Source organism: Arachis stenosperma, chromosome 3 (genome assembly GCF_014773155.1).
Source record: "Arachis stenosperma cultivar V10309 chromosome 3, arast.V10309.gnm1.PFL2, whole genome shotgun sequence".
Classification (NCBI taxonomy): domain Eukaryota; kingdom Viridiplantae; phylum Streptophyta; class Magnoliopsida; order Fabales; family Fabaceae; genus Arachis; species Arachis stenosperma.
Genome location: NC_080379.1, coordinates 12,640,542 through 12,784,720, shown reverse-complemented (window position 1 = coordinate 12,784,720; position 144,179 = coordinate 12,640,542). Strand labels below are relative to the sequence as shown.

The following is a 144,179-nucleotide window of genomic DNA, read 5'->3' as shown; positions in this document are numbered from 1 at the left end:
CCACTCTCGGCATTCTCTTTCCAAAACTTCCAAAACCATGGCAAGTTAAGGATTTATGTCAAAGTATTCAAAACCACCCATCCAACAATGGGATTTTATAACAAAAGCTTCTTGGCAGAGTCCCAAGTCTTTAGGGAAGGTCAAACTATATCAATTCTTTAAAATTCATTGAAACTCTTAAAATCATAAATCCTCGGTTCAAGTAAATAAAACTGAATTTATTATAAAACCGATCATACAAAATCACAAGTTCCAACCCGGTCCAAAAATCAACTCATTTGAAACGGAACCGGTTCATTTGAATCAGACCACTTTCAGGTTTCTTTTTGGAACCCATTTTTCCAACTCTTCCAAAATGCCTCAAACTTGATTACTCAATCAAAAGTCTAGGTTCCTTTAAAAATCACTAAAAATCCTTTTTTATATTGAAATCAATATTAAAGCATCATTCTTTCCTTCAGTGATTCAAACTGTACAAATAGTTCATTTCTAAATGAGCTGAACTCAACGCATAAAGTTCATTAAATAAATTAAGCTTGAAAACATAAATATTCTCTTAATAAATCAAATAATACAATTTCTCAAATCCAACCCTTTTTAAATAACTTTACAAACAAGAGTAGAATTTTGTAGAAATTTCGGCAGCACCTCCCCTAAAACTTGGACTTTTGCCACCCGGTTCGGGTCCCAACTAAACCGTTTCTCATCCCTTTTCAACAGCTCAAACCAGAAATCAGTTTAAAGCAAGCTAAATCCAACAATCGCCTCAGTGGCGTATCTCAAGGATACCATTTCAAAAACAACTCAATATCAATCAATATAACTCATTTCCAAAGCTTTAAAGAAACGGTTCAATAACAAATTATTTGTCCAAAACCAAGTCAATTAAAGTAAACCAGGCTGAATTCAAAAGTGCATTCGACTTTTCAAATCATCAAATAATTAACTCAAATCAAATCAATCCTCAACGGATTAAACTCAGATTCAAATCTTTAAAGAATCAACTTCAAACATTACATTTCACAAAGCCGCACAACAATTCAGCCAAACCAACATCCATAATCATTCGAGTCAAACAAATAATACATAAGGCAGATACAATCACCAAATACACAATATCTCACATCAGTATCCATATGTAATAATTCCAATACATAAAACATAGTTTTTGAAAAGCGCCCCTACCTCAAAACGCAATTCCATAACCCAAATGCCTCATCAAGTCCTTTCCGTCTCAAGCCGAACTGACGGCAACCAAAACCTCAGCTCCAAGCCACTTTCGCAACAGCCTCAACACTCGAACCGAAGGAGAAACGGCTGAACCAAAACGGCGGCGGTCTCCGAACCGGTTCGGCGGCAACCCAGCAGCCACCTCAAGCGGCAGTGATGACCTGAACCATATGCAGTGACAATGAGGTTCCCAGAAACTCAACGGAAAGGAGAACCAGCTTAAAATCCTTACCGACGAGACCTTCCGGCGACGGCAGTTGCATTTCCAGCGGCAGAGGCTTACCGGCGCACCCTCATAAGCGGTGATAAGGCCCCCAACAGCAGCTGGGCACAGCAGCAGGAACAGCTCCGCGACGGTTCTCCTCTGGCGGGGCTCCCCCTCTCTTCCTCGCGACAACACCGGCGACGCTGGCGGCGAGCAATCCGGTGACTAGGCGGCGCGACCCCTTTTTTCCCTTTCGCGGTCCTCCCCTTCACCTCAGATTTTCTCTGTGACGGCGTAGGGATGGTGGCGTGGCTGGGCTGGGCGTGGCCTCAGTGGCAATGGCGAGGCAAAACGGCGACCCACGACCACCCTCTTCCTCGCGTAGCCCTCTGTTTCGACCTCTCTCTTCGCCTCGGACCTGACGGCGGACTCCAAGGCGGTGCGACGCGGTGAGCTTGCAGCTGCCACGACGAACTATGGCGGCAGCTTCACGGGCCGGCGGCGACGCTGTTAGGCCACGGCGGCAAGGCACGGTGGCGGTGGTAAGGCGCGATGCTCTTCTCCCTCTCCTCCTCTCTGCTTCTGTCTCGGTTTCTTCTATGGTAAAGGGAGTAGTGTTTGCATTGCGGCTGTTAGGTTTAGTGGGAGAGGGTTTCGGCTGAAGCAAATGGGGGGTAGGGTTCATTTTTTTTTTTTGAAAATTAGGGTTAAGGGCATTATGGTAATTTCACATAAAATTGGGAATAATATAGTAATTGAAATCCAAATCAAATCCAACACTAATTGTATATAGAAAATACTATTTGATCATCAATTTTTACAAATTACTTTCAATAAAATGCCCAAATCAAATAATTAGAAATAATATACTTAATTTCTCTATTTTCCAAAATAGCAGTACTAATATTTAAAATATTAGTTACTTAGTCCAAAACATATAAAATCCTTATTATTTCACGGCTATCAACCTTATAATTCAAATATAGAAAATAATCCAATAATTATAAAATTGGATAATAATCATAACTCGTCTCAAATCCAATAAATCAAAAATTGCCTTAATTATCTTTAATAAAATAATTTCAAAAATTAATGTTATAAAAATAACTATATGATTTGAGACTTACTCATGAAAAGGCTTTTCAAAGATTTTGGGTCTTACATGTATCTGTCTTTTTATTTGAAACAAATGCAAATTAAAGTAAACAACATGTACTTATCCTTTTGTTTGAAACAAATACAAATTAAAATAAATAACATCACTGTGTTCACATATTTTGGCAATTGGAGAAAAAATATGAAATAATAATCCATTCATCCATATTATAATATTTGTCCATGATATAATGAAACACAGTAAAAATATTGTTCATTCATGTCAAAATTTTTATAATTAAGGCCTTACAAAGCCATAAATTCATAGTATCCTAATTAAGACAAAATTAAAAGTATATAATCCAAACAAAATAGATGAACAAAAACACTAATTGTTCCATATACATAATAATCTAAATTTTCATTTCTTGGTTCTAGATGGTCTGAATCCAGGGTTAGGCACAAATTTCATGAAATTTGTAAGCCTTGTAGAGGTTCCCTCAAACCTTGCATAGAATTAGGTGGAAAATTTCTTGGTGGTTGAGTGTTAGCTGGTGGGGTGGCAGCAGGTAGAGTGCTGTCTGATGGATTGCTGCTTCTTGAAGTGGACTTTTTGGTTTTGGACAACTTTCTTTTGGGAGGAAGTTTTGGTAGCCTAACAGTAGTGGGTAAAACCTATCGCAAAAACATGTAAAGTAGTTAGTAAAATTGATAAGAATATGTATTTAATAAAATCAATGTCATTTAATGTTATGAACCTGTTAAGAGTCATCAGTTTATGACAAGAGTGGTTAACTGAGTTCAAGCTGGACTTCAGTCTAAGGTTGTGGGACAGGGGTGGCTTCACCACCGTTTACCGGTCCAACTGAAGCAGAATTGTTGGGCTGACCTTCACCACCATTAGCAGCAATAGCCTCTGCAACAGCCTCCTCTTCATCAGCAGCCCTCTTTGTATAATTTCTCTTGGTGTGTCTTGCTTCACCACAATAATAACATCGACCTTTTTAATAATTTCTTTTCAATTTGGTCTTCTGTTTCTTACTCCCATTTGGCTCCTCATCTGCATCCTTTCTTCTTTTTTTCTTAAGTGGCCATGACTTCTTCTTAAACTTTGATACTTGTGGTCTGTTATATGGTGACTTTTTTCATAGTGTTTGACTTAGAATCAGATTGATATTGAAGGCATAGGTATCATTATATGCTTCCATAGTCAACAACTTGTGACAAAATTTATCTCGTCTTTTACCAGCCCTTGCCAATGTAGTATAACCATGCACACATGACATTCCTAAACAGAACTAACACAACAACAAAGATAACAATAATAAACCAATTATAATCTCAATTGCCATTCATGGATAACAATAATAAGATAACAATAAAGATATAAAAACATATTACCACTCAATTGTCAGAAATCACATGTGCAGAGCCTTTTTTTAAGTCCACAACTATGTTGGTTGGCTAGTCATGAACCTCAAATTTCTTGTAGTTTATGTCACCAGATCACATAAGGATCCAATTTTTCGATTCCTTCATTATCCATTCTAATCTGCTGTGCTGTATTGGAGACAGAATTTCAATGTTTGAATTAAGCTTGACTTTGTTCCTAACTATAGATCTCATTGCATACATCTTGACTTCTTCCAATAGTGTGATAATAGGCTTAGCTCTAACTTTTTTGATCCTAGAGTTGAAGACTTCATAAGCATTATTACAGATGTTGTCTATTTTAGGGGCATTACTGAATAAAGCCCGACTCCAAGAGTCTCTAGGCCACTTGTTCAAATAATCCCAAACCTCCTTATTAACCTTCTCAATTTTTTTGATAATTTTAAAGAATCCATCCTGACTAGTACACCTTACACAATTCCATAGTAGCCCTCTAAATTGGAGGTCCTTCCATTGCTTATTGAAGTTTTTCCATAAATGTCAAACACAAAATCTATGATGGACATCTAGAAAAACTTCCTTAACTACATGGATGAGGCCCTGATTTAACATACACTGTAGGTATAAGACTTGTTATTAGGCATCAGAATAGTTTCTAAAATTGCATAAGTGACATCTAATTGGTCCCTAAACTTTTATAAGTGACATCTAATTGGTCCCTTTTCAACCATTTAAACTTATCGAATTAGTCTTCGTCCATATCATTAACACATTGTAAAACATGTATAAACAACAGTCTTATATATACAGAAGTCCAACAAGTATGGAAATAAATAGTTAACATTGAATATTTATAGTTTTATTGAATTTTTAATTAGGTCTCTATACTTTTTTTTTCAATTGGGTCCCTAAGAGTATACAAGTAATTTTACAATTCACTAACATTTTTTTGACGTCTAACATTAACAATGAATAAATTAAAAAAAATAATGTCTAAAAATTTAATTAAAAAAATATAAGGACCTAATTAAAAATTCGGTGAAATTATAAAATCTGTAGAGTAATTAAACCTAAACTAATTACAGCAACCAAATAGTTGGTGATTTAAACTTCACTTATAGTCTTATATTATTCAACCACCATGAATTCCTAATTTCTGCCGCATTTAGCTTTTCCTGTAGCAAATTTATTTCCATCTAAAATTATAATATCTCACTATCTGTATATGAAGTTTATAAGATTAGATAGAAACATAGTAGGGGCTAGTTCCACTTTATTTTTATTTAGACCACAAAAAAAATAAAACTAAGTATATGTATGTGCTGCCTAAATTATTCAACATATACTAAAGAGTGACTGAATGTTTCAAGAAATTCTCTGAAAGAATAGTTATCTAAATAACAACAATAACAACAAGCAGAATTTTAAAACAGTATTTAGTTCTACAATAACAATGATCGTATGATAGATTAGGCTACAAGTCTAAAGCGTTAATTGTTAACATAAAGAAAATAATATCAATGACGTGGCATGTATTCAATCAAAAGATCAACAATTTAATTCAAAACACAGCAAAAATTTTTGTCAACCATATCATTAGTAAGAAGTAATATTTCCTTTTACTTTGCATTTAATAAAAAAGGTTATGGGTGCTGACACCAACAAACACAAACACTTTTTTTTATTAATATGTTGTTTAAAATTAACTCTAACTAATGGATTCAGCTAAAAAATGTTTTAAATTTATTGAATAAAAGAGTTAAAATATATTTTTTAAATATTTCAGTGCATTGAAATTGCAAAAATAATATTCTATTGAAATAGGAACCTATTATAAAGTGTTTGTAGCAAACTATATTTACTAGAGCAAAATAATTTAAAATTACACAGCAAAGATATTACATCTCAATTGCTACTTTCTTCTAACTTTTACATAATAAAATAATTACACACCAGTTATATAACAATTAATAAAGATAATTAATGAATCAAGTACTAGTTGTACACAATAAATTTAATTTAATTAGATACTTTTTACATATTTAATATAAAACACAGTTTGTTTTACTTGTAATCTCTCAAATTTTGATGAATTAATTTCAAAAACCACCTCCAATTATCAGTGTTTTTAACAGAAATAATATATATAGTTGTTTTCATTTTGACCAATAATATACAGGATTTGACCATCATGATGGGTCTTCAAAAAAATTCCATCTAAATCTATAAAAGATCTGTAATTAGTCAAAAATTTTCTTTTATATGCATCCAAATAAATATACATTTTCTTAAAGATTGAATCATCATTTGGATTGGGATGAGATATAACACTAACTGTCATAATAGAGTCTAGATTACTCTTCAGCAACGTCAGCCCATAATCTCTACCATCCCATATTGGACAGCAGCATCCCTATACAAAATAGCTCTAGCATCTCCTAAAAATCCTAGTCAGTGAAGACTTGTTCAGATCCAAATCACACTTTGTCTTAAAATATTGTGCAGTCTCAGAGTGTCTTAGATTAGGATATTTTTTTAGATTTTTCACCAATTTGCAGGCTAGCTACTTCCTATTAGTCAGTCTAGTCTCTCTTGCACAGGTGTGGTCACCTATGAACGTTTTGATCTGCCAGCAATTGTTCTTAGTATTATTAGAAGCATACACAAGCCAACCACAACTCTCATCCTTACACACAGCTCTCAAGTGTAAGCTCTTCAAACCTTCCTCCTTCTCTGAACATAGGGAAGATCTCATTTGATTCAACCTCTTCCAACTCATCCTTAGAATTTGGAGGAGTCTTCATTTCTTTTGAGTGTCATGAGTCTCCACTATCAGATTCATGATAAGCTTAATCTTGGACATCATGATATGATTTCATTGATCCAAACTCAAAAATTGGTCCAAAAAAAGGTTCATCATCATCAGACCCTGAATCTGCGCACATAGAGTCATCATCCTCAACCATAACAACTCTCTTTTGTTTAGTAAGTTTTTTTTATCTATTCTAGTTTTCAATTTTATATTAGTCTTCTTTTTTACTGATCTCTCCACAGTCACGTCTTTTTTCTCACTAGACACCTCATCACCACCAGGTCGATATGGTTCATCCCATAGTTATCAGAACCGAACCGGTAATCAACCCGATGAGACTACTGGGTCACTGGATTACTGGTTCAACCGTTGGATCACAGGTTGAACCGGTTGACTCAGTTATAATTGAATAATTATATAAAATTTATTTTTTTATACAAAATTAAGTTATTTTAATATTTTAATAATTTATTAATTAATTATATTAATCAAATATATGTTGAAAAAGAGTTAATATTAATAAATATTATATAATTATCAATAACAAAAATATGGTATGATTAATAAAAATATTTTTGTTTATTTTTTTAATTTAAAGAATATTTAACAACATTTAATATTTTTAATAATTATGTAAAATTAAAAAATAATTAATTTAAGTGAGTAAATATAAAATAAAAAATTAATTAAATTAAATATAAAATTACTTATTAGAATAAAAAGATAAAAGTGTAAGGAGATTTTAAATTTTACATGAATAAAAGAGTTAATAAGATAAAGTTATTAATTAGAATATGTTTAAGAGGTTATAATATATTTATAAAAAGGCATCAATTATACAAAAAAACATGGCTTGGTGGTTAACAATTTTTTTGTTCTCTAGGAGTGCCAGGTTCGAACCTAGCAGGTACACCGTCCTAAAAATTTTAAAATGCATGTGCTTACGTCATCTTGCGGGCTGACCGGTTTGGTTCGCGGTTTAGTCTGGTTTTTATCGGATTTTCCGAGTCTAGCCGGTTCGCTTGCTTGTACAGTTTGACTCTTAACTTGGACCGGATGAAGGTCCAATTCACCGATTTTTCGGTCGAATCGACCGGTTCGCTCCGAATTTGATAACTATGGTTCTTAGAGCGTCTCTTTAGTACATCAGACTTTTTGATTTCTTTTAATTTGGACCATGATTTAGAAACTACTTTAAGTCTTAATTCAAAAATTAATAAAAAACAAATAAGAGTAGCTAACCCCTTCCATCAACATGGAATGGAAGAAAAATAAAACATGCAAGAAAAGAAAACTTTAAAGTTAATAACACGGAAGTGGCCGTATTAGACTAAAAATATTTTTGGACCATAATTTAGAAATTATAGGTAGTTATAACTTTTTTGGTATTTATTAATTATCATTATTAGAATAAATGTATAATATTAGATATTAATAAGCATATAATTATAAATATTAAATTAAATAAAATAATTAATAATTATTTTCCTAACACTAATAATATTTTATCAAAAAATTACCATCTTACTCTTAGTTTTTCTAAAAGAAAATGCACTAAATCTTTTAAAAAAAAAGTGGAAACACAAGAAATTAAAATTTTGGAGAAAAACGAAAATTTTAATAATATTTTATTAAAAATATTTTTATTTAACTTTTTAAATTTTAAATTTATCTCTCAATTTTTATATTTATCTTAAATTAAACATAATATTGAGATATAACTCATTTCAGTACATTTTACATTAAATATAATACAGAAACTTAATTTAATCTCAATCTTTGTCTCTCAATCTCAAACTTTCAATCTTAATATCTCTTCTAAATGCAACCTAAAAAAATTTCATCTATTTTTTACATATGTTCTATTCAAATATCCGATGACTTTGATACTGAAATTCTTTATAGATTCCCCCCCCGCCCCCCAACAATCATCCTGCACCAATTCAAGCCCATTTTTCCATTTGCGTTTAGGTTCACATTTTAGAACATATATCCATTTCAAAATTTTCTAATTTAAAATCTTACTTAAATTGATCAAATAAAAGTTAAAATGTTGCTTAAATTAGTTTAAACGTGGATTTTAAATTGAATAAGTAGTATAAAAGACTAAATTTAAATTAGTCAACGTAAAATTTTTATTGTAATAAGCTTTTTAACATTTACTTTTTAGAGAATTTATAGTTTATATTTAAAATTTAGAATTTAAATTTAAAAATACTATTAATATAAGGATAAAAAACTGATATTGATGAAAAATAATTATTTTTTAAATAGACTCTTTTAAAATTAAGAATACAAATATGTTTTAATAAACTACTATCTTTAAAAATGACAACACTATCTAAACTTACAGGTATCCACTCTATTTCTACCTGTTCGAGACGGATAATTATTCATCTGTAGGTGCAGGATAAATTTTTAGTAAAACGGGATTAAATTTAAATAATATCCGTTTCTATTCGTTCTAGTATATATAATATATATATTTTTAATATATAATATATATAATATATGTAAAATAATTAGTAAAATTATTAATAATATTATATTATTTTAAAATTTTTTATTTTAATTTATATTATGTATGTGAGAATGGCTATATAAATATTAACATTTAATTTTATTTATTAGATTTAATAATTATAGAGAAGTAAAAATAGAATGGATACATATGAAAATTGGTTAAAATTTAATTTTTTGCTATTCATAGATAAGAGTAGGACGAGTTCTACTCAAATTATTATAAAATAGAATGAAGTCAGATAGAGCAAAAACCTGTCCTTACCCATCCGTACTCGTATCAGTGTCATCCCTAACTAATTTATTTATAAAAGTCTAATACTCTACTAAATTTATCAATAAATAAATAAAATAGATTTTGTATCTATGAAAAATAATTTCTAGACAAAAATATCCAGATATTAAATTTATTCATTGATAACTTTGTAAGCTTTTTAAAATTCAACGAGTAAAAATGGTAATTCATTCAAAACATTCATGCTTTCTCTTCGACAATCCAACGGTTCTTAGTCCATTTTATACTTCCATCGAACGGTTGAAAGTTTCAGCATGGCAATGCTGCTGCAGGGCCAAGATGTGTAATTAAGTTATTAACTACCGAAGCTACCACTCCACATGGCATTCAATCTATCACGTGCCTGGCACGTGATCTTCCCTGATATTGTAGCTGGCATTTCCATGTCTCTCTCTCTCTCTCTCCCTTCTCTGAGGACTCAAAAACAGTGACTCACTCACTGAGTCAAATCGGTAAAAACTGAGAGAAAAAAAAAAGAGGGTTCTTTCCAAGTTATTCACTACTTTTCCTTTTCAACATTGCTATCCATTTTTGTTTTTGTTTCTTTTTTGCATTGAGGATTGTTCTGTGAGATTGTGGATTTAGGAAAGTGTTGTTAATGTGCACTTTGGAATTCACTGTGTTGGTTAATTTCAAGCTTCAAACATGAAGGAGTTGCATTCTCTGAGTCTCCTTCAAATTACTCTGTTTCTTCCTCTACTTATGTGTATGTTTTATTTCTTGAATATATCTGCATGACCCATAATTGCTAATTTCAATTCTTGTTGCTTTAATTGCCATTTATAGTTGCAAGTTGTATCTTTTGTCGTCTTTGTTCTTAAATTTCTGTTAGATTATGTAATGGCATTGCAATAAGCATTGGAATTAAGTTTGCATTTGCAGTTTCTTGTACATTGTGATGTTTTAAATTCAAGCTGAGTATTGTATGAAGCTTTGTGTGTGTTGAAGGAAACCTAAAATTACTATAGTTTGGAAATTCTTGGAGAATAGAATTGTTCAACATGAAATCAAGTAGAATAGTATATTATTGATGTTATAGATTTGAGTAAAACCCATGGTTAAAGAGGGAGTATTGGTCCAATTTTCTATGGCAGTGTTTATCTTATTGCAAAAGAATGAAATGTGCTACCAAAGTAATAGGCAAACTCTTTAGAAATGTTAGGTCCCTTTTTTTTTAATTAAAAGCATTTACAATAAGAAATGAAGAACTGAATGTCATTAAGGTTGGCCTGCTATTGTTCTTTATTTTGGGTTTGTACTTGATGAACACTGAACACAAGTATACTTATTCGGTATCTTAGACTTTAAGCATGTGTTTGCGAGTTGAAGTTTTTGGGGGGAAGTTTGGAAGGGTATAATGGACTTCACCTTACACTTGAGAGCTATTCCCTTCTCTCCATTTTCCTCTAAAATCAACACTAACAAACATTTCCTTAGTCAATGTTGGAGTGTTCCTTTTTCTGTAAGAAATATCACTCTTTCTGATGTAATTTAATTTGCCTCTAAGCAGGTATGAACAAGTCTCAGGGCTCTCCAACCAGTGGTACAAAATATTCCATTTCGATCACAACGAAGGATGGCATGCTGCCTCTTGATATCTCTCCAAGTGCACAGCCACAGCCATTTTTGCCTCTTTTAGCACCTTCACCATTGACGCCTTTCAAAAACTATTCTATGCCTCAGTCTAAACTGTCAGGTACAGTAAACTTTTCCTTTTCAATTTGCTAGTGTGAGATCATAGGTTGGGAATTTCATTTGATAAAATCTCATTTTCACATGTACTTATAACTATTTAAAACATTATGGTTGGTGGTAAAATTGAGGGAAGTTTAACCGGATAAATGGAGATTAAGTCTATTGTGATGCAATTATATCTTAGAAATGATTTTGACTTATTCATTCATTAGGAAAATTCGGATATCCTTGCAAATGTGCTGACTTTGCATTTATTCCTAACTTCATCATATGATTAAATCCATTATCATGGATGAAACCATAAATAGCATCTTACCAACGAACAACGAGATCACTTTATTTTTCCTTCACCACATTATTCCACTCTTGTCATAGTATTGTTTTGAGGTTAATCAGCCCCAACCCCATCATCAAAGGATAATTAAAAACAAGTGAACAATCCACTGTAAAAATTTATCTTGAATTGCTGAGTTGCCACTCCTTTTAGTTGTTAGGATGATCTAAAGTTCCCTTTTACTTGCAGGTCTATGTTCATTAAATTTCTCTGCTGCCGAAGATATAATGACCACAACTGCTACTGATTGCTGGACTTCCTTTGCTCCATTTTTGGCGAATGTACTATGTTGTCCTCAATTTGATGCCCTGCTGTTGGTCCTTATTGGTCAATCAAGCAAATTCTCTGGGGTACTAGCATTGAACACAACTCATGCTCGGCATTGCCTCTCTGATGTTAAGAAGGTCCTCGTCAATCAAGGAGCAAATGATGACTTAAGGAAAATATGTTCAGTCCATCCAGTGAATCTCACTGAAGGCTCGTGCCCTATTGTATTTGTTGATGAAGTTGAGAGCATTGTTGACTCATCAAGACTTCTGACTGCCTGTAGAAAAATTGATCCCGTAAATGAGTGTTGCAACCAAGTTTGCCAAAATGCTATAAATGATGCTGCAAGGAAAATAGCCTTGAATGATATGTCGAACTCAAATGGTAACCATAGCTTGCCTGGGAAGACAACTAGGATCCAAGATTGTAAGAATATTGTCCTTCGTTGGCTGGCTAGTAAACTTGATCCATCGGCTGCAAATAGTGTTTTTAGGGGTCTCTCAAACTGCAACCTAAACAAAGGTTAGTAAAGGGGGAAAACTAAACTGAAAATAAGCCCTCATCTATCATGTTTGATTATTTAGTATTCTCTTGTCTAATTTACTGAAATATGAAGCATAATCTAACATGTTCATGTTTAATGTTATTGTATCACTTGGCTCAGTTTGTCCGTTGGTTTTGCCGAATGTCACAAGTGTAGTGAAAGAGTGCAGAAATGATATAAGTAACCAAACAAGTTGCTGCAAAGCCATCAAAAGCTATGTGTCCTATTTGCAAGACCAGAGCTTCATAACCAATCTGCAAGCCTTGAAATGTGCTGCATCACTGGGCAAGAAGTTGCAAAATGCTAATGTCTCCAATAATGTGTATAATCTTTGTCGAATCGGCCTCAAGGACTTTTCTCTTCAAGGTTGGCATTGTTAAATTTCCCTTGCTTAAGAAACAACTACTTCTTTACAAAATAAATGTTTGTTACATTTGACTAAATTGGTACATTGGATAATGTATCTCGATGCAGTTATGTCGAAATATCTTGGTTTTTGAACATACCAATTTAGTCCAAGGCCACATTTATTTTGAAAATGACGAAGTACTATTTTGGTTTTTGCTGAGTACTGATACTGCTACTTGTTCTGTTCTGCAATGTATTGTCGATGGTCGTTTGATTTTCTCATGGATATGGATCAGTTGGATCACAAGGTATCTCTTACAGCATAGATTTTTATCTTGATATATATTTTTCTTTACCATCCTGTTGAAACAAGAATAGTTTGTACTTTTATTGTTCCCTTTTGTCATCATAATAAGAGTGGTTTTTGACATGCTATTATTGTTTAATTTTGTTTAAGCTTGAACCTATATTGGGATCAAATTTTTAAAACAAAAGGCTGAAATAAGTTTTTAGTCCCAGTGAATGCAGATTGTTTTCATTGTAGTCGAGTTTAATTAGTGGAAAAAATCTTATGCTTGTTACTTTGATAAGTACTATACATTAATGGGAAAAATCTTATGCTTCTGAAGATTGCATCTAATTTTCCCTTATCATATAGTATCTGAACTTAATTAATTATTTCGATTTCATGTAGAATCTGGCTGCCTTTTGCCAAGTCTGCCTTCGGACGCAGTATTTGATAAATCGTCCGGTGTTGGATTCATGTGTGATCTTAACGACAACATTGTAGCTCCATGGCCTTCATCTTCATTGTCGCTGCTTCCGTCCTCATGCAATAGAAGTATGTGTAAGCTCCATGAATATTTTCAATCAAATACATAAATAAATATTCTGTTACTCTTTTCGCTATGTCTAAATTTATTCGTTTCTTGGACTCATGCAACTGCAGCGACGAAACTTCCATCGCTTCCCACAGCGACGTCTTCACAAAATGGTAAGAACCATTGTCTAATCTGCTGAATCAATACAAACTAGTTTTTCAATATCTGATGATGTCTTCACTTTCAAAGAAACTAGACTCATCTGTTCTTGCATACATGTTTTGTTTTAGAATGTCTTACATGAAGGTCAACAAACCAGTTTGACTTTTTAATTTTATTTGATGCTGATTTGCTTAGTTATGAGATTCATGACCCATTTTTTGAGAGGAAGGGAAAGAAGGGTAACAAAACAGTCATGAATTGACTATAGTCCACTAATTTACCCCTTCGGCATTTCCATCAAGGATATATCTTGATTGGTGCAACTTTTTCATAGATCTCTCTTTCCTTTTTTTTCCATTTACTTTAATAGAAAAAGTTTCACAATTTAACATATTTCTTAAATGGAAGTACTTGCATCATGTTGATGGAGCAATTTTACAGTATCCTAAAAAAAAAATGATGTATCATGTAATATAAACTAAAATATTTAAGCTTTGAAGAAAAATATAAGCAGAGAAATATGGTAGCATCACAATAATTCTTTATAATCCTTTTAATAATGCAATCACACTGATGAATGTCTAACTTATATTTCTGCATTTGATTCAGGTCTTTACATTAATAACTTGGTTCTACTTCACCTCTTTACCTCTTTAATACTTTTCAAGAGGCTTCTTTAACATTGGAGTTCCTTTGGCTACCGGAAAAGACTAAAAAGCCCTCATTCGTATCCAGTCATCAAATTGTTTATATTGTTAGCTAGTATAGAAATTCTGCTTTGAGATAGTCCTTCTAGTACAATTTTTCATTGTATTACATTACATTAGCACATCATTGTTTCAATATTCTTTGAAATTGTAATGAGTTCCCTTTTCCCCTTAATTTATAAAGATATTCTATAAATATAATAATATAGAAGTATTCTAAGTTCATTTTAGAATTAGTACCGTTCCGTGATTTGTTGTCCTTTTGCAATTGATAATGGTGACAATACATTGTTGGAGAATTATGTGTGTTAAGAATGTGGGATTTGGATAAACAGAGATAGAGATAGATTTTTTTTGATGATCAAGGGGGGAAAGGACCCCAACAGCAAAAGAAAACAGAAAAGAAAAAAGCAAAAGGAAAAGGAACAGATCAAGACCCTCTTAAATGGAGGGCCCCGTAACAATCACAAAAGAGTGCATAACTAATCTCAGATGGTGCTCTATCGAACAGGTGTAAACCAAGAGGCATGTCCTGCCCTTTTTTGGGTAGAAGGTCTGCTACTGAGTTAGCTTCACGAAGGGAGTGTAACCAAATAGACAATAGTGTGTTGCAAGCGAGCTGCCATGATACGAATGTCTTGGATGAGGGGGCACAGAGATGAGTTGGGGTGCAGCCATGGTTGATGAACTTGATAGCCGCAACTGAATCAGATTCTATGATAATGGATTGGTATCCGTTAACTACTGCAATTTGCAGGCCATGGACGATTGCCCATAATTCAGCGTGCATAATAGAGCATCTACCTAAATTACATGAAAAACCTTTCAAAAATCTACCATCTACATCTCTAAACACTCCACCACACGCCGCATTGTTTCTATAGGCATAAAGGGAGCCGTCAACATTAAGTTTCACAAAATCTGTAGGGGTCGAGACCAAGCAATGTAGCAATCCCCGACAGTCTGGAGATTCCTGGGTAGAATGTTGCTTTTCGTGACTTTTAGAAACTCCTCCGACCGAGCTTTAATTCAACTCACCGCAGTAACCATTGGAATAGACTGGCCGTTAAAAATGAGCTTGTTCCTGAAGTACCATATAGAGGAGGCAGCTACACCAAAGAGACATGGCCATTCATTCTTGCTAGTGAGGTTCTACATCAGCCAGTCCTTCAGATTCGTATTGAAGAAAGAGTTCACAAAATTGGGAGGGAAAAGATATTTCCAAATGCATTGCGCGTAGGAACAGTCTCGTAGCACATGAATAACTGTTTCATCATGATGCTGGCACTGTGGGCAGGAATCATTGTTCGTCAGATGTCTTCGCCTTCTCTCTGAATTAGTAAGGATGGCATTATGGGCCACCAACCAGAGGAACGTTCTGATTCGCTCCGGACCTTGCCAATTCCATACCTGCTTAAAAACTGTATTCGGAGTATGTTGCCCTTCAAACAAGCTCTGATACACTGACTTGGTGCTGAAAATCCCATCAGGGGTGAGGCCCCAAGCTAAATGGTCAGTATCCTTCCATGGAGATGGAGAAGAAATTGCCACTATCTTTTTCACCGCATCCTCCGGTAATAGTTCTTGTAGCTTCCTAGTATCCCAATACCCTGAAACGTCAAGAAACTCCATCAGTGAATTTGAGTAATTAAAATTACTACTTACCTGATTTGCGACTCTATCGAGACGACCTAGTCCCGAAACCCAGTTATGGTCCCAGAAACGAATTTGGGCCCCATTCCCTATCCTCCAAATGCAGTTACTTTGGACTTCCGGCCACAACTGACAAATTCCTTTCCAGAGGTTCGAGTTGCTCCTCTTCCTTTCTACTCTAGGGATGACATTGTTACCACTGCCATATTTTGATCTAAGAATTCTGACCCAAAGTGCGTCTTTCTTCTCAACCAAACCCCATCCAGCTTTCATCATGAAAGCCTTGTTCATTTGACTTGCATGTCTAATACCCAATCTACCAGAATTTTTGGGTTCACAAACTTTCTTCTAATTTAGCAGGTGTATCTTCTTAGACTGCTCCGTATCTCCCCAAAGAAAATTTCTGCATTTACGATCAATCATATCACAAGTAGAAGAAGGCAAATAGGCAGATTGCATAATATAAGAAGGCATAGAGGATAAGACAGATTTCACCAAGGTAACTCTTCCTGCAAGAGAAAGAGATGAGGCTTTCCAGGAATTGAGCCTGATATTGAGTTTGTTGATGATATCTTCAAAGGTATTTCTTGAGACTTTGGAGTGAAGAATAAGAACACCTAAATATTTTCCTAAGTCATCAGTCTTGGCGAATTGCAGAGTGTTGCTTATCTCTGTTCGGACATTATGCCCCACATTCTTGGAAAAGAAAATACGAGTCTTTTCTTTACTGACTTTCTGCCCGGAGCTTTCACAAAACGCCTCAAGGCACTTGTTAATAGCATTGGCTTGATCCAGACTGGCTTAAGCAAATAGGATAAGGTCATTTGCGAAGTAGAGATGAGAGATGGGTGGGCCGTCCTTTTTTAGCCTGATAGGCTTCCAGAATTCATGATCCACCGCTGCACTAATAAGTTGGGACAGCCTCTCAATACAAAGAACAAAGATGTAGGGAGATATAGGATCTTTCTGTCTGATGCCTCTTACAAGGGAGAATTCTTCCAACTCTTCACCATTCCACAGGACTCTCATCTTGACAATTGAGATGCAGTTAAGAATTAGCTTTATAAACATTTGGGGAAGACCAATATCCATAAGGGTGTCACTGATGAAACTCCATTTTAACCGGTCATAAGCTTTCTCAAAGTCAATCTTGATGGCCATCCATCTTTTCTTCCCTTTTTTTGTCGCATAGAGTGGATGACTTCTTGGGTGATGATGATGTTATCGGAACTGTGTCTCCCCGGAACAAAGCTACATTAAGTAGGCATCACCAATTTATCCATAATTTTTCTCAGGTGATTAGCCAAGATTTTTGTAACCACCTTATAGGATACATTACATAGGCTGATGGACCGCAATTGTTTAAGGTGAGTAACATGTTCCACTTTGGGGATAAGAGTAATAAGAGTTTCATTAATCTCTCCAATCTTGTCAGGTTGGTTGAAGATATTCTTGATCAGGTTGCAGACATCATCCCCAATGAGATAGAGATAGATAGAATAACAAAAATGATATATGAATATTAAAATTCAATCATTGCATATTTGTTTCTATATAAGTTGTTTCAATTATTTTACCAACAATATAATTAATATGAATTTTGAAAATCAGATTGAATTGATCACACAAGACAATTTAAGATAATTGTTCGGCGACAAACTGATTGAAACTGAAAATTAGTAAAAAATCGATTAACTAGTCAAATTAGTACGATTTTTAACGGTTTAAATAATAAATTACAATAAATTATTTTTTAAAAATATATATTTTATTTATAAATATATTATTTTATTATATCCGATTCAGTTCAAATTAAATCTCGGCTAAATCTTCGAATCTTTGAAGCTTTAATTTTATCGGTTCGATTTTCTAAACTTTGATAATTAGACATAAAAATGAGGGTAATTCACTCCTATAAACCAAATGGAAACTAAAATTACCTGAATCTCTCAAATGAAAAAACGTTACCTGAATGTCTCAATCTATAAATCTATGTAAATCGAATTCAATAAATTCAGATTAGGCTTGTTAGTCAAATTAGACTTGTCTACACATTTTTTTTTCTATATGTATCACATCAAGGTTATGACGCAACATGTGATCCTCCCAGTATGGAAGGTCAAAGAAGACGCTTTTCTTTTTCCAATGCAAGTCATCTTGATCTGCATCTTGACCAATGCATCTTTTTTCCCTTTTATAGTTGAATTCTTTCCAAATGAAACATGCACGTTAGACTGTTGTCTCAAGACATCTATTCTAAATAACTTCTTCGGTGTATCTCTTCTTTCGACTTGCCCGTCAAATCTAGTCCGATCTAGTCTATATTTATGGCCCTGATTTAAAAAGCGGCGATAGCCCATGAAACACCAATTTTTTTACTGAATGTCAGCCGTTGATCCTTAGCTTCCAAGTTACACGTAGGACACGCTAACTCACTGTACGTATACCACCCAGATAAGTTTTTCAATCCTGAGAAGTCGTTAATAGTCCACATTAGTATCAGACACATCTTGAAAGTGTTTTTCTCTTTAGCATCATACATTTCAACCCTATCCCATAATTGCATCAACTCATCAACCAAAGGCTGCAAGTAAACATCTATGTCGTTACCTAACATTTTGGGCCCAAGAATAATCATGGATAGAATGAATGAAGTCTGTTTCATGCAAAGCCATAGAGGAAGATTGTATGAAATAAGAATCACAAGCTAGATGGAATACCATGTGCTCATATTCTCAAAAGGATTGAATCCATCGCTCGCTAAGGCTAAGCGAACATTGCGCAGATCTTTGGAAAAGTTAGTATACTTTGCATCAAATTTTTTCCATTCTTCAGCGTCCTTTGAATGCCTCAATTATGTGCTTTTTTATGCCATAACATGTCAGTTGATGTCTTGCTGTACATGAATAACCGTTACAGTCGTGGTATGATAGGAAAGTAATGAAGAGTTTTGGGTACTATAAGTTTTCCATTTCTCTTTACAAGTACTTTGAGCCTAATAATAGAACCTTTTTTAATCTTTTGCTTCCATCTTAAACACCCACATCGCTTGCACCTAGTCAAGTTTTCATCATCACCCCGATATAGCATGCAATCATTTGGACATGCATTTATCTTGTTGTATTCGATATCCAACTTTCTTATGGTCTTCTTAGCTTCATGCACTGTCTTCGGAAGTTTTGCTTCTTCAAATGCCTCCGCAATAAATCAAGAATCATGGACATGGCCTTGTCATTCACACCACACATACACTTAATATGATAAAGCTTCACTATGAACAATAATTTGGAATACTTTGAGCATCTGAGATATAATTCCTGCTCTTCGTCTGCAAGTAGATCGTTAAAATCCTACACCTCTCGACTTGGACCTTCATATAAGTAAGACAACTCCTCTTTATCATCTTCGACATGTTTAATTGTTCTTGTGCCCTCACTCCCATATTGCATTGTGAAATTAAATTCCTCGTTGACCATTTGGTGCATTAGATTCACTTGGGATATAGGTATTTCATCTACTTGTCTAAATTCAGATCTCTCTTCAATCGGCTTCTCACCATGACGCAACCAAATAGTATAATCAGTGAAAAAAAGGTCTTATCAACAGATAGTCGTATGCATTCTCTCTTATTTTCATAAGTTAAAACCCACATTAAGGACATGGACATTCTATCATGCCATCGGACGATGCATTAACGAATGCAAAGTCTAAAAAACTGTTCAATCCTTACTTATATTCTACATTACTCCGTGACTTTAAAATCCAGCTTTTATCAATATCTATTATATTAGCAAAATATATCGAACTAATTAATAGTGACATACGAAAAACGAGGAAACAAACTTGTAAAAAATTCCATCCATCAAAACAAACCCAAATTTTCTTTATTGTTTTAATTGAGTTTAGCGAATTGCAGTCACTATAAAATTAACATAGGCACACAATATTTTAAATATTTTTCCTTCACTTATTACTATTTAATTAAGAATAAATATGACCAATAATATTTAAATAATAATACATCAACTAATAGTATGATTACGATCTTTTTATGTTTTTTCACATTGATATTATTTAAAATTTTGTTGATGTACTTTAAATGTTTAAATATGTAACTAGTTTTTTTATTAAATATTTTGTTAATTCTATTTGTTTTACATAAATTATTTATTACGTGTCATAATACATGGTCGGAAGTATTTTTATTTTAAGTTAATTATTATTGATTATTAATTAAATTTAACTCCAATAAGTCTTAAATATTTCACTATTCATGCACCTTAATTTAAAAGGTGAATAATAACATGTAGGGAAATAAAAAATAATTATTTATGAATGAAATAATAAAATAAAGAACAACGGACTATCACGAAGAATTTGTATTTTTTATTTACATGTTTCAGTTATTTGGAAAACTGTATAATGTAAATGTTTTAAAATAATATTATTTAGATTCGTACTAATTGAGTTGGGTTTAATTTAACAAAATTATTATGTATTTTTCGATTACTATAATTTTATCAGGATTAATTATTAGATATTTGTGTTAATATTTTTTGTTGTACTTTTTGGTTTCCTCATATTTGTATTGCATTTTGGTTCGAAAAAATTATAACTAATCACAAATTAAGTAAATTTAATATGTATTTTTATTACAACACATCCATGATACCAAAATATTAAAATTGAAACTAAGTATGTAATAGTTTTATGTGCATATTAAATATCAGTTAAAATTTGTATTTTTTTACAAATGGTCTGGATTCCTATTATTTATGTTGGGTTGTTTTTAAAAAATTTACTAAGATTTTATAAATTAACTAAATATATGAAAGGACTATATATTTATTACGAAATATATACATATCCAAGATGATCTACTTTTTACAGTGGTTAGCAGAGTTTAAAATTGTTTTCACATTGATGGATAATAAAATAAGACATATGGGTCAGTCATTTCAAATTCTATTTTTTATGCATGTTACGAATATATAGATAAATGTTTTCAATAATTTTTTTATTCAGTTATGTTTTTGTTGTATTTGATTATTAATCAAATTTATATGTATTATTTACAGGGTTCTAAAAATCGAACTAGCTCGACCGATTCAATTGGGAACCGGTTTTAAATTCGGTCCGATCCGATGCCTAAAACTCTCTAATTTGGAAACCTTTCAAAATGCACTCAACCGGCCGGGAATCGACTGGTTGGACTGGACCAAAAACCGGCTGGACCTAAACAAACGATGTCGTTTTGATTAATTATTAAAAAAGCCCAAACCCCAACGCGTCCCCCCTTCCCCCAATACTCCCTCCTTTCGTCAATGTCATTTCAAATCTAGATCATAACCCAAAAAACCTCCCTTCTTCAAAGTTTAAAAACCAAAACCCAACCCAAAATCCTACTTCTTCAACGGTGTTGCGGCCGCTGTCCGTGGGTGTCGGCACCTCTGCGGCTTCCTCCTTCCTCATTTTTCGAAACTAGACCCACTCTTCTAGTTGACGTTGTCCATCCAACCGTGGCGTCTGGTGCACGAAATTGTGATCATCAATGGCGCCATCAACATGGTACGCTCAATTGCAATCTCAACTCTTTATCACAACTTCGCACAACTAACCAGCAAGTGCACTGGGTCGTCCAAGTAATAAACCTTACGCGAGTAAGGGTCGATCCCACAGAGATTGTTGGTATGAAGCAAGCTATGGTCATCTTGTAAATCTCAGTCAGGCGAATTCAAATGGTTATGGAGGATTGATGAATAAAGCATAAAATAAAGATAGAGATACTTATGTAATTCATTGGTGAGAATTTCAGATAAGCGTATGGAGATGCTTTGTCCCTTCCGTCTCTCTGCTTTCCTACTGTTTTTATCCAATCCTTCTTACTCCTTTCCATGGCAAGCTGTATGTTGGGCATCACCGTTGTCAATGGCTACAGTCCCGTCCTCTCAGTGAAAATGTTCAACGCGCTCTGTCACAGCACGGCTACTCATCTGTCGGTTCTCAATCAGGTTGGAATAGAATCCAGTGATTCTTTTGCGTCTGTCATTAACGCCCAGCCTTCAGGAGTTTGAAGCTCGTCACAGTCATTCAATCCTTGAATCCTACTTAGAATACCACAGACAAGGTTTAGACCTTCCGGATTCTCTTGAATGCCGCCATCAATTCTAGCTTATACCACGAAGATTCCGATTAAGGGATCCAAGAGATATCCACTCAATCTAAGGTAGAACGGAGGTGGTTGTCAGGCACACGTTCATAGGTGAGAATGATGATGAGTGTCACGGATCATCACATTCATCAAGTTGAGGAACAAGTGATATCTTAGAACAAGAATAAGCCGAATTGAATAGAAGAACAATAGTAATTGCATTGATACTCGAGGTACAGCAGAGCTCCACACCTTAATCTATGGTGTGTAGAAACTCCACCGTTGAAAATACATAAGAAGAAGGTCTAGGCATGGCCGAATGGCCAGCCTCCCAAAACGTGATCAAAAGATTCAAAGATCTAAAGATAGAAAATACAATAGCAAAAGGTCCTATTTGTAGAGAACTAGTAGCTTAGGGTTTACAAAGATGAGTAAATGTCATAAAAATCCACTTCCGGGCCCACTTGGTGTGTGCTTGGGCTGAGCATTGAAGCTTTCATGTGTAGAGACTTTTCTTGGAGTTAAACGCCAGCTTTTGTGCCAGTTTGGGCGTTTAACTCCCATTCTTGTGCCAGTTCTGGCGTTAAACGCCAGAAAACTTGAGCTGACTTGGAACGCCTCTTTGGGCCATCAAATCTCAGGCAAAGTATGGACTATTATACATTTCTGAAAAGCCCAGGATGTCTACTTTCCAAAGAAATTGAGAGCGCACCAATTGGGCTTCTGTAGCTCCAGAAAATCCACTTCGAGTGTAGGGAGGTCAGAATCCAACAGCATCTGCAGTCCTTTTCAGCCTCTGAATCAGATTTTTGCTCAGGTCCCTCAATTTTAGCCAGAAAATACCTGAAATCACAGAAAAACACACAAACTCATAGTAAAGTCCAGAAAAGTGAATTTTAACTAAAAACTAATAAAAACATAATAAAAACTATCTAAAACATACTAAAAACATACTAAAAACAATGCCAAAAAGCGTATAAATTATCCGCTCATCACAACACCAAACTTAAATTGTTGCTTGTCCCCAAGCAACTGAAAATCAAATAAGATAAAAAGAAGAGAATATGCAATGAATTCCAAAAACATCTATGAAGATCAGTATTAATTAGATGAGTGGGGCTTTTAGCTTTTTGCCTTTGAACAGTTTTGGCATCTCACTCTATCCTTTGAAATTCAGAATGATTGGCTTCTATAGGAACTCAGAATCCAGATAATGTTATTGATTCTCCTAGTTAAGTATGATGATTCTTGAACACAGCTACTTTATGAGTCTTGGCCGTGGCCCAAAGCACTCTGTCTTCCAGTATTACCACCGGATACATACATGCCACATACACATAATTGGGTGAACCTTTTCAGATTGTGACTCAGCTTTGCTAGAGTCCCCAATTAGAGGTGTCTAGGGTTCTTAAGCACACTCTTTTTGCCTTGGATTACTATTTCATAATTTTTTTTCTTTTCCCCCTTCTTTTTCGTTTTTTTTGTATTCACTGCTTTTTCTTGCTTCAAGAATCATTTTTATGATTTTTCAGATCCTTAGTAACATGTCTCCTTTTTCATCATTCTTTCAAGAGCCAACATTCATGAACAACAAATTCAAAAGACATATGCACTGTTTAAGCATACATTCAGAAATCAAAAGTATTGCCGCCACATCAAAATAATTAATCTGTTATAATATTCAAAATTCATGCAATTCTTCTCTTTTTCAATTAAGAACATTTTTTATTTAAGAAAGGTGATAGATTCATAGGACATTCATAACTTTAAGGCATAGACACTAAGACACTAATGATCATGTAATAAGGCACAAAGATAGATAAACATAAGCATGAAAATTCGAAAAATAGGAAAATAAAGAACAAGAAAATTAAAGAACGGGTCCACCTTAGTGACGACGGCTTGTTCTTCCTCTTGAAGATCTTATGGAGTGCTTGAGCTCCTCAATGTCTCTTCCTTGCCTTTGTTGCTCCTCTCTCATGATTATTTGATCTTCTCTAATTTCATGGAGGAGGATGGAATGTTCTTGGTGCTCCACCCTTAGTTGTCCCATGTTGGAACTCAATTCTCCTAGGGAGGTGTTGATTTGCTCCCAATAGTTTTGTCGAGGAAAGTGCATCCCTTGAGGTATCTCAGGAATTTCATGATGAGTGGGGTCACTTGTTTGCTCCATCCTTTTCTTAGTGATGGGCTTGTCCTCATCAATGAGGATGTCTCCCTCTATGTCAATTCCAACTGAATAACAGAGGTGACAAATGAGATGAGGAAAGGCTAACCTTGCCAAGGTAGAGGACTTGTCCGCCACCTTATAAAGTTCTTGGGCTATAACCTCATGAACTTCTACTTTCTCTCCAATCATGATGCTATGAATCATGATGGCCCGGTCTATAGTAACTTCGGACCGGTTGCTAGTGGGAATGATTGAGCGTTGGATAAACTCCAACCATCCCCTAGCCCCGTGCTTGAGGTCATGCCTTCTCAGTTGATCCGGCTTCCCTCTTGAATCTCTCTTCCATTGAGCGCCCTCTTCACAAATGTCTATGAGGACTTGGTCCAACCTTTGATCAAAGTTGACCCTTCTAGTGTAAGGGTGTTCATCTCCTTGCATCATGGGCAAGTTGAATGCCAACCTTACATTTTCCAGACTAAAATCTAAGCATTTCCCCCGAACCATTGTAAGCCAATTCTTTGGATCCGGGTTCACACTTTGATCATGGTTCTTGGTGATCCATGCATTGGCATAGAACTCTTGAACCATTAAGATTCCCACTTGTTGAATGGGGTTGGTAAGAACTTCCCAACCTCTTCTTTGGATCTTATGTCGGATCTCCGGATATTCACTCTTTCTGAGTTTGAAAGGGACCTCGGGGATCACCTTCTTCATGGCCACAACTTCATAGAAGTGGTCTTGATGCACCCTTGAGATGAATCTCTCCATCTCCCATGACTCGGAGGTAGAAGCTTTTGCCTTCCCTTTCCTCTTTCTAGAGGTTTCTCCGGCCTTAGATGCCATAAATGGTTATGGAAAAACAAAAAGCAATGCTTTTACCACACCAAACTTAGAAAGTTTGCTCGTCCTCGAGCAAAAGAAGAAAGAAGAGAGTAGAAGAAGAAGAAAGAGAGTGGTGGGGTAGGTGGGAATCCTGTGGGGTCCACAGATCCTGAGGTGTCAAGGATAATTCATCCCTGCACCAAGTGGCGAGCAAAATTGCTCTTTCTGCCAATCCTGGCGTTAAACGCCGGGCTGGTGCCCATTTCTGGCATTTAACGCCAGCTTGATGCCCATTCCTGGCGTTAAACGCCAGTCTGGTGCCCCTTTCTGGCGTTAAACGCCCAGAATGGTGCCAGACTGGGCGTTAAACGCCCAATTGCTGCCCTTACTGGCGTTTAAACGCCAGCAAGGTTTTCCTCCAGGGTGTGCTATTTTTCTTTCTATTTTTCATTCTGTTTTTGCTTTTTCAATTGATTTTGTGACTTCCCATGATCATCAACCTACAGAAAACATAAAATAACAAAGGAAAATAGATAAATATAACATTGGGTTGCCTCCCAACAAGCGCTTCTTTAATGTCAGTAGCTTGACAGTGGGCTCTCATGGAGCCTCACAGATATTTAGAGCAATGTTGGAACCTCCTAACACCAAACTTAGAGTTTGAATGTGGGGGTTCAACACCAAACTTAGAAGTTGGTTGTGGCCTCCCAACACCAAACTTAGAGTTTGACTGTGGGGGCTCTGTTTGGCTCTGTTTTGAGAGAAGCTCTTCATGCTTCCTCTCCATGGTTACAGAAGGATATCCTTGAGCCTTAAACACAAAGGATTCTTCATTCACTTGAATGATCAATTCTCCTCTGTCCACATCAATCACAGCCTTTGCTGTGGCTAGGAAGGGTCTGCCAAGGATGATGGATTCATCCATGCACTTCCCAGTCTCTAGGACTATGAAATCAGCAGGGATATAATGGTCTTCAACCTTTACCAGAACATCCTCTACAAGTCCATAAGCTTGTTTTCTTGAGTTGTCTGCCATCTCTATTGAGATTCTTGCAGCTTGCACCTCAAAGATCCCTAGCTTCTCCATTACAAAGAGAGGCATGAGGTTTATGCTTGACCCTAGGTCACACAGAGCCTTCTCAAAGGTCATGGTGCCTATGGTACAAGGTATTGAGAACCTTCCAGGGTCCTGTCCCTTTTGAGGTAATCTTTGCCTAGTCAAGTCATCCAGTTCTTTGGTGAGCAAAGGAGGTTCGTTCTCCCAAGTCTCATTACCAAATAACTTGTCATTTAGCTTCATGATTGCTCCAAGGTACTTGGCAACTTGCTCTTCAGTGACATCTTCATCCTCTTCAGAGGAAGAATATTCATCAGAGCTCATGAATGGCAGAAGTAAATCCAATGGAATCTCTATGGTCTCATTATGAGCCTCAGATTCCCATGGTTCCTCATTAGGGAACTCATTGGAGGCCAGTGGACGTCCATTGAGGTCTTCCTCAGTGGCGATCACTGCCTCTTCCTCCTCTCCAAGTTCGGCCATGTTGATGGCCTTACATTCTCCTTTTGGATTCTCTTCTGTATTGCTTGGAAGAGTACTAGGAGGGAGTTTAGTAATTTTCTTGCTCAGCTGTCCCACTTGTGCCTCCAAATTCCTACTGGAGGACCTTGTTTCAGTCATGAAATTTTGAGTAGTTTTGATTAGATCAGAGACCATGGTTGCTAAGTCAGAGTGGCTCTGCTTAGAGTTCTCTGTCTGTTGCTGAGAAGATGATGGAAAAGGCTTGCCATTGCCAAACCTGTTTCTTCCACCATTACTGTTGTTGAAACCTTGTTGAGGTCTCTGTTGATCCTTCCATGAGAGATTTGGATGATTTCTCCATGAAGGATTATAGGTGTTTCCATAGGATTCTCCCATGTAATTCACCTCTTCCATTGAAGGGTTCTCAGGATCATAAGCTTCTTCTTCAGATGAAGCATCCTTAGTACTGCCTGGTGCAGCTTGCATTCCAGACAGACTTTGAGAAATCATATTGACTTGCTGAGTCAATATTTTATTCTGAGCCAGTATGGCATTCAGAGTATCAGTCTCAAGAACTCCTTTCTTCTGATTCGTCCCATTGTTCACAGGATTCCTTTCAGAAGTGTGCATGAATTGGTTATTTGCAACCATTTCAATGAGCTCTTGAGCTTCTGCAGGCGTCTTCTTCAGATGAAGAGATCCTCCAGCAGAGCTGTCCAATGACATCTTGGACAGTTCAGACAGACCATCATAGAAGATACCTATGATGCTCCATTCAGAAAGCATGTCAGAGGGACACTTTTTGATCAATTATTTGTATCTTTCCCAAGCTTCATAGAGGGATTGATGATTGGATTTTTGACGGTTTAGAATTTCACTAATGAAATCTCGTTGTAAAGTATAGTTTCTAAACCAAACAATAATCCTTTCATACAAAAAGTTGTTTGTCACTAGTACAAACCCCTAAAATTTATAAACCGAAGTATTTAGACCTCGGGTCGTTCTCCCTAGGAATTGTAATGAAGTGTTTTGTTATTGGTTGAGTTATTTTGGGGTTTTGGATAAGAGGCATGAAAGTAAATGGTAATGGAAATAAACTAACAACTAACAAAGCTCTTGGCAAGATGTGAGAACTAGAAATCCTATCCTAGTTACCCTTTCTCAATTGTGATGAGAATTGTTCATTGCTACCACTTAGTTAACCTCTAGCTTTGGAGGGAAGTCAAGTGGATGAATCAATTTGATTCCTCAAGCCCTAGTCATCTCCTAAAGGAATGACTAGCTTTAGAGATATTCAAATTAATTAGCAACTTCTAATTATCAATCAACAAAGGAATTAGATAACTCAAGAGTCACTAATTACTCTACCTAGGCCAAGAGGAACAAATCCTACACTAAAATCCAACCAAGCATTTCATCAAACACTTGGTAGGCATAAAAGGAAAACATAGTAAATCAACAACAAGAATAAAATCAAACAACAATCATTGGATGGAATTAACAACACAAATCAAAAGGAACACAATTATTATGAATTACCTTTATTGAATTGAAAGAGAAAGGAAGGAACAAAAGTGGATCTACAACAAAGTCTAAGAACAACATAAAGGAAATTACAACAAAAGAATTAAGGAAGATGAATGTAACAACAAGGAATTAAGAGGATAGAAGTAGAAGAAAGCAAAGATTAAAACCTAGATCTAAGAACTAAACCTAATCCTAATTCTAGAGAGAAGGGAGAGGTTCTCTCTCTAAAACTCTAAACTAATCCTAAAACTAATGTATGAGTGATAAAAGTGGTGAGTGATAAAATTCATGATGCCTTCCCCTTAATCCTTCATCCTTATATTCCTTTCCCTTGGTCATTGGCGCCAAAAAATGGGTTCAGAAACCCTCTCAAATCGCCAGGCACGTGTTGCATTAGTGAGGTCATGTGCCGTCATCGACGCATGTGCGCACGGTGCGCGTGCGCGTCCCTGGCTTGTTTTGCAATGTGCGCGCGAGCGCCTTGTGCGCGTGCGCGTGCATGGCTGACTTTGCTTCTTTGACTTTTTATGCTTCTCTCCACTTGCATGCTTCCTTCCTTGCTTCCTTTGATCCATGCCTAGCCTATTCCAATCCTGAAATTACTAGCAAACATATCAAGGCATCTTATGGAATCAAAGAGAAACTAGAATTCATCAAAATAAGGCTTAAAAAGCATGTTTTTACACTTAGGTACAAATACGGGAGAGATTACAAAACCATGCCAATTCATAGGCTAAATGTGACAAAAGGTTATCAAAATACCCTAAATTCAATACAAGATAAACCCTCAAATTGGGGTTTGTCAGGGATTCACCTTCCTTCTGTCTGAAGGTTTGGACTTTCACTCTAAGCTTACTCAATTTTTGAGGTGGAAAGAACTTTGCCAAGAAGGCATTGACTAGCTTTTCCCAAGAGTTCAGGCTTTCTTTAGGTTGTGAGTCCAACCATATTCTAGCTCTGTCTCTTATAGCAAAAGGGAATAGCATAACTCTGTAGACCTCAGGGTCAACCCCATTAGTCTTGACAGTGTCACAGATTTGCAAGAATTCAGCTAAAAAATGATGAGGATCTTCCAATGGAAGTCCATGGAACTTACAATTCTGTTGCATTAGAGAAACTAATTGAGGCTTAAGCTCAAAGTTGTTTGCTCCAATGGCAGGGATAGAGATGCTTCTCCCATAAAAGTCGGGAGTAGGTGCAGTAAAGTCACCCAGCACTTTCCTTGCATTGTTGGCATTGTTTTTGTTTTCGGCTGCCATGTCTTCTTCTTGTTTGAAGATTTCTGTTAGGTCCTCTACAGAGAGTTGTGCTTTAGCTTCTCTTAGCTTTCGCTTCAGGGTCCTTTCAGGTTCAGGGTCAGCCTCAACAAGAATGCTTTTGTCTTTGCTCCTGCTCATATGAAAGAGAAGTGAACAAGAAAATATGAAATCCTCTATGTCACAGTATAGAGATTCCTTGAGGTGTCAGAGGAAAAGAAGAATAGAAGGAGGAGGTAGAAGAAGTAAATAGAAGGATGTGAGAAGAGGGGAAGAATTTTCGAAAATAAATTAAAATATTTTGAAAATTTTTTTGAAAAATTGAAGAATGATTTTCGAAAAATATGATTGGGAAAGAAATAAAGTGATTTTTGAAAAAAAAAGATTTTGAGATTAGAAATCAAAAAGATATGATTGAAAACTATTTTGAAAAAGATGTGATTAAAAAGATATGATTGAAAAGTTGTGGTTTTAAAAAGATATAATTGAGAAGATATGATTTGAAAAATAATTTAAAAATATTTGATTTTGAAAATTAATGACTTGGCTAACAAGAAAGATATGATTCAGACATTAAACCTTTCTCAACAGAAAAGGCAACATACTTGAAATGTTGAAGCAAATCATTAATTGTTAGCAAGTATTTTTGAAAATGGAAAGAAATTGATTTTGAAAGTATATGATTGAAAAGATATGATTTGAAAAAGATTTGATTTTGAAAAATTATGAAAACTTGAAAAAAAAAAGTGAATTAAAAACAAAATCTTCCTTCTTGTGCCATCCTGGCGTTAAACGCCCAAAATGGTATCCATTCTGGCGTTTAACACCCAAAATGCTACCCTTTTGGGCGTTAAATGCCCAGCCAGGTACCCTGGCTGGCATTTAAACGCCAGTTTTCCTTCTTCATTGGGTGTTTTGAACGCTCAGCTTTTTCTGTGTAATTCCTCTGCTGTATGTTCTGATTCTTCAATTCTCTGTATTATTGACTTGAAAAGACACAAATTAAAATTTTTTTTGAATTTTTAATGATGAGGAATAATCAAAATGCAACTAAAATCAAATAAACAATGCATGCAAGACACCAAACTTAGCAGTTTGTATACTATTGACACTAACAAATTGAAAGTGCATATGAAAAACAACAAAACACTCAAGACAAGAGAATTTAAAGATCAAAACAAGGAAATCATCAAGAACAACTTGAAGATCAATGAAGACACATGAATGAATTCGAAAACTGCAAGAAGAAAAGAAACATGCAATTGACACCAAACTTAAAATGAGACACTAGACTCAACATAAAATATTTTTGGTTTTTATGATTTTGTAATTTTTTTTTATTTTTCGAAAATTAAGTGGAAAAGAAAATAAAGATATCAAAATTCTTAATGAGAATTCCAGGAATCATGCAATGTTAGTCTAAAGCTTCAGTCTAAAGAAATTAGACATGGCTAACCAAGCTTCAGTAGGACATTGCATTCAAGAGCTAACTTGATGAGAATCAATCAGCTTTGGTGATGATAAGAACATCACCTTGAAACACTAGAATTCATTCTTTAAGAACTCTGAAGAAAAATGCCTAAGCTAAGCAACAAGATGAACTGTCAGTTGTCCAAACTTGAACAATCCCCGGCAACGGTGCCAAAAACTTGGTGAACGAAATTGTGATCATCAATGGCACCATCAACATGGTACGCTCAATTGCAATCTCAACTCTTTATCACAACTTCGCACAACTAACCAGCAAGTGCATTGGGTCGTCCAAGTAATAAACCTTACGCGAGTAAGGGTCGATCCCACAGAGATTGTTGGTATGAAGCAAGCTATGGTCATCTTGTAAATCTCAGTCAGGCGGATTCAAATGATTATGGAGGATTGATGAATAAAGCATAAACTAAAGATAGAGATACTTATGTAATTCATTGGTGAGAATTTCAGATAAGCGTATGGAGATGCTTTGTCCCTTCCGTCTCTCTGCTTTCCTACTGTCTTTATCCAATCCTTCTTACTCCTTTCCATGGCAAGCTGTATGTTGGGCATCACTGTTGTCAGTGGCTATAGTCCCGTCCTCTCAATGAAAATGTTCAACGCGCTCTGTCACAGCACGGCTAATCATCTGTCGGTTCTCAATCAGGTTGGAATAGAATCCAGTGATTCTTTTGCGTCTGTCACTAACGCCCAGCCTTCAGGAGTTTGAAGCTCGTCACAGTCATTCAATCCTTGAATCCTACTCAGAATACCACAGACAAAGTTTAGACCTTCCGGATTCTCTTGAATGCCGCTATCAATTCTAGCTTATACCACAAAGATTCCGATTAAGGGATCCAAGAAATATCCACTCAATCTAAGGTAGAACGGAGGTGGTTGTCAGGCACACGTTCATAGGTGAGAATGATGATGAGTGTCATGGATCATCACATTCATCAAGTTGAGGAACAAGTGATATCTTAGAACAAGAATAAGCCGAATTGAATAGAAGAACAATAGTAATTGCATTGATACTCGAGGTACAACAGAGCTCCACACCTTAATCTATGGTGTGTAGAAACTCCACCGTTGAAAATACATAAGAACAAGGTCTAGGCATGGCCGAATGGCCAGCCTTCCAAAACGTGATCAAAAGATTCAAAGATCTAAAGATAGAAAATACAATAGCAAAAGGTCCTATTTGTAGAGAACTATTAGCTTAGGGTTTACAAAGATAAGTAAATGTCATAAAAATCCACTTCCGGGTCCACTTGGTGTGTGCTTGGGCTGAGCATTGAAGCTTTCATGTGTAGAGACTTTTCTTGGAGTTAAACGCCAGCTTTTGTGCCAGTTTGGGCGTTTAACTCCCATTCTTGTGCCAGTTCCGGCGTTAAACGCCAGAAAACTTGAGCTGACTTGGAACGCCTGTTTGGGCCATCAAATCTCGGGCATATAGACTATTATACATTTTTGGAAAGCCCAGGATGTCTACTTTCCAACGCAATTGAGAGCGTGCCAATTGGGCTTCTGTAGCTCCAGAAAATCCACTTCGAGTGCAGAGAGGTCAGAATCCAACAACATCTGCAGTCCTTTTCAGCCTCTGTATAAGATTTTTGCTCAGGTCCCTCAATTTCAGCCAGAAAATACCTGAAATCACAGAAAAACACACAAACTCATAGTAAAGTCCAGAAAAGTGAATTTTAAGTAAAAACTAATAAAAACATAATAAAACTAACTAAAACATACTAAAAACATACTAAAAACAATGCCAAAAAGCGTATAAATTATCCGCTCATCAGCGTCTCTGTCCGAGGCTTCCAGCTACTTGCCGTCGTCTTGCTCTTCGTCGAAGGTTAATCGCACTGGTTTCAGGGTTTTGTGTTGTTTGATTGTTTCCTTTTATGCAATGTTGATTGACTTGAGTCTGTTCTAAATGTGAACCCATTCAAATAATTGATTTTGGATACCTGTTGGTGAAATCATTTCTAAAGATGGATTTGTTATTCTATTGTTGTATTTTAATTTCTGTTGCTCATTTTGAAATATTTCTAAAAATAGATTTGACGATTTGTTACTCTGCTGTTGCTGTATTTTGATTTTAAAATTACGATGATTATATGTTATTGTTTTGAGTAATGCTTCTTCAAATATAATATTTAGCTAATTTGGTTGGCTTAGTTTATAGTAAAGTCATTTATGTGTTCAAAACTCACATTATTCATTCACTTGGTAACATTTTATGCCAAATTTAGTATAATGAGTTTTAGGCTTTGGTCTTTTTATCTAATTGAAGTCTGACACATTGAACAAAAAAAAATAATATATTGGACTATAACGGGTTTTATAATTAGTTTTTGGCAATAATTTAATTTAATATTATTTTAAATTTTATTAATTTTTAAATTAACTTTTTAGATACAAAATTAAGATATTCACTAAAAATTGATGTTATAATATTCAAAGTTTTAATCTTTTAAGTTCCAAACTAAATTTTAAACAATTATAATTTCATGTATTATCTTTAAAAAATTAGATAATTTTTTTTATCATTTTTAATATTATTTTATATTTTTTATTTTCTTAATTGAAACTTTTATCAGTAAAAAAATTTAAATGATCAATTAGCGTACATTATAATTTTTAATATTTATTATTGTAATAACAATTTCTGTTACATATTTAATATTTTATATATTCTAATTTTTCTACTAATATAAGGATAAAAATCAAATTAAAGAATTATGTATTTTTTAAGAGGAAGACTAATGTTGAAGAAAGAAATATATATAATGTCCAAGACTGTCTACTTTTTGTAGTGGGTGAAAAATATTTTAAAATTAATTTAAAATTAGATTAAAATTAGAACAACTATAAAATGGTGTGTCAAATGATATATATATATGTATGTATGTATGTATGTATGTATGTATGTATGTATGTATGTATGTATGTATAAGTGTCAGATAAATGTTTACTTACTTGGTCGAAGATCCATTCAACTGCCTATTGCTGTGAAAATTGAGGCCTTAAAAAATCCAGTAAAAAGTACAGGAAATTCAGGGTGTAAAACCAAAAAAAAATATAAGACAGAAATATTAAAACATGAAGAAAGAAACCAATCACGGAGGTGAGGTGCATAGCAGATGCGTATAATTGTTCTCTAAAAACTATTTATAAAGCCAGAAAAAATGTGTAAACGTGATTTTATTGTTCATCAGTAAAGTTTATTAAAGTGAAGTGACATCTTTATATAGCTTTTAGAAGCACAGATTTTTATAACGGATTAGTTTAATAAATAAGCCAAATTAAATCGATGCTATCTACTAATTTACGTAACATTTAAGTCCGTATAAAATATCCAAGCGATTTAATTTAATATTTAAAAAGAAGACATCATTAATATTGTTAAATTAATTCATTAGAAAAATAAGATAATTGGGGCAAAAATAAAGGAACACATGTGCCTAATAATACAAATTTAACATGATATGAAAAGAAAAATAAATGATTTGAAACTATAAATATTAAATTAATAGGTCAAATTTCGTTTTGATCTCGTCCTAATTCTAAGCATTTTCTGTTTTTACCATATGCCCCAACATGAGCGTAACTCTTAAACCCTCACCTAGTATAAACGTCCATCTCATCAAGTGAGTCTTCTCCCTTTCAAACTTTAACACAAGCTAAACCCCAACCATCTCAGCTGAGCATGTGTAAGTAATGTTTTAAAGTAATATTGGTGTGTAAGTAATGTTTTAAAGTTTTCAACTTCTCTTATTGCATTCATCACGGTAATTTTAAATCATTATAACCTGAATTCTGGTATATCTATAGGAAGTGATTGCGAATATTAAGAGCCAAGATGAATCCTTTAAGCAGCTTTCACAAAATGATTCGCTTGCACAAGTTTTTGGAAAAGAGCACTCAAGATGAGTTCATGCCTTAGGTGTTGGACCATGTCCCACCCAAATTTTTTGTAGCAGTACTGCACAACAATCGGATTCTAGTGTGCAAATTGAAGAGTATCAGAGGACGATTACGGAATTAAAAGTTGAGGTAACAGAAGAAAAGGTGAAGAGACAGACGATGGAGAATCTTCTGAGATATCTAATCTGATAGCAAGGAGACAATTTGCCACCTGAGGTTGCTGTAGATCTGGATTCTTTGGGGAGTACATCGACTTCATCGCGCATAAGCCCATCTTCTTTTGGCAATCATGACTTGTAACAAAAATAATGAGTTTGAGTCAACTGAAGTAGATACTGTTGATATTAATTTGTTTTAGTGTTAAATGTTTATTTTTCTGACATTACCTCATTTTAATTTATAAGTAATAATGCACTTATGACAATTTTATTATATATGTTATTTTTGTATATATATATTTGTTCTTTATGGTATTTTGTACTTTTATTTGATTAAAAGTTCTTTATTTTAATTACTTTCTAATAAATTAAAGTTAAAGAACAGACAAAATAAAAGACACAAAATAACAAAAAAATCAGGAATAATCAATTTGGCGGCGATTTTTAACTACCACAAAATAAATGCCATTTTACGTACGCCCTATTTAGCGGTAGTTACAAACCACTGCTAAAATGAAAGTCAGTTTGTAACCAAATATAATAGCGGTTGAAAGTCACCGCAAAACCAAAACTTGATTTCACGTTGGTTATTCCAGTGGTTACCATAAATCGTCGCTAACTGTCTACCCGCGACCTATCTTTGAGCTGTTATTAATCCGCTACAAAATGTTTAGCGGTGGTTAAAAACCGCCGAAATATTGCTGCATAACTGCCACTAAATATCGGAAGTGTTGTAGTGAACATTTATATTCACTTTTCTTATTCTTTCATAGTTTTATTAAGACACAAATTTTCAATAGACACAGTGACATATAAATATGCAAGAAATATATGTATTTGATGTCTTCTCTCCTAACTGAAACTCTAATCTTATATATGAATATTGATTTTTTTATATATATAATTGTCTTTATTATTTTTTATTTCTATTTTTTTACATGTATTTTTATCTTTTACCTTTACTCTCATTAAATTTACCGATGGAAATCCATCCAATTTTCAGATTATACCATTGATGGTGCGATCGGCCACTTCACTCCACCAAAATTAAAGCATTGTTAATGTTGTTTCCAACAATACTAATAAATCGATCAAATTCCTCTAAAGTACTAAATTTGGTAAAATAATAAAGTGATACTCTAATTATTCTTGAATTAAGATAGTAAGACTCATAAATAATAAATATTACAAATTTAAAGATGATTATTATTTTACTATTTTATCAACATCTTTGTTTTAAGGAATTTTTTTTCCTAATAAAAATGAAAATTGGAGACTTCTATTATATTCAATAGTAGTAACAAATAAATGAGGTGAATAAAGGACTTCAATAATCATTAAGAAGGTTCTAAGTTTAAGTATGGGAGAGATTTTGGTTTTTCTTTTTTTTTTCAGTTTTTTTTTTGTCTTTTCATGTTAGGTTATAAGCATGATTTTGAGAATTAGACTGAATCGGTCGATTTGACTTAGTTAACTGTAGATCAATTATCAGATCGGTCTAATTTAAGATAAAAATCGCTTGACAACAAATCAGTTAAAAACCAAAAAGAACACTTAATCAACCGAATTGGTTTATTTTTTAGCAGTCAATTGATTTAAAATGATAAATTGTAAAAAAAATCAATTTTTCTAAAAAATATATATTATTTATAAATTGATTATTTTATTATATTCAGTTCAATTTCAGTTAAATTTTGGTCGAACCTTTGAATCTCTGACCTTACTAGTTCGATGATCAATTTAATTTTCTTTGCTTTTTTTTTTGTCAAGGATCGATTCAATTTTTTAAACTTTAGTTACATATATCACACTAGTTAGATGCGGGATTACAACTAACATCATAAATTAAATAGGATAAAGGACAAATTCATCCCTGACCTTTTAAATCGTGGACTTTTAACTCCCTCAGGATTGGAAAATACAAAACGACCCATCACCCATCAAAATGCCGTACAAATCAGTCCTCCCGATCAATTTGGTGTCCAACACGTAACGGAATCTGTTTACCTGGCGCCTATGTGGCGTGTATATGCGCACGTATCTTCAGGAGGGTGGTAACGGGGCTGACGTGGTGCTAGTGGAGAAAGTAATGGGACATTGTAGTCCTTGGGAACTCGGACGACGTTGTTTCTGGTGTGTGCCCTATTTCTTCAAATGGAACCCTGTCGCCATAGCCGTTGTAATTTGTGTGAGAGCTTGGGGGTGGTAATGCGGAGTGGTAAATGGCCAGCGATGGAGCTTCATCCAGCGTAAGACGCGTTCCACTACCGTCGACCGTGAAATGCGTGGAAGCTGCAGAGGAGAAAAACGACATTGCTCCGAGATGTAGATGTGGAGTGTACGCCATATTGTACAAATCGAGGACGACGACGAACCCCAACAGATTGTTCTTTGGATGTCCATTCTTTAGGGTAAGTTGGTGGTTTTATTTGATTGATTTTGATTATACCGGCATAAGAAGAAGTTATTTATTTTGATTATAAGTTGGTGATTTTTGGTTTTGCCATGATGAATATGTAGCTGAAAAATCCCAGTCATTGCAAGTTTTCTTATGGCTGGATGACCATGTTTCAACAGTAAGAGTTCTGGACAAGTTTATGACTGAGAACGAGGTTGATGATCTGAAACTGTATCTTAGGAAGAAGGTAGTGGAACAGAGACTCACTGATTTGGAGAAGATGTTGCATCTAGAGAGGAAGAAGAATGTTAATTTGTATTTGGTTATTGTTGTTGTGATTAGTGTAATTTTGGGTTCTGTTGTTGCCAAACTTGGCTGAAAAGTGGAAAAGGAATTTAAATTACGCCTTTGGAACACAAGTGTTGTATTAAATTATCCTTTGATGAATGATGATATGCTGTTGCTGTAACGTGTTGGAGTTGGGTGGGTATATGTAATATGATGTTGATGGGATTAGAATGAAAAAGACATTAAATAGTTTGGATCATTTAACATTGAACCAAAGTTTAAGTTCGAAGGATTACAATCCTAACAAAACATGAAATGCAGTCTGATAACAGTTCACAACCTTAGCATCATAATTTTGCCAAAAAGACACCACAATGTATAACAAACGAAAATAAGTTTCATCCAAGTTTTACATCAAAATCATAAAATATCAACATCATTTTTTGGAATTGTTGACTCCTAGGGTGGGGATGAACTGAAACATCCTTTTAGTTCCATTGCTTGCTGCAGCCAGAGTCTCATCAGATGGTCCTTCAATTGCTTCCACACTTGGCTGCTGTGATTTCTGAACCTTTTGTTTGCCATCACCCTTCCTTCTAATTGGTTGTTTCGGTCTGAATGTTTTGTTGGATGGCCTTGCTGGAACTCTAGTTGGAGGTTTAAATGGAACCTGATCTTGTCTTGCAGGGGCTATAGTCGTGGTCACAGATGCAACTTGTGGAGCAGGTTGTTGCTGGGCCACATCTAGAGTTGTGGAAGTGGTAGAATGGTTCTGGTTGGTTGGAGTAGCTGAGTTATGCTCCTCACCCTGACATAAAGAAAGACAATAAAGCCATGAGGAAAAATTAAAAAATACAAATAGGTCTTGTAATACTTTTAAAATGGACAACTAAATCCTTAAACATGTTATTGGGGGGACATAAAGATCCTTAGTCCAGCCAAGTACCTCTGTCTCAGGTGCTGATTGTGACAGTGGTATAACCACAAAAGAAAGGTTGTCTTGGGTCTTCTTCTTTGGTTTTCTGGTCTTAGGTTTCCAATTTGGGTTGGATGGCGCACCCTTGCAAGTCTTATAGTTGTGCCCTGTTTGACCACACTTGCTCCAGGTCACATAGAAACTTCTCCTCAGTTTTTCACCTTCGATAACAGTTTCTGCTGGGTTCTTCTGCCTGTTATGTACCTTTGGACGACCAATTGGCCACTTAATGATAGGTGCAACATGCCTAGTCTGATCAGACCGTATCCAGAACTCTTCACTTGTAACAGGTTGAATGAAGTGCTCGTAAGTCTTCTTCAGTGATTCCATGCATAACCATGGATGCACATAATCTTCCATGTTGTCATGTCTTTTTCTGATTGCTGCAACTGCATGAGTGCATGGCATCCCTTTCCCAGCAAACCCAACAAGTTAAGGATAACAATTATACATATACAACTTAGACATATACAAATTGAGGATAACAATTGGACATATGCAAGTAAGGAAACAGCAGTAGCACGCAGGCAAATCCAACAAGAAACAATTAGTGAAATATAATTACAGTAGCAGTAGGCAAGCAAATCCAACAAGAAACAATGTCATAAGTAAAATAACAGCAACAACAGATAGGCAAATCCAACAAGAAACATTTAGAGAAATAAAATTACACACTGACCAGTTAATTGCCATCTGTTACATGTACATGTATGTTTAATCAGGTCCATATCCAACTTAGATCCCTTTTGTGTGACCTCAAATCGTTTGTGCTCGTTATCACTAATCCACTCTGCAGTCCATTTGTTACTTGGCTTAACAAGCCTCTTCAACCTTTTCTCTTGAACTGGTGCAAGATTTACATGATGGCAATCTATCAGTCTCTTGTGCTGAACCATACGCCTCATGAGGTAGCATCGCACTTCTTCGCACATTGTGAGTATAGGCTTGCACCTGTACTTGGTGATCTTGGAGTTGAAAGACTTGCACATATTGTTAGTCAGGTTGTCCACTTTTGGACCATGACTGAAGTAGGCCCTTACCCATGTTGCAGGTTCAAATTTCATCAGGTATGACCAGACATCCTGATTAACTTCCTTCAGCCTCTCCATTCTTATCTTGAACTCAGCCACAGTTGTGCATTTTGCACAGTCCCACACAATTTCCCTGATATATAAGTCCTTGAAACGGTTGATAAAATTCTTCCACATGTGCATGACACAATTGCGCACATGTGCATTCAGCATTATCTCCTTCAATGCAGGCATCAGTCCCTGAAACAGAATGGTTCAAGAAGGACTTTCATCATTTTGCATCAAATGTACTTAAATTAAGTATAGAGAATCTGACTTACTAACCTTTTGCATGTCGGACATAAAATTCCAACCATGTTGTTGCACATCTCCAATGTCCTCTTGTAATAGGGTCAAAAACTACTTCCATGACTCTTTCGATTCAGACCTTGCCACAGCAAATGCAATGACATAAAACTGGTTATTAGCATCCTGTGCCATAGCAGACAGCAATTGGCCCCCATGATAGGTCTTGAGGAATGCTCCATCCAAGTGAATCAACGGCCTGCATCCACTCCTAAATCTCCTCTTGTAGGCATCGAAACATATATACATTTTGTCGAATGTTGGGGGTGCTTGTGGTTGGGGAATAACGTCCAACAACGCAGTAGACCTTGGATTGCTTCTATGTATCTCCATTAGATAGTCTCTAAGCTTCCAATACTGTTCTACCTCATTTCTCATGATCCTGTCTTTGGCTTCCCTCACAGCTCTGTAAACTATTTTAGGATGTAGTACTAGATCAAACTCTTCTTTTAAAAAATCAATGGCCTCATGTGTGTTCATATGGGGATGGGTGGTCATCCTTTTCTCCACTTTTTTGCTAATCCAGTGTTGGTCAGCTGCGTTGCTTCCCAGATCTCTTGCGCATGTATGTTCACTCCTATAGGTTTTCACTTGGAAATACTACAGCTGTTTATTGTATGATAGATGAGCAATCCAGGGACAATTCTCATTCTTGCAGCCAACTCTGACCCTTTCCTTATCATATTTAATCCAGACCAACTCCCTCCCCTCAGTAATAAACGAATCCTTCACAACTTCCTTGAACATCTCTATTGTAGCAAATATTGTGCCTAGCTCAAATCTGCCTTCTCTAAAGCCATAGTGTTCATCAAACTCAGGCCAGTGTGGTTTGTTCCCTTCATCCTCTGATGAGACAGGGGTATGCAGCTCTTCAGACTCATACTCAAACACAATGTCTTCATTATTAGTGTCTACATCACTGACATAGTCTGCAACGGCTGGCCTTATGCTGGGCTCCCTAGCAGGCTTTGATCTGTTGGGCTGACTTCCAGGCCTACTAGTGCTGGGCTGTTTAGCAGGCTCCGTAGACCTTGAGGAACTTTCACCAGCTGAGCCCACCCTTATTGCTTTAAATCTCTGCCTTTTAAACTCATGTGTTGCTTGTTTTTTTGGCTTCTCATTGGGATCAACCCTTTTCCTCGACGATGGAGACACATGTTTCCTCTTCCCTTTGGCAGCTCTAACCCTTCTGCCCTCATCATCTTCACCAGTATCACTCCCACTTTTATAACCAGCTGGAGGTGGTTTATACGGCTCATCTTCATCACTATCAGTGCTATCATCGGCGGTAGACGAGCCATCCAACTTCTCCAAGTCATTTGGATCGACTTCTTCCTCAACCTCAGTATTTTCCTCAAAATTATCATCTGCGATCTCAGGTTCATCAACAGGATAGTCAAAAAAATGTAAAACTCTTTAGTATCTTTGTTCCTCAACTTAGCCTGTCGCATTTGGTTGATCCCTGCGTCCCCCTCAGTACATGCAACCCTGACTCCATATCTTTACTTTTTGGATCATACCAGTAAGCCTCTTTATAGGATTGATATCCTAGTCCTTTGAACATCGTGACCAGATCGCCGAAATTGACAAAATCCAAGTCCATTAGAGAAAACTTCTCAACTTGACCATTAACATACACTAACTCACCGCTAGCCTTCTGTGAAAAGTTACCCCCATGATGGAACACGGGAACACCAAAGACATCAATCATCTGCAAAAATTTTCAATCCACAACAAACCACAAAACCACCCCTTATTATCTAAATCACCAAAATCTCTCTAAACAACACATGAATGACTAACCCCACAACTAATCACATATGACAATCACTTACAATCCCTATTAGTCTCACCCTACAATATTGATAGCAAAAAACGGCCATAAGCAGAACAATTGAACATCAATGTACTTACCACTCTCTACGGCAGACGCAGGTATAACCACGGAGCTTCAATATGAAACTCCTCCACGAAACTGCAACGACGACAATGCGGAGACGAAGCGTTGTATTTTTTGGAGGGAAAAGCTTAGTAGTGTTAGGGCTTCTTGTAATACTTTGTCACTGATATGGGTAGCACTGGCATATTTCATAAGGCATACTCACCACTGCAAAACACATACCAGAAACGACGTCGTCTGAGTGCCCAAGGACTACAATGTTCCATTACTTTCTCCACTAGCACCACGTCAGCCCCGTTACCACCCTCCTGAAGACACGTGCACATATACACGCCACATAAGCCCCAGCTAAACAGATTCCGTTATGTGTTGGACACCAAATTGAACGGGAGGACCGATTTGTACGGCGTTTTGATGGGTGAGGGGTCGTTTTGTATTTTCCAATCCTGAGAGAGTTAAAAGTCTACAATTTAAAAGGTTAGGAATGAATTTGTCCTTTACCCCATTAAATATAAGATCAAATATTTTTTGTAAATGCAAAATAGATAAATAAATTATTTTTAGATGATATTTAAATAAAGTGATTGTTAGATAAATAATTAATTTTAATCCTTCAAATAATACTGTGGAATTTCTTCTCCTTCCTTTATTATCTCTTGAATATTGACTTCTGTTAATTGACCAAACTCCATATATAGCGAGGTATCCAACTATCCATTATGAATTTATGACCCAAACAAAGACAAAGGCAGTGCATGCATTGGTTCAGCCTCAAAATTTTGTTAAGCATTTTACCCTTGAATATGTTATTATGTACAAAAAAATTTCTTTAAATAGATTAGCTAAAGGAGTTAGGAAAAGTGAGTGCCAACTGCCAAGTTTGCAGGCTAATGATTGGCATAATCAATTTCATGTGTTCAAATTAAAATGTACTTAGAACATGTAAGACGGTTTTTCTTTCCCGTCTATACATCTTGTTAATTTGACTTATGCTTATTTCGTCATGATGACGCCAGCGATGATGACTTTTTATTTATTTATCCATTTATTTATTATTCAGACTCAAGAATGAAGAGAGTATGTGTGGCGGCTAAAAAATTTAATGTAGGCAGGTATTTGTGCCGTTCTCCGAAAATGATATATACTGTTATTTTTTTAAAATACGGGGAGGCAAATTAAAAAAAAAATTGTAGGGATGCATTTTAATTTTATTAATTTAGAAAAATAATTTGAATGATTTTTTTTAACTTAAAAAATAATTCACAAATTATAACTTAAAAAAATTAAAAAAATTCATTGGGAGCAAATTGTGAAAAATGAATTTACTCTCAACAATTGTTAGTACATTGTATACCAATAAATCATGAAAGAGTTTTGCTAGAAAACCAACTAAAAATGTAGTCAAATGGAACAAATTAGTAGAAAAATAAGTTAATTGCAAAAAAAAATCCAAAACATAAATATATAGTATTAACTCATCACCCTTAAATTTAACTATTATCTCATTCAAAACGTAAGTGTTCATAATTATGGGAAAAATCCACGACAATTTAACAATGCAACTAAGAAATGTTTTTAACAAATCACATTATAACAAGTTTTATATAAAAAAAAAAAAAAGTAAAGCCACGGCGGACATCGAAGAAAAGACATCATAAATCTTAAATTTTGCACACTACAAAACAAAGAACGCAAACTAGTCATTACTCATTAACTTGAGGACATTTCTGTTTGTTTCATTATTTTTAACCATAAAGAAATCTATTGATTTTGTACATGCAGACAAGATTATAACATAATCAATTTGTTGTTGCCACAAAATCAACTTTTTGCTACATATCTTGAATTATATATGGTTCACCGAGCATGCAAATCAAAGTGTGCTAACTAATAATCGTCACTGATTTCGTCATGGTATCAATTATTTGAAGAACCTATCTTGTCCCTGTTATTGTATTGAATCACTTAAATATAGGTATGGTGTTAATTAATGTTCTTCATATTATTTACAAAGTCTACGGTTATTAGTTTGTAACTATTATAATTAAAAGACGCTGCAAGAAAAATTTGCTATTATAACACCTTATCATCCTAATAAGTCTTATCTCTAGCCATAAAATAAAGAACTACAAAAAATCACGACAATTCTAAAACTCATACAGTAATATATAATCAAAGAATATAACACACTAGAAATCCGATAAAGAAATAAAAGCTCAAAGATGCAAAAAACGCACAGAGATAAAAAAGCGCGAAGCATTCACACGTAACAACTAAGCGTGTAGGAACAAGAGATGAACATAATACATAGGTTTAACAAGTTACATATATATAATATACAAAAGAGGACTAGACACAGCCTACGAAATTTAGGCCGGCTAGTCATAACAAAATATAGCAGAATTTTTGAATATTAAAACAGATATATCCTGACTCTAAAAGTTACGCCTTTAAGGCAGCAAATACAATATACAAAAGTGAAAAAATAACTACGACAAAATAATCAAAAGACCAAAAGAGAATCATCCTCCGCTCTGTCACCATCCACAAACTCACCGAGGTGGGTTGTGACCTGCATCTGAAAAATAACAACAGCATATGGTATGAGAACCGAAGGTTCTCAGTATGGTTAACAGTGCCCAATAGATAAGATATAAGGTTCCGAGATGCCAAAAGCTATCCTAGAACTTCAAACTGGTATAAAGATTCAACTTAATATAAAACTTAAACCACAAAAGGGTTATCTATCTTAAAGGAATTCTAAACCAATAGAAACATCGTTGTCCTATAGCCTTCGCCATCCTATCCTCATCCGATCTCATCGCCACTGTCTACCAAACCTCCTCAATCCCAGCAGAAAACACAGATAATGCATGCAAGTAAAGCACAAGTAATATACATTTACAACAGAAAATTCAAGAAGCAAGTAATCATGTTATATATTTAGGCAATATATGCAATTAGGCAAAGCAAGCAAACACATAAAAGATGCACATGATGAATGTCTGTCCTATTGGCCATGATATCACTTGTCGGTTCAACTGTCAACCCGACACATCCCCTTGGGATGTTGCTTTTCGGTCACGAATAATTAGTACCCCAAGGATATAGTGTCCGACCCACTATCCAGGGATATAATACCTGGACCACTCTTGCGACTCGAAAGGATGCGAGCGGGATACTCGGCCTCAGACCTTACATCTCAACATAAGCGGGATTAACCACCGTTCTTACGTCGACGCCGCAACCTCGACAGGCGAGATTAACCACCGTCCTTGCCAGATGCATAGTGACTCATCAATCTCAGTATATCAATAGTATATAATCAATCTCAGTGATCATTTTTATCATCCAACAAGATCATCATTCCTTTCCAAGTTCCAAACTCATCATAACCATCATCAGTTCTCAATTTCTCAAATTCATCGTCAATATAGCACTCCACCAATTCACTTAACTAGTCCATCCATAGTACTTCCCAAGTCTAAGTCACCGTCATCTAAATTCACTAACAGAAAATATCTAATTAAGTTACTTAACCCATCTTCACTAGTTTCAAAGCCTAATCATTAGCTAAGAATCTTAAATAGAAATTAAAGAAGTTTAGAAAGTTAAAGAAACTATTAAACTTTCAAAACAATAAGTTTTCAGCAAAACAAGGGTCGTGTACACATGGGTTGAAATATGGCAAGGTCGTGTACGCATGCTCCATCCGCGTACACGAGTCCTCAAAACCGAATGGGTGGCTCACGTTGCATGCAACATGCCACGTACGCACACGTGTAAAAAATGCCATTCTCATGTATGCATGTCAGTGTCGCGTACGCGAGAGTGCTTGGCAGCGGCTAATTCTCGTGTCGCGTGCACTATCTGCGAACGCATGCTCCCAAAATCCTTAAAAGTGTTGTTGCATAATTCAGATTTTTGTACACAACTTCAAACGCGCATAACTTTTTTGTTTTAACATTTTTCATCCGTTCTTTGAACGTCGTAAACCTCTCAGACCTAACTTTTATTTAAATTAAATTTCATCAAAATTGAAGATCTGGAACACAAGTTATGTCTCATCAAATTTCATCAATAACAAGATTTTACCAAAAATTTTCAAATCCTCTAGTTTTCCAAAACTCAAAACCAAACCTAATCAACCATACCCGAAACAACCCAAAGACTCATACCAAATATTCCCCAACTATTTTCTCAATCATTCAACTACCTATACCATTCCATTCTCAATAATTTTTTTAGATCATTATTATCAATGCCATTATCAACATAATCATCACAAAACACTATCAACCATTAACCAAATCCATTATAATCATTATTCCTCAATTCAACATCATTGAAACTCACAATCATCATCAATTGTCATCAATATCAATAATAATCAATACTCATCATCAATATTAATATTCATCAACACTGATCACCAACATCAATAAGCATAAACATTCATCATCAATTCAATCCTATTTTATGCTCCACTAAAGCCTAAGTTTCACGAAACATTACATATTAACTAAAGGAAACCAAAATCATACCTTAGCCAATATCCGCACAACTCAAAACACCGAAATTAACTTCCAAACAAGCTCAACAAAGCTCCAGCCACCAAAGTTCAATCCAATAGTCAAAACCAACTCCAACAATCACAACTTTCAATCTAATATCATGTAATATACCAAAATCAATCATAGGGTTCACAAAATCAATAATCCACAAGGATTTAGAGTATTTTTATCTTATCCACTGTGAATTAGGACAAAATTCAATAATTTCTCAATGCTAGATATCACCAAAGGCGAAGCCTCATAATAAGGAAAGGGGGAAACGGCCCCTTAAATTTTAATTTCTTCAAATAAATTGCATACAAATTTTAATTTAGCCCCTTAAAATTTTTATTTTAGTCTTATTTTATTGTGAAATTAATTTTTGTCCGCTCCTTAATATTCCACCTAGCTCTGCCCCTGGATACCATCTAAACAACTAAAAACACAAAATCTACTCAACAACAAATTTCAAAATGCGAAATCTGTTAGGGTAGAGAACTGTGCAAGAAATTAAAATTTCTTTACCACTTTGTGCAGATAAAAATGACGGACTCAATAAGAGCTTCGCATGACTGTAAACAGCACGCAAATCGAAACATCGTAGCTCAAAATATGAGCAAATGAAGAAGATGATGAATAGTACCCTTTGGGGTTTCTTTCTTCTTCAACTCAGCAGCTCTCCCTCTCTTGTTTGGTGTGTTATGAGGCTGAAAGGCTTCATTTAAGTGTATTTATATGTTGGACTTAGGCCCAGTTTGGGTCCGGTCCAATTGTTAAGCGTTTTGGTTCGTTTGACCTAATCTTGGGCCAAAACCTTTAGAATTAGAACTCAGTTTTCAATTCTAAATATTTTTCTAAGTTTCTCTACAGTTTTTATTATTCTTGCACAGTATCGGACATATTTAAACCGATACTGCCAACTAATTTACCGGTATGCATCTTTACACAATTTTTCGCAAAAAATTACATTTTTCCACTCGAAAAAATTTACTAAATTAAAATCTCACCTTTAAAATTTTAAATTAATATTTCTAAATTTTTGAAGCTATTTCGAGTAATTAAATTATTATTTTATTTTATTTTAATTAAATGATTAATAACTTTCGATTCTTACAGCTACTGCCTACAACAAAATCAAAACATATTCTATTAGTGTTTGATATTTATTAGTAGAAGAAAGCCAACATGGCTTACACAAAGGAAGAATATTCTAAAGTGGGCTTTATATCGTCGTAAAATTATTTTTTCTAAAAGTTTAAATCGATAGAAAGAGGCACATGAATGATTATATCTTTAATATATTTTTCATGCAATTGTCTCTTTTTTTAGGAAGAAGGATTGAAGGAATTTTGCATACTTTTTTTTCTTCTTTTTTGTTTTGTCTTGTGCTAAAATTATTTTCCTTTTGGGGTTTCACAAAAATCGAACTGTAAAACTTTTGGTTATAGAAATTTTGATACCATATTATGAAATTACCTCTCTCAAAAGTTTAAATTGATAGGATGAAATATATGAATAATTATATATATATATATATATATATATATATATATATATATATATTCTAGTATTGCTATGCTAAGGTGGCTACAGTGACTATAGTATTTCAAAAAGTGTTGTTAAAATTAAAGTAATGCTTTTTATTATTAAATAACGCTTTCAAAAAAGTGAGACTTTAATTTTAACACACTACAAGAAAAAAGTCCTATCACCATGCTTTTCTATTGCCACTCTTGAAACGTAGCCGAAAAAGGTCAATACCACGCTTTTAAAAGGGTGGCAATTGATTAGAGATTTGACCACATTTTAGATGTCACACTTACCAAAGCGTGACATAAAGAGAAACAGGCACGCTTTTAAAGCGTGGCTAGTTTTTCTTGTTACGAGTATGTTTTCAAAGCACGTGCCTGCTTTCTATAAACATTTGGACCCCCTAAAAAAGCATGGCAACAAAATTCTCACACAAAAAATTAGATTTTTCTCCAATTTTTTTTTCCAGTACACTTTTTGTCACACAGAAAAAAGCCCTTCTCTCATTCAACCTCTTCAGTCTCCACTAAGGGAAAAACACTTCAACCCGGGGAAACACAAAGCTCATTGCGCCAGCACTCCCTCCAACCCTCGTTGGTCAACCTCCGTCTAATGCTCTCTCGCAACCCCTCCGTTGACTTCGTTGGAGCTATTGCCATCTCCATTGTAAAATCGTAATCCTCTGTTGGTGCTCACTCTCTCCTCACAAAGCCTCGCTCCCTCGGTTCTCACTCTCTCTCGCAAACCCTTCGTCGACTCTCTCTCTCTCTCTCTCTCTCTCTCTCTCTCTCTCTCTCTCTCTCTCTCTCTCTCTCTCTCTCTCGCACGCGAACCCTCAGTGATCACTCCTCGCTCCATGGCTCAACACTCGTTGCTGCTTCTCACTAACAACCCGTAACCGTCTCTCATCGGCGCTCACTCTTTCTCTTGTAGCCCTCATTGTCACTCAACCCTCACCATATATAACACAAGAAGGTACTCCTCGATGTTTTTATCCCTCACCTTAATGTTTCTGGTTATATAATTTCAAGTAGCAACTTCTAATGTATGTCAACTCATAAGTAGTTGTTTAGAAACTTAATTGGTTTTTAGATAATTTTATATTATCAATATTGGTTAGTTATTTTTTATTAATTTGTTGTGTTTTTTATAAATGTTTTGCCTTTCAGCTAAAAATTTTTTATTAGTGTCTTACTTATAGGAATGTGGTAAACTATTTTATTGCATCATACCTTATTTGGTATTTCTTGAAAACAATGATAAAATATAATATTCATTAACACAACAACATTTACAATTATGCAGGATAGTGGTGAAAATAATGGAGCTCGCAATGGATGATCACATTAATTATAAAGTTTGATATTTTGTAATAAAGTATGTAAAAAAAGTAGACATGTGATAATTGTTGGAATTAATTCATGTATTAGGAGTTCATGGGTAGTTACTATGATGATTTTTTATTTTTAGTACTTTGTTAGAATGTTGACATGTGATCAAAGACTTTTTTTTGTGATAATGTGATGAAAGTTCATGTATATTGAATTGGTTGATTTAAAATTATATATATAATATAATTTTTTGTCATTGTTTAAAGTAGTTTTTTAAATTATGATTTAAAATTATATATCAATTTTACAAGGTTTTATTAGGAAGATTATTAAAAAAGTGTAGCCATAGGTTTTTGGAGCTAACTTATAGCCACACTTAAAAAGGATAGCCATATTGTACAGTAGTCTTCAACGGCCACACTCCAAAAACGTGGCCATAGACGAAAAAAATGGCACGCTTCAAAAGCGTAGCCACATATCTTGAACTATTGGCATGCTTTCCAATTGTTACCAATTGGCCATTTGGCCCCTTTAAGAAAGTGTAGTTGTATGTCCACCAGAGGGCACACTTATATAACGTGGCTATAGAGTTATACATACTGTCATACTTTTAAAGCGTGGCAACAAAATAAGCGTGGTCATAGCTCAATAAAAGTGTGACGATAAAGCAATAGCCACGGTCGAACACATGACCCTTGCAAAAACATGGCTATAGCTCAAAAAGCATGGCCTGTTTCTGTGGCTACGTTTTTTCCACTTTTTGGCACGTTTATTTTTTAACGTAAAAAAAGCCAATTTTTTTTTGTAGGGACACATTTGCATAGCCATCATAATATAATCATACTAAAATCCACCATATACTTATATAGCTTAAATAAATCCTAAACAAATCTTATCGACAATGATATTTTAAACTCTACAATAGTTTTCATTGTTAGAAAAAAGGTAAAGTATACTTTTTATTTCTAATATTTTGTTTTTTTTTCAAAAACATCCCTTATGTTTAATTTTATTTAAGTTTGTCCCTAATGTTTTTTACTCGTTTAATTTTGTTTTTAATATTTTTTATTTATGTCAAAATTCGTAGAAGTTTTTAATTTTGTCCCTAATATTTTACATAGAATTAACATCCATGAATAATTTTGTTATAAATAAAAAAAATTAGGAATAAAATTGAATATATAACTAGACATTAGAAATATTTTTAAAAAATTTACAGACATTAAGGATAAAAAATAAAATTATCATTCTTCACGGCATTGTAAAAGTAAATTTTTTTTATGGTTAATATTCTTTAAACAAAAAGTCTTCAAAGACATTTTTAACGATCAAATAATTGTACAAAAATTATTGTATTAATCAAATCATACTGTGGCCAATAAAAACACTATTATTTGTTAAAAATTAGTGACCGTAAAAAAAATTCCATTTTGTTAAAAAATATTTTAAACTACTAAAATTAGTTATTAATATAAAAAAATATATATATATACAATACATGCTTGTTTTAATTTAATTATATTATTTATAAAATATGATTATAAACATAAATTTGATTCAATTTGTATTTTTAAAAACAGTATAGGTCAGTTTGTATCTCTATACGGAATAGTGGTGAGGATCGCTAATTTTATTGTATTCAGATAGTGCTAATCTTATTAATGGTAATTACTACATCTAATATTATTCTACGTACATATTCCAAAATATCTAGCGTACTTATTCATGAGGATGTATCAATTTTAATTTCTCATTACTAAGCCTAAGCAATTTGATGATAAGTTTGAATGAAGGTTATGATTGTACATGTCAAATTAATTGTATAGTATAGTGATTGATGATGAATATTAATACCGTATAAAATACAAACATATAAATGATGCAAACATTACATGGGGGTGAATACGACGAAACACAAAATGGTCCTTGCCTTAATCGTATCTCAGCCACTTGAATCAAGTGCCACAATCTCTCTTGCCCTTTCACTTAAACATGGAACCACGAAACATTAGCCTCCATTCATAATTCATTTTTTTGTTATTTTTTGCTTTACGACAAGTCTATTACGTCCATTTATGTCACTTTCTTCAATTATTTTTTTACTTTAATTGCTATGAATATTAAAAAGGTCTACAAAGTCGTATAATTAAATACTAATTTTTATAAAATAAAAAAAAATAGGTTACTAACAACATTTTAGTCAACAATTCTATTTTACTTTTTTTCCCTGAAAAAAAAAGATTATATTTGGCTAGTTAGTTTCTTTTATTTTTCTTTATATTAATTATATGTTAACTAATGAATTATACTATTCACTGTTAGAAAAATGTGTATTACTGTCGGAATAAATTAATAATAATTCTGTCACAAATAAGTACTACAAAAGTAAATAACTTGGTGTCAAATATTACTGTTGGATTTATAGTAATTCAAAAAACCTAAAAGCACCGTTTCACTTAAAATGGATTTCATTATCGTCAGATTAATCCAATAGTGATGTCAAATTAATTCAAATTTATCTTTTCTTTTTTTCATTTGCTTTTTTAAATGTCTTGAGAGTCATACCAATTTTTGAGACAAACTGATTATCGATAACACATAAATACTAAAAGCGAACCGAAATGTTATAAGCACGACACCATTACATAAAAATAAATGAACCGATTGTATAGCAGAAAATTTCATATTTGTAATAAAAATATTTCATCAAGTCATTGAAGGTTGAAATCACACAAAAGTTAAAAAAATAATTAATTTCATTTAAGACCAAATATATATAGCATAAGAACCAACAATATCAGACACAAACAAAAATGAACCGAAAAATGTCCCATATAATACCAATAGATTCATCTAAAAATTCTGAAATTACTGCTTTTCATCCAAATTCAAATTCATAAACAATACTGATTTTCACAAAGAAGAATGAAATTATTCATTATCATTTGATTCAATTGCATTCGATTCCATTCCATTCAATTTAAATTGTTGAAGACTGAAACTACATAAATTAGGAATGAACCAAACCTCGTCCACTTGATTCGATTCATAAGAATAATCCGATTCGCCCTGGTTCAACTGATCTAAACTTGAATTATTCATTATTTCGAATACGCAAAACCTATAGGAATTTGATTGCAGTGTTGGATTTTAAAAGAAACGCAAATTTTAATTGAAAAACAAAGCAGATCAAAACCTGTAGAGAAAAAGAGGGAAAATCCGCAGAGAAATTAGAGAAATCTGAGAAAAATGAAAAAAATCTACAGAAAAAATACCGAAGAAAGAAGCGTTTAGTTAAATGTTTGTTAGGAGCGTGTAAACACGTGCGCGTAAATGTGTGTGACTCTAAATTACTTGGTTGCTAATATAACTTGGATGTAGAATTTTATTGTAAATTATATTACTATGTGGTTTTCAAATATCTCTGCCTCCTCTATACCTCTACATAAACACCGAATTAATACTCAATTTAACTCCTAAAATTTGAGGTCAGACTCAAATTAATCCCTAAAATTACAATTGACTCTTTCCGGCCCCTAAAATTTACAACAATAACTCATGTTAGCCCCTCACAACTAGAAAATAGATTAATACAGATAGATTTACAGACAGATTTAGTCTTTATTATAGACGGATTTTTGGTTACCGATAAAATTACCGACGGATTTTGTTCCTCTGTAAAAGTTCCATCGGAAATTATTTACCGACGGATTTTTTTCATCGAAAAATTACCGATGGATTTTTACCAGTTACCGACGGATTTTTTCTCTGTAAATTCTCCCTCCATTTCCCGAAGACGACGAACTTTCCGACGGATTTTCCGTCGGTAATTACAAACAGATTTTCTGATGGATTTTTCGTCTGTAATTACAAATGGATTTTTTGACAGATTTTCCGTCTGTAATTACAGACAGATTTTCTGACGGATTTTCCTTCTGTAATTACATGACAGATTTTCACACGGACTTTTCGACAAATTTTTCATCTGTAATTTGAATCATGGAAAATCATCTCACACTCTAATTATAGACAGAAAATCCGTCTGTAAATCCGTCAGTAAGGTAAAATAATTTTTTTATAGATTTTTCCATTGCAAAATAAACTTTTCATACAAAATAAATATAAATTTAATACAAATTTTTATCTAATTTGTATTCAAATATTTATAATATTTCAAAAAATGAACAAATTCATCGTATTATCGAACTAAAAGAAAAGTACTATAAACAAGCAAGTCAATATAATTCAAAATATAAACAAAGTGTATTGATACATCAACTATAATAATAAGTAACAAACATACATCAACAAAGTGTATTGAGTAAATTAAAAGTTATTAATGGGTATCCAAAGGGCTCTAAATGATTTTCCTCATACTAGTAAATTAAAAGACCTATGTTGCAAGCAACTCCTATTCAATTTCCTAACTTATTGAACAATTTTCGCTGCTCTAATAATTAATAGATGAAGTTGTGGAAGGAGGTCCTGTGTTAATTCCACTTATCTTATCTGCAAAATTCACTTCACTTGCTCTTTCTGCTGCTTCTTCTTCATCATCATTGCTTTCGTCACAAGAAAACTTTGCCTTTTTGTTCCTCCTCTTATTCTTCTTCAAATATATTTTGTAGCCAGCCCATGATGACATTATCTGTTTCAAAAACCACATGTTATGAAATACCATATAATGATTTAATGAAATATATACCAAAATAATTTTTCAGATAAGATAATGTGGCATCTAATTTGTCATTCCCAACATTTTAAGTATGCTATTGCTGATCCTAATAATAATAATCGCTATCCACGACATACACCTGTTATATTATATATTTAATTAACACATACTCTGCTTATATATTAAGATTACTAATTACTAACTAATTAATTACTAATTACTAATTACTAAAAATCTCTTGGTGCAAGTTTACTCTTAATTTTGGCATGAATGTCTACATTTGAAGTTACTTGTTTTGCATAATAAGCAAAAATCAAAGGATTTTCCAAGGGAGCAGCAACTCTCTCTTTATCATTTAACTGCTTATTCATTGCAATAACAGAAAATTAGTAGAATCCAAAACTTGTGTTATAATAACTACTTATGCTACTATTTTCTTTCTGTAACTTATCCTTTAATTATATTGCTTAAGATACAAGGAACAATGAGCTATAACTAATTTGGTTATAAAGAAAAGAATTATAAGTGAGTGAACTTATTCAGTTATAACTCATTAATTATTGGGTGAAGGTGGCTTATTTTTATAGTAAAAAATATAGATAACAACATTGCTCATCTTCTTAGAAAAAAAAAGAATACATAGGAAGGAATTGAATGAACCTTTTGACATTGAATGTAAGTAGAGAGAAAATCGGGATAGCGGGGATGGTTAGCGATCTGAGCCTTAATAACCAGATCCGACATATCCGAGTCGGGTGCTGCAAGTTGAAGGAGGTAGTTACTATCCACGCCCACGCTCATAGTAGCTTCTGTTAGATGCAACTTAAATATACTTATGATTAGTATACTTGAACGGCAGTGCATTAACTTGAACAACATTATACTTATGATTAGTATACTTATGCTAGAGAGTAAGTACTCTACACAGCTTAGCATGATTCTTAATTAATGATTAGTATACTTATGAACAACAGTGCATTAACTTGAAACAAGAAAATATCGACATAATTACACATATTTGTAATCAATACAATCAAATGACCCAACACAAATGAATCAAAAAAAAATTGACTCATTGTTGCACTAATGGAGACTATGATGGTGCCAATAACAGACCCAAAAAGATGTCCTGCTGACATTGTTAACGGAATAGCAGGAATTGCAAGTATCTGAGACAACATCAAAATGTAAACATAAAAAGTTAGGTCAAAACAACATCCACAGCAGAAGACAAAAAAAAAAATATAATGATAGAGAAAAGAAAGACAATATAACTTGAGGGGAACAAACTAATGTGCACATTACAACACCGAATTTGCATATGAAGCATTAAGCATTGAAATTGATCAGAATCTAGGTGAACAAGGTTTTCGAACTCTCCAGCTACCTTATACGAGTTTTACTAGTTTAGGTCTTGAAATCATATAATTTGAAACCAACATGTAACGTGGCAATGATATTATACTTGGGCAGCACTAAACAGAAGCATTCATTTGTGAAAAAATGGGAAAATGTGGAGTCATGATAAGAATCGACAGCACTGAAACCAACCTGTACTTTCTCTTTGGAATTTCCTGAGATGTCTTTGCTTTCATGATTACATGTTCTTCATGGCAAAATGACGCTATAGTCCTTATATTTGCGGAAGACTCACATGCAAGAGCAACAAGCTCAAAATGGGAAGCAACATAGTCACCTGAAAAGCCTTTGGCAGACTTTTCCTTGAATGAGACTGCCTATGAAGTGGCAAGGCATCACATCCCAAGCTACCAAAGCCATTCTCCAGTCAACATACATGCTGAAACCTGTTGCTATCAAAATACTAAATGTTAATAGTTATCTATATATTTGGAAATATTATATAGTATGGTGAGATTTGGCCTTTTTACCAAAGTCTCACCTTTTCCGGAACTTATTATCAAAATGTCATCTTTTTGTAACTAATTACTTAGATGCCATCTTTTTACCACAGTCACAACTGATATACTATTTTATTTTTAATTATGATTGTTTATAGTAATATTCAGGGTGACACTTGAGTAATTAGTTTCAAAAGAGTGATATTTTGGCAATAAGTTTTGAAAAAGGTGGCACATTGGTGAAAAAATCACAAGATTCCTTATGCGCTGTAAAACCAAATTCCTTAGTAAAATCATTTAGTTTGGAAGAATTCTTGGTAAATTGTAGATGATGGTAAAAAGTTACAAACCAACCTCTTCTCCTTTTCGAATCGGCCTTACTGCGATTGTGGTTGCTTGGCCATCCCTAGCCTGCATACAAAAAGATTAGGACTACAAAGATAGTCATATCTTTGCAGAATCAAATTAAACCAGGTACTGATTGACTCAGTTTGAAACGTACCTCGTCTCTCTTGAAGGATTTGGCATTAGGACTACAGGAATGGTTCATGCAGCTTTGCAAAGGAAAAAAAGCAGTTCTTATAGTAAATTTTAAAAGGATTCATGTATAATTACAAATAAAACTATATAATTTGAATAACCAGTAGGCTAACACTAACTGTGATTCATTCATTACCTTGGCAACAAACAAAATATTCTTCACCAAGAGCATCTAAATTTGGTTGTGTAATTTTCTCAACTTCTTCCTACCATTAACAATGACGAGGAAAGGAATCGAGTCAAAAGAGTTTCTTTCTTTGGAGATAAAGTAGAAAAGTAATTTGAACAAAATTCTAACCTTATCAGGATTTTTCAGATCATCTATGTATAAAAAGTAATCCTCCACAGGAGAAGCTACAACCAAATCACGAGAAAATATAAACCAAGGATTAATACACAGGTTAGTTCAATCCAAAATTTCAATTTCAGTTTCAATTATCATGTCTAGTCCTCTTTGACGGCCATATCGTGATATTCAAGCATTATGTTAACAGAAATAGAAATAACAATATATGGCTAAACAAAATAAAGCACAATACAAAAAACTCTTACAGATTATTCTGTTCAAACATGCCAATGATGTGTCCATAGATATCAAGGGAGAATACTAGAAATTGTCAAGGAATTCAAGATAAGTCTCTACATGATGAAATAGTCTTCATCATACGCATGAATGAGTGTATCAATAAAAGAATTTGTAAAGATACATGGCTCACACTCTTTGTCAAATATAGCTTTCTTAAGAAGTTGGAGAGACTGAAATATTAATCAATAAGCAGAAAATCAGGTATGGCATCAAATCAGCAAAAACATAATTTTGTGTCATGCACAATCATACATCTGAAGAACTCTCACCTTGAATGCCAATTCTTTTATTTGCATCCTGAATGAATCTTCATCTAAAGAATCAATATCATCTAGCAATGCAACACAATCCCACCACCTACAAACAATTTGAAGTTACTACTTCTTTCATAATTCAAACGCATCTTGCCACTATATTTGTTAATAGTGTACTATATTGTAAACTTAACTCTATGAAATCCTTGTCATGCTACTCAGCCGAAGAAGAATGTTAGAGAGAAAAAAAAAAATTTCAACCCTTCAAATAACTATGGAGACAATAAGATCAAGTAGAATCCATCCAAGCAACAAAATAATTACTTTTTGAATTATATATATCTCTGAAATTATGTATTGAATAAATGGCAGAGACTAGAAAGGGTTACACAGTCATAGGGAAGAAACAAAGAAGAGGAGAATGAAGGGAGTTCGTTCACAGAAAGCTTGCCATATCTGTCACTATAATAAAACCCTAAATTTGTTTTGAGAACATAACAGATACAATTGCAAAAAAATCAATGTAATCTAAATGAACGACGGAACCTACCTGAACCAACGACGACGAGAATAAGAGGTAAAAGCGGCGGTGACGACAAGCGAGCAGCGACAGAAAACGGCGTGGAGAAGGTAGTGAAATTCATCGGCATCGAAACTGAAAGAGAGAGAATGGGGAAGGGGTGTGACGGAGAGATTAGGGAAGGGGTGTGATGGAGCTTCGGGAACGGCGGTAAAGGGGAGAAAGGCGCCGATGATGAAGGATTAGGAGTGAATCAGTGAGAAGCGGCGTCGATGAAGGATGGGGTGTTTGTAAAATGAAGACGCCGTTGAAGAGAACGTGATTTTCATACCCTTATTTTTCCCTCTTTCGACAGAATAATTTAAATTACAGACAGAAAATATGTCTGTAATAATTTAATAAAATGCAACATCTTTATTTATTTAATTACAGATGGATTTTTTGTTTGTAATCATTTTTCACGAAAAAAATTAGTTTTTTCGACAGAATTATCGATGGATTCTCTTTTTCGTCTGTAATTTATGCTAATGCAGTTTTTTGTTTTCCGACAAAAAATTCTTCTTAAATTCCGTCTATATTTCCGTGGGATGAAATCCGTCGAAAATATCCGTCTGTAATAACTAGTTTTCTAGTAGCACCTGAGCTAATTTCTCTAAATGACGTATTGATTTTGCATGTTAACTTGTTAAAATTTGGACTACTCTTCGCTTAGATTCTATGTGACTAAGACCTACTAGATCTCCTAAAAACTTGATTGGCTCTCTAATATCCTTCATGAAGACGATAATAATAATAAGTTCAATTTAATAGTTTTGTGGCTTTGGAGCAACTATCAAATTTTTCGAATTCTGATAAATCTTAATCACATGAAACCTGACTGAAAAATCTAAATCACAACAAATTAATATACTAAATCTACATGTTGTTAACAGAAATTAGTTCAAAAATTAATATAAATTATGATTATAAATTTTGAAATCAAATTTGAGTCCATTAAAATTTTAAAAATTAAATTAAATTCAACTTCAAATTTGTATTAAATCCATAAACACCAAGCACCAACTTTACTTTACACACTAATAATTGTATGCATGATTCAACTATCGATCGTATTTGACTCCCTGTACCACACGTAGATACCGCCATCGCTTCTAAGTACAGATCAAATAGATAGTTTTCATTTTTTATTATAATTCTTTTGTGTTTTTATAATTTGTCTCCTTCTGCCCAAAGAATAATAAAAGGGTTTGAAGCCTATCATAGCTTTGTCCATATATAAAAGAAAAAGCTTCCATCTCCATAACAAAAACAATTATTGTCGCTGTGGGTTCAAAGTTCAATCATTATATATGGGTTCTGCTTCAGAAAATCTCCCTTCAACACCACCATCACCATGTTTATCATCATTTAGTTCTTCAAAGCATGATTTTGATGAATCAAATAATGGTGAACTTGAGAGGATCCTGTCGGACACAAGTGTTCCTCGTTCAAAGAGACTTGGAGCGGCCACGTGGATTGAGTTCAAGCTGCTATTTTACCTTGCTGCCCCTGCAGTTATAGTGTATGTCATCAACTATGTTATGTCTATGTCAACACAAATTTTCTCAGGCCATCTTGGTAATCTTGAGCTTGCTGCCTCTTCCCTTGGAAACAATGGCATCCAAATCTTTGCTTATGGTCTCATGGTAATACATTTTTTTCCTTTTTCATTTTTTTGCACACACACACATATCGCTATGCCTATCATGCTTATGACTACCCTGGCTATAATTGCATATTATATAATTTTAATAATATTTTAAAAAATATTGCTAAAATTTAAAGTTTGCAATTTTTTACATTTAAAAATATATTTTTTTTATAAGTTAAAAGACGTTGTCAAATTGTAAGAAAGCATTATTTAATTTTAGTAATACTTTTTAAATACGAAGAATATTATATATGACTTGTATAAAAGTGCGAGATAAAGTATGTTGTTAAATTATTAGACTAAAAAAATTAAATTAATTAATAACTAAAAGTTTAAAAATAATGACAAAAAATAATAAATTTTGGTAGTCGTATAGCATTTCTCTTTAAATATTACTAAATTGTATATATAGCCATTATAATTATTATAGTTATATATACTATATAGCAAGAATATGAATATATATAGTTTAATTTTAGAGAAGATTTCACTTTTCTCTCTTAAGAGATGTTAAAATGACATTTTTCTTTTTTTTATTTGTAAAATATACATTTTCCTCCTTTATAACTTTTAAAAAATCTCATATTTAATCTATTTTAATTTTTTTGGGTTAACTAATGTTAATTTTATTTATTTTTCAAAAAAAATAAATTATTTTTTATAAAAATATCTTTTAACAAAAATTTTATCTTTTTGTGATTAAATTTTATTTTCTAAAATACCCTTTAACAAATTATTTTTCTATTGATTAAAAAAGTAAACATGCACCGTAGAAAGAAACAAAGATGCATGATTAACAAAAAAGAATTAGTCTAAAGAATTAACTTTTAATTAATTAACATTGGCCTATTTTTAATTGTAAAAACTTTTATCTTTTGAGATTTATTAAAATTTAGCATTCATGATTTAGAACTCAAAAATTTAAAATGAAAAGGATAATAATTAATATGCATTACATGAAAATAATGAAGTTGGTTTCTTAATTGAATTCCTAAAAAAATAAAAAGATTTAATATGCATTACGTTTTTGAAGATAAACAGAACTGAATGAATATGCACGAACATGAAAATAATGAAGGGAAAAAAATGAATATGAAGAAAAAATAAATGAAGGGATTGTAAAGGAAATGAGACAACATAAATAATAGAGAATGTGGTCGAAGAGAAAAAAATGAAAAAAATATATTAAAAAAAAAGAGAAGAATGAAATAATTATAAAGAAGAAAAACAGACAAAAAAAGGGAAAGGAAATTTACCCGGTAAAAAGATATATATAAAATAAGTTATAGCCAGAAATTTTGAGTAAAAATTAATAATTTTAAGATAAAAATTCAGGTGCAGTCGATTTTATGTGAAGTTGATAATTGAGAGTCGTTAGATGATTTAATTGATTTGACTAAATTTTCGTCTAACGGTTCTTAACTATCAACTTCACATCAAGTCAACTGCACCTGAATTTTCACCTAATTTTAAGATCTAAATGTTATTGTGTGGACTTCTTGCTAGCTTAAATGTTGTTGTTGACTTCTTGTTAGCTTTTTTTTGTTTAAGTATCAAACTCATAAATAAAATTTTAGAGATTAAATAGTATATATTTTTTCTAACAAAATATTGGACCACGAAGCCAATAATAATGAGTTATAATTTAAATAATATAAATTTTTCATATTTATTTAAGAGGTTGCGAATTCGAATCTCCTATTTTTAGTGAAAAAAAAAATTAGACCACGAGTTCCGCATGGTCAGGTAGGTCTTTTCTCCCTCAATGCATTTGTAATTTGGAAACGAGAAACGAAGACTGCATGCATGGCGCGGGACCATGAGTTAATTAATGCATGTCTTCATCTTCTTTCAATATTTTCATTTTTGTTCGGGTGTTACTTTTTAAGAAAGAAATTAAACAAAGTAAGGGAGATGCTTCTCAATATAGAAATGGAATTTTCTTATTAAACAAAGTAAGGGAGATACTTCTCAATATAGAAATGGAATTTTCTTTCTTACCTATTTGATCTTAGAGAAATTATTGGTTGTTTCAAAAATAATTATTATTTTTAATGCAATAATGTAATAAAAAAATATAGTGAATCAATTTTTAGTTATTTATGTTAGAATATAATTAGGATCAATTAGTATTATTCAGATATATTAAATAATACTAATTGATCCTAATTATATTCTAATAAGTTAATTTTAAAAGTTAGATTCATAATTTAAGATTTAAGATAAAAAATTTATAATTTAAAATAAATAAAATAATTTTAAATAAGTTAGCTGATGTTAATTAAAAAGTGTAATGACCTTATATTACTATAATGTAATATGTATATTTACTCACTTGATACATTTTAAGTTTGCAATATGTATCTAATTAACAAAAGGTTCAGGATACCATAAAAAAAGGTGTGCACTTAAAAATGTAAAAAAAAAAAAAGTGTAAATATAGTTTTTCCTTTCTTAATAGAATTTGCTATTGTGTAAAAAAAAATGTGTCAAATATAATTTATTTTGAGATTTTTTTAGATAAGTATTTTTTAAACAATTTTTTATTTGAATTTATTTATTTTTATTTTTCAAACAAAAAATTTATAAATACTAATAACTTAATTATAGTAAAGATAAATTTTAAAATATTATTAGATTTTGAAAAAAAAAGATTAATTATACTTTATTTTTAATCTTAACCCTCTTAGTGTTAGAATTATGGTTGTGCCACTAGTACTCTAATGATGCAATATGGATAATCCAACATATTGCAAATAATCAAGTAAAGTAACAACTCATTCTGCAGTTTAAACGCGTAACTTTATAAAAAGTGATTTCATTTTGAGATAGTAATAAATATGAAAGTTAGTGACCTGTATCTATATATACGATAACAATTGATTAAATGTGAATAAATAATTTTATATTAACAAATACATAAATACTACCAATTCAATGGAGAAAACCCCTTCATACAAACGATGTTGTTTTACAAATGTCTATATATACACTTAAATAACATAATTTTATTTGACAATGACATAAAAAAAATCTTACGTACGCAATTTTACACTACAAAACAAAATTTATAAAATGACATCAACGTTACGGCAGTTTTATAAAACTGTCATAATATTCGTTCATTATGGTAATTGTTCCATGCTAATTGTTACTACTTTTGTTTAATTATATGGTAATCGCCACTACAATTTATTTTTAGGTCATGAATTTGAGATTTTTTTTTTATTGAAATGAATTGAGGTTTTATGCAAGGTTACAAAAACCGAACCAGTCAAGTAATTGATGGGTTCAATCAGAGTTTAATCGATTTAATTAAATATAAAATAAAAATATTAACAATTTTATATATAATTTTAAATATTTAAATTTAATAATTTCTAAACTAATAAAATTCAAAATTTTATATTTTCATATAATGAATTATCTGTAATTTAATATTAAAAGTTTACAAACAATTTCAAATATCAAAGTTTATAACTAAAAAAAAATCAAAACCCACATAAATGACAAATACATAATAATATTCTATTACCAAAAGAAACAACATTAACAAATAAATTTTTAACTAATCAAAGGCATTACTCATCACAAATCATAATTATCATTAAATGTTTCAATATCTCTATCATAAGTAGGTAATCCAAAATCACATCTTTAGAAGTACCGCCAAAATAAGTCGCATTTGAAAAATCAATTTCAATATATGGCATATTCACATCAACTTTCATATCTCCTCCATCTAATAAAATAGAATAAAAAGTCAAGAAGAATTCAAAGTTAACACTGTATACTCAGGACCACATCTTCATGTGCCATTACCCAAAAATCTGTCGTATCAATACTTTGAATGTCAATTTGATCGTAAATTGAAATTAGAAATAAAATAACTTATCATGTTCGAGTCTTTTTGTACTCTTAAAGCACTTTCCCTCTTAAAACTCTTTTTACGATATCAATACAATTGTATCTCTTGCATTGCAATAACCGAGTCATTGCAAAGTTATCAACATCAACTAAATTAAGTAAAGGCTTCAAAATATTTACATTCTCAACAAAACTTTCACTACAAAAAAAATGTTAGATTTAAAAAATAAGCCATTGCATGGAGATAACACTTCAAATGCTTATCTCACCGTATTTTCAAGATACTTGTAATGTGTGTATACAACTTTTCAATTTTTAAACATTGTCTTGATAGCATTTTTGCCTCTTTGCATGCCTTTATACATGCATATCTCAAAGAGGATTTCTCATCAGCATCAACAATCTTCAACAACTTAATAAGAGGATCAATAATTTTCACAGTAATAACACAATCTTGCTAAAATTTATTATCCAAGACAATTAAACTAACAATCTTCCTATTAGCACTTTTGGCTAATTTATGAGAAGCGAAAAATTTTCCCACCATCAATGCTTGCGAATCTTCTTTATGATCATATATAATTTTCAAAGAAATGAAAATAGTGACAAAACGTGTGACTCCTGGTCGAACAATTTTTTTCCAACTTTATATTTTTCTAAGCCAAGACAAGAAGATCATATGATTGTAAACAAATACAGTTACCTTTGAAGGATAGGAGACAAGGTCAACTATGTGAAGAATACTTGTTATATCTTTCAAAATAAGATTGACACAATAGACAACACAAGGAGACTAAAAAATATTTAGATACTTTTTATAAATGAATTCTTTAGCATATACATAATTCGCAGCATTATTAGTAACTACATGTACAATGTTACTAGGTCCAACCCACTCAATAACATCAGCAAATAAATTAAATAAGGTATCAACAATTTTTATCATATTAGAAACATCAACAGATTTAACAAATGACATACCAGTAGGACAATAAACTAAAAAGTTAATTAAGGTGTGTTGCCTTTGATCAGTTCAACCATCTGCCATTAGTGTACAACCGGTATTTTTTCATGAGTTCCTATAACTTTCAACAAGCAACTGACACTCTTTAACTCTCATTTCAACATATGTCGGTCTCTTAAAACCAGGTCCAATTGCAACAATAATACCATCTAGGTAGGTTAAAAATAAGGTGATTGAATTACATTGAATGAAATACGTGTATCAATGATCTATTTCGCAAGCCTCAACTTAGCCTTGTGCACAATCTGTCTACTGGCCAAGACACTTTTTAAGGTTGGTTGAGACCTTGGAGTAGTTCTTTTCTTAAAATACCTATCAATTGGTGTAACAACAATAGCTCTTCTCTTTCCTTTGTCTTTCATTGTTGCATAAACCGAAGATTGTACAAAGTTAGGCAATTCACACTTTTTTTGTGCTTGTATTTTCACATCATAACAATCTTCAGCAAAATTTTTTCATATATTTTTTTATTTTTTTCCAAAAACCTTTTGATTGAAGTTCAACATCTTCAATCACTTTGTTACAAACTTTAATTTGTCCAAGAATTTTTGTAAGGTGATATTTTATTCTATGTATCTTCCTTCTATTGTAAGTATTCAAACAAAAGATACATGTATATTGCGCCTTGTGATTTTTGTCATACTTCACAGCAAAATATTACCAAGTTGGATAAAATTTTCTTCAAGAAGAACCCTTTGGGATTCTTGAACAACATTGTCTTCTGGCAGTTGGACAATATTGTTCTATCTTCAACATAAAACTAAAAAAAATTAACCATCAATAAAATTAACTCAGCAACAAAATTTAATAGAATAATTCAATTCAACCATTATTTCAGAAATTCAACAACTCAGAATAAGCAAAAATTAATAACATCAGTATTATTACCTCAGCAACTCAGAATCAGTAAATCCAGCAACTTAGAATGAGTATTATTAACAAAAGTACAAAACAAACAAAAATAAATTGAAGCAATAATGCTTACCGGTGGCGAAGGAGGAAGGGAAGTGATGGCAACAGAGGAATGGGAAGCGAAGACAACGGAGGAAGGAAAGTGAGTTTGGACAGAGAGTAACAGAGAGCTCGAAGAGGAACACTGAGCTCGAACAAAGACAAAAAGAGCTCTCAAAGAGACGATGACCGAGCATCCCTTCGCGACGGTGATGCCACGAGCTCTATGCAGACCTTCATGTGACAGCGAGGAGAAGAAGAACGATGAGAAGAGGGCTAAGCAAACCTTCCATAGACGATAACAACACCCACGGTCTATCCAGCGACAACACCCTCTACTGGAGGATAAGAGTTCGGCGATGACTATAAAGAGGGATGGTGGTTGGGTTCCAACAAGGTTTAGGGTTGGGTTTGAGTCAGAAAGAGAAAGGGGTGGGAATTGGTGTATCTCGGTCCTCTAAAATCATATTTGTTTTTTATTTTAAATCAAAACGACACTATTTTGAGGGTATACCACCGAATTGGTAATCCTAAAAAAATATGACTGGTTCTATTGATTTATCGATTAACTGTTAGTTCAACCGATTTTCAAAATAATTTTTTACCAGGTGGTTCTCAACGTCAACCGAACCAGTCAGATGACCGATTTTCAATTAATTCGATCGAATTGACCAGTCCAATTCGATTTTCAAAAAGATGGTTTTATGTGTACATGTTCGTTGTTGTGTTATTATAAAAAAAAAGAGTAATAATATAATCATTTTATCCGGTTAAACTTCTAAAATAGAACTTAAAATTATGCCCTTTTTTTAAAAAAAATGTGGTTCTTGATAATCTTGACAGTTAAAATTGCCATAATTATCCAAAGAAACAACTATTTTAACCAAAGTTTTTTTGTAGTGTTATGGAAAAAAAAAGTCCTCAGTATAATCTATTTTTGTTTAATAATGATCTACATTCATTTAAACAACAAAATTAAAACAATAAATAAATTAGAACAAGAGATTCATTCTATACAAAAAAAACAAAAAACACTTAAAATTTTTTAAACTCCTAATAGTCACAAGAGAATTTTCACATAAATTGGATAGTTCTGCTAGGTAGACTGATGGTTTCAGTGGCTAAGAGAAGGGGGGTTGAATCTTAGCCCCCTTTTTGCTTGATTACACTTTCTAGTCTTTGAGGAGACTTTTCTGTTTTTGTCTCGTCTCTAGCCACGAGACTTTTATTTTTGTCTCGTCATTTGGCACGAGATATTTTTTGTTTTTGCTCCTGGACAGTAGAAACAGAAATGGAGTAGGAGAGAAAGAGAATTACACTTAGATATATCCTGGTTCAGCTGCTAAGTGCAATGCAGCTTACATCCAGTCTCCATCACAACCATGATGGAATTTCACTATAATCAACCTGATTACAAACTGTAAAGTGCTAACCCAACTTACAAGGAGATTCCCACAGAATCATGAAACACAACATAGATGAACAAAGGAACTCTAATGACATCTATGGCTTTTTCTTTTAATTTTGCACTCTCTGCCTTTTTTCGCTCTATGACTTTTTCATACAAACATCACTGTTTGCCTTTTTCCATGAGACTCAAGACATGACAAAATTAAACAGAAAAATACAAAACAAAATACATTGAAGGAGAAGAGAAATCTGTTAGCTCAGGTAGCTTTGAGAACACTGTGCCTTGCACTCTCATACTTTTTCCTTCTTTTCAAACCGTGACTGTTCACCCCTTTTATAGAGAGGAGAAGCCTTCACAGTTGAAAACCAAAACCAAGCTTAACTTCTTTTCCTTAAAAACAGAACCGGTTCGGCCACAGAGAGAGAAGAAGTAACTCATGCAAATACCTCTAGTTCTTCCTTGGTCATCACTCTTCATCAATCCGAGCTCTCCATCCTTGGCTTGCTCTCCAAGATGGATTTCTGGCCATTGATGCTTCATGATGATGATGGTTTCATCTGCTCCAATCTCTGCCTCTTCCATCACTTCGCCACTCTAGCTACTTCCTGTGGTGGTTGAGCAGAATCAGAGACAAGCCATGCCTCCAAGAATCTCCTCCTTGCTGGCCGAATCTTCTTCTTTCTTTTTGAGTATATAGAGCTCGGGATTACCTCACCAAATCTTACCATTTTTGGTAAAAATTTCAGCCACAACATACTTTTATTTTGATATGTTTTCTTGCCATCATTATGATGGTCTTTAGACTTGCTTTTCTTTTCCTTTGGTAGCTCATTTTTACTTCTATGGTTTCCTGGGTATTGTCCGAAAAGAAGAGAGAGATGAGAGAGAAGAAACAACTTGGAAGGTAAGCAATTAAATGAGTTAAACCAATTAATTGGTAAAAGTTACTTTTACTTCCCTGAGAAACGTGTAGCTTTCAATGCCATCAATCATATCAATGATAATCTCTCTCATGTTTCCAATGCTAGCAAATTAAATTTGAAATCCATCTAAGAAAAGGAATGAGATCCGTTGGAAGACACAAGGCAAATGATAACATTTGCTTTCCTGATGGATTATTCTTCGGACCATGCATTTGGGACAACTACCAAAGTCTTGGGCTTGTGACAATAATATCTCTACTTGGCCCATAATAATAATTCAGCCCCAATAAAATAGGAAACATTCAACACAGCTATAGATTTTGATTTGGGCTTGCAACTACAAAATTCATCCTGACCCATGTAATATGATAATCAATTCAGCCATAGTGATTAATAAAACTTTAAATCACTGCTGAATGTGTTTTGGGCTAGCAAACATCTTCCGGCCCAATCAAAACCTGTATTTGCAAAAATTAAATTAATCAGCCCATATGAATTAATGTTTTTTCTATTAATTAAATTAATAATGTTTAGTCATCACAAATGTTAATTTAGAGTTTTCCAAACTCATCAATCTCCCCCTTGATGACAAACATTATTAAAATTGAAATGGAAAGAAATTTAAGATTGAGTAAAGAATACTCCCTTTGAATTTTGAATTTTTTCCCCTTTCAAATTGTCACATGGCTCCCCCTTAATGTATGCTTATTTTACCAAGGGAAGCACTAACCTGTAGCATTTTAATCAAGCTTCAAGTAACAATGTTATTTAGCATATTTATTCCATGATGCTAAATGCTTGATATATGAGCAGATTTGAATGATATACAAAACTTATTTGCTATCACAATTTTAATTTTTCTGCTCAATCATGCCATAATCAATCAAAATCTGTTTTTAACAAAAGACTTGCTGTTCTAAAAAAATTTCCAGTAAATCAGCGCAATCTTGGTATGATAAATATTTTTCAAGCATGATATAATCTTTCCAAACACAGCAACTTTCATCATTAAGAACCTAAAGGAGCTGCCAAAAATAAATCCAGCAAAAATTATTTTATCAAGGTAAGTCAAAAGTATTATAAACACAGTAAACACTCATTTTACCAAGATAAACATCAAATAATGGCCGCAATCAAGATAAAACCGAATGTATTATTAGCATCAATCATTGACAAAGGTGATCATGAATTCTCAAGGTAGAGAATTTCATCCCCTGTTTTCCAGTTTCAATTTTTCAACATTTATTCTCCCCCTTTTGTCATCAAAGGGGCACCTGCAATCAAAATTCTGTCATAGAAAACAAGATATGCAAGATATAACCAAACAAAACAGAGTATCACAGAATATCTCAGAGTTATAGCAGTATCTTAACACAAAACAGAGAAACAGATTGAGCCTAATTAAGCCAATATCCTAAACTTAAACAGAAATTTAATCATCAGATAAATGCAGATCAGATTCTCCTTCATCTTCTTCATTATCAACTCCCAAATTTTTCTCCAAGTTTTCCAGCATTAGACCTATTCTATCTTTGCATCTCATCCATGCTCTTTCATATTCATATGCTAGTTTACGTGCAGCCTTATGAGATTGTACCATGACTTCTGACATATTTGAAAATTCTGTAAGAATTTCTTTGATAGACTCGGTGGTCTTAGAGGACTCAAGTCTGCCCTCAAACTCACTTTCTAAAGCCATGAATTTATTGCTTTTGGTTCCTTTAACTGCTCCACCTCCTTTGACCATTGACACTTTGTTCTCTACTGCCTCATTCAAAAGGTCAACTTTAAAGAATTCAAAGATACTGGTTAAGAACATACCATAGGGCAGATTTGCCTTTTTGGTGCTCTTGACCGAGTATCACATATGGCGGATCATAATATAACCAAAAGAAATGGGAGTAGATGTAATACGTGCAAATAAGATGAGGGAGTCAGAATATATTACTCATTTGTGAAACCCGCTTTGAGGAGTCAAGATGTGGGTGATGATCCTGTGAAGTAATGAGTTGGTGGAACCTAAGGCCTTGTGGGTAGGAACATTTCCATCCAAGCCTGAGAAATGCTCACATATGTATTGAAGAACAACCCTATGGGTGACGCCGACTTGTGAGTCCCACCTTTCGGCCATGTATGCTCTCGGTCTTTCATCTTTGTATCCCAAGGCAGTTCCAATGGTGGCAGTGTGAAGAGTGATGTGAAATCTTTTCACATATGAATGGATGGTGCCATCAATAAGTCTCATGTTGGCGTAGAACTCACGAACCAGATCTGGATAAACTGGCTTTTGAATGTGAAGCAGAGGAGTCTATTGAAGCAGTTCGAAGAGAGGAGAGACATTTATTCCCTTGTTGGCGAGAGTCTCAAGGTTGACAAGGTAGGTTGGACAGAGGTGACGCTTTTGCAGAACATCTTTGTAGAACTCAAATGAGGCGCAGGAGTTGAATCTGGCAGGATCATAATGGGAATGGGTTTTGCTGAACTTGTTCTTGAATTCCATGGATTCCAAGTTGGCAGGCTCGGTGGTGTTGTGTAGAACGAATCCTTTTGATTTCTGAGCACTTTTCCCAGGTGTGGTTTTTTTCGGTGATGGTGGTGGTGATGCAATGGGTGAGGTGTGAGATGATTCTTCCTCAACACTTGGCTCCTTGTTTTTGCCTCGGCCTGAGCTTTTGTGGACAATTACTTTCTTTCTCATGGTGGCCGTATATTTGGATGGTGGTGAGGGAGAAGATGAAGATGTAGAATGAATATGGATATGAGTGTGGGTCAGTGGAGTGGATGTCTTTTGAGAAAGGCGAATGCGTTCACTTTTCCTAGGAGCTGTTTTCTTTTTCACGATGAAGAGAAGATATGGGGTTGGAAGAAGAAGAGATGGCCGAAGAGTGTGGTGAGTGGAAGGAAGTTAGAGGTGCATTAAATGTTGATTGGAAAGAGATAGTGGGAGAAGTTAATGATCATCATGGCGCGGTTATTAACCAAGGAGTTTTTCAAGAATTTGAAAAAGTGGTTTCCTAGAATCAAGGGATTAGATGAAGAGAGGGATTTGATTTGACAATAACCACTTCCAAAAAGATTTGATAAGACAACAAAAAGATTTTAATCATCATAAGATGAGGAACTAGCAAAAGGTCAAGGTGGGGTCAAAGAGATCTTGTGGGGCCCATGAGAGATAAATTCTGCACAGCCTCCCCCTTAATTACAGCTTCTCCAACAAGCTTGTATTTTTATCTCGTCCATTCCTACGAGACAAAACTGAGCAGAGTTAGATTTTTACAAATTTTCAATAGAGCTTAAATCAAATATTCCCAAGCTTTTTCTTAGTGAATAGAATCTGTCTTCACAGAGGGGTTTTATAAAAATGTCAGCAAGTTGATCTTCAGATTTTACAAATTGAATATCAATAGTACCTTTTTGCACATGTTCTCTAATAAAATAATATTTGATTTCAATGTGCTTTGTTCTTGAGTGCAAAACCGAATTTTTTGAAATATTTATAGCACTCATGTTATCACAAAATAATGGTATACTATTGATCTTTAATTTGTAATCTTCCAACTACGTTTTTAACCAAATTAATTGTGAGCAACATGCAGAGGCGGATATGTATTCAGCTTCAGCTGTGGATAGAGCTACTGTGGCTTGTTTTTTGCTTGACCACATGTTGAGTGAGCTTCCAAGGAAGCAACACATGCCGGAGGTGCTCCTTCTATCCACTCTATCTCCCGCATAATCTGCATCACAAAACCCTACTGCACAGAAGTCATCAGATTTTGGATACCACAAGCCATAATCACTTGTTCCCTTAATGTATCTAATGATGCGCTTAACAGCCGAAAGATGGGATTCTTTTGGGTGAGATTGAAATCTTGAACATACACCCACACTTTGAACAATATCCGGTCTAGAGGAGGTAAGATACATTAATGAACCAATCATTCCCCTATACCGTGTTTCATCCACATCTTTGCCATCATCATCTTTTTCAAGTTTATTGTTTGGATGCATTGGTGTTCCCATTGGTTTAGAATTTTCTAGGCCAAACTTTTTGATAAGTTCTTTTGCATACTTTCCTTGGTGAATAAAAGTACCACTAGGAGTTTGTTTAATTTGGAGGCTGGTGGACGAAATTGTGATCCTTATGTTCTTTGTACTTGTATGAATATACTCTTGGGGCACTGTTTATTTTCACAACTCCGTTCAACTAACCATCAAGTGTACTGGGTCGTCCAAGTAATAAACCTTACGTGAGTAAGGGTCGAATCCACAGAGATTGTTGGTATGAAGCAAGCTATGGTCACCTTGTAGATCTCAGTCAGGCGAATTAAACATTATTTATGGGTTCGAGGATAAAAAGAAATAAATAATAAAAAGGATAGAAATACTTATGCAGATTCATTGGTGAGAATTTCAGATAAGTGAATGGAGGTGCTGTATGGCCCAAGGACGTCTGCCTTCCCACTGCTTCTACTCAATCCTTCTTACTCCTTTCCATGGCAAGCTGTGTATAGGGGTTCACCATCAGCTGTGGCTACTTTCATCCTCTCGGGAAAATATCCTATGCGGCTGTCACTCGCACAGCTAATCAGTCTGGAGGCATCACCCATGGTTGATGGCTACATCCCATCCTCGCAGTGAAAGCTAATGCTCACGCACTCTGTCACAGTACGGCCAATCACCGGTTGGTTCCCGCTCCTACTGGAATAGAATCCCTTGATTCTTTTGCGTCTGTCACTAACGCCCAGCAGGTTGCAAGTTTGAAGCACGTCACAGTCATTCATTACCGGAATCCTACTCGGAATACCACAGACAAGGTTAGACTTTCCGGATTCCCAGGATCCTACTCGGAATACCACAGACAAGGTTAGACTTTCCGGATTCCCAGGATCCTACTCGGAATACCACAGACAAGGTTAGACTTTCCGGATCCTCATAAATGCCGCCATCTATCTAGCTTATACCACGAAGATTCTGTTGGGGAATCTAAGAGATACACATCCAAGCCTTGTTGCATGTAGAACGGAAGTGGTTGTCAATCACGCGCGTTCATAAGTGAGAATGATAATGAGGGTTATTTACTCATCACCTTCATCATATTCTTGGGTACGAATGAATATCTTGGAATAAGAATAAGATAGAGACCGAATAAAAGAAAATAGAACTTCATTAATACTTGAGGTACAGCAGAGCTCCACACCCTTAATCTATGGTGTGCAGAAACTCCACCGTTGAAAATACATAAGCAAAGGGTTCAGGCATGGCCGAATGGCCAGCCCCCTAAAACGTGATCAATGATCTCCTAAGATGAAGAATAAAACAAAACTGAGACCAAAGATGATTGATACATTAGTAAATCATCCTATTTATAATAAACTAGCTCCTAGGGTTTACATGAGTAAGTAATTGATGCATAAATCCACTTCCGGGGCCCACTTGGTGTGTGTTTGGGCTGAGCTTGATCAATCCACGTGTAGAGGCATTTCTTGGCGTCAAACTTCAGGTTATGACGTGTTTTGGGCGTTTAACTCCGAATCATGACGTTTTTCTGGCGTTTTACTCCAGACAGCAGCATGAACTTGGCGTTTAACGCCAAGTTACGTCGTCAATCTTCGAATAAAGTATGGACTATTATATATTGCTGGAAAGCCCTGGATGTCTACTTTCCAACGCCGTTGAGAGCGCGCCATTTGGAGTTCTGTAGCTCCAGAAAATCCATTTCGAGTGCAGGGAGGTCAGAATCCAACAGCATCAGCAGTCCTTTTGTCAGCCTTTTTCCGAGTTTTGCTCAAATCCCTCAATTTCAGTCAGAATTTACCTGAAATCACAGAAAAACACACAAACTCATAGTAAAGTTCAGAAATGTGAATTTAACATAAAAACTAAGAAAAACATCCCTAAAAGTAGCTTAAACTTACTAAAAACTATATAAAAACAATGCCAAAAAGCGTATAAATTATCCGCTCATCACAACACCAAACTTAAATTGTTGCTTGTCCCCAAGCAACTGAAAATCAAATAGGATAAAAAGAAGAGAATATACTATAAAGTCCAAAATATCAATGAATATTAATTTAATTACATGAGCGGGACTTGTAGCTTTTTGCTCCTGAACAGTTTTGGCATCTCACTTTTTCCTTTGAAGTTCAGAGTGATTGGTATCTCTAGGAACTTAGAATTTTTTTGATAGTGTTATTGACTTTCCTAGTTAAGCATGTTGATTCTTGAACACAGCTACTTTTGAGTCTTGGCTGTGGCCCTAAGCACTTTGTCTTCCAGTATTACCACCAGATACACAAATGCCACAGACACATAATTGGGTGAACCTTTTCAGATTGTGACTCAGCTTTGCTAAAGTCCCCAGTTAGTGGTGTCCAGAGCTCTTAAGCACACTCTTTTGCTTTGGATCACGACTTTAACCACTCAGTCTCAAGCTTTTCACTTGGACCTTCATGACACAAGCACATGGTTAGGGACAGCTTGATTTAGCCGCTTAGGCCTGGATTTAATTTCCTTAGGCCCTCCTATCCATTGATGCTCAAAGCCTTGGATCTTTTTTACCCTTGCCTTTTGGTTTTAAGGGCTATTGGCTTTTTCTACTGCTCCTTCTTTTTCTATATACTCTTTTTAGCTCCATTTAATTTTTTTTTTTCGCAAGCTTCCTTTTTCACTGCTTTTTCTTGCTTCAAGAATCAATTTCATGAATTTTTTTCAGATCATCAATAACATTTCTCTTTGTTCCTCATTCTTTCAAGAACCAACAATTTTAACACTCATAAACAACAAGATCAAAAGACATATGCACTGTTCATTCATTCATTCAGAAAACAAAATCATTGTCACCACATCAATATAATTAAACTAAATTCAATAATAATTTCGAAAATTATGTACTTCTTGTTTTTTTGGATTAAAACATTTTTCTTTTTAAGAAAGGTGAAGGATTAATGGAATTTATTCATAGCTTTAAGGCATGGTTACATACTAATGATCATGAAATAAAGACACAAAACATGGATAAACACAATAATTAAAAACCGAAAACAGAAAGAAATAAAGAACAAGGAATGAATCCACCTTTTAGTGGCGTCTTCTTCTTGAAGGACCAATGATGTTCTTCAACTCTTCTATGTCCCTTCCTTGCCTTTGTTGCTCCTCCCTCATTGCTCTTTGATCTTCTTTTATTTCTTGGAGAATGATGGAGTGCTCATGATGTTCCACCCTTAGTTGCTTCCAATATTTGTGTGGATGATAACTTATCCCCTGAGGTATCTTAGGGATCTCTTGATTTGCAGCCACATGTTCTACCACTGAGCTATGACGGCTTATATTTTTAGTCTTTCCATCTCCCATAACTCAGAGGTGGAAGCTTTTGTCTTCCCTTTGAGGTTTCTCTGGCCTTAGGTGCCATTAATGGTAATGGAAAAGCAAAAAAAGCTATGCTTTTACCACACCAAACTTAAAATATTGCTCGCCCTCGAGCAAGAGAAGAAGAAAGAAGAGAAGAAGAAGAAGAAGAAAAATGGAGGTGAGTGAGGGGAGATGAATTCGGCTATATGGGTGGGATTGGGTGGGAAGGAGAAGTTGAATTGTGAAGGTGAGTGGGGTTTATGGGAAAGAGTGAGTGGTGAATGAAGAACAGAAGGGATGACCATGAATGGAGAGAGAGAGGGCGAGGTAGGTGGGGATCCTGTGAGGTTCACAGATCCTGAGGTGAAAACAAATACCATTCCTTCACCATATAGGCATGTAACATGCCTCCATGCATCATCCTGGCGTTCAAACGCCCATTTGTGCATGTTCTGGGCGTTAAACGCCCATGTGATGCTTGTTTCTGGCGTTGAACGCCAGTTTCATGCTTGTTCCTGGCGTTCAGCGCCAGTTTGTCCTTTCTGTGCACCATCCTGGCGTTTAACGCCAGGTTGTTGCTTGTTTTGGGCGTTCAGCGCCAGAATGGTGCTCTGTTCTGGCGTTGAACGCCGGCCAGATGCACCTTCTGGGCGTTGAACGCCAGCCCGTGCGTCCTCCAGGGTGAAAAATTTTTTTCTTCTGTTTTTGACTCTGTTTTTAATTTTTTTGATTTTTTTCGTGACTCCTCATGATCATGTACCTAATTAAACACAAAAATAACAAAGAAACAAAATAAAATAAAATTAGATAAATAAAATTGGGTTGCCTCCCAACAAGCGCTTCTTTAATGTCAATAGCTTGACAATGGCTCTCATGGAGCCACAAGGTGATTAGGTCAGCTTAAGTGTGGTATTCCCAACACCAAACTTAGAGTTTGGATATAGGGTTTGAACACCAAACTTAGAGTTTGGTTGTGGCCTCACAACACCAAACTTAGAGTTTGACTGTGTGGGGTCTTCTTGACCTTGAACTGAGAGAAGCTCTTCATGCTTACTCTCTTTTGTCACAGAGGGATGGCCATGTGCCTTAAACACAAGGTAGTCCCCATTCAATTGAAGGACTAACTCTCCTCTGTTGACATCTATCACAGCTCCTGCTGTGGCTAGGAAAGGTCTTCCTAGGATGATGCATTCATCATCTTCTTTCCTAGTGTCTAGGATTATGAAATCAGTGGGGATGTAAAGGCCTTCAACCCTTACTAGCACGTCCTCTACTATTCCATAAGCTTGTCTTATGGACTTATCTGCCAATTGTAATGAGAACAAGGCAGGTTGTACCTCAATGATTCCCAGCTTCTCCATTACAGAGAGTGGCATAAGATTTATCCCTGACCCAAGATCACATAGAGCTTTTTCAAAGCTCATGGTGCCAATGGTGCAAGGTATTAAGAACTTGCCAGGGTCTTGTCTCTTTTGAGGTAGAGTTCTCTGAATCCAAGTATCTAGTTCACTAATGAGCAAGGGAGGTTCACTTTCCCAAGTCTCATTACCAAACAGCTTGGTATTCAGTTTCATGATAGCTCCTAAGTATTGAGCAACTTGCTCTCCAGTCACATCTTCATTCTCTTCAGAGGATGAATATTCTTCAGAGCTCATGAATGGCAGAAGGAGATTTAAAGGAATCTCTATGGTCTCTAGATGAGCCTCAGATTCCTCAGGATCCTTAATAGGAAACTCCTTCATGCTTGAGGAACGTCCCAGGAGGTCTTCCTCACTGGGATTTTCGTCCTCCTCCTCCCTTGTGCATTCGGCCACTTTGATTAAATCAATGGCCTTGCACTCTCCTTTTGGATTCTCTTCTGTATTGCTTGGGAGAGTACTAGGAGGAGTTTCAATAACTTTCTTACTCAGCTGGCCCACTTGTGCCTCCAAATTTCTAATGGAGGATCTTGTTTCATTCATGAAACTGAAAGTGGCCTTTGACAGATCAGAGACTATATTGGCTAAATTAGAATTGTTTTGTTCAGAGTTCTCTGTCTGTTGCTGAGAAGATGATGGATATGGCTTACTATTATTCAGCCTGTTGCGTCCACCATTGTTAAAGCCTTGTTGAGGCTTTTGTTGATCCTTCCAGGAGAAATTTGGATGATTTCTCCATGATGAGTTGTAGGTGTTTCCATAAGGTTCACCTAAGTAATTAACCTCTGCCATGGCAGGGTTTTCAGGATCATAAGCTTCTTCAGAAGCTGCCTCTCTAGTACTGTTGGATGCATATTGCAATCCATTCAGATTTTGAGAGATCATGTTGACCTGTTGAGTCAACACCTTGTTCTGAGCCAGTATGGCATTCAGAGTATCAATTTCAAGAACTCCTTTCTTCTGAGGTACCCCATTATTCACGGAATTCCTCTCAGAGGTGTACATAAACTGGTTGTTTGCAACCATGTCAATGAGTTCTTGAGCCTCTTCAGGCGTTTTCTTCAGGTGAATAGATCCACCTGCAGAATGATCCAGTGACATTTTCGAAAATTCAGAGAGACCATAATAGAATATATCTAATATGGTCCATTCTGAAAACATGTCAGATGGACATCTTTTGGTCAGCTGCTTGTATCTTTCCCAAGCTTCATAGAGGGATTCACCATCTTTTTGTTTGAAGGTTTGAACATCCACTCTCAGCTTGCTCAGCTTTTGAGGAGGAAAGAATTTATCTAAGAATGCAGTGACAAGCTTATCCCATGAGTCCAGGCTATCCTTGGGTTGTGAATCCAACCATACTCTAGCTCTGTCTCTTACAGCAAAAGGGAAAAGCAAGAGTCTGTAGACTTCAGGATTAACTCCATTTGTCTTAACAGTGTCACAGATCTGCAAGAACTCAGTTAAAAACTGGTAAGGATCTTCAGATGGAAGTCCATAAAACTTGCAGTTTTGTTGCATTAAAGCAACTAGTTGAGGCTTAAGCTCAAAATCATTGGTTCCAATGGCAGGAATGGAGATGCTTCTTCCATCAAACTTGGATGTTGGCTTTGTGAAGTCACCAAGCATTCTCCTTGCATTATTATTATTATTTTCTTCTGCCATGTCCTTCTCTTGTTCGAAAATTTCTGAAAGGTTGTTTCTCTTAAAGATGTTTTTGGGTTGTTGTAATTTAGCTTCTCTTAATCTTTTCTTCAGAGTCCTTTCAGGTTCTGGATCAACTTCAACAAGAGTGCCTTTATCCCTGTTCCTGCTCATATAAAAAGAGAAGAGAACAAGAATAGAAAGAGGAATCCTCTATGTCACAGTATAGAGATTCCTTTATGTTAGTAGAAGAAGAAAGGGGTAGAAGAATGGGGATGGAAGGTTTCGGATTTATGGAGGAAGAGAGGTGAAGAGAAGTGTTAGTAATTAATTAATTAAATAGAAGAGGAGAAGAGAAGGAAGAATTCGAAAATAAATTTGAAAAGATGGTTAGTAATTTTCGAAAATCAAAGACAAAATGTAATTAAAATTAAAACATGAAACAATTAATTAATTAAAAAGAATTTTTGAAAAAGGAGGGAGATATTTTCGAAAATAGAAGAGAGAGAAGTAGTTATGTGGTTTTGAAAAAGATAAGAAACAAACAAAAAGTTAGTTAGTTGATTGAAAAAGATTTAAAATCAAATTTTGAAAAAGATAAGAAGATAGGAAGTTAGATAAGATATTTTGAAATCAAATTTTGAAAAAGATAAAATTTTTGAAAAAGATAAGATAAAGATAAAATAAAAGTTTTAAGAAAAAGATATTTTGAAAAAGATTTAATTTTTAAAAAGACTTAACTAACAAGAAACTACAAGATAAGATTCTAGAACTTAAAGATTGAACCTTTCTTAACAAGAAAGTAACAAACTTCAAATTTTTGAACCAATCACATTAATTGTTAGCTAATTTTCGAAAATTACATATAAAGATAAGAAAAAGATTTTGAAAATAATTTGAAAAAGATTTTTGAAATTTTCGAAAAATAGGAAAAAAATGAAAAAGATATGATTTTTGAAAAAGATTTTGAAAAGATAAGATTTTTAAAATTGAAATTTTGACTTGACTTGTAAGAAACAACTAATTTTGAAAATTTTTGACCAAGTCAACCCAAAATTTCGAAATTTTGGAGGGAAATAAGGAAAAGATATTTTTGATTTTTTTTTTTTAAATTTTTAAAGAAAAACACAAAAATGACCCAAAACATGAAAATTTTGGATCAAGACACAATATGCATGCAAGAATGCTATGAATGTCAAGATGAACACCAAGAACACTATGAAGATCATGATGAACATCAAGAACATAATTTTGAAAAATTTTTAATGCAAAGAAAACATGCAAGACACCAAACTTAGAAATTTTTAATGCATGGAAATTATGGATGCAAAAATGCACATGAAAAACAACAAACAACACAAATCAAGAAAACATCAAGATCAAACAAGAGGACTTATCAAGAACAACTTGAAGATCATGAAGAACACTATGAATGCAAGGATTTTTCGAAAAAATGCAAGAAAAATTTTAAAAGCATGCAATTGACACCAAACTTAAAAATTGACTCAAGACTCAAACAAGAAACACAAAATATTTTTGGTTTTTATAATTTTCTAATTTTTTTGTATTTTTATTAATATTTTTCGAAAATAAAGTTTAAAAACACGAAAAATAAGAAGAAAAATTTTGAAAAAGATTTTTGAAAAGAAAATTACCTAATCTGAGCAACAAGATGAACCGTCAGTTGTCCATACTCGAACAATCCCCGGCAACGGCGCCAAAAACTTGGTGGACGAAATTGTGATCCTTATGTTCTTTGTACTTGTATGAATATACTCTTGGGGCACTGTTTATTTTCACAACTCCGTTCAACTAACCAGCAAGTGTACTGGGTCGTCCAAGTAATAAACCTTACGTGAGTAAGGGTCGAATCCACAGAGATTGTTGGTATGAAGCAAGCTATGGTCACCTTGTAGATCTCAGTCAGGCGAATTAAACATTATTTATGGGTTCGAGGATAAAAAGAAATAAATAATAAAAAGGATAGAAATACTTATGCAGATTCATTGGTGAGAATTTCAGATAAGTGAATGGAGGTGTTGTATGGCCCAAGGACGTCTGCCTTCCCACTGCTTCTACTCAATCCTTCTTACTCCTTTCCATGGCAAGCTGTGTATAGGGGTTCACCATCAGCTGTGGCTACTTTCATCCTCTCGGGAAAATATCCTATGCGGCTGTCACTCGCACAGCTAATCAGTCTGGAGGCATCACCCATGGTTGATGGCTACATCCCATCCTCGCAGTGAAAGCTAATGCTCACGCACTCTGTCACAGTACGGCCAATCACCGGTTGGTTCCCGCTCCTACTGGAATAGAATCCCTTGATTCTTTTGCGTCTGTCACTAACGCCCAGCAGGTTGCAAGTTTGAAGCACGTCACAGTCATTCATTACCGGAATCCTACTCGGAATACCACAGACAAGGTTAGACTTTCCGGATTCCCAGGATCCTACTCGGAATACCACAGACAAGGTTAGACTTTCCGGATTCCCAGGATCCTACTCGGAATACCACAGACAAGGTTAGACTTTCCGGATCCTCATAAATGCCGCCATCTATCTAGCTTATACCACGAAGATTCTGTTGGGGAATCTAAGAGATACACATCCAAGCCTTGTTGCATGTAGAACGGAAGTGGTTGTCAATCACGCGCGTTCATAAGTGAGAATGATAATGAGGGTTATTTACTCATCACCTTCATCATATTCTTGGGTACGAATGAATATCTTGGAATAAGAATAAGATAGAGACCGAATAAAAGAAAATAGAACTTCATTAATACTTGAGGTACAGCAGAGCTCCACACCCTTAATCTATGGTGTGCAGAAACTCCACCGTTGAAAATACATAAGCAAAGGGTTCAGGCATGGCCGAATGGCCAGCCCCCTAAAACGTGATCAATGATCTCCTAAGATGAAGAATAAAACAAAACTGAGACCAAAGATGATTGATACATTAGTAAATCATCCTATTTATAATAAACTAGCTCCTAGGGTTTACATGAGTAAGTAATTGATGCATAAATCCACTTCCGGGGCCCACTTGGTGTGTGTTTGGGCTGAGCTTGATCAATCCACGTGTAGAGGCATTTCTTGGCGTCAAACTTCAGGTTATGACGTGTTTGGGCGTTTAACTCCGAATCATGACGTTTTTCTGGCGTTTTACTCCAGACAGCAGCATGAACTTGGCGTTTAACGCCAAGTTACGTCGTCAATCTTCGAATAAAGTATGGACTATTATATATTGCTGGAAAGCCCTGGATGTCTACTTTCCAACGCCGTTGAGAGCGCGCCATTTGGAGTTCTGTAGCTCCAGAAAATCCATTTCGAGTGCAGGGAGGTCAGAATCCAACAGCATCAGCAGTCCTTTTGTCAGCCTTTTTCAGAGTTTTGCTCAAATCCCTCAATTTCAGTCAGAATTTACCTGAAATCACAGAAAAACACACAAACTCATAGTAAAGTCCAGAAATGTGAATTTAACATAAAAACTAAGGAAAACATCCCTAAAAGTAGCTTAAACTTACTAAAAACTATATAAAAACAATGCCAAAAAGCGTATAAATTATCCGCTCATCAGAGGCCAAGAAAGAAGGTTAGCTCTCCCATTAAACGCATTTCAAACTCACTAGTCATGAGTTTTCCAAACTCTTCACACAAGGACTCATTGGCCAATCCAAACACAATATCATCCACATAAACTTGAACTAGAAGTATATCATCATTAGATGCTTTAATGAATAAAGTTGTGTCCGTGGTACCCCTTTGAAATTGATTTTCCAATAGGAAGGCACTAAGCCTTTCATACCAAGCTCTTGGAGCTTGCCTAAGGCCATAAAGAGTCTTTGAAAGTTTAAAAACATGATTTGGAAAATCTTTATGTTCAAAATCAGGGGATTGAGCCACATACACTTCTCTATCAATAAAACCATTAAGAAAAGCACATTTAACATCCATTTGAAACATTTTGAAACCCTTATGGGCAGCATAGGCAAGAAGCAACCTAATTGCTTCCATTCTAGCTACCGGAGCAAAAGACTCATCAAAATCTATACCCTCTTCTTGATCGTAACCTTGGGCCACTAATCTAGCCTTGTTATGAACAACTTGTCCATCTTCACCAAGTTTATTTTTAAACACCCACTTAGTACCCGTAACTTTCTTACCATCCGGATGAGGTACTAGTGTCCAAACCTCATTTTTGTCAAATTGAGCAAGCTCCTCTTGCATGGATTTCACCCATGATGGATCTTCAAGAGCTTGTTTGACATTGTTGGGATCCATTTGTGACAAGAGTGCAAAGTTGTTTGGTTTGGATTGTCTTTTGGTTGAGGATCTTGTTGTCACTCCTTGAGAGGGATCACCAATGATGAAGTCATGAGGATAACCCCTCATAGACTTCACTCTCTAGGCTTCCTTTGTGGTGTTGAGCTTTGATGAGTTTCTGTTGAGTTCACTGTTTCAGTTTCTCGTGCTTGCTCAGGAGACAAAATGGAAATGTCTCCTCCAATCTGACGAGACAAATCTGGACTGGCAGTTTCTTCAATTTGGGCAGACTTGGGATTTTCTTTACTTGTTCCAGCTTCTTCACAATCTGAATCATTATCTATCACAGTACTGGGAATTAAGTTAGAATCACAAAAGTTGACATGTATGGATTCCTCTATGATTCTATGTTTTTTGAGATAAATCCTATAGACCTTGCTAGTGGTAGAGTATCCAATAAACATTCCTTCATAAGATTTTGGATCAAATTTACCAAGATTTTCTTTATTATTAAGCACAAAACATTTGCATCCAGAAACATGAAAGTACTTAAGATTTGGAGGGCTTCCTTTCCATAGGTCATAAGGAGTTCTTTTCAACCCTTTTCTAATTATTGTCCTATTCAAAATATAACATGCTGTATTTATAGCTTCAGCCCATAGAAATTTGGGAACTTCATTCTCACATAACATAGCCCTAGTCATTTCTTGAAGGCTTCTATTCCTTCTTTCAATAACCCCATTTTGTTGAGGTGTTCTAGGGCATGAAAAATTATGAGTAATTCCAAAGTCATCACAGAATTTTTCAAAGTCTTGGTTTTCAAATTCTTTTCCGTGATCATTTCTCAAATGGGCCACTTTTAAATCTTTTTCATTTTGAATTTTCTTGCAAAGGGTTGAGAAAGCATGGAAAGCATCATTTTTATGAGCAAGAAAAAGTACCCAACCAAATCTAGAGTAATCATCTACCACTACCAAACCATAGTGTTTACCTCCTAGACTTTGTGTTCTTGTTGGACTAAAAAGATCAATGTGTAACATCTCTAATGGCCTTTTGGTTGAAATTCCATCTTTTGGTTTAAAAGAGGATTTAACTTGTTTGCCTAATTGACAAGCATCACAAGTAAGATCCTTATCAAATTTAATTTTAGGAATTCCTCTAACCAGATTTTTCTTTACTAGCTTAGAAATTTGGTACATGCTAGCATGACCCAACTTTCTATGCCATAGCCATTTTTCAGATTCAAGAGATGTAAAACATGTTACATTTTGTTCTTTTAAGTCCTCAAGAGTTAATCTATACACATTGTTGCATCTTTTAGCTTAAAAAAGAATATCCCCAATTTTTTCACAAACAACCAAGCACACAAATTTTCTAAAAATTACTTCAAATCCTAGATCACACAATTGACTTACACTAAGTAAATTGTGTTTCAAACCATTTACAAGAAGAACATCATTTATACAAGATGAAAAGCTTTTACTAACTTTTCCAACGGCCACTATCTTTTCTTTACCATCATCACCGAAAGTGACAAGTCCTCCATCATATTCATCAAGCTTTATGAAGAAGATTGTCTTTCCAGTCATATGCCTAGAGCATCCGCTGTCCATGTACCATATATTTTCCTTCCTCTTGGATGCTAGGCACACCTGATCTACATGATTTGCCATGAGACAATGCTGTGACTTGGTCTCAGATTCTTCATCACTGTCTGAGTCATTTTCCAAGTCTTCCCATGATGCCATTAGACCCTTCTTCTTCCCTACTTTTTTCTTCTCATCTTTCTTCAACTTAGGACAATCAGATTTGAAATGCCCCATTTTCTTGCAGTTGTAACAAGTTACTTTGCTAAGATCTTTCTTCATTTTCCTTGAGTTGCTGCCTTTGTCTTTGAGCTTCACCATTTTCCTGGATTTTTTGGCAAACAACACAAATTTATTTTCAGAAGAGTTATCAATGGATTCATCATCCAGGGGGTTAGTTACAGAAGAAAAAGCAATTCCTTTCTTTTTTTAATCCTTTTTTAAATAAGTATTTTCAAAAGCAAGAAGGTTTCCTCTCAAATCATCAAGTGTCATGGAATCAAGGTTACTGCTCTCAGAAATAATTAAAGCTTTTGTTTCCCACTCTTTAGTAAGACATCTCAGCACTCTTCTCGCAAGCACAGAATAAGAATGTATTATTCCCATAGCATCTAAGCCAACAATGATGGTGTTGAACCGTTCGAACAGTTCATCAATGGATTCTCCTTCCTTCATTGTAAACATTTCATACTCCCTGTTTAACATGTCTATCCGAGTTTTCTTTATAGTGGTGGTTCCTTCATGAGTGATTTGCAATTTATCCCAGATTTCCTTTGCCGTTGTGCATCGTGATACCCGTTGGTACTCCTCGAAGCTGATAGCACAGTTAAGTAGGTTTACAGCTTTGGCATTTAGCTCTACTTTCTTTCTATCTTCTTCGGTCCAACTTTCTTCCGGTTTAAGAGTGACTACTCCTTCAGCACTTGTGTTGGATGAAAATTGAGGACTTTCTAGGACGATCTTCCAAAGTCTGTAGTCTACTGCTTGCACAAAGATCTTCATTCTTTCTTTCCAATAGGTATAGTTTTTCCCATTGAAAATAGGAGGTCTGTTACTTGACTATCCTTCTGTGAGATTGTAGGACACCAGATTTAAGCCACTATTTTCTGCCATGTGGATCTTTTCTCCAAGCTGCAAAGCTTGATCTCTTTGAGACCAAGCTCTGATACCAATTGATGGTTTCAGTGGCTAAGAGAATGAGGGGTTGAATCTTAGCCCCTTTTTTGCTTGATTACACTTTCTGGTCTTTGAGGAGACTTTTCTATTTTTGTCTCGTCCCTAGCCACGAGACTTTTATTTTTGTCTCATCACTTGGCACGAGATATTTTTGGTTTTTTCTCCTGGACAATAGAAACAGAAATGGAGTAGGAGAGAAAGAGAATTAAACCCAGATATATCTTGGTTCAGCTGCTAAGTGCAATGCAGCCTACATCCAGTCTCCATCACAACCATGATGGAATTTCACTATAATCAACCTGATTACAAACTGTAAAGTGCTAACCCAACTTACAAGGAGATTCCCACAGAATCATGAAATACAACATAGATGAACAAAGGAACTCTAAGGACATCTATGGCTTTTTCTTTTAATTTTGCACTCTCTGCGTTTTTCCGCTCTATGGCTTTTTCATACAAACCTCACTGTTTACCTTTTTTCATGAGACTCAAGACATGACAAAATTAAACAGAAAAATACAAAACAGAATACATTGAAGGAGAAGAGAAATCTGTTAGCTCAGGTAGCTTTGAGAACACTGTGCCTTGCACTCTCACACTTTCTCCTTCTTTTCAAACCGTGACTGTTCACCCCTTTTATAGAGAAGAGAAGCCTTCACAGTTGAAAACCAAAACCAAGCTTAACTTCTTTTCCTTCAAAACAGAACCGGTTTGGCCACAGAGAGAGAAGAAGTAACTCATGCAAAATCCAACATGCCAATACCTCTAGTTCTTCCTTGGTCATCACTCTTTATCAATCCGAGCTCTCCATCCTTGGCTTGCTCTCCAAGATGGATTTTTGGCCCTTGATGCTTCATGATGATGATGGCTCCATCTATTCCAATCTCTGCCTCTTCCATCACTTCGCCACTCTAGCTACTTCCTGTGGTGGTTGAGCAGAATCAAAGACAAGCCATGCCTCCAAGAATCTTCTCTTTGCTAGCTGAATCTTCTTCTTTCTTTTTGAGTATACAGAGCTCGGGATTACCTCACCAAATCTTACCATTTTTGGTGAAAATCTCAGCCACAGCATACTTTTATTTTGATATGTTTTCTTGCCATCATTATGATGGTCTTTAGACTTGCTTTTCTTTTCCTTTGGTAGCTCATTTTTGCTTCCATGGTTTCCTGGGTATTGTCCGAAAAGAAGAGAGAGATGAGAAAGAAGAAACAACTTGGAAGGTAAGCAATTAAATGAGTTAAACCAATTAATTGGTAAAAGTTGCTTTTACTTCCCTGAGAAACGTGTAGCTTTCAATGCCATCAATCATATCAATGATAATCTCTCTCATGTTTTCAATGCTAGCAAATTAAATTTGAAATCCATCTAAGAAAAGGAATGAGATCCGTTGGAAGACATAAGGCAAATGATAACATTTGCTTTTCTGATGGATTATTCTTCGGACCATGCATTTGGGGCAACTACCAAAGTCTTGGGCTTGTGACAATAATATCTCTACTTGGCCCATAATAATAATTCAGCCCCAATAAAATAGGAAACATTCAACACAGCTATAGATTTTGATTTGGGCTTGCAACTACAAAATTCATCCTGACCCATCTAACATGATAATCAATTCAGCCATAGTGATTAATAAAACTTTAAATCACTGCTGAATGTGTTTTGGGCTAGCAAACATCTTCCGGCCTAAGCAAAACCTGTATTTGCAAAAATTAAATTAATAAGCCCATATGAATTAATATTTTTGCAATTAATTAAATTAATAATGTTTAGTCATCATAAATGTTAATCTAGAGTTTCCCAAACTCATCATAGACAATAGGGTGTAAATAACTTAAACAACAGGTTGCACCTTAGACCCATTAAAACAAAAAAACATCTCACCTATTTATACTCACCACAACCCTAACCTCTCACCTTTCACGGTTCCACATTTCTTTCCTTTTAGCACAGCCGCTTCACTCCCCCTTTTCTGTTGCGCTGTCACCAATGCACCTCACCACCGCTGCCACCGTCTGAAGAAGCAACGCGCCGCAGCTACTTCACCTTCATCTCCCATGCGTCGTACCTCCCCTGTGCTCCTTGCAACCGTTGCCGCTGCTGCACCTTTTTCTTTGCGTCGCATCACCCCTACTCTCGTCACCGCCGCTGTACCTTCTTCTCCCATGTGTCGCACCACGCGTTCCAAACGAATAAGCTGGTCTTCTCCCCCCTGCATTCGCAACGCTGTCGATCATCCTGAACCCTCTCTACATTGCGCCATTTGAAGAATCAACGCAACCGTTCGTCTGTCCTGTGGTGATAATGGCTATTTCTTTTCATGTTTTCGAATATTTCTTTAATGATGGATTGAATATTTCTTTTAATTTAGGTGGTTTTTTTTTTCTTGCAATGGAAGATGGCAATACGAGGGAGTAAGAAGCGACGCCGGCACTGAGGAGGGAAGAAAAAGAAGAAGATGTTTCTTTTATTTTAGGTGGATTTTTTTTTTTTTTGCAATGGAGGACGGCAATATGAGAGAACAAGAAGCCATCCCGGCATTGAGGAGGAAAGAAAAAGAAAAAGAAAATTTAGGTGAAGGTGCAACAAGTTGAAAGAGATTAAGATATGTGGAGTGAGTAAAAATGAAAATAGAATTAACTTAAGTTTTTGATAATAATTATTAAAAATATAATTTTTAAAATTAATTAAACATTCTGTTTTTATTATGTTGTTTACGTTGTTTAGTATAAACAATTAAACATGATCCCATATACTTTCTCAAATATTTTTCAACTAAAAAGGTCATTGTCACCAGCCTCCAACATTGTACATAGATTACGAAATTGAAGCAAATTTACTATTTAGTCTATATTCTATAGTCCTAGTAGCCAAGTCGTATTTGTTCCCCTGCATATATATATATAGAGAGAGAGATGTGCTACCCTGTACCCTCCATCAGCCTCAAGCAAAGGTTCGATTAGCATAACACTATAACACAAGTAACATGGGTTCTCCTCCTTCAAACCATGTCTATGATGTTGATGAACCTTTGCTAACACCTTCAACACCATCACAACCTCCGCAAAATTTATCATTTAGTTCGACGCACGATGAATCATCAAATACTGGTGAACTTGAGAGGATACTGTCAGACACAAGTGTTCCTCTTTCAAAGAGAGTTGGAGCAGCAACATGGATTGAGTTAAAGTTACTATTTTACCTTGCTGCCCCTGCAGTTATAGTGTATCTCATTAACTATGTTATGTCCATGTCCACACAAATATTCTCTGGTCATCTTGGTAATCTTGAGCTTGCTGCTGCTTCCCTTGGAAACACTGGCATCCAAGTCTTTGCCTACGGCCTCATGGTATTTACAATTCTGCCCCCCCCCCTTTATCTTTTTTTTTTTCGAATTCAATCCTAAATATTTTTTGTTGAGACAATTTTGTTCAAGATTTGAAAACCTTCTTAGTATGCCATGCTTCTATTTTTCTTTCCTTTCCCTTTTTGAAATTTTTTTGAAAAGAACATCCATGGGAGATAATTCTTTTTGATATATGAAAAAGTCTAGGGAGCCAGCAGTTTTGTTGAATTTTGGCCAGCATGTAACCAGCAGAGAAATGTGAGTCATTGGATGAAATCTCACACCAATCTCACACCATTAAATCATCATTGATGGTTATTTGCTGGCTACCAATCACAAAAGTTGCTGGCCCCCTAACATTGCTCTTGATATATATATCAGTAAATACGGATATATCTCTGCTGAAAATCCAACGGCAGTTTGCCACTGATAAGAGTACTAGTAACAGATTGGTAGAGTTACTTACTTGAGAACTAGTGTTTTGCAGTTATAACTGCTTTCTTCTTTTATAGCGGTGTATTGTCTGTATAAGAGTGTGAATGAATCATTTAATTTTCGTCTTGCCCTCTGACGAGTCATTTACTAATCATGCTTGTTGTACATAAAAAATAAAATTATTAAATCAGTTCGATCATATAAAAAATATATTACAATACAAAATATATATTAAAATTAAGTTAAATAATATATATTTATATACAAATATATAATAACTAATTTAATAATTGATTTTTCCTAAGCAAATCGCATTTTTGTTTGGACACATATGACCACTACTCTGCCTTATTGCTTCTGTTTGCAAGTGTGCCACTCAAGCTAATTTTGATGTGTGGTGAACAGTTGGGGATGGGCAGTGCTGTAGAGACATTATGTGGACAAGCATACGGGGCACAAAAATTCGAAATGCTTGGAGTATACCTACAAAGATCAACAATCCTTTTATCAATAGCAGGTATAGTCCTAACATTCATCTACATATTCTCGGAGCCCATTTTGGTGTTTTTAGGAGAATCCCCAAGAATCGCATCGGCAGCAGCACTTTTCGTGTACGGCCTAATCCCACAAATATTTGCGTACGCCGTAAACTTCCCAATCCAGAAGTTTCTACAGGCACAAAGCATAGTGGCACCGAGCGCGTACATCTCAACCGCGACGTTGGCGATTCACGTGCTGTTGAGTTGGTTGGTGGTGTACAAGGTGGGGTTGGGTTTGTTAGGAGCGTCGTTGGTGTTGAGCTTTTCGTGGTGGGTGATAGTGGTGGCGCAGTTTGTGTACATTGTGAAGAGTGAGAGGTGTAAGGACACGTGGCGGGGGTTTAGCGTTCAAGCGTTTTCCGGGCTGCCGGAGTTTTTTAAGCTGTCTGCTGCTTCGGCTGTGATGCTGTGTCTTGAGACGTGGTACTTTCAGATTCTTGTTCTGCTTGCTGGCTTGTTGCCTCACCCTGAGTTGGCCCTTGATTCCCTTTCTATTTGGTAACTCTTTACTCTCTAATTTCTTAACTTTAATTTGTATGCACCCGTTATTTATACTATTAATATAAAAATAATTATTTTTATTAATAATATTATATAATTAAATAAATATATAAAATTATTTTTTACAGAGAGTCAATACATTAAAATTATTTTCTTTTTTAGATTTAGAAAGACTCCGTCACCAACACTTATCAGCCAACAAACACACAACCTCATGGCGGCTCACTACCATGCCACATGCCACACACAAGCCCACATAATTTCTTCATTTATTATATTTTATAATTAATTAAAAACATAATTATGTTTTAAAATAAAACTAAATTTCTGCATGCTGTTGTTATTCTTATAAAAGAAATTAATAGTACACTAATATGCAATCAAGTGCGTGAATTTTTAAGAAAAGATATTTTTTTAAAAGATTTTGTGGAAAAATAAAAATAATTTTATGTTATTTGAATATTTTATGTAAAAAAATTTTTTTATTTATCAAGTATGTTTAGATATAATAATATAAAAGTATTTTTTTATTTATTACTTAAAAATATCTTTTTTTAAAAAAAATATTTTTTTTCTAATACTTTTACTTTTACTATTAGAAATTTTCTAAACACGATAAAAAATAAAAAAAATTCTTTTTTCATAAAAAAATCTTTTTTTATCAAAATAATAACGCCCAAACAAGTTCGTTATCTAAAATAAAATATTACTTTTCTCTATGACAAGCAGAAAATTATTTTCATATCAATAATAATGCATTTGAAATAATAAAAATAATATTAGTTTATTATTGACTATTTTTATTATTTTTATATTTATTTCTAAAAAAAATTCTTCCTCACTAAAATATTTATTGTTACATTATTTAACTGTACGTTATTATATTAATAAAATATTGTTTTTAATTACTCGCTATCTCAACATCATATTGAAATATAACAGTAACCTAGAAAAAAAGTAGTGGTCATTTTCAGAGAAAGCTACATGCTAAAGAATAATGTACTCTCTTTTTTTTCTATTGATGTCACATAATACACATGATGGCATAATTTTGGCATTTACGGTGCTGATGGAAAAGAACAGTGATCCATTATATATACCTGTCGTTATAAAGCATATAGATCCAATTCTCATTCCCTTATGTCACTGAATCCATCATCAATAATGTTTAAAGAGTATTGTTCAAGCACGGACTTCGAATTTCAACGATTAAGATTAGTTCTGAATTCTTTAAAGGGTATAGGCAACATTCAAATAAAGTTACTCAATGACAGATAACCAAAACAAAATTGATGTGTATCATAATATCTAATTGTCTATTGTTTTTCTCTGTCTTCCTCTCCTAAATGCCAATGTTGCGTTTCAAAATCAAATTACCATTTTTTTTGTCATGAAAATTACCATATTTTTAAACTTCAACATATAGATTCTAGAAATAAGTTGTGGGTCTTTACAAAATTTTGTTCTTAACCATTGGGTCCACTAAAGTTAGGCCTGCTTTATAAAAAGTAATATATACTATTCTGTAGCTTACATAGCATTTTTGTATTCTTATATAGTTATTCCTAAATCCTAACCTTTATGTCAAAATCGAATTGTAGAAGCCTACTTCTAACTTTTGTAATGCAACGAGCATAGCAATTTCTTTTCATATTAATTAATCCAGTCTTATCCTATGCTGTTTCATTAAACTAGCTTTTATTTTATATATGTTTAATATATATGGGCTAACATTTTCATATGTTTTTTATTGTGCGTCTTTTCGTGTGGCTTTAAAAACTACGTTGTTATCTATGGAGGGAAAAAAATCATTAAGTATTACATAACAAAAATGAGAAACTAATAATTTCATATGTTTGTATGGAACTACAGTCTCTTAAATACAAAATATGTGCGATAGTTGAGTCAAATATTTTGGTTCAAATAATAATCATAAATGATGAATATCATATAAAAAAAAAGATAAATATTAATGGATGAATACTTTTTATTAGTATTAATCAATACTTTAGGCTAATATTTTATTTTGTACTATTAAAATTTAGAATTTATAATTTAAAATTTAACATAAAAATCTTTTTATTAGTTAAACATTGGCTAAAAATAATAAATTTTATTAGTTATATAGTATTGTTCATAAAAAATAAATAGTATGCTAAAATTGTAGAGGATCAAAATTAAATAACAAAAATAAAGCATTGAATATATGAACGAAAAAACAAAAGTACTCCTTATTTAAAAGGCTTGTTTATTTTATTGCAGTACCACGGTGTCTGGATGGGTGTTCATGATCTCAGTAGGATTTAACGCTGCTGCAAGGTTAGACTAACTCTTTTTATTTTTTGAAACCCTTTATTTGGCATTATGGAAATTATTCCATAATGATTTAATATTATGATATGATGGATGCAGTGTGAGAGTGAGCAACGAGCTAGGTGCTAGGAATCCAAGATCAGCATCATTCTCAGTGGTGGTAGTGACAGTGATATCATTCGTGTTATCAGTGATAATAGCAATAGTGGTTCTATTATTAAGGGATGTAATAAGCTATGTCTTCACCGAAGGAGAAGAGGTTGCTGCTGCTGTCTCTGATCTCTGTCCTCTCCTCGCTCTTTCCATTGTCCTCAACGGCATTCAGCCCGTCTTATCCGGTACGCATTCAACCATCAATATTTATGTCTTTCAAATATTCTACTCATTCAAAGGATATATGCTTTTTCTTCTTCACGTTTGTGATTTTCGTAAGAGTAAAATATGCTTTTTTTGTCTTTAATGTTTATAATTTTTTTTAAAAAATATTTTTGATATTGAATAATTCAATTTTATTTGTAGCGTTATCAATTTTTTTAATTCTGTCCTTAATATTTTACATGGAGTTAACATCTAAAAATAATTTTGAATAAAAATAAAAAATATTAGAAATAAAATTGAATAATACAACCAAATGTTAAGAATATTTAAAAAAAAATCCTAATATTAGAAATAAAAGAGGTATTTTACTTTTTTTATAAAAAATATTTTATCATTTAATTTTATTCAATTTTATTCTAATATTTTTTTGTGCTAAAATTATCTCTAAATGTTAATTTTATCTAAAATTTTAGAAACAAATTTATAATGTTTAAAGGTAATTTTAATGCAAATAAAAAATATTTGGAATAAAATTAAATATTAAAAATAAAAAATATACTTTAATGTGACTGAAAATATTTGAATGAATTATAACTATAGGGGTGGCCGTTGGATGTGGATGGCAAACTTTCGTTGCATATGTAAACGTTGGTTGCTACTATGGAGTTGGCATACCATTGGGCTCGGTTCTTGGTTTCTATTTTAAGCTCAGTGCCAAGGTAAATAATGTTCCACTAATGAGGTCAATTATTTGTATTCTCACCCAAAGATGTTGCCCTTAATTAGAAATTTTTGCATGCTTATATTCTGTATATTGATATTGAATGTGTATATGTGTGTAGGGAATATGGATTGGGATGCTAGGTGGCACGGTTTTGCAAACACTTATTTTGATGTGGGTCACATTTCGAACGGATTGGACTAGAGAGGTAAAAGTAAAATTATTCAAATGCCTAATGCAATGATTATTTAATGCTTTTAATTATATATATAATTAATTATTTCGTCAATTTTTCCAACTATTTAATTACATTTCATATTACTTTGATAGCCAAATTAAATGTTATCTAATGTTATTACTTTATTTTGTATTATATTATTATACTTTAAATCCAATGGTTAAATTGATATGTATATCTATACAAAATTATTTTAAGATATAAGTATGAGAAATAGGTTTACACCTAATATATAAATGAAAATTTTTGTGATTAATTTATTTCTAGTTAATGATGGAAACTTTATTGATTGAAGGTTGAAGAAGCATCAAAGAGGTTGAATAAGTGGGACGACAATAAGGAGCCACTTCTGAAGAACTGAATGGCATATATAGTAGTAGTTTTAAACTCTTAATATTGTGGTTGGTCCATAGCTCCATATAAGTATGAAGCTGGAGGAGACCTTGTAACTTTATTTTTATTTTTAGTTTTTGTATTGAAAGCCAAACCAATTCATTAGAGAATCAAGGGTGCAATAATATTCGTAAAAGATGAATAGTGTTTGGGTAGAATCTATTCTCACTCCAATTTCTTTTTATGGGTCAACGTGCTTGTTTTTGGTCTACAAGGAAATTTAGAGCCCACCAAAAACAAAAAAAAACTAAAACTTCAAACTAGAGAATAGAGATCATATGGGGTAATAAAATCTCTCTGCTATCATCGTTAATACTTAATAATGTGCCTTAATTCAAGTGGGAGAAGGTCAATGAAATAAAATTCTGAAAAAGATTTTAGCTTGTTCTTAGCAAATCAATTTGTACTTCTATTGGCTTTTTTATAGACATTTTTTATGTTCAACTGTCAATCTCTCTTCACGATATGACTGATACTTTTGACTAAAGCCTCTGGATGATTCTAGGTTTCTTCATTCTTCTATAAAATTTACAGCACTATTCTAAAATCTGTCTCTTGAATAGCTTTTTTGAATTCCAAGTCCCATGCCATGTTAAGTTTCTGGAGCACGCCTTAAAGTTCTGCTTTAAAAGCTGAACAGGTTCCAATATTCATCATGTATGCTACTAGCCATCTTTCTTGATGATTTCGAATAATGCATCCACAGCCGGCCCTTCGAGTGGTTACGTAGACAGCGCCGTCCATATTAATCTTTATCCAGGGTTCAGGGGGAGGAGACAAGCTTATTAGAATCTCCCTCTTTCTTACGTTTTGGATGAGATTTTCTTTCTTGAATGCTTTATCCAACTTTTGGATGTAATCTATAATTATGCGTTCTGCTTTGGGTAACCTTCTAAAAGGAGGAGGCAAAAATTTCCTTATTTCTCCAGAATCATATCCACCAGCAAGTAACCATAAAGATGATTTTTTTATTGGGTTTTGGAATCTGAACCTGCTTCCACAGTTAGATTCCATCGGTTCCAGGTCTCGAAGGGAGCTCTAAAGAGCTCTAGTATGTGTACCGGATTTATGAGTTGTGACCATATCCTGGAGGCAGCTAGGCAATCCTTAAAAGTATGAAGGATAGTTTCGATGAATTGGGCGCACATATGACAGTTTGGGTTGGCTCCAAATATTCGATTTCTTCAATCTAATGTCATGAGCCTTTTGTGAACAACTAGCCACATGAAGATTTTAATCTTTTGTGTTCCTTTTTATTTCCAAATGATTTCCCATATTTCATTTCTAATCTGGTCTTGATTTGCTAACAACTTGTACGTACTGGATATGGAGAAATTACCATCATGTGTCAATCTCCAAAGCAAACGATGTTCACCAAACTCTTCATTAGGGGGATGAGTGGTTGTTATTTTTCTGATTTTGACTTCTTTCAAATAATTTTGGAGTCTGTTCAAGTTCTAGCTCCCTTCTCCAAGTGTGAGGCCAGTAACTTTCCACTCTAAAATGCTTGGATTCATGTTCTACGTCCCACTAGTAAAAAGAGGGGGTTCATTCTTCATCCACTTATCGAACCAGAACGAAGTATTTTTACCATTGTCCACCGAAACTATGAGATTCTGCTACACTGTTTCTGTAATAGCTGCGATACTTTTCTAGAGTCTAGAATTTGTGCTTTTGGATGTCACCCCAAAGAGGGAATTCTCACCTCTTACATACTTGCTTTTGAGAACTTGGCCCATAGTGCATCTGGCTAGGTGATGATCCTCCATAATAATTTCATGAGGAACGCTTCATTCATGATTGTTATTTTCCTAAATCCCAATCCTCTCTGTAATTTGGGATGACAGAATGTTTTTCAGTTTATGACATGAATCTTTCTGGCTCATTAATTTAAATATGGAAAACATGTTTGTGTATTGGGTGAAAATGGAGTAACTGTGTGTATTACAAATAGATGGACGTGTCAGATGAAGGGGTAACACGCAGGGGGCGTGGTGCCTTCAACACGTGGGGGGCGTGGAGGCTAGGTGGCATGCTGTGGTTGAGTCACCTAGACAGCACGCAGGGGGCGTGCTGAGTCAACACGCAGGGGGCGTGCTGACGTGGCAGAAATTGGTTGGCCAGGAGGTGCAGCACGTGGGGGCGTGATGAGTCAGCACGTGGGGGGGCGTAATCCAATGCTTTAGTAGCTGATCTCCGGGTCCGTCGCTGGAGAAGTCAAACCAATCATGACCGAAAGGAATGGTAAGTAAGGGATCATGATGCTGAGAGTGGTGGATGTGCTGGGACTGCTGAGAATGGTGGCTGTGCTGGGACTGCTGAGAGTGATGGCTGTACTGAGACTGCTGAGAGTGGTGGCTGCCCTGAGTGTGATGGCTACCATGACTGTAGGCCGGTGGCTGAGGGGGAGGTGGCTGTGGATGATGATGAACGTACCCCGTCAATCTCAACAGATGTCCGTAGGAGCGCATGTACCAATCCCGGTACTCAGCCGTCGGTAAAAAATCCCAGGTCGGAAGGGGGTGCAGGTCTCGCAGTCGGCTGTGTCGCCTGTTGGCCCACTCCACTATCCATGGCCCATGCAAAACTGTCCAGTCATAAAGCTGCACTCCGCGTAGAACGATGCAATGCTGGTCAACTGGAATATCCCTTGGTACCCCCGGAGGAGGTTGTACATATCCAAACTGACGCATCACTTGGTCCGCAGGGTGCCACACTCGAACGACAACAACGGAGCAATGATGTCACATACCTCAATATGGGGATGCAAGTCGTCGGGGACGAATAACCCGTCATACGGCCGCCACTCAAACTGCAACAGTATTATTGGTATATTAGAACCCTAACAATAATGGTTCAAAAAACGGATTAGAAGAACCATAACTATTTACCTCCTGCATGTAATCTATATCATGCCTGAATGTCTCCACGGTCTTGATGACCACGCTGTGGTCCGTTCCGAATGACTCCACCTGAAACATTGTTAATTGAAAAAATTTAAATAACTCATCATATGTCAAACATGCATCATGAATATAACACATAACTAAAATAAGACTTATTACCTCATGGCAACTAGTATCACGGCCGGTGGAAGCGTTTGTCTCGGTACGGGAGCAAGACACGGCATTCGCTCCCATGCCCAAACAAACAAGAGATTTAGAGGGCCATCCATCTCCTTTGTATCATATCGTGATGCACGGCATAGTGCTTTGTAAAGATGGGCGAGACATGCTGACCCCCAACTATAAGTATGGATCCGCTCGAAATCGCGAAGCAACGGTAGATATTTCGCATGGGCATATGCAGTCGACTTGTCCGTGAATAGGGTCGACCCTAACAAACAGAAGATATGACATCTGACGTATCTCCTGATAGACTCGTCAGTGTCCAACGGCTCTGCGTCTCTGATACGTCGAACCCATCCCAGCTTTATATAGGACTTCACATTACCATTGACTGATGGCTCACGACCGAATATCGCTATGCCCTGACTTTGAACGAACTCGCCACTACTATCTGTCCATCCACTGACAGGCTCTCCATCAATGGGTAGGCCGAATATATGAGCGACATCCTCTAATGTCACTGTAACCTCACCGATCAGCAATACAAAGGTGTGTGTTTCAGGCCTCCACCTTTCAACCAGAGCAGCTAACATGGGGTGAAATCCTCTTATGACTCCAATTCTAGAGACGTGGTAGAATCCCGTGGCGCGTAAATAGTTCTCCACCATCGGATTCCACGTCTGTGACGGATCCAGTTTACGCACCAACAAATTCCGGTTAGACTACATCAACAAAGATATCTGTTACATTAATTAAATAATAATCCTTATAAATATATTAATAAACATTCACATATTTATTTTAATATCTTATTTATTAAAATATTCAACATAGCTTATCTATTTATTTATTTATTTATTAAAAATTTAAATTCCTTATTTATTATAATATTATTTATTAAATATATTTTATACGACTTACTTATTTAATTTATTATAATATTATTTATTTATTAACATACGTATATTTATGTTAAAAAAATCAAAATATTTACTATTTAAAAAGTTTATGCATATATTTATTAATATACAAACCGTAAATAGATATATGTATATATTATATTATATTGTTATTATTTGTATATTATTATTATTATTATTATTATTATTATTATTATTATTATTATTTTTAAATTGATATAAATGAGCGATTTTTTTTACTCCTGTATCAAAAACTAATATTTTTCTACTTTTTAAGAACAATGCATATATTATTTTCTAATACGTATTTATTTATTTATTTATTTATTATCTTAACACTTATATATTAAAATTTTGAATATTTGCAACATACATATTTATATTTATTTACTGAATATATATTTATTTTACTATAATATTTTTATATTTTATTGTAAAAAGAATATATTTTATTATAAAATTTTTATTACATCATATAATATACATTTTATTATATTATAGTCTTTTTATAACATAAAATTAATCTAAAAATAACAAAAAAATAAAAATATATTATACTATGTTAAATAACAAAAAAAATAACAGAAAATTAAAACACAATAAAAATATAATGTATCAACTTATATAAATTGGATGATCCAAATAATTTATAATATGTTCCTCCGAAGCATAATAATTACGAACCATTTTTCAAAATAAATACAAAAATCTATTTTTTTTTCTCCTATTTTCCAATCTTCCTCTTTTTTCCACTAAAACCCTCCTTCTCCTCTTTGTTGATCACCAATCTCCCTTGTGGTTGGAACACACTTCAGCCTCCCTTCTACTTTCCATAACACAACACACTTCAGCAACCGAGAGGCTCCTTATAAAGAGCCACTACTCTCTGCTTGCTGTTTCCCGAGGTGGAAGACTGTCCCCTGCATGGAAGCACAGTCAACACGCCCCCCCGGTGGTGAAGACCGCCTTAGAACTCTGCGCTGCCACCTCCACCACGCCCCCTCCCACCCCGTGGTGTCAGCTTTCTGCAGGCGTACCGCGTCACCACGCCCCCTGCGTCGTGCCTGGGCGATGACACGTTGGAACTCTGCACTGCCACCTCCACCACGCCCCTCCCCCCTGGTGGTGTCAGCTTTCTGCAGGCGTGCCGCGTCACCACGCCCCCTGCGTCGTGCTTGGGCGATGACACGCGGCGTGGCTGCTTGGACAGCACGCCCCTGTGTGGTGGCTGCTACCTCCACCCCCGGTATATCACCCCACTTCTCAATAATCTCCCAAAACACCAACCACCTTTCCATAACAAAAATAATTTCTGAATCTTTCTAGTATTTTGTTCTTTCCTCCCAAGTGAGATTTTTTTTGGCAACTTTCAATTTTTTTACACACTCCAACAGAAATTTTTCCATGTTGCATATTGAAATTTAGATCTGAATTAATGATTGACTGTGCAAGGATGATACGACTAGTTAGGGAGAGACAACTGATTTTTCAGTCCTTTAGTCTGTTGTGCATCCTTTCAATGATGTTACTATAGTTGTCCTTATTCTTTTTGCTATTGGTTTGTAGGGTTCCTAGGTATCATTCTAGGCATGGAACCTCTCTGTAGCTACATGTTCTCATAACTTTGTTCTTCGTATCTCTTTTCACATTTTTGGAGAATAGAATAGACGTTTTTCTCCTTACTTGTGATGAGACTTAATGCTTCACTAAAAATTTGGAGAACCCTTAAAATTTTTCTGATTTGATTTTCTAAGACTTCTGCAAATAATAGGAGGTCATATGCAAAATTAGAAATTGGATCATAAGATAATAAATACTTAACGAAAATTAAAAAAGTTCATTTGTAATATCTAAAATTGAAAGTTGACTAATTCATTTGACAAAAAAAATAATAAAAGAGTTCATAAACTGGAAAAATGAAATATAGAACTTATAATAGTATGTGTTGTGCAAGGTAAAAAAAATTAATTTTAAAATAAATATATATCAATTAGAGATGGTAAAACAAGTTATCCCATCGTACCTGTCAAAGCTCGACCTAAAACGAGGAGGAACGGACTAGCTCGCAAAAGTAAAGCAAGTTTATTCATTGAGTTGACCATTCACATTCCATTAAAATTCATAGGTTTGAGAGTGTAAATTTGGCGAATTTAAAATTTTAAGTTTAATCTATCTATTTTGACTGATTTGACAGATCAACAGAATAATTTTAAGGCTGATTTTTTTTTATATGGAAGAAATATTGGTGTTTTTTGGAGAAATGAGATTATTTGGTATAATTACAGATGGATGGATTTTGTAGGTGAAAAGTCAACAACGTGGGGGGCGTGGTGCAACATGTGGGGGGCGTGTTGGACACGTGTCAGCATCCTGGCCAACACGTGGGGGGCGTGGTGGACACGTGGCAGCGTATTGGCCAACACGTGGGAGGCGTGGTGCAACACGTGGGGAGCGTGTTGAATGAGTTCCTCAATACTGTAATACACTTCAAATATCAATATTCAACCAAAATATCATCTCCATTTCCATATTAAAAATAATTTCTGTAATTTTAATTCGTTCTAATTCATCTATATATTGAACTAACTTTTTATTTTAAGTTATGTTTTTCACACTGTACAATTTTTGTTTTTAAACAAATTCAAACCAAACCAATCAGATTTAGTTAAGGTTTACTTGACTTAGTTCGGGTCATCTAGTTAAATTGAAATAAAAAAGAATTATGCTTCGAGAAAATTTTATTCTTACAGCAACAAGCAATTGTGTAAGCTTGAATAGTAGAATTGTATAAATAGATAAATTTTTTAAACAAAGATTAGTCAAAAAAACATTAATAAGTGATTGCATTAATAAAATATGGAGTAAAATAATAAATAAACCTTAAAAAATTTATATTTCATATATGAATCTTAAAAGGAATATTAATAAAAAAATTTTAAAATAACAAATATAGACAAATTAATTTAAATTAAAACTTTTTATTCTAATTATAAAACCTAATTTATAAACTCTGTCTATGTTATACTTGCGGTACATAGCCAGTCCCAAGCCCGGATAAAGGAGGAAGGTTGTGTTAGGTCTTCGGCAACCAACATAAAAATATAGTTGAACTCCCATGACATAAATCAAAGACATTATTGCACTAAAACTAGGTCGTTGCCCGGAAGCAACGCGCCGTATGGCTCGAGTACGGTGTCAAAGCAAGAGCCGCTGCATCGGTGCCCGGATGTAGTGTTAAATGAGCAAGGGTTCTCACATTTTTGTGAACGGATGAGGGTAAATAAGCTAGTTTACAAAGTAAAAGGTAAAGGTCGAAGCGACAGAAGGTTGAGATTTGGGACATGGAACATAGGCACTCTAACAGGAAAGTCTATGGAGGTGGTGGACACCATGACAAGGAGGATTAACATTATGTGCCTACAGAAACGAAATGGGTTGGTGCAAAGGCTAGTTGGATACTTCTGGTTTCAAACTTTGGTATACAGGAAGGTGAAGAATAGGAATGGGTTGGAATAATTGTGGATAAGTGGAAGAAGGACGATGGATGTCAAGAGGGTGGGAGATCGGATCATCTCTATCAAACTTGTGGTGGAGGGAGGTGATTTCCATGTGATTAGCGCCTATGCACCGCAAGTGGGTTCGGACGAACAACACAAATAAGGTTTGGGAGGATCTAGAGAGTTTGGTTCAAGGCATACCTTTGGGAGATAAGATTTTCTTAGGAGGAGATTTAATGGCCATGTTGGGAGAGAAGTGACTGGATATGGGAGTATTCACGGAGGCCATGGTTTCGGGTGATCAATGCCGAGGGTAAACTATTTTGGACTTTTCCTCAACCTTTGATCTTCTCATCGCAAATACATGTTTTAAAAAGAGAACGAACATCTTATAACCTATAAGAGTGGCATGACATCTCTCAAATCGACTTCTTCTTGTTGAGGAGTCGACCGAAAATTTTGCATTAACTGTAAAATTATCGGGAGAGAGTTTGACAACACAACATAGGGTGCTCGTCATGGATTTTTCCGTTGAGCAAAAGTTGAGGAAAAGACATCATACGAAGAACCCAAGGACGAGGTGGTGGCGGGTGAAATGTGAGGAACAAATAAGCTTCCTAAGACGGGTAGGAGAAGAGGCAAAGTAGGATGGAAATGGAAGCACGAAAGAGATGTGGAGGGAGATGGCAGAAGTCATTAGAAGAACAGCAAAAAGAAAGTTTTGGTGAATCTAAAGGAATAGGACCAAGAGACAAGGAGTCCTGGTGGTGGAATGCGAGTATACAAGAAAAGATAAAGATAAAAAGGGAATGCTTTAAAGAGTGGTCTTTATGCCGCAATGCAGATAACTGGGAAAAATATAAGGCGGCTAAGAAAGAGACAAAAGTAGCTGTAAGTGAAGCAAAAACAAGAGCATATGAGGGTCTCTACCAGTCTTTGGACACGAAAGAAGGAGAAAAATGTATATATAGAATCGCAAAGAGTCGGGAAAGAAGAACGAGAGATTTGGATCAGGTTAAGTGCATAAAGGATAAGGATGGAGAGGTGTTGGCTCAAGAGGAGAAGATTAATGAAAGGTGGAAGAGCTACTTCTACGAGTTATTTAATGAGGGACAGAAGACTCTTCCGAGCCTTGGTCGATTATGCACAAGAGAAGAAGATCAAAACTTTGAGTACTATCGAAGGATTCGAGACTTCGAGGTAAAATAGACTCTAAAGCAAATGAAAAATGGCAGGGCAGTAGGACCTGATAATATCCCGATTGAGGTTTGGAAGGGTCTTGGAGAAAAAGGCATCAACTGGTTAACCAAGCTTTTTAATGAGATTTTAAGGTCAAAGAAAGATGCCTGATGAGTGGAGAAAGAGCACCTTGGTACCTATCTACAAGAATAAGGGGGATATACAAAGTTGCGGAAACTATAGAGGGATTAAGCTTATGAGTCATACTATGAAGTTATGGGAAAGGGTGATAGAACGGAGGTTGAGAAAAGAGACACAAGTAACAGAGAACCAATTTGAATTTATGCCAGGAAGATCTACCACTGAAGCGATATACCTATTAAGAAGGATGATGGAGAGGTATCATAGTAATAAAAGGGATCTACATATGGTGTTTATTGATTCGGAAAAAGCATATGATAGGGTACCAAGGGAGGTCTTATGGAAGGTTTTAGAAAAGAGGATTGTAAGGATCGCATATATTCGGGCAATTAAAGACATGTATGATGGGGCCACAACTAGTGTGAAGACTCAAGGTGGTGTGACGGAGGAATTCCCTATTGGTATAGGATTACACCAGGGATCATCCTTAAGTCCATACATTTTTACATTAGTCTTGGAAGTACTCACAGAGCACATCCAAGAGCCTATGCCATGGTGCATGCTTTTTGCCGATGATATCGTCCTCATGGGAAAGTCAAGGGAAGACCTAAATAAGAAGTTAGAGTTATGGAGAGAAGCTTTAGAAGTGTATGGTCTGCGCATAAGCCGTAGCAAGACGGAATATATAGAATGTAAGTTCAGTCTGAGAAGGGAAAATCCCAATATAGAGGTAAAGATTGGAGAAAACATCCTAGGAAAAGTTAAAAGTTTTAAGTATCTTGGGTGCATCATACAGGATAATGGAGAGATTGAACAGGATGTAAATCATAGGATCCAAGTAGGTTGGTCAAAATATCGGAGTGCATCTGGTTTTATATGCGACAAAAAAGTGCCTTTAAAACTTAAAGGTAAATTCTATCGTACCGCTATAAGACCGGCTATGCTGTATGGTACGGAGTGTTGGGCGGCTAAAGAGGAGCACGAACATAAGCTGAGTGTGGCAGAGATGAAGATGTTGAGATGGATGAGTGGTCATACGCGATTGGATAAAATAAGGAATGAAGATATAAGGGAAAGAGTTGGAGTAGCACCCATTGTGGAAAAGATGGTTGAATCGTGTCTCAGGTGGTTTGGACACGTGAGAAGAAGACCGATAGAACATCCAGTCAGGAGGGTGGATGAGATGGAAGATGGATAAAGGGCGAAAGACAAGGGAAGACCTAAGAAGACCATCCATGAGGTGGTCAAACGAGATTTACATGTAAACGGTCTCTCTGTAGACATGATACATGATAGAGCACAATGTCGTTGTTTGATTCATGTAGCCGACCCCACTTAGTGGGACAAGGCTTTTTTGTTGTTGTTGTTGTTGTTGTTTTGTATAAAAACTAATTTATAGATAATATATTTATATTTGTTATTTTATTTTTTTATAAGAACTAATTTATTTGAAGTATAAATTTTTAAAGATTTATTTGTGATTTTTTTAAAATATTAAAAGTAAAATTTTAAGTAAATATTTTTTCATAAGTTCATAAATATCTCATTATTATTTTATTATAATTAATGCTCAAGTCATGATCCTAAATCAGCTGGAGGGTCCTACGGACATGTGCTCCATTATTAATTACGAGTTTCAGAGTGAAGACTTTGGTGCCAAAGAACAGAATTTGTGCGAAAATGGCCTCAACAATGCAAAATATCCCAAACTATTCGTGTGGAAGAAACTACTATAGTAGTAGAAGGAAAATGAATCCTCTTCAATAAAAAAAAAAATATTTGATATAATAAGAGGTAATCTCTCATTTTTAATTTTATAAATGAAATTAAAATTAAATAAAAAATAATAATAAATAATTAAATTAAATATTTGACAGTATTTAATTTATTTAATTTTTTTCACTGAAAAGGATCTATTTTTTTAATACTATGTCTATGCATTCCACCAGTGTCCCTACTTGCTACACTCACCATTATTGTCCATCGAGATCGATGAGAAATTAAAGCTTTTCATGTCAATTCAGCTGTTAAAAAATGGATTAACTAAGTACATATGTTAACATTATTAATAAAAAATCTATAAAAATATAAAATTTAAAATTTTAATTTATATGCTATAAGTTCATTAAAAAAGTTTAAATATTTTACTAACAATAATTTCAATATGTGCCAATAAAAATAAAAAAAATTTGTATGACATATCTCGATTAACGTTAAACTCTATTTTCATATTATAAGGTTAGTTTGAATAAATAGTTTAATTAAATTTTTTAAAAAATAATTTAAATAATAAATATTTATATTAAAAATAGATTATAAATAAATTATTTTATATTTAATTTTTTAATTTTAAAAATACTTATTTTAAAAAATGTGAAAAAAAAATTGATTGTTATCAAAAACTAAAAAAAAGAGGATTGACTTTTGACCTCTTTTTAATTTTGCTTTTAACTTTAAATTTAATTGAGATACAATGAATTGAAAACTAAAAAAAATGTGATTTTGTCTCATGATGGGTAGAAGCCAAAACTGAGTAACGTACAAAGAGAGTAATAAAAAAGAGGTGCATGATAGTAGAATCAGGAGATATTTTTGTTTTGTCTTCGTTAATGCAAAATTAGAAACAGAAAATAGAAAGAATAATAACACACAAATATATCTTAATTTCAGCTACTTAGTGCAATGTAGCTTACATCCAGTTTCCATCACAATTGCGATGAAATTTCACTATCTTTTAATAGATTACAATCACCAATTCTCCCTACCAAGGTAGTAAGAATCGCGTGTAAACTCGTGGAAACGCATGATTATGCGCTTCTACTTCATCTTTCCGTTGTGGTTCTGCTTCTCGTTCAGAATCATGCTACTTTGTGTGAAATCGCCGTTGAAAATCGCAGAGTCGCCGGAATCGTAGCTTCTACTGCATGGTTGTGTTTCAGGTTGAAGAAGTTCTTTTCCTTGGCCCTGAGCCCTCTGATTGCAGCCCAACCCAATCCAATGGCCCAGTCTAAATAGAAGACCATGGAAAAAGAGCCCTAGCAGAGTAACAGTCTCTAATCTCTTAATCTCCCTTATTTTTACAGTTTATCTTCAATTCTCCATGGCCAAAATTTCAAATGTTCACCTCTCTCAAGTCTCAATCTCTGACTCTATCTCTTTTTTTCTCTGAAATTTGAATTTCGCGCGACCGAAAACCCCAATTTGGAGCATCGCCGACTCGCCGTGACTCCGTGAGGTTTGTCGCTGGTGTTATCGACTCGGACTGGTGGTGGTTGGGCTGTGTGAGGCCGTGAGCGTCACTTTGCGATTGCAACACATTGAGACTCTCTGGCTCAGTGACTCTGCCTCTCTGTCTTTGGCTCTGGAATCTGGATTAGAATCTGGATCGCTGGTCACTGCTCTTCCCCTCTCTTTTGCTGCTAGTTCATCAGGTAAGTTAAGAAGAAGCATATCACTTCCTCACTCTAGTAATATAATTAAACGCTACTTCTGTGGTTCTATGTTAATATGTGACAAATTTTCATCCTAATTTGTTGTGGCCTGTTTGATTTGTGTTTGACTAAACTTCTTGAATGAAAATAAGTATGTTTTGTTTTATTATTTTTATTTCTAGATGTAACAATGTTCTCTACCTTCGTGCTGTGCCTAAGGATGAGAAAATTGATGATGCTGCAGAAGATTAGAATGATAAAATTATCTCATTGTTATAACATAATTAGACACCTCTTAAATTCAGATTGTGTATTTAAGTGTAAAGATTTAGATCAATATAGGTTGCCTATGTTCTGCTTGTTTAGACCTCTTGATTTCTACTGTTTTGATTTGATTTTTCCTAGTTTGAAAAATTTGAAGTAGTGGTCTTATCTGGTCTGGTGTTGCTATACTTTCTTCTTCAATGTTGCTGCATAGTTGGATAGTCATGTTCTCTGAAAAGTGAAGTCTTTCTTATAAATGTTCAAGCTTGTATATCGGGTTAAAATTTTGTGTGATGATAAGTGATAACCCATATTCCATTGACAATGTGGTATATAACCTTGCCGTTAGAGGTTAGAAGTCACAAATTCAGTTAGGGACCATAACTTTCACAACATTGGTTTAGTGCATTATGGAGGACAAGACAAAGAACTTTACATATTTCAACTCTCAACCAACTCAATCTATTAACCTATTTTTGATAAGATTTGTTAACCATTAATTAATCTTGTTTATTGTCCTGTACTTGTGAATTTCTTATTTATCTTATTTTGGTGTATATTTATTTGTATAAATAAAGGACATTAGATTATGTGCCTGTTGTATAATAATTAAGCATATAGATAAATGTTTAAATTTGATTTAACTCAGGATTTTAAATTCATCCACCATTAGCACATACATATTTTACGATTGGTTGAATTAGATATCCAAGTAATGCTTATATAATCTTTGTTCTCTATCAGATAAAATAAACTATAACAATAATTAAATAAGTGATGAGTTATAAACTTTTAGCACGATTAAACCTTTGGCTTTATGTTGATTTACCTCAAAATATAAGGCATGTATGTGGTGGTGTTCTCACTTGAATAAACCCTGACAAGAACAAGATGGCTGGCCTTATTATTTTTCCCAACTCAGAAGCCTTGCTCGTGTTATTATTGTACTTCCATTCCAACTGATGCATTTCAATGAATTGCTTATACCAAGTTGCTGAATTGTAATGTGTTCTATCTTTAATTCTTCACCATAAACAACTATGACAGTACTAATAGTTGTGCAACAATAAACACTACTACACTATATTGTTGTGGGGTTTGTATGCAATAATATTTATTAAAAAAGGCTATCTATCTATGTATCTATATAACGCATAAAATTAAATTGTATGTGTACATTCATTATTTGAGCTTTATGGTTTTGTTGCAATAATATTTAGTTCATGCATGTTATAACTATTTATATCTTAATGTCTTCATTATTTGTCACCTATATTATCCCAATAATTTGATAACTATCTATATCTCTGAATTGTTGTTGTGGACTTGTGGCATTGAATATAATTCTTGAATTTTTGTTATGCTGGTAATTTTTATTTAAATTGGATTATTAATTTTTTGTTGAATTGATTCATTGAATATTTATTGTTTTCATTTTTTTCTGAACAGGAATGGCATCGACTCAAGCTAATGCAAGTGAAAATCCGACTAACATTCCAGCTTCTCAGTCAGGAAGTACAGCTGGAATCGCTAGTAAAAGAAAAGTTTCTAAGAATGCTCTTGAAAGTAGAACTGATGTAGGATAGGAGCACGGGATATCTGTTGGAGAAGATGGAAAGAAGATACAATGTAAATATTGTCATAAAATTTTTTCAGGAGGAGTTTATAGATTGAAACACCACTTAGCAGGAACTCAAAAAGATGTTGTGGCTTGTACAGCTGTTAGTGATGAAGTTAAGAAGCAAATGTGAGATGTTGTGAGTGGGTTGCAAGTAAATTTGATGAAGAAAACAAGCATGGGTGGGGCAAATTCAGGGGAAGCTGCTAAAGAAGTTGACACTACCGGTGAAAAAAGAAAGGGAAAAGAACTAGATGGCAACATATTCAAGAAAACTCGCATTAGTACTCAAACAACAATCAACAATATATTTAAGAAGAATTTGAGAGAGGAAGTATGTTTAAACATTAGTGCTTTTTTCTACAACAATGGCATCCCCTTTAATGTTTCAAGGAGCGAGGAATATAGTAGAATGTTTGAGAAAGCTATAAGATATGGACAAGGATTCAAGCCACCATCCTACCATGAATTAAGGGTGCCTCTTTTGAAGAAACACGTGGAGCTTGTTCAACAATCACTAGAGAAACATAGAGTATATTGGAAGCAGGTTGGTTGCACAATAATGACTGATGGTTGGATAGATAAGAGAAGACGGACCATCCTAAATTTTTTGGTTAATAGTCCTAAAGGGACTATTTTTCTAAAATCTATTGATGCCTCTCATATTACTAACACAGCTGATAAAATATTTAAAATGATAGATGATGTAGTTGAAGAGGTTAGTGAAAAAAATGTCATTCAAGTTGTCACCGACAATGCGGCTAACTACAAAGCTGCGGGAGAAATGCTAATGAAAAAGGGGAAAAAGTTGTTTTGGATGTCTTGTGCAGCACATTGCATTGATTTAATGTTAGAAGACTTGGAAAAAAAAGTAACACTTCACAAGGACACAATTTACAAAAGTAGAAAGATTACTACTTACATATATGCTAGAACTGCTCTTATTGCACTACTACACATCCACACTAAGGAAAAAGATTTGGTGAGGTCGGGTATGACCCGTTTTGCAACTTCTTACCTTACTTTGGGATGTCTCAATGACAACAAAGGTTCCTTAATAAGAATGTTTCTTTCTGATCAATGGACTTCTAGTAAATTTGCAAAGACAAAAGATGAAAAGATAATTGCAAGTGTGGTGTTAGATAAGATGTTTTGGAAAGAAGTGGTAATTTGCTTGAGGGCTGCCTACCCTCTTCTTCATGTGCTTCGTATGGTGGATTCAGAAAAAAAACTGGCAATGGAATTTATTTATGAAGAAATGACAAGTGCAAAGGAGAAAATACGAGATGCATTTCAAGGAGTTGAGACAAAGTAAAGTGTCTAATTATTTTATTTTTTATTTATTTTATTTTTTTAATTAATGCAATTTTAAAAATATTGTTTATTTTGTAAATAATTTATTAATTTTTTTATGTTTTAGTTATATACCTATTTGGGATATTATTGATGCAAGATGGGGCAACCAATTTCATAGGCCATTGCATGCTGCAGGCTATTATTTGAATCCTCAAATTCATTATAGCTCTGGTTTTAAAATTGCTTATGAGCTTAAGAAGCAGTTTTATGTTTGTATGGAAAGGATGACAGGAAATCCAGATTAAATCATTAAGATGGATGTTCAACTTGAAGATTTTAAGACTCGAAAAGAGTTGGTAGTAAAGTAGCTCAAAATGCAATTTATAATAAAACTCCAGTTCAATGGTGGGATTCTTATGGAGATCAGCATCCAGAGCTCTAACAATTTGTAATTCGTGTCTTGAATTTGACATGTAGTTCATCTGGATGTGAACATAATTGGAGCGTTTTTGAGATGGTTAGTAATTAAATATAAGTTGCATTTTACTTTTATAAATTTGGTTGTTAATTCTTCAATTCTATTTTGTTGTTTGACTAATATTTTTTATCTATTTTTGAAAGCTTCACACAAAAAGGAGAAACCGTTTAAAAGCTAAAACCATGAATGATGTTGTGTTTGTGATGACAAACTCAAGATTAACAAAGAAAAAACAAACTAGAAGAAGTCTTGATTATGACTATAGTCTTGATGAGTTGGACTCTGATGAAGAGTGGATTGTTGCTGACGAAGATGGAGAAGAAGAAGATTTAGATGCTCTAATTCCAGATCCTGATTTAAATGATGAAACAAGTGGTAATAGAGTTGTTGGTGCATCTAAGGATCCTTTGACAATTCCTTATCTTGATGATGATGAGTTTGAACTTCTCCAAGGACCTCTTCCTCCCGCTCCTGATAATGATGAAGATGGTAATGCAAAAGTTTGTGAAACTCGTGAAGATTTTATGACTGATGAAGAATAGAATGATTATTAAATAACTTGTTTATATTTTAGTTAATTAGTTGTTTATTCTAGTAGTTTGGTTAGTTTATTTGCTACTTGAATTTATTTTAGTGTCGTGTGAACTTGTGAGTTGTGAATTTGTGTTTTGATTTGTGAATTTGTGTTGAATTGTGACTTTTGACTTGTTATGGTATATATATATTAGTTATAATTCTATGGGTAATTTAGTTTATTATTTAAAATTTATTTTATTTTCAGTAAAATTAGTTTTTGCTATTAAATTTTTCTAAATTTTTATAATTTACGAGTCATATTTACGTTCCATCTTACGATTCAACGAATTACGATTTTGAGTTAGCTTAACGAGTCGAGGTAAAAACTACGAGTTCACTACCTTGTTCCCTACGATTCTATCCAATCCTATCCTAGACAAATTCAGTTTCTAACCCAAACTAATTTTACTAGGAACTCACCCTAACTTTTCAACCGCAAAGTACTAACCCAACTTGTAAGGGAATCCCCTCAAGATCATGACAATAAAACAGAAAAACTTACAAAGAATTTTTGGGATAACTATGATTTTTTCTCCAAGTCTAACTCTCTGCATTTTCCCACTCAATGAATTTTTCATATGAACCTCACCAATTTACTTTTTAACATTGAAACACAGAAAGACAAAATTGAAAAAAAAATATACTCAATGAAAATCATGAAGGAGAAGAATAAACAACTCAGTAAGTTATGGAAACCCAAATGTTGTGCTCCTACTCCTTGCTTCAGTTATTGGCCATTCATCCCTTTAATAGAGGGATGAAGCTTTCTGGGCTTGAAACTTGCTTCAGCGCCTTATTTGATTTCTTCTCCAAAATCAGATGTAGCAGGGCGTTCACAGAGGAGAGAGAGAGAGAGTAGAAGCAGTGATCGAATCAAACATGCAACCATACATTCAATCTTCTCTTTTAACCTTTTTTATCTTGCCTCTTGAATCTGGACCATTTTTTCTTACTTTGGCCCCAAGTTTGATTTTTGAGCATTGATTCATAGTAAAGCACCATCATGTTTACTTTCTTCATTTTTTCAGATTGATGCTTGTAACACATAAGATTTCTTCAGCAATCTTCAATGAAGCACAAATGTAAAAACCTCCTTTTGTGATTTACTTTTTTGATGTGATCTTTCCTTTTGCTATAGTCCCTTTGACCTTCTCTTCTTTGCTTGGATTTAGAAATTTTTTTTTTGTTCTTCAATTGTGCCCAAACTTAGGGCTTTCTTTTTCTTTCTTTTGCTTCAGAGTTTACGTGATGTGATGTGAAAGAAAAAGAGAGAGAAGAGAGAGTTTGGTTTGGTGGGTGAGGTGTGGTGTGTTTCAAATGAAATTGAATTACCTAGTTAGTAACTAAGTGAAGTGAATGGATTTGAGTGTGGACCATCAATTGGACTTAGGTTTGATTTTGGGCTAGATTTTTTTATTATTATTGTTCAAATTGCTTGTTTTCATTGTCATTCATCATATGATATAAGTGCTTTGTTTGAATTAATATTGGATTAGATACAATATAAGCTTATTTTTCATACTTTTTAGGTCAAATGTGATTAATTTATTTTCTGCACACTAAACACAACAAATCACACAAATAATTTGCTATTAATCCAATTTATAATGTTTTAGTCATCATCTTTAAATTATATTTAGTTCTTTAAATTTAACAAAGTTTTTTATTATGACAAAAGTTATTTTTTTAATTTTTTTATAAATACTTAAATAATTTTTAAAAAAATTATAATTTAATTTTAAAAATTACACTAAATATTAATACTATTATTTTTCATAAGTTAAAAACTCAAAAAATTACTTTTAAAATCTCAAAACAGACCTAAATATATTGATATAATATTTTTTCTCTTAACTTTGATATAATTTGGTATAGTTAGTTATCTAACCAAATAAATGATTATAATAGAATTCAAATTCACGACGAATCCATTATTAAACATTTAAACGGTTGAATTGAGGTATATAATGGCCAAACAAAATAAATGATCATCTTAGTATAAAAAATTTTGTATCCATCTAAATAACACTTAAATTAAAGAAAAAGTTGTGATTTTTGAAATATAAAAATCTTTATTGATAATAATATATATCAAATATAATTATTTATCGTTTTCATTAACCTCATTATTCCTAATTTATATTATTTTAATTTTACTTATATCAAATTACTAAAATACAAAATCGTAGAATTCAAACCGAATTGTGCTGTCTCCTCCACAAATCATTGTGATAAAGCAGAAATTTGCAAAATTGGTACACAACGTGCCTTAAACGGTTTAAACTGTGATTTGTCAAATTAGAGTTTAAATAAAAATGATTTTATAGAATTAATTTTGGGTAAAAATAAATTTGTATTAATACAGTTTATGTTTGACAATTTTATACTAAAATTAATTTTGATAAAATAAATATTGTTTAGATAATATTAATTAAAATCACTTATAGATAGAAAATTATTAAAAAGAACATGACATTAAATTATAATGTATTTTTTTATATATGTTTAATTTTTTATATGTTTTTATATAGTATATTTTTAGTATTCTTTTTTAGTACGCTATAATTTTTTACTATTATTATTATTTATAGTTAAATTTTTTTGTTTAATTTATTTTACCTAATAGGATCAATAAATTATATTATAAAAAGATAATAATAAATATAATACGAAAAAATTACTATTATAAAAATATATAATGTCAAATAAAAAATTAATAAAAAATATAAATAATAAATAATAAAAAAAAACTCATATAAAGAGAAATAATAAGAATTCTATAAATAATATAATAATATGTATAAAAAATAAAGTTAGTAAAAAAAAATATTAAATATTAATGACTAAAAGCTAGTTAGTACAATACAAAAAATAAAAATTATTACTTTTTGTAAACGTAATTTTGTAACAAAATTACTTTTATGTTTGTAGAAAAAAAATTAGACAAATCAAAAATTAAAATTTTCAAAGAGTTGTAACATATTTTTCCTCCTCTAAGGTAGTTGCCAAACCCATAGATGTAAATTGGAAAATCGATTTTAGTTGCAACAAATTACATAAAATGAAAAGGACATATATGTATGCAAATCCCAAATATGACAATTATATAATATGTGTCTCCAATCTTTTATTCATGTAAATTATCCTCGTTATGATTTTAAATGTTAAAATTCTTTAAATACCACAACCACCGCATTAACCATACAAATCATACAGAATACACTTTGATAATATTGCAACTATATTAACAACATCGACAAGTCAAACCATCGCTACATCTTTTTTAGTATTATAAATTTATTTCTTTAATTTTGGGCCTACCTTGTCATATTAAAATATTTTCGATGTCTAGTGTCTTTCATTCTTTAACACATTGTTTGAATTAAGAAAATATGAAAAAAAAGAAAATAAATAAAAATATGAATTTTTTTTGTTATTTGAATGAAGAAGAAAAAAAAATAAAAAAAATAATGTGAGACACATTAAATTTTTTTTTCCCAAAGATAAAAATAAAATAAAAGGAAAATGTGTAACATTATTAATTCATCTTTTGATTAATTAATAAAATAAAAAATATAAAGATATTAATATAATTTGTTTTCTATTATATTTTTTCCTCATTTTATTTATTTTTTTATTCAAATTCTATTCATTTTTTTAATCCAAATAATACACAAAACAATCTACTTTTTATTTTTCTTTTTTAATTTTTTTCTTCTCATTTTCTTTATTTTCTATCATCTGTCTAAATAAAATGTAAAATTTAAACTTAATATTTTTAAAGAGAAAAGACAAAAGAAAACAAGAAAACAAAATCCACGTGTTTTAAGTTTTGAACACTCTTTGTGGGTCCCACTTAAGTTATTTCTGTCTGACATCTGCATAGTTCTAAAAGATGGCAAATCCAAGCCAATCCCGGGAACATTACAAAACACTATCTACCTTTCTTCTTCTGGTGGCTTGAATTCAACCGTACAATGTGACAAACACAATCATACAAAATATGAGGGGCAATCCACAATTGAAACTACCATCATATGCACATTATGGTAATTTCCACTAAACTAGTATCATTTCTCCAATGATTCCACAATTGAAACCAAAAACAACCAAACAATAATTAAAAAATATTGTCTTGGCACATGGCTCAATTTATTAATATTATAATGAATGTGCCTCAAATGTTAAAGTAAGTGATTCTTTTCTTCAAGTTAAGAAACAGTAACTAGGTGCCACTTTGTTCCAGACCAGAATTGTTCCTAGCTTTTTGGCAACAAAACCTGGTCTTGAGGTAAAATCTTAGACACCCTCTTCTTAACCCCTCATAATTTGTTCTTAGGATTTTGTTAGATTAGATTATAAGATTATTGATATTATAATATTGTTTGTGTTTTCATAACTAATATGTATTAATAAATTAGTCATGTGGGTTTCAGTTTCAACTAGAAAGTAAAAACCTACCAACCCTTATTTAAATAAATTCAGTGGCTTCTTTTTCTTGCTGCTTACCTTGATTGGAACATATTTAGACAAAAGTATGGATACTCTCATGTGAAAAAGTATGTATTTTTTGTTTTATTTCCATATGGGTAAGACTTTAAGAGTGGGTATCTAATCTTAGAATAAGATTTTGTAGCCACAATTGGTTGTAAGATTTCTTTATGTTGAGTGCTCAGTTCAGTTTTCTGGGGTTGAGCTGAATTCTTGGAGTGGATTTTTTTGGCATTTCACAGAAGGTTCTTAGTTCTTGTGTTTTGATGATGTTGGTGTAAGCTGAAGAACTTGGAAGGATTTTCAAGGTTTTCTTAAAAAGGAAGGTTCTGTTCTTGGAGACATGGTTATTGGAACAAGGTGGTTTTTGTTTATGCTTGCTTTGTGTTTGTGGATTTTCCGCAATGAAGGAGTGGGAATAACAGGACCTTCGCCTAATACCACTGTGAATTCCACTGTTTCTTCTTCAAGACCAAAGGTTGTGAAGATTGGAGTCTTGTTTACTTTGGATTCCATCATTGGAAGATCTGCTAAACCTGCTGTTATGGCTGCCATAGAAGATATTAACTCCAATAGAAGCATTCTCCCTGGCATTGAGCTTCAGGTTATTTTTCACGACACAAATTGCAACGGGTTTCTTGGAACAATGGAAGGTACTCCCTCTGGTTCAATACTTAGTTATTAAATAATGGTATTTTTCAAAACAATTTTATAATAAATTATTGATTTTAGTTCTTCAATTAGTATGCAAAAACCATGTAGCTCAATCTTGTTAATACTTTTAGTGAGCCAACAACATTTTGCTTCATTAGTAATTAATCTCCGATTATTGCTTGATTAATCTGGCTGATCATGTAGCTCTGCAGTTGATGGAGAATGATGTCGTCGCCACAATTGGACCACAGTCTTCTTCAATAGCTCATGTCGTCTCCCATGTGGCTAATGAACTTCATGTACCTCTTCTATCATTTGCTGCAACTGATCCTACTCTATCTGCACTTCAGTATCCATATTTCGTCCGAACCACTCACAGTGACTACTATCAGATGTATGCAATCGCTGACTTTGTCGAATATTTCAGATGGAGGGAGGTAATTGCCATTTTTGTAGATGATGATAATGGAAAGAATGGAATTTCTGTGTTGGGTGATGCATTGTCAACGAAGCGTGCCAAGATCTCTTATAAGGCTGCACTCCCTCTTGGGGCCAACAGAAATGATGTCAGTGACTTGTTGAGTGAAGTGAACTTAATGGAATCAAGAATCTATGTTCTACATGTTAATCCTGGTTCTGGTTTGTCAATCTTTCGTGTTGCGAAGCAGCTAGGAATGATGAGCAATGGCTATGTTTGGATTGCAACAGATTGGCTTCCTTCAGTTCTGGATTCATCCGAGACACCAGACACTGACACAATGAATGTTCTAGAAGGTGTTGTGGCTTTTCGCAATCACATTCCTGATACTGATATGAAGAAGAGTTTGATCACTAAATTGAAACGTCGAAAGGACAAGCAGACTTCAAGCTTCAATTCCTATGCATTCTATGCATATGATTCTGTCTGGTTAGCAGCTTATGCCCTTGACATTTTTCTCAATGAAGGTGGGAATATATCTTTCTCCAGTGACCCTAGATTGCATGACAATAATGGAAGCACCTTGCATTTAGAATCACTTCGCACTTTTGATAGCGGCCCTCAGTATCTGCAAACTATTTTAAGAACAAACTTCACTGGTTCGAGTGGTCGAATTGGGTTTGATACAGATAGGAATTTAATCCGTCCGGCATATGATATTCTGAATATTGTCGGATCTGGATTGCGTAGAATTGGTTACTGGTCTAATCACTCTAGTTTGTCAGTTGTAGCTCCTGATATTTCATATGCAAAATCATCCAACCATTCTTCTAAAAGCACTCAACAGCTTTATAGTGTGATATGGCCGGGAGATGCTAAAACTACACCAAAAGGATGGGTATTCCCCAACAATGGAAAGCCATTGCGGATAGCAGTGCCGAATCGAGTAAGCTACAAGGAGCTCGTTGCCAAAGACAAGAGTCCTACAGGAGTACAAGGCTATTGCATTGATATCTTTGAAGCGGCGTTGAACTTGTTGGCTTATCCCGTCCCACGACAATATATATTGTATGGAAATGGTGAAAGGAATCCTAGCTACAATGATCTTGTAGATCAAGTTGCACAAAATGTGAGTCTCTAAATCTTAATTATGAAAGTTAGTATCTAGAAGATCAACTTAAATATAAAATTTGATTTCCTTAAGTAGATCAAGGACATTTGGGACCCTGCTACATGTTTAAATTGTGATAGTTTATTTTGGTGATTTCCATGTTCAGAACTTTGATGCAGCTGTTGGAGATGTCACAATTGTCATGAACAGAACAAGGTTTGTGGATTTTACTCAGCCTTTTATGGAATCAGGGCTTGTTGTTGTTGTTCCTGTCAAGGAGGAGAAGTCAAGCCCCTGGTCTTTCCTTAAGCCATTCACAGCTCAAATGTGGTGTGTTACTGGTGCTTTCTTTCTTTTCGTGGGAACCGTTGTGTGGATCCTCGAGCACCGGCTCAATCACGAGTTCCGCGGTCCACCAAGGAAGCAACTAATAACAGTCTTTTGGTTAGTACCTTTTTGCCATTTGAAATCCTTCCTAATTATGTATTGTCACATCAGCAAAAGTAATTACTTTGCACACTCTCTACTTATGGTTGTTCAAAAGAAAGAATTTAATTGGAGAGAATGCAAGACTTTTTACACTATTATGAATCAAAATTAAACTCATAGAACTATGCCTTATTCTCCTTTTTTAAGCTTTAGTTGTTGCATGGCTTACTTCAACGGTACCTCACATAATTTGATCAAATGAAAATCTCTTTTTGCAGGTTTAGTTTGTCAACAATGTTTTTCTCACACAGTATGTACCTCAAATTCTCATTTACTCCCTTTTTATAGTTTTAAGTATGACAATCCTTAAAATTCTTTCATGTTTGCTTCTTTGACTTGTCACAGGAGAGAACACTGTGAGTGCTCTCGGGAGACTGGTGTTAATCATATGGCTATTTGTGGTGTTGATTATCAATTCAAGTTACACAGCTAGCTTGACATCAATCCTAACCGTGCAGCAGTTATCGACACAAATCGAAGGAATTGATAGCTTGATCTCTAGTAGTCAACCAATTGGAATTCAAGACGGGTCATTTGTGAGGAAGTATCTGACAGATGAACTCCACATAGCAGAATCTAGGATAGTTACATTGAAAAACATGGAGGCTTATATCGATGCTCTTCAGCGTGGGCCGAGCAATGGAGGGGTTGTGGCGGTTGTTGATGAACTTCCTTATATTGAGATCTTGATGGCCAATACTGAGTGCAAGTTTACAACTGTTGGCCAGGAGTTCACTAAAAGTGGCTGGGGATTTGTACGTATTTCCGAATTTAGAGTAAACTACCATTACTATCTATACAAGTTATCTATCCATGAATAAATAAAACTAACTTTGTACCACGCTGACAAATCTAACCATGAATAAAATTAATGTTTGGCTACTTTGTTACACATAAATCATCTTTCGTGGATACAAAACTAGTTTCGTTCATTTATGGTTAAATTTGTTAGCATTCTAAAATGTTTATGGGTAGAAATGGTAATTTACTCCTGTATTTAAACGTCAATATGGTTGGGGATTGGTGGAAATTGTGTACTCATTTTTGTTTCATTTGGTTACAGGCATTCCAGAGGGACTCTCCCCTCGCCGTGGACATGTCAACGGCGATTCTTGAACTCTCGGAGAATGGGGACCTGCAAAGGATCCATGACAAATGGCTTAATAAGAAGGAGTGTGCAAGCAATGATGCTGATTCAAACAAACTATCTTTGAAAAGCTTCTGGGGCCTCTTCCTTGTGTGTGGCATTACTTGTTTCCTTGCACTGATTGTGTTCTTTGTTAGAGTGTTCTGTCAATACACAAAGTTCATCCCAGAGCACGAAGAAGCCGACGAGGAGATTCAGCAACCGGTCCGGCGGCGTAGAAGGGCAACCAAAACTCCTAGCTTCAAGGAATTGATTGTTTTTGTAGATAAAAGAGAAGCAGAAATTAAAGAGATACTGAGACAGAAGAGTAGAAAGAGGCAGCGCAGCAAAAGTTTAGATGATAACTCAAATTCACCAGTCTAAGTAAACCATTTTGGTTGGTGAAATTTTATGTCTTTATTTTGCTACCATGTTCATATTTTTAGAATGTTGTCACACACACACAGATTGTTAGTCTATATACCAGAGTGAAAATTTTCTACCTTCTTGCAAGGAAATTGTAACTGTAGTAAGATTGTAACTAACACAGTTTAAAGAAACGTAAAAATCTGAGTTTTATTTTCAAATTAAATATACTATGTATGTATTTACTATTTAATAAATAAAAAATTTGCATAAACTTTGATCAACTATGGTTCATGACTGTGAATCTGTGATGTCAATATGCACTAGTTTAGACACAAATATAAATCCATAAATCAATTGTACTGTGATTACGCTCTTAATAATAGATACTATTTTAATATCCATATTTACTTAACAGTTGAGTTAATACTTATTTTGTTAATTAAAAATATTTTAGATACACAATTAATTAATTAATAACAATTGTATTTTTATACAAGTGTTAGGAATATGTGCTGTACAAACAATATTTTTGAATATAACATATGTAAGTGTTGATGTAACGTGCTATCATAAATTTGGCTCTGATGCGAGAGATTGTTAAGTATCTACAACAATAATAAGTACTAAGTATCATGATAATGACATGATTAAACATTTTTTATTATATTTGTAACAAGATTAAGAACTTATGTGGGTGCAGTTAAACAATTAGAATTTATTTTTAATTTTTTAGTGTGTTTGACAAAATTTTAATAATAAAAATAAAAATACTACGAATTTGTTTGAGTGTTATTAAATTGTTAAAAAAGTTTATAATTTCTTTTAGTTTTAGCGAATTTTTTAATAATAAAAATAAAAAAATAAAAAATAAAAAAATTTAAAATTATAAATTACATTTAAAAAAATAAAAATATATTTTTTACATAATAAATAAAAAAATAAATAATATTTTTATATTATTATATTTAAACATAATTAATAAATAAAAAATATTTTTACATAAAATATCTAAATTTATAAAAGCACCCAAACAACCTCTAATCACTAAACATGTCAATAAACTATCATTTGTGCTTATTTAAGAAAAGAGTAATACGATGATGCATGCCACTCCGAGGACGATGGTATGTACCGGCCTTATTATATGTAATAAACAAACTGTTGTGTTTTAAAAGAATGAAAAGAATGCGACAATTTCAAGCTTAATTATCTGGTGATGTGATCCTATGCAGCCAGCCAGCCAGCCATCACAAGTATACAACTCCCTTTTTTGTTATTATTTTTTTTTTTTGAAAAACTATAAAAAGAAAAAAAAGGTTAGCCTGCTACATAGTTATTATATTATACACTAAAATAAATTGTGCATCATAATACACCAAAATGATCTAATAATATAGATTTTAACTTAGCTTAAGTAAACCGAATTTAGATACTCTAAATTTTGAATTTTATTTTAAAAAATAAATAATAATTTTTTAAAATTTATTTCATAAGTGAAACAAAAAAAAATATAAGAAAAAAATTATTTAAGAGTGAAAAATCATAATTTACTTTCTAAAGTGAAAATTTAAAATTTAGAGAATTCAAATTCAAGAAAACATATTTCAGTCATTTTTTTTGTCTGACTTCTGTTCATATATTTTTATTTTAGCGTTTATTTTTTATACATACATTATCAATGTAAATAATTTATACAGTTATTAATTATTATATCTATTTTTTAATGATTATTTATATATTTAATATAAAAATAATTACTTTTTATTGACATAAATTTATTTTTGTTGATATGTATCATAATAAAATTTTTTATTTTATATATAGAATATAAATATACTTTATTAGAGATAATTCTATTGTCGTGTTAAAGTTTTATAAAAGGTATAACTCTTTTTCAATGTCATATAGTTAAAATCAAAATTAACCTAATATCTCAAATTAAAAAAAAAAGGAGAATAAGGAGTAAAAAATTAGACGATTTGGGAGTTGGAGATGCTATAGTTCATAACACAGCTATGTTGTTTAAGTGGTGGTGGTGGTTCGCAAAGGAAGATTACTCGTTGTGAAAGAAGATAGTTTGTTCTTGTTATAATCTGAATTCTAAGGAGCTACTGTCAACTCAAACTCTATCTCTAGAGGAGGCCCGTGAAAGGATATCTGTCAGTTATAAATAACGAATAACCGTATCAGAGAGAAAATGGTTACAGGCTTATCCATGGAGATTAGTGATGGGCGGCGTACTCGATTCTGGGAGGATATATGGTTGCTTAGTGGGTCTCTAAAAGATCGGTTTTTCAGGCTTTTCTCTTATTCAAACCAATGTGGATCTGTTATAGGAGATTGTGGGTTCTGAGACGGGTTAAAGTGGATTTGAAACTTCCAATGAAGGAGAGAGCTCTTTCAATGGGAGTTGGGACTACTGGTCAATTACATGAGGCTTTGAGATCTGTGAAACTAGTAATTAACAGAGAGGATAGGGTGGTGTGAAAATATGATAAACTAGGAGATTATTCAACTAACTCATTTGTTTAGGTTTTGCAGGAGGCGATACTCCCAGAGGAGAAGGTTACAAGTTATAGCTACACAAAAACCATTTAGAAGGGGTTAGTTCCACCAAGAATAGAGTTGTTTGCTTGGTTTGTCCTAATAGGTAGGGTGAATACAAAGAAACGGTTAAGCCGGCTTGGGATCATTAACCAGCTAGATAATGCCTGTGTTTTATGTAATAGAGATGTGGAACATGTGCAACACTTGTTTTGATGCTATGAGTTTACTTGGCAGGTGTGGAGTGCTTGGATATCAATGTTTGACCAACAATGGTCTATTTCAGGTACAATAAAAAAATATTTTTTGTGTTGGATAGAGAACAACGATTGAGAGAATAGAGAACAACGATTGAGAGAGATTGAGATGCTTCTGTGCGATCGTTTAGAATATCTGGTTAGAAAGAAATAGAAGAATATTTTAAAATAAAAGTAAAGATATTAAAGAAATTACACACATGACTGTCATGAACTATAACGAGTGGAGAGATGTCGACCCTTCTAGTTATTGATGACTATGCCAAAAATAATAGAAAAAATTTTTAATAACTGTTGTGTTATTTTTAAGTTATTATTTTATTTTTTGTTTGATTGCTTTACTGTATTGTCATATTGTGTTCGGCTCTTTATTTTTAAAAAAGAAATTTAACTTGCTATATTTTGATTCTATCTATAATTATGCATTATTGCATTATGAATCTGCGATAACTACAAATCTCAATAAAATATTTTCATAAACCAATAAAATTGAAAATGTTTCATTGCGGCTCCGCTCAATAATATAGGACCATTGAGCATGTTATCCATGGCAACACGTGTTCATATGTGAGCATTATGCATGTTCATGTCTTGTATCTCAGGATTATTTTACTGCTTAATAAAGGAAGCTTAAAATGGAACCCTCACTTTATTGGTAAATGACTTCACTCACTATTTTGTTTGTTTTGTTTTCTTCAATTTAAAACTTGGCTTTAGTCAACTGAAATTGCAACCAAGAGTTCTCGGAGAAATGAAAAGCTTTCTCTAATGGACATGTGTTAAGGAATCAAGATAAGTTACATGCGTGGCACAGACCCAGTTACTGTTTTTGTGGAAAGAATATATGCATCTATGTACGTGCTAATGCCACTTGGCAACGGTAATTCAACCGTCACTATCAAAATCACTCAAAATTCAACTTAGCCAAGCAATCACAAAACCATTCATGTTATTCAACTTAGCTCGGTGAAAATTCACATCTAATTATTTTTATGTAAAATTTATATTAAATTATTAATAATTTTTAATTATTAATTTTATATAAAATAATTATATATAAATTTTTATACAATATTTATTTTTTATTTTTTTAGTAGGTTAATTCTATAATTATTTATGATTGTTTTTTTTAACAGTTCAAAATTTTTATGACAAAAATTTAAATTTTGATTTTTTTTATTTTATCTTGTTACTTTGAGATGAAGGACATAATTAATTTCAAATAATTGAATGGATTAAACTTGTATTTTAAAACAGATACCTATTTCAATAAAAGATACTAAAAATATTTTTTATTAAATATGATTTATTTATTTAGTTATATTATATATATATAATAAAATTAAAGTCTACAATTTATTATTTATAATTAAAAAAACATTTTCGCATAGAGATAATTATAAATTTCTTATTAGAATATTCACCTACAAAATAATGCCGCTTCCGTCTTGTAAGTTTGCTAGCAAGATATTTTTGTTGGGGGGGAGATAGAGTTATACAGAACTAATAACATGCAACAACCAGCAGTCCAGCACAGCTAGCAAGAACCACACATTTTTTTTCCCATTATTAGGGTTTAAATGGTTAGTATTGATGTCACATCAATCAAATATTTACAATTAAATGATGCATTAAGTCAAATAATAACCCGAATATTCATATATTTTTTATTTACATATACTATACATAACTATGAACAAAAGTGAATTTAATATAAAAAATTAAAAATTATAAAGTTCACGTTTTACTCACTAAAAATTCACAAATTGACTCAAATTTATGAGTTATTTCAAATAATATAAATATAATTTATAATTTTATATAAATAAATTATAATTTATATATAAAAAATTATAAATTATATATGTTGTTTATTATTAATTATAATTTTTTACGCTATCATAATTATATATAAAAAATTACGTATGTATATACAAAATTATATATTATATACGTCTAGTCACAAATTTAAAAAATTTTGTAAGCGGAAATTATGATAATAATTTTTATAATTATATTTTATTATTATAAAATATAGGATTGATATTTTTGTTAGTCATTTTTAATTTAATATTAAAATTATTTTAATAAGATTATTTTATTTTATTTAAAATTAAGTTAACACAACAATTTTATATATTTGTAGTAAGATCTAGTTAAATATTGGATTGAATTTTGTTGATTACTAAATATTTTTGTTATTTTAAAATTAAGATGTTAATCTAGTGACAATTTATAAAAGAGAGAATGATATTTTGAAATATATTATTTTGAATGAATAAACTATTAAAATAGTATTCGAAAATTTATATCGTTGACAAAAATAATTCTAAAGAGATGTTAATAACAAATAAGTCTCTAAAATATTTAAAAATACAGTAAAAAGAACTAGATATATCTTAAATATATACTCTAAAAAAGACTTTAGAAATCATATTTTGATGTCATTTTTTACAATTATCATTAAAAAAAGATTTTTCTATTCTCAAAATTTTATAATTTTATGTCAAGTAAAAATTTTTAATTGTGAATAACTAAACTTTTTTAAAAAATAAAAAAATCTTGAGACTAAATTTTGGTCTAAATTTGTTGTGTACATCTTCTAAATATTTATTTAAGCGTTGGTACACAATTCAAATTAAATGAATAACTCATTTGTTAAATATAAAATTTTTTTATCACTTATAATAAATATAATATTTATTAGTTATTTTTGTCGTATTTTCAAATTATTCAATGACTATTTTGTTAATAACTTTTGTTATAGACCTTTTTGTCAACATCTAAATTTTTTTGGTACCAAATTCATAATTAATTCTATTTTAAATAAATAACCAAATTTATGTACACAGCATAATAGTAATATTTACTAAGTATATAATTAATTTTTTCAAGCTTTAAATTTATTTATTAGTTACAATTGTAAAATAATAAATTTATAATTATTTTACTCTTTTTTAAAGATTATTATAATAAATTTATTTGAATTTCGAATTATTATTTGTTTTTATATAATTAAAGTTGATAAGTGATGTTCAATAACATTTTAGAGTTAAATTTAATTATATAGTAAGAATAAATAAATTTTATTACTATATATTATTTAAAAAAAAATTTTAATTCCCTGGAATACTTGCTCCCATAATTATGATCATAAATCTGTTACATAAAATTGTATATTATAATATATATAATAATTGATTAATTAAGTTCATAAATTAATAAATTGAGTTTATCTAAATTAAAATTTGGCTCACAAATTCATAAATTCAACTTATCAAATCGTTAACAAATCAAATTTAAATTGACTTAATTCATTTCTAGTCTTACATATAACCTGAATTTTTTTTGACACTCATCTAAACTAAAGTTGTAAACAAATTGCAGAGTGAAAACATTATGAGAGGTAAATAATAAACATACCCTATTGAAGTTATAATTTTTCTATTTTTTATTTTAGTATAACTTTTTTGATGTCACTCCTTTCCGGAAAACTCCTCTTTATCTCAGTTTTTCTTTTCTTCGGTAGCCACTCTCACGGATCTATTTAAGCATACTGCATACACTTCAAGACAACTTTTTCAAATTTCACAACAAACCCTTTTTCTTTTCCGAATATAAATTCCTTTGGAGCATGTGTCTAGACTCTAGAGTAAACCGAAAGAAGAAAAATTCATAACCACTAAAAATGATTTTAAAAAAAAAACGAGGAAAAGCATAGTGTCCATACTTTAACGGTCAACGGTAGCGTTAAAGTAGTGGGACTAGTAACGTCTCATAGCAAAAAAGTCGTTGTAAGTTGTAACCGAAAAGTGAAAACACTAATAAACACTTCAGAATAATAATAATAATAATAATAAATAATAATTATAATAAAAATTATAATTATTATTATTTATTATTATTATTTAATCAAATTAAAAAAATGAGGGATTTATTTCCCGAAATGCCCCTGGGGCTTTCAAAATATGAAACAACACACAACCTCGTCTTTCATTTTCATGGCTGAGAGGCTCACTTCTTGCACTTGAGTTTGAGGCCATCATCAACAACAGAAAATAAATTTAAAAAAATATAATAATAAACAAAAACACATTCAAACACTTCCAACTTTTTCTTAATTTCTCTGAAAAATCCAAAAATTACAGAACAGAGAAACTAAAAAGGAAAAAGATCAGAGAAGTGTTTTTCGTTTTTTGTTAGCATGCCACAGTTACGCCGGAAAATTGAGCAATCTACGACGCTGCGGCGGCGGATCGAGAAGCGCGTTGTGGTTCTACGGAGGTGCTTCCTCCGTGTGCTCCACCACTTCATCACGTGCTCCGGCGGAAAGAACACGAAGCCAGCCAATGCCGCCACGTACCACGTACTTCCGGCCGATGCGGCGGCATTGCCATCTCCTCGGCTGTTGGATGAAGCGGCTTCGCCACCAAAGTTTCATGCTCATGAGTTGGATCCCGATTTGGTTTCTTTGAAGATCACTTTGTTAGGTGATTCTCAAATTGGAAAAACCAGCTTCTTGGTGAGTCTTATTTGTTGATTGATTAGGTTTCCTTATTATTGCTCTGTTTTAAATTGTGATTTTACGAATTTTTCGAAATTAAAACTCGTGAAAATAATAATGTGACTAACGAGGAACAATTCTGCATCAACAACGTTGCAATTGCAAACCACAACTTAAGTAATTATTATTAATTATTAATTAATTTGTTGGTTTTGTAAGGTGAAATATGTTGGGGATGAGAATGGGCAACAGGGTAAAGGGTTGAATCCGATGGACAAAACTTTGGATGTTAGAGGGGCACGTATTTCGTATTCAATCTGGGAAGTTCAAGGTTAAGTAGTGATTATTACAAAAAAAAAAGAGATGATTCGTTTGTTAATCATTGTAACTTATGATTACTTAATTATTAATAATCTGTATATTTGTGCAGGTGATTCAAAATCAATAGAGCAAATTCCAGTGGCATGTACGGACTCTGTGGCAATCTTAATCATGTTTGATCTAACAAGCAGATTCACATTAAACAGGTGCTTTCTTTATATTAGTAACTCATAAATTAAATCAGGGAAGAGACTAGCTTTTGGGTAGCTAAATAATCTTTGCTAATCTCAGAAAAATTTTCTGCTACTTTTTTTTTTTTTTTTTTTTTTTATGGTGTGGTGGGTGTTTTGGATTCAGTGTTCTAGGATGGTACACAGAAGCCAGGAAATGGAACCAGGTATATAATTAATCCGTCTGCTTATCTTTAGTTAATTGTTGTGCAATGTTGATTGATTGATAACAGAGGAATTTAAGAATTTTAAGTGTTGATGATGTTGTTGTTGCTCAATTTTTGGTAGACTGCAATTCCAGTGTTGATAGGAACCAAATTTGATGATTTCATTCAGCTCCCTATTGATATGCAATGGACCATTGCTAGTGAGGTAAATATTTTCAATTTCACCATTTTATTTTATTTTATTTTATCTACCACTAAATATGAATTTCTGAAAAAATTGATAAGAGGTTAATTTCTATCCATAGTATAAAATAAGGTTTAGACTGTTAGCCAAGAAGTTCAAGTGAAAAATCATAGTGAGTAGTTATTATAATAGATAGCTATATATGTTAATTTGGCACATTTTCTTGCTAAATTTCATTGGCTGACAGTATAAAATACTGTTGGTAAATAGAAATTAATTCCAAAATGCTATGCCTAAAAAAGTGATATTCTTGAATCAAGTTCTAAAGAAGGATTCAATATGATATTAAAAATTTTTATTCTTAAAAAAATAGTAAAATTATATTGCAATAAAAAACATGTTGGTGGATGTTTCTTAAACCAGCAGAGAACTGAAAATGATTTTCCTTATTGACTGTCACATTCAATTTTATTCCTAATCACACTTTAGATTTAAAATAAAAAATATAATTAGTTAAAACTTATCAATAACCACGTTTTCCTTCAATTTAACCAGTTTAAGAATCTAATAGTCAAAAGAAAGTTATGGAAGTCTACGGAATGATCCACACAAGAGGAAGAGGAATCAATTTTGTACATGATTTCTTGATGAAGTTGAATAAGGACTAAGAAAGGTTTTAGTCAATGCTTCAATATGAAGCCTCCCTTCCTTGTTTCTTAGCTCTTATGATTTAATTGTTGTTTTCGGTTAAAACATCAACTCAAGTGAAAGGGACTAATAGGGCTTACTGCAGACAACATTAAAAGAAACCTTTAATAGCTCTTAACATGTTACATGCAGACACATTATCAGTATCTTTGTAGGGTATAGGCACATAAAAGATAATTTTAATTGCACAGTTTCTATGCTTAGTCATGAAACTTATGATTTTGGGTAGAATATACTTCAGTCTCTCTCAAAAAATCAAATCATAACACTTTAGTCTCTAAAGATTGCAAATTGTAGCAATCTAATCCACTGCTTAGCAATCTCTCACATGTACCGTTAGATTCAAACTTTGATTTATCCTAATCCTTGAGTCATGAAGAAGCAACGTTAGGACTTCATTTGAGTCAAAATAGCTTGTGTTTATGTGATGTAAAAAAATAGGATGAAGTATGGTAATTAATAATAAATATCATCACTCCTAATAACTTTGAAACATAAATTATGAACGGTGGATTAAGCTGTTGGAAATTGAAATATATATCTTGAGGATTAAAATGTTATTATGATTTGATTTTTAATGAACTGTTACAAATATTAGCGTACAAAATTTTCAGCTACAGGAGTGTAGCTTTACACAAATTTTATGCAGTCATAAACTTTTTCTCTTCTTGAAAACATTAATAGAATCACCTGCATAATTGTTCAGATTTGTGGATCTTCAATAGGTATGGTCCCTATCTATTTTAGTTTTGGTAAAATTGGACCCCATCTTTGATAGTGCATGTTTGATGATGATTGAACCTTAGGTAGACAAGGACATACACACCCCCATGCCTCTATTTATTTACAAAGCAAGATAAGCAACACATGTTGCAATGCTATAAGCCTTTTTCAAATAGAGCCAAATATGAATATTATTAAAGTTATGAATAATGTATGTGATATGCTGTTATATTGATGAAATTGCAACAGGCAAGAGCATATGCTAAGGCCCTCAATGCCCCCTTGTTCTTTTCAAGTGCAACCTACAACATCAATGTGAACAAGATCTTCAAGTTCATCACTGCCAAACTCTTTGACCTACCATGGACAGTGGAGAGAAATCTAAATGTTGGGGAGCCTATCATTGATTTCTAAGAACTGTAAATAATAACAGCATGCATAGAATGTTGAAGCTTGAAAAACCAGTAACTAAAACAAAAAAAGTTCAGGAGCAACCGGCCAACCAGAGATGCCTGTCGTTCGCATCTCGGGGCAAACGAGTTGTTAGGTTTAGTCAAAGCAAAAGCATGTAGCTTTTCAAAACAAAGGAGACTCCTCATTCCTCAATCATCATCAGCAATGAGGTTTGGTTTCACAATGGAAGGAATAAAAGGGAAAGTGAGTAAGAAAGAAGAAATGGAAACAGGAGAAGAGGACTAATAAGGTTTCAACTTGAAGGAATTGTCCTATCAGATATCAAAGGAAGAAAGAAAATGTGATACCAATTTTGTATTTAGGCTTAAGAAGGAGATAAGGACATGTTTAACAGTAGTAGAAAGTTAGCCATGTTCCAAACTCCCTTTGTTTCCTATTATATTTCTCACCCTGTTTTGATGTTCTGGTAGTTACAAAAACTCCTCAATAAATAGTTTCCTAGTTTCCCTTGTTTATGTGGATCGTCATGTATTATAAGAGCAACTTCAATGCGTATGATTTGGAAGGTTGATCATTAAACTAGTAAAATAATAAAAGTTTAAAGGTTTAAAAATTGAATCGATAAAATAATAAGTTTATATATGAATATATAAAACAAATTATATTTTATTATTCTAAACTAGTGAATCGCTAAAAACGGATTGCTTCAACCAATTTACTTATTTTTATCTCCATTTTTGACCTGTTTGCAATTAATTTTTTGTCGTGAATTGGACCAATCTTGATAAGAAGCCAAAGATAAATAAAAAACAACAATTGAGTATCTAGTTAACCTAGTTGGTTCGATGTAATTTTTCATAACTAATGTGCGAGAATCGAATCGGTTAGCAAATCAGTCAAGTGACTAATTCAATAATCCAATCAAAGTTGAATTGTAGTTAAACAAATTTAATTAAATATAAAATAAAATTATTAAAAATTTAATATATAATTTTAAATATTTAAATTTAATAATTTTATATTAATAAACTCTAAAATTTCACAATTTCACATCATAATTTATTTATAATTTATTATTAAAAATTTACAAATAAATTCAAATATCAAAATTTATGAGCGAAGAAAATTAAAATGCACATAAACGATAAATATATATTGTTTCACTACCAAAATAAATAGATTAGATTGAATTGGATTTATGGTTTTTTTAAATAACTAAAAAAATGTTAAATACAACATAATATACCTAACAAATAACGATGATCCAGTAAATCCAACATATTACACATCCAACATACATGATTACTTAAATAACCATTGATGATATCTCTCATAAAATGTACAATGAACATATATATACTTCTTTTTCAGAAAGCTATTTGTTTTCACTTGGTTGCATTAGGCATACTAGAATATGCTAACAAGTAATAAAGTTATCTAGAAGAGAATCTTATTGAGAAGAAATATATGGTAAATAACTTAGGAAAAGATAAACTGATCAAGTGGAGCAGCACCTGCCACGAGCTACAACAAAATCATCAAACTTGATATCATTTGCCCCACTATGAATTTGCTGCTATATTTCCCGAATTGGCTTTATATATCCCCTGAACCAGAATCAAATCATAATGATGTAAGATATACTAATAAAGCATCTAAAATAAAGAATTTTAAAACAATGTTAATGTGAGTATGTGACTCAAAACTAAAAAAAAGTTTGAAAATTAGCACTCTCAAAGTTTGGAGAACAGTACTACAAAGAGAACCAGTAACCAATATCTGCCAAAGGAGATTTACTTTGTAAATAGATTGCATAGATGTGTTTTACCAACAAAATTCATATATTATATTAGGAAGAATAAAAGTGGTGATAGAAGAATAAGATTATGTAACATAAGATTGATCAAGTTATTTTCTTCTTTTTTAATATTTAGTTTAAATTTATCTTAAATATATAAAGTTTGTAAAAAAAAAAGGGTTAACTTTCATGGAATGAAATAGTATTTTAGCTTAAGAATAGTAGGAACTAGAAAGTGCTAGTTTGAGAAACCATAAAATTTAATTCATATTATTTATTCTAAATTTTTTAAAAAGAAGTTCCAAAAAAAAAAAAACTACCATATATTTATATCTGCTATATATAGGGGTGGTAAGTAAGGGTGTTCGCGGTGCGGTTTGGATCGGTTTTGAGTAAAAAACTCATCCGATCCGAACACTAATTATACTTGCGGTGCGGTTTGGATTGGATGATGTTTTAAAAAAAATCCGATCCGATCCGATCCAATTTCAAGCGGTTTGGATTGGATTGGATTTGCGGTTTTGTAAATTAAAAAAATTAAATACATATAACAAGTCTTAACATCAAATTTTAAATAATTAACAATAACATAACAAGTTTCAACAATATCTTAAAAAACCAACAATAACATAATATAGAAATAAAATTATAGGTTAGTTAAAATAAATAATAAATAACATTTTGAACATAAACTATTTATTAAATAATAATAATACATGAATAATATAAAAATGTATAATAAATTAAACATGTTATAAGTATAATTATAAATATAATAATAAAATAATAATATTATAGCACATTGTGCGGTTTGGATTGGATTGGATCGGTTTTGAAAAGTAGATCCGAAATCCGATCCGATCCAGCGGTTTGTAAAAAATAAAATCCAATTAGATCCAAATTAATGCGGTTTTAATCGGTTTCGGTTTGGATTGGATTGGATGAGCGGTTTAATTTGGATCGGTTTGGATTTGAACACCCCTAGTGGTAAGTGGGGAAGTTCGCCACGCCCCACCCCGCCAGAAACCCGTTTTTTGGCAGGCTGGTCCGCTCCGCCCCGCCTAGTGAGGCGGTCCTAGAATCCCATTCTGTCTCGCCTAACTGTGAGCAGCCCGCCAAAACTTATCTTTTTTTTAATTATTAATTACTAAATAATATATATAATTTCACAACCATATTAATAAATTTATAATTTCTAAAAGTATAAAAAATTATATTTTTTATATTCACAAACATTAAAGTTTTTGTAATTATAAATAACTAATAAACATAATTATAAACCAAATTTTCATTCAAACCATAAGTATAAATATTCTCTCCAAAGCAAAATAAACATAATCCAAAACATAATTATAAATATTGTCTCCAAAGTAACATAAATATAATCCAAAACACTCAATTGTAAGTTAGGTTTGGAGAAGTTAGATTTTGGCAAAAAAAAATTACAAAAATAACCCCCTCACTAAAAAAGACTAAGTCCGTTGGAGAAGTCCATCCTGCCCCACCCCGCCAAAGTCCGCGATTTAAGCGGTGCAAGTTAGGCAGGCTTTTGCTATTTGACGGTCTCAATTTTCCAACTCAACCAGCCTTTTTTGGTGGATTATGCGTGTCAGTCCGACGGATTTAGGCCCATTTACCACCCTACATATTATTTCAAATTTTTCTTTTAGTTACTAAAATAATCAAATTTAGTATAACAGTATATTTTAATTTATAATAATAACTATACTATGATTATTATTTTATTTTTTTTGTACCACAAAACAACTAAAAAACCTCAAAACTAAGTAAATAAAAACTAAAAAAAATATAAATTTATTTCTTATATTTGTAAAAAAAAGGTGAAAACTGAAGCACGAAAATGTCCAGTCTAGTTAAAGTTTGAAAGGGCTCCAAGATCCCCTTCCTATCAAAGAAAACCTAAAAGAAAGAAAGAAAGAAAGAAAATGGGGTTTGCATTGAATCTGATAGACTTTGTTCTGTTCCTGTTCTTCCTGTTAATAGCATTCACTGCACCCCTCATTGATGGACAAACATGTCTTCCTCTCACTTACTTCCCTGAATTTCTCGTCCAGCTTAAGCAATGGTACACCCATGAATATGGTGATTACCTTGTTTCTGAGAAACCTCACTTCTTTGTTGGCTTGGTTTGGCTCGAGCTTCTGTTTCTATGGCCCCTTTCTCTTCTTAATCTCTATGCCCTCTTCGCTTCCAAGCCTTGGTTCAACACCACTTGCTTGATCTATGGTGCATCCCTCTCCACTTCCATGGTAATTTTTTTCTTTTTCTTTTTAATTATTTCTCAATGCTATGTCACAAGATTCATTGGTGACTTGTGTTAGAATCACAGGCTTATATGGATCCTATATTAATATGAATTCTTAGGATTCTCTGAGTTTGCTCTAACGAGATTTAGTTAGTTACATCTTAAATTTGTCTAGCATCGGAATCTTTTGGCTTTCATTGGATTCACCTCCTTCATACATTTTTGCTATGTTGTCTTCCCTTTTTGTTAAGCTTGCAATGTTAGATATAGGTTATGTTAATGATGACCAACTTTGTTATTTAAATACAGAGTTTAATTTTGATGTACTTATGCTATAAAACATTTTATACAAGCATCCAATCGTATTCATTTTTCTAGATGATCATTCATGCGATCAATGTAAAACTTTAAGTAATAATGTATGTGTAAAACTGCTTTACACTTACAATGAATTAAAATTAAACTCTTAAATATGTATATAAAGAAAAAAAAAAGATTGCAGTTATGCAACTTTGAATGTTTTTTGGATTAAATTTTAGCAAAACCTATGATCAACTTATATCAAATGGTCTTTATCAGTTTATCTTAATAGAATTATAGAAGTCTTCTTTTATCCAAAGAAGAAAAAGATGTTCTATCACATGGCCTTTCTAACAATTAGGTACTTTTCATGTCATTACCCTACACTACTAAGTTGCAATGTCCGCGCTTTGCGTGGTAATGGGTTCTATCCCAATCATGGTTGACTGATCATCAAATAGATGCATTCTGATGTTTAGGGATGATCAAATAGCAAGTAGGCCAAATTTTACATGGTTAGGTGGTCGAGTAATGAATGCCGATATAGGGGGCATGTGCATTTCGATTGTAAGTTAGCTACATAGAAAGCAGAAAACAGAGGAAGGGAAAAGATGATAGGTATTTGATTAGCATTGCGGACAAGAACACTGTACCTTTTAGTTCTTTGGTCTCAGTGATCTAGGATCATTTCTTGAATAAACAATTTCCTCTCATACTTTCACATTCAAGGAAAATCTAAACCAGTTCTATCAGCTATCACAGTTGGATTTGGATAATAATCTGTGTCTTGCATTGTTTTAGTTTACATCTTTTAGCTGTGTGTGGATTTCAGGTTGCTGTGTTATCAGAAATGATGCTCTCCAACAAGGCATCCGAGAAGCTATTGAAAATGTACTTCCCTTTCATGGGTTTTGGTGTCTTAGCTCTCTTGCGAGGGTTGATGTCAAATTCTTCGAGGTCATCTTCAAGCAGTGGCCGGAGACCTGCGTTCGCACTGAGGAAAAAACGTGCTTGAAGTGACAGCTGTTGAGTCGAACACGAGAAAATGGAAACCGAATCATAATCCCCTCTTTCCCTATATCCAAATTCCAGAACTTGTTTGGGATGTTGACTTTGTATTTAATTCTTTGGGTTCCTATCAATTTTGTAACTGAGAAAAAGATTTTGTATTAGGCAAACTTCAAATTCCATCGTGTTGCATAATTTGCCATGAGAAGAAATAAAATGTTAATGTTGGATAATGGTACCTGTGATTGCTCCAATGTTAAATAATTACAAACTTCGATTATTTAAAATATAGATTTGCAGTTGATGAGGATGTCTAGCTTTAATTTTGGTTGCCCACGGAATTTTTTCATGTACAAGGTGAACTTTAAATTTTGGACATCTGCTTAAGAGGAAGAATGGGATGACCATTCGAATTATCCAAATTTTTTGTTGATAATTATTTAATTTTTAAACCATTTTTTTTAAGGAAAAGTATATGGAACCAACTAATAATCAGCCAAGAATGGAACAACATAATTAATTATAATTAATTTTATTAATTTATAATTTAATTTATTTTTTAAATTATTATTGACCACGTTCAAAACATGAGGAAAGATACGCTAGTGATAGGAGAGATCACGGAACAGATGCTTTGATCATAAATTAGTTGGTTCCATATAATTAATTATGTTTTATTAATGCGTAACACATGAAACATATAAATCATATCTAAAACCATCCAATTTACAAGAAAAAGAAACATTCGTGTGCCTATTAGTAGCAACATCCGGTTAAAGTCATCAGTGCCTCTAATTTACCAGTTGGCTAATTCTTGGCTTATACAGAGTTGGTTCTCAATTTTCAAAACCTAAATATATTTTACTAATATTATTATAAAAAGTATGTGATATACTAAAATACAGAAAAACATGAAAAAATATCATTATAAAGTAGTGACTTACCTAACATTGCATGATATAACTATGATAAAGCGATTTAAATATAACATGATTTAACTTGAAACCTAACCCATCATTTTATACAGAAGGGGGAGTACCAGGAGAGGAGAAGGATTGAAAATAGGGGTTAAGATATTCCAAAAGTTAGATGTATCTACTTAGAGAAATAATTTCAAATAAACAGAAAATAAACATGAAAAATCTAATTTTCTATCTTCAAATTATATTCTTTACTTATTTTTTAATTATAGAATTATATTATTCATATAATTTTATTATTTCAATTTCATAAACTATATTAATATTAACAAAAATAAAAAGATGTTAAACAAGTATATTGTTACTTCATTATGAATATTTAGATTCTAGTCTCTAATTTGCCATGCTTGTATTCTTGTTTAATAAACTCATTTTTTCTAGAATTGCATAATTTCTAATTCATAGTTTTTATCAGTAAATTCTACGTTGTTGTATAAAGAAACATATAATAATCATAATATGCTCTCTAGATGCCTTTTTATTTCTTCTATTTTTATTTATTGATTGATCATAATCCTTTTAATGTTTTAATAAAATGTATTTAAGAATTATTTTTTATGTTGAGATGTTATTTTCTTAAAAAACATTTGTGACTTTTTACTTCAATTTCAATGCGCTTAAATAGTTTAGTTCATGATTAGTAGAATTTTATTATGGAAGAAAAACAAAAATAATTTAATAAATAAAAATATATTTTGATAATGTTTTAAGGAAGCTTTTTTCGGTATCCAGCTTCATTCATCAGTCAATTGCATTTGCCCCCTTGTCCCTTAATCCCTCATTCCTAGCCTGTTTTCAGTTTTCACAACTCTCTATTTATCCGCCCCGGTGTGTGTTGTTCTTGCTGTTTGTTTTCCCTTGGCCTCCAGTAGGAAATAAAGAACCAAACAAATAAAGCAGTACACTTGAGCCAACAGAACATGGCAACGCAAATGGCGGCAGCAGCAGCAGTAGTTCCATCTTCTATTGTCTCCACATCCACAACCCCCAAAATCATACCATCAACATACACCTCTCTCCTCCTTTCCAAAGCCCATCACCGTCGCCGCCTCGCGTTCAATCCAATCTTAAAACCCTCCCCACTCCGCCTGACGTTCCTCCCCAATAAACCCAGATCCACCCTCCCCTTCCGCCGCACCAATGCCACCGCACCTCAAATTCGATGCCTCTTCACTGGCATCGTTGAAGAATTGGGAACCGTCAAGCAACTCGGCAAGGCCCCACACGGTGGCTTCGACATGGTAATTGAAGCCAAGACCGTTCTTGAGGGCGTTAACCTCGGCGATAGCATCGCCGTTAACGGAACCTGCCTCACCGTAACGGAGTTCGACGCCAACACGTTCACCGTTGGCTTGTCGCCGGAGACTCTGAGGAAGACCTCGCTGGAGGAGCTGCAGGGCGGGTCACTGGTAAACCTGGAGCGGGCGTTGACCCCTACAAGCCGCATGGGCGGACACTTCGTCCAAGGTCACGTGGATGGCACGGGTATCATACTCTCGAAGGTTCCTGAAGGTGATTCGCTTTGGATTAAGGTAAAAGGTTAGTTAGGCAGTTATGCCATCGTGGATACACAAGTACTATATTGAAAGCATGTAATCATAATTATTCACTTCAATTTATAGTGTTGAAATATTCTATACAAATAAAGAACCTGTGATTGTGATCTAGTATGGGTTAAATGTACTCAAGGAGCATGAATTATATGGCTTGACTTTCTGTTGGCAAGAATTCTGTCTCATACTCCAAATATTGAAATATTGAAGATGCATTCTGTTCTGTCTGTATATTTTTTACGCGAAGTGTTTTGTGGCACAAAGAAACCTTACTCGAATAGTTAGGAATGCATTATTAACCATAGAGCTCATCATCATGTGAGAAGTAAAAATGGCAATTATCAGTGTTTAAAATTTTCATGTGTTATATTAACGAATTATTGAGCAGTTTTGCTTCTTCGTTGTGTTGGTAATGATTTTAAAAAATATATACTGGTACTGATAGTAGGTAAAGGCCGAGAAGGAGTTGCTGAAGTATGTGGTGCCAAAAGGATTTATTGCAGTGGACGGGACGAGTTTGACGGTGGTGGATGTGAATGATGGAGAAGGATGGTTCAATTTCATGCTTGTGGCGTACACGCAGCAGAAGGTGGTTATTCCATTGAAGGAAGTTGGTCAGAAGGTGAACTTGGAGGCTGACATTCTTGGGAAGCAAGTGGAGAGGCTACTTAGTGGATACATTAGCATTAGGAGCTCTTGATGCAACTCCTGAAAAGGTAACAATGCTAATGCCACTCTGTGTCTTGTTTTTCCATAATGAATAGCTAAGAAATTTGGATGCATTGGTGGAAAAGACGTTAGACCCTAAAGAGTATGCTTGGAAAAATTTTTTTTCCCCTTTCTATAATACTCTAAAGACAAAAGGAGTATTTTTGCACTACCAATTCAGCTTTGTAAGTCATTCGTACTTTCTATTTCCTAATTGCTATTGATGTTGGTACACTTTTAGTGCTAAAGAGCAAGGGAGGGCATCTAAAAATTTCTTTTAGTGAAAAGATGTTTTCTTTAGTTCTTAAGTGTGATTGTTTGCGCTATTGTGCTGGAAGGAAATGAAATTATCTTGTTTGTTGTTGAATGCTGAATATTTTCGTTCGGTTGTTCTGGCAAAGTCAGGGATGCATCGATGCATAAATAAGCATCAAACTGGAAATAATGTTGTATGCTATTTCTGTTATTTTTTGTAGAGTCTGTGTGCAATGCTAGACATGAATTATCGGAGCTTATGACGTATTTCTATAGACTATAGTCTATGGTCTTCTCTCTGTACTCTGATAAATTGTTGACGTAAATTTCATTTTAGAATAAGCAAATTATTTGTACAAGCTTCAGTTGCAAAGTGTTTGTAGTTAAGCTTAAAAAAATGAACTTATGCTTGGGCTATTAATATATAAAGGCAGTAAAAGATCTCGCAGCTGAACTGAATTGATACACGATTATTATATATGATTATTGATTGTGGTTTTCTTTTCATCTTTGTGACTAATTTCTAAAATTTGACCAGAACTGCTGCGCTACATAATTGCCTTGCCAAAATCAATGTGGAGGGCACATGCGACCATCAAGTTTGTATATCCTACTGATTCTGCTGAGGGTAATAGTAATTTGTTGCCGCTCAGATTACCGAGCCATGGTACACACTTGCGGTCAAGTTTACTGTTGTCTCTGCTCATAGTATCATTGGGTTCTTGGTTGATTATCTCATATTTTACTCTGGAATTTTTTTTCAGATTCAACTGTATAATTTGCATTATTTATTGATTGAGATGCTGAGAGATAAAAATTCTTCATGATTAAACTTCAATTTTAAGAGTTATGACTTATGACGACGGTCATTTATGAGTTTCTGGTTTTCATGGCTTGGGTGAGGGAAGAGAAATGCCATTAGAGCTAAGGCTATCTTGGCGCTTTGGGTGTTTCTAATCCAGGAAAAGTGGTTAATATTAGTGGGGCTTATCATGTTAGTCCAATATGCAATGGGCCCTAATCCTAAAGCCAATTTTATTTCTGCATTTGGGTCACTGGGGTCTGGGTAGAGGATGACAAGGTAAATTATCAGTGGGGGTGACAAATGTGCCGCAGCCTGCCAGCTTGGCCCGCTTAACCCACCAAAAGAGGCGGGCCGGATTAAACGTATGAGTCACCTAATTTGCACCATTTATCCGCGAGGTTTGGCAAGCCGAGACAAACCCATCAAGCAACCACTTTTTTCTTTTTCTTTTTATTGTCCTAGCTCATCCCACTTAAAACCCCTTCTCTCTTTTTTGCTTTTTAAAATTATTATAGTCAAACCTTTTCAAATCCAAAATCCTAAAAAAATCACCCTAAAAGTCTAAAACCCTCAACGCCTTCCCCTTCCAGCCAGGCAGCTGCTACATTCCACGATTTCATCTCCCAGCCTCCTATGTATTAGGCTGTGTTTGGTTGGTGTCTTTTAGACACAGAGACACAAATATAGATACACAAGTAGACATAGATACATATATATACCATTTTTTTTTATCATGTTTGGTGATGATATTCAGAACACAATTCTCTAATTCAAATGTTTATTTTATCTAAAACATGATCATTACTGTTACCATTATTATTAGTTATTTTTACTACCAATGTTAATTTTTCAACTTCATCCCAAATCAATATCATTAACAAAATTTAATCACTACTTCAACAATTTAAATTAAAAATTGAAACAGAATGAAAATTTCAGCAATTATTTTTTAAAAATCAAACACTAGTCCACAAAAAAAAAAAGAAATGAAGATGAGAGGGATGTAATGAGGGTTGAAGAAAGTACAGATCTAACAAAAAAAAACAGAAAGAGCTGGAATAAATATGGAAAATGATGGTGGTGAAGCCGTGAGACCGTGGCAGTGAAGCAGTGAGACCCATCACCGCCATGAGACCCGTGATAGTGAATTAGTGATGATCCGCGATGGTGGGGCGACACGATCTGCGATGCTGGGCTGTGAGGGGTGGACAGCGACGACGTTGCGACTGATTCAGTGGTGGGCAACAGATCTTGAGTGACAACGGTGATGGTGGCAGAGGGAGAAGTGATTGAGGGGAAGAGGATAGATAGAGGCAGAAGAAGAGGGAAGAGGGAAGAGGGAAGAGGGAAGAGGGAAGGAGAGGGAGGAAAAAACATATTAGGGTTTAAGGTTAAAATTAAAATTTAAAGGAAAAAAAATTAGTGTCTTAGTGTCTTAACTTATAAATGATACATAAATTTTGTGTATTTATGTCCATCTATGTCTTCTCATGATTAAATTTTGTGTCTCATCAAACCAAACAAAAGACATGTTTTACCGTGTCCATGTCTTTAAGAGACATGGATAGTAACCAAACGCTATCTTAGATTACAGTAGTGTCATGGCCTACAACAACATCATGCTAGCACCCATAAAGAAGAGGGACTTTATAGAGACTTGTATTACTATATAATACGAATGAAATAGATACTAGATAGTTCGCTAAATACTAATGATTATATATAAATAAATGTATATATTTGAAACAAATACTAATAATTATATATAAATGTATATGCTTGCCTCCTTGTTATATTATGTTTTCTCTCAACATAAAATATAAATTATTTTTTTGTGTTTTATATTAAAAAATATTTTGTTAAATTTAACATACAATGATAATTATTTTGTTAAATTTGATTTAGTATAAAAATTAAAAATAAATAAATAAATAAATCAACTTATAAAAATAGTGATACTTAACTTTATGATACTAACTAATTAGTTGAAAATTAAATTGAAACTTAGTTTTTTTAATTAAATAAAACTTAAATTATTAGTAATTTTTTAAAAAATTATTTAAGATAAAAAACATATTATCTATATATTAATATACTGTATTAATATTTTTTATTAAAATGGTCTTGAATAGTAACTATTTTAGTTATAATAATTATTTATATCACGAATACTATAATAAGTGAATTTCTCAATTGAATAGGAGATAATAAATAATTAAATAATTTTTTAGGAACATTTATAAATATAATATTTAATCATGTTAAAAATAAAGAAAAAATCGTTATAAATGATTTTTTCATTATTTTGAATACTGTAATATGTGTGAAATTATCTTTTTATTATTTTAAATACTATAATAAGTGAGTGTGTATACAGATGTCTGCGTGTGTAGTTCTAGTTTTTTAATACATATAAATAGTTTTAATTTAAAATTTTAAATATATTTAAACAAATTTGGGTTGGTCGAGTAATTAGCTCAGTCATCTACTTAAATAAGTGTTAGGAGTTTGGATTTTATCTCGTGCATGTAGCAACTTATTAGCCAATGATAGATTCTTAAATGGAGCTCAGATCAACGATGGATTAATGCTTGACCTGTAGGGTACTATGGGAAACAAAAAAGTATATCTATACCTAAATTTTACTTTGCATATTTTTTCTCCCACTGATAAATTTTTCTAGGTTTGTCATTACTCCAAGTGTAAAGGCCTAATTTTTTTTAAAATAGAATTTTTTTTTTCTAAAAGTCCACTAAAGCAAGCGCCTCGCCACGTCACCAGTTACTAAACTAGCAGAAGATTGCGTTTTTGAGCCACTTCGATTAGGAATTTTGAAATTGTGATTTCCGTGGTTAGACTCGTTTTGACGAGTCAGACCCGAATCTCGAGAGAATAATAATAATAATAATATAATATAATATATTATTTTACTCGCTTTAGTTAAATCGAAGATAAGTTTAATAATATAATAACCAGGTACAAAATCTACCGGCACGGATTAATGTCGGCACTCTCCGATGGACTTAATTATTCTAATGTATCATCATATATATTTTATTTTTGAGATAATCATGTTACTAGTATCATTTATACTAGTAGTTTATATATTCACTTTAGGAGTATAATTACTAGTGATCTAATACATCTAATTTTAGTAATTATCTCTTTAATTAATGAAATTGTATTAATTAATTCCGGTGACTAACCACCCTCAAGATTTGGCCAGCTTTGATTCTAGCCACCTCCTGCTTGTTTTCTCTTCTTCATACATGACCTTGAGAGCCACCTCCTACTTCCTTTTTTTTCCATACGTGACTTTGAGAGAAAAGAACAAGAGAGAGAGAAGTTGAAAACTCCATAGCCGCCAAGCTTCTAAGATTCAGTTCTTTTGGTTCTAAAACTCCCACAAAAATTCTAAACCAATTAAAGTATTCATCTCTTTTCTTTTTCACAACCATATCAGATTTGTTAAGGTGAGTTGAAGTATTTTTGTTGTAATCTCCTCTTGATGGTTCGGCCATGCTAAACCTATGGAAGAACTTGATACCGTTGATGTTCTTGCTTAGGAACTCTTGCTTACTAGTCTAAAGGAGCAAGAATCCATCAATTCCGGCTTGAGACAGGTGAGGAATTCCTTTCTGAACTTGTGATGAAGATTCGGTCATCATGTATATCTTGGTTTAAAAGTTGATTTTGATTGAAAACTAGGAAGGAAGCGAGCTATAAATCACCTAGAAGAAACCGGTATTTGTGAGCTGAAATAAACAGGTAAGATTTAGTAAATTAATTGTGAGTTGATTGTGTTTTTGATGCCTGGTTGATGGTTGATTGTTTGATACTTGAAATTAAGTGTTACGTTATGTTTTGATGTATATTTGATGGCTGGAATGCTAAGCGTTGGGCGCCCTCCTCTTGAAATTCCATGGGCGCTAGGTGCCCTCTTTCTGAAACTCCATGGGCGCTAGGAACCCCCTTGGAACCTTATGGGTGTTGGGCTCCCTCCTCTTAAAATATCATGGGCGTTGGGCGCTTTACCATTTAATTCCCTTGGAAGGCACTAAATGCTAGTTATGGGCGTTAAGTGCCATCCATTATGACTTGTGGTGCTAGGCGCCAGCGCACAAGAAAATGAAATTTCGAGAATAACTAGGGAAAAATATAATTTAGTGAAAATTCAGAGGTAAAAGTATAATTACTCAAAAGCTGAGGGGTTAAAATATAATTAACTAAAATTTAGGGGTTAAATTATACATAACTGAAGTCTTGGGGTTAAAGTATAATATTCAAAATTTAACGGATATAAAAAAGAATTAAAGTAAAATATGAGGACATAAAGGTAAATAACATAAAAATTTAAGGAATATGATGGTAATTATAGTAAAAGATGTAGAAAGATAAGTAAAAAATCTAGAATCTATGGATTTCTTCATAAAATACCTAGGGATAGGTACGAGAAGAGGATTATAATTAATTATGGCACTAAAAGGAAACTAGGAACATTGAGAAAAGTATTAATAAGGAAGAGAAGAGATATGAGATTGATCAAAGTGGGTTGGCCCTAAATGACGGAGAAAAGTGAAATCTATAACCTAAAGGTTGTTTACAGAGATCGATGATTGTTGATTGGGCCTTTGGGCCGGATATAAAAGATGGGGATGCCTGTAGACTGAATTTTCTTTCCAGATATACATCAGCCCTAGAAGTGCTGTTCTTGTAAGGCAAGGTCGCTTACAGAGGTTATGACATGCATCATACTTGTTTGCGAATTCTTTTCTATTATGTATTCTATTTGAATGTGTGTGTGATTTCTGTATTATTTTCTATATAATGCTTTTTGTATTTTATATTTGTTTGCTGTTCTTTGTATTTTCTGTTTATACACTGCTGGTCTGCTAAACAACAAAAAATTAATAAACTTAACTAATAACTAATGGGGGATTAATGTCGGTTCAAAATTTTCATAAATTAATTTTGTTGCTCGTATAGTCCAAACCGACAAATAACTCTCCAATCAAAGTTTAATTTGGTTGTCAAAAGTTCAATCCATTAAAAATAACCGAAAGTATTACTCTCAGATCGTCTTCACAAGGATGGACAAGTGTGTGTATCAAAGTTGGTTAGAAGTTCAAGGTTAAAAGATATAAGCAAGAAATTAAACTAACAAACTTAACATGCAAGAAACTTAATGGACAAGAAATTAAATCTAGTAATCAAATACTATCTAAGTAATTATGAATCTAACAAGCAATGTATGAATTTAAATCTACTATAAGTGATGAACTAGCAACACTACAATTAAAGCAACAAAATAAAAATTCAACAAGATCCAGGTGATGAATTGGGACAAAATGTAATCAAGGACACT

The 144,179-nt window shown here is 33.6% G+C and overlaps 8 protein-coding genes and 1 pseudogene across 13 annotated transcripts; 8 read left to right on the top strand and 1 right to left on the bottom strand.

Annotated features, from left to right (window-relative positions):
• Positions 1-9,907: 9,907 nt before the first annotated feature.
• On the top strand, positions 9,908-14,590 carry LOC130970220 (uncharacterized GPI-anchored protein At1g61900-like). The gene is made up of 8 exons (XM_057896232.1): positions 9,908-10,255; positions 11,060-11,245; positions 11,768-12,367; positions 12,510-12,755; positions 13,034-13,045; positions 13,432-13,578; positions 13,687-13,731; positions 14,330-14,590. Exons 1-8 carry the CDS (start codon positions 10,195-10,197, stop codon positions 14,398-14,400), a joined length of 1,368 nt encoding a protein of 455 aa, XP_057752215.1. The 5' UTR covers positions 9,908-10,194; the 3' UTR covers positions 14,401-14,590.
• Positions 14,591-37,299: 22,709 nt separating this feature from the next.
• On the top strand, positions 37,300-37,854 carry LOC130965506 (uncharacterized). The gene is made up of 2 exons (XM_057890264.1): positions 37,300-37,488; positions 37,612-37,854. The coding sequence occupies exons 1-2, from the start codon at positions 37,300-37,302 to the stop codon at positions 37,852-37,854; spliced, it is 432 nt and encodes a 143-aa protein (XP_057746247.1).
• A 21,315-nt stretch (positions 37,855-59,169) lies between these two features.
• On the top strand, positions 59,170-94,121 carry LOC130969518 (protein DETOXIFICATION 40). Of its 2 annotated transcripts, none has more exons than XM_057895274.1 (7): positions 59,170-59,548; positions 89,346-89,977; positions 92,243-92,299; positions 92,393-92,631; positions 93,212-93,330; positions 93,454-93,540; positions 93,866-94,121. In XM_057895274.1, the coding sequence occupies exons 1-7, from the start codon at positions 59,213-59,215 to the stop codon at positions 93,929-93,931; spliced, it is 1,536 nt and encodes a 511-aa protein (XP_057751257.1). In that variant the 5' UTR covers positions 59,170-59,212; the 3' UTR covers positions 93,932-94,121. The 2 variants fall into 2 exon arrangements, with proteins under 2 accessions (XP_057751257.1, XP_057751256.1); XM_057895273.1 differs by lacking the exon at positions 59,170-59,548 and adding an exon at positions 88,072-88,508.
• Positions 94,122-96,655: 2,534 nt separating this feature from the next.
• Positions 96,656-97,699, bottom strand: LOC130965505 (protein MAIN-LIKE 1-like). Its single transcript, XM_057890263.1, has 3 exons — positions 97,049-97,699; positions 96,855-96,935; positions 96,656-96,775 (listed from the first exon to the last, which is right to left on the bottom strand). The coding sequence occupies exons 1-3, from the start codon at positions 97,697-97,699 to the stop codon at positions 96,656-96,658; spliced, it is 852 nt and encodes a 283-aa protein (XP_057746246.1).
• A 7,872-nt stretch (positions 97,700-105,571) lies between these two features.
• Positions 105,572-110,397, top strand: LOC130965504 (uncharacterized; annotated as a pseudogene).
• A 4,209-nt stretch (positions 110,398-114,606) lies between these two features.
• Positions 114,607-119,359, top strand: LOC130969833 (glutamate receptor 3.4-like). 3 transcript variants are annotated; one of them, XM_057895727.1, is made up of 7 exons: positions 114,607-114,722; positions 115,165-115,575; positions 115,781-117,123; positions 117,272-117,549; positions 117,813-117,844; positions 117,940-118,349; positions 118,658-119,359. In XM_057895727.1, exons 2-7 carry the CDS (start codon positions 115,266-115,268, stop codon positions 119,102-119,104), a joined length of 2,820 nt encoding a protein of 939 aa, XP_057751710.1. In that variant the 5' UTR covers positions 114,607-114,722; positions 115,165-115,265; the 3' UTR covers positions 119,105-119,359. The 3 variants fall into 3 exon arrangements, with proteins under 3 accessions (XP_057751710.1, XP_057751711.1, XP_057751713.1); XM_057895728.1 differs by having other exon boundaries at positions 114,692-114,722; positions 115,108-115,575; XM_057895730.1 differs by lacking the exon at positions 114,607-114,722 and having other exon boundaries at positions 115,360-115,575; positions 115,789-117,123.
• A 6,548-nt stretch (positions 119,360-125,907) lies between these two features.
• Positions 125,908-129,700, top strand: LOC130969764 (septum-promoting GTP-binding protein 1-like). Its single transcript, XM_057895647.1, has 6 exons — positions 125,908-126,412; positions 126,614-126,725; positions 126,825-126,921; positions 127,073-127,112; positions 127,234-127,317; positions 128,977-129,700. Exons 1-6 carry the CDS (start codon positions 126,095-126,097, stop codon positions 129,139-129,141), a joined length of 816 nt encoding a protein of 271 aa, XP_057751630.1. The 5' UTR covers positions 125,908-126,094; the 3' UTR covers positions 129,142-129,700.
• Positions 129,701-132,808: 3,108 nt separating this feature from the next.
• LOC130970110 (uncharacterized) lies at positions 132,809-134,776 on the top strand. The gene is made up of 2 exons (XM_057896097.1): positions 132,809-133,209; positions 134,338-134,776. Exons 1-2 carry the CDS (start codon positions 132,886-132,888, stop codon positions 134,518-134,520), a joined length of 507 nt encoding a protein of 168 aa, XP_057752080.1. The 5' UTR covers positions 132,809-132,885; the 3' UTR covers positions 134,521-134,776.
• Positions 134,777-136,230: 1,454 nt separating this feature from the next.
• Positions 136,231-139,013, top strand: LOC130966344 (riboflavin synthase-like). 3 transcript variants are annotated; one of them, XM_057891132.1, is made up of 3 exons: positions 136,231-137,025; positions 137,495-137,762; positions 138,548-139,013. In XM_057891132.1, exons 1-2 carry the CDS (start codon positions 136,414-136,416, stop codon positions 137,744-137,746), a joined length of 864 nt encoding a protein of 287 aa, XP_057747115.1. In that variant the 5' UTR covers positions 136,231-136,413; the 3' UTR covers positions 137,747-137,762; positions 138,548-139,013. The 3 variants fall into 3 exon arrangements, with proteins under 3 accessions (XP_057747115.1, XP_057747117.1, XP_057747116.1); XM_057891134.1 differs by lacking the exon at positions 138,548-139,013 and having other exon boundaries at positions 136,231-137,032; positions 137,495-137,725; XM_057891133.1 differs by lacking the exon at positions 138,548-139,013 and having other exon boundaries at positions 136,231-137,032; positions 137,492-137,725.
• The last annotated feature ends 5,166 nt before the right edge of the window (positions 139,014-144,179 follow it).

Bases quoted from the DNA above. Each gene is read 5' to 3' on its own strand.
- LOC130969833 (XM_057895727.1), top strand. From the start codon at position 115,266: ATGGTTATTGGAACAAGGTGGTTTTTGTTTATGCTTGCTTTGTGTTTG. The intron at 117,124-117,271 runs GTGAGTCTCTAA...TTCCATGTTCAG, and splicing joins TAGATCAAGTTGCACAAAAT to AACTTTGATGCAGCTGTTGG. The intron at 118,350-118,657 runs GTACGTATTTCC...ATTTGGTTACAG, and splicing joins CTAAAAGTGGCTGGGGATTT to GCATTCCAGAGGGACTCTCC.
- LOC130970220 (XM_057896232.1), top strand. From the start codon at position 10,195: ATGAAGGAGTTGCATTCTCTGAGTCTCCTTCAAATTACTCTGTTTCTT. The intron at 10,256-11,059 runs GTATGTTTTATT...GCCTCTAAGCAG, and splicing joins GTTTCTTCCTCTACTTATGT to GTATGAACAAGTCTCAGGGC. The intron at 13,732-14,329 runs GTAAGAACCATT...CATTTGATTCAG, and splicing joins AGCGACGTCTTCACAAAATG to GTCTTTACATTAATAACTTG.
- LOC130969518 (XM_057895273.1), top strand. From the start codon at position 88,146: ATGGGTTCTCCTCCTTCAAACCATGTCTATGATGTTGATGAACCTTTG. The intron at 88,509-89,345 runs GTATTTACAATT...TGTGGTGAACAG, and splicing joins TCTTTGCCTACGGCCTCATG to TTGGGGATGGGCAGTGCTGT. The intron at 92,300-92,392 runs GTTAGACTAACT...TGATGGATGCAG, and splicing joins GGATTTAACGCTGCTGCAAG to TGTGAGAGTGAGCAACGAGC.
- LOC130969764 (XM_057895647.1), top strand. From the start codon at position 126,095: ATGCCACAGTTACGCCGGAAAATTGAGCAATCTACGACGCTGCGGCGG. The intron at 126,922-127,072 runs GTGCTTTCTTTA...TTTTGGATTCAG, and splicing joins AGCAGATTCACATTAAACAG to TGTTCTAGGATGGTACACAG. The intron at 127,318-128,976 runs GTAAATATTTTC...AAATTGCAACAG, and splicing joins AATGGACCATTGCTAGTGAG to GCAAGAGCATATGCTAAGGC.
- LOC130970110 (XM_057896097.1), top strand. From the start codon at position 132,886: ATGGGGTTTGCATTGAATCTGATAGACTTTGTTCTGTTCCTGTTCTTC. The intron at 133,210-134,337 runs GTAATTTTTTTC...TGTGGATTTCAG, and splicing joins CATCCCTCTCCACTTCCATG to GTTGCTGTGTTATCAGAAAT.
- LOC130965505 (XM_057890263.1), bottom strand. From the start codon at position 97,699: ATGGTGGAGAACTATTTACGCGCCACGGGATTCTACCACGTCTCTAGA. The intron at 96,936-97,048 runs GTGATACTAGTT...ACAATGTTTCAG, and splicing joins GACAAACGCTTCCACCGGCC to GTGGAGTCATTCGGAACGGA. The intron at 96,776-96,854 runs GTAAATAGTTAT...ATACTGTTGCAG, and splicing joins ATATAGATTACATGCAGGAG to TTTGAGTGGCGGCCGTATGA.
- LOC130965506 (XM_057890264.1), top strand. From the start codon at position 37,300: ATGGCCAGCGATGGAGCTTCATCCAGCGTAAGACGCGTTCCACTACCG. The intron at 37,489-37,611 runs GTAAGTTGGTGG...GAAAAATCCCAG, and splicing joins TTGGATGTCCATTCTTTAGG to TCATTGCAAGTTTTCTTATG.
- LOC130966344 (XM_057891132.1), top strand. From the start codon at position 136,414: ATGGCAACGCAAATGGCGGCAGCAGCAGCAGTAGTTCCATCTTCTATT. The intron at 137,026-137,494 runs GTAAAAGGTTAG...TACTGATAGTAG, and splicing joins GTGATTCGCTTTGGATTAAG to GTAAAGGCCGAGAAGGAGTT.